At 27.0% G+C, this 144,179-nt stretch overlaps 12 protein-coding genes across 19 annotated transcripts in view; 5 read left to right on the forward strand and 7 right to left on the reverse strand.

The window, feature by feature from the left end:
* Positions 1-1,628: 1,628 nt before the first annotated feature.
* Positions 1,629-4,681, reverse strand: LOC113555072 (60S ribosomal protein L9). Of its 2 annotated transcripts, none has more exons than XM_026959389.1 (4): positions 4,547-4,681; positions 3,724-3,975; positions 3,444-3,654; positions 1,629-1,756 (listed from the first exon to the last, which is right to left on the reverse strand). In XM_026959389.1, exons 1-4 carry the CDS (start codon positions 4,640-4,642, stop codon positions 1,653-1,655), a joined length of 663 nt encoding a protein of 220 aa, XP_026815190.1. In that variant the 5' UTR covers positions 4,643-4,681; the 3' UTR covers positions 1,629-1,652. The 2 variants fall into 2 exon arrangements, with proteins under 2 accessions (XP_026815190.1, XP_026815191.1); XM_026959390.1 differs by lacking the exon at positions 4,547-4,681 and adding an exon at positions 4,493-4,517.
* Positions 4,682-4,751: 70 nt separating this feature from the next.
* Positions 4,752-9,440, forward strand: LOC113555071 (palmitoyltransferase ZDHHC23). The gene is made up of 5 exons (XM_026959388.1): positions 4,752-4,893; positions 5,560-5,765; positions 7,829-8,428; positions 8,507-8,683; positions 9,140-9,440. The coding sequence occupies exons 2-5, from the start codon at positions 5,647-5,649 to the stop codon at positions 9,357-9,359; spliced, it is 1,116 nt and encodes a 371-aa protein (XP_026815189.1). The 5' UTR covers positions 4,752-4,893; positions 5,560-5,646; the 3' UTR covers positions 9,360-9,440.
* On the forward strand, positions 4,790-5,558 carry LOC113555073 (nuclear cap-binding protein subunit 2-like). Its single transcript, XM_026959391.1, has one exon. The coding sequence runs from the start codon at positions 4,963-4,965 to the stop codon at positions 5,440-5,442; it is 480 nt and encodes a 159-aa protein (XP_026815192.1). The 5' UTR covers positions 4,790-4,962; the 3' UTR covers positions 5,443-5,558.
* Positions 9,441-9,582: 142 nt separating the features above from the next.
* On the reverse strand, positions 9,583-13,808 carry LOC113554115 (coiled-coil domain-containing protein 191). 2 transcript variants are annotated; one of them, XM_026957818.1, is made up of 5 exons: positions 13,561-13,808; positions 12,994-13,058; positions 10,578-11,916; positions 10,174-10,328; positions 9,583-9,744 (listed from the first exon to the last, which is right to left on the reverse strand). In XM_026957818.1, the coding sequence occupies exons 1-5, from the start codon at positions 13,759-13,761 to the stop codon at positions 9,597-9,599; spliced, it is 1,908 nt and encodes a 635-aa protein (XP_026813619.1). In that variant the 5' UTR covers positions 13,762-13,808; the 3' UTR covers positions 9,583-9,596. The 2 variants fall into 2 exon arrangements, with proteins under 2 accessions (XP_026813619.1, XP_026813618.1); XM_026957817.1 differs by having other exon boundaries at positions 13,537-13,808.
* Positions 13,809-27,105: 13,297 nt separating this feature from the next.
* On the forward strand, positions 27,106-34,539 carry LOC113553330 (guanine nucleotide exchange factor for Rab-3A-like). 3 transcript variants are annotated; one of them, XM_026956610.1, is made up of 8 exons: positions 27,106-27,423; positions 28,788-29,284; positions 29,343-29,523; positions 30,896-31,062; positions 31,155-31,366; positions 31,765-31,867; positions 31,979-32,045; positions 34,254-34,539. In XM_026956610.1, the coding sequence occupies exons 2-8, from the start codon at positions 28,820-28,822 to the stop codon at positions 34,331-34,333; spliced, it is 1,275 nt and encodes a 424-aa protein (XP_026812411.1). In that variant the 5' UTR covers positions 27,106-27,423; positions 28,788-28,819; the 3' UTR covers positions 34,334-34,539. The 3 variants fall into 3 exon arrangements, with proteins under 3 accessions (XP_026812411.1, XP_026812413.1, XP_026812414.1); XM_026956612.1 differs by lacking the exon at positions 27,106-27,423 and adding an exon at positions 27,797-28,091; XM_026956613.1 differs by lacking the exon at positions 27,106-27,423 and adding an exon at positions 28,407-28,499.
* LOC113553331 lies at positions 29,742-39,402 on the reverse strand. Its single transcript, XM_026956614.1, has 3 exons — positions 39,194-39,402; positions 30,273-30,546; positions 29,742-30,211 (listed from the first exon to the last, which is right to left on the reverse strand). The coding sequence occupies exons 2-3, from the start codon at positions 30,541-30,543 to the stop codon at positions 29,802-29,804; spliced, it is 681 nt and encodes a 226-aa protein (XP_026812415.1). The 5' UTR covers positions 30,544-30,546; positions 39,194-39,402; the 3' UTR covers positions 29,742-29,801.
* Positions 39,403-44,809: 5,407 nt separating this feature from the next.
* LOC113553989 lies at positions 44,810-46,252 on the reverse strand. Its single transcript, XM_026957607.1, has one exon. It carries the CDS (start codon positions 46,175-46,177, stop codon positions 45,515-45,517), a length of 663 nt encoding a protein of 220 aa, XP_026813408.1. The 5' UTR covers positions 46,178-46,252; the 3' UTR covers positions 44,810-45,514.
* An 881-nt stretch (positions 46,253-47,133) lies between these two features.
* LOC113553287 (nose resistant to fluoxetine protein 6-like) lies at positions 47,134-58,544 on the reverse strand. 2 transcript variants are annotated; one of them, XM_026956544.1, is made up of 12 exons: positions 58,053-58,544; positions 52,335-52,555; positions 51,685-51,902; positions 51,390-51,484; positions 51,105-51,298; positions 50,689-50,858; positions 49,604-49,772; positions 49,236-49,429; positions 48,785-48,926; positions 48,498-48,687; positions 47,411-47,553; positions 47,134-47,300 (listed from the first exon to the last, which is right to left on the reverse strand). In XM_026956544.1, exons 1-12 carry the CDS (start codon positions 58,330-58,332, stop codon positions 47,187-47,189), a joined length of 2,130 nt encoding a protein of 709 aa, XP_026812345.1. In that variant the 5' UTR covers positions 58,333-58,544; the 3' UTR covers positions 47,134-47,186. The 2 variants fall into 2 exon arrangements, with proteins under 2 accessions (XP_026812345.1, XP_026812346.1); XM_026956545.1 differs by lacking the exon at positions 58,053-58,544 and adding an exon at positions 56,405-56,481 and having other exon boundaries at positions 47,160-47,300.
* Positions 58,545-72,009: 13,465 nt separating this feature from the next.
* On the reverse strand, positions 72,010-87,356 carry LOC113552194 (O-acyltransferase like protein-like). Its single transcript, XM_026954938.1, has 13 exons — positions 87,011-87,356; positions 78,969-79,192; positions 78,476-78,693; positions 76,889-76,980; positions 76,037-76,221; positions 74,836-74,999; positions 74,539-74,707; positions 74,161-74,354; positions 73,843-73,984; positions 73,582-73,771; positions 73,046-73,188; positions 72,850-72,959; positions 72,010-72,186 (listed from the first exon to the last, which is right to left on the reverse strand). The coding sequence occupies exons 1-13, from the start codon at positions 87,354-87,356 to the stop codon at positions 72,096-72,098; spliced, it is 2,268 nt and encodes a 755-aa protein (XP_026810739.1). The 3' UTR covers positions 72,010-72,095.
* A 17,652-nt stretch (positions 87,357-105,008) lies between these two features.
* Positions 105,009-109,147, reverse strand: LOC113551625 (palmitoyl-protein thioesterase 1). Its single transcript, XM_026953977.1, has 6 exons — positions 108,727-109,147; positions 107,986-108,098; positions 106,469-106,596; positions 106,243-106,401; positions 105,636-105,912; positions 105,009-105,222 (listed from the first exon to the last, which is right to left on the reverse strand). Exons 1-6 carry the CDS (start codon positions 108,839-108,841, stop codon positions 105,097-105,099), a joined length of 918 nt encoding a protein of 305 aa, XP_026809778.1. The 5' UTR covers positions 108,842-109,147; the 3' UTR covers positions 105,009-105,096.
* A 246-nt stretch (positions 109,148-109,393) lies between these two features.
* Positions 109,394-113,963, forward strand: LOC113551516 (ras-related protein Rab-35). Of its 2 annotated transcripts, XM_026953787.1 has the most exons (6): positions 109,394-109,764; positions 109,872-110,046; positions 110,127-110,251; positions 111,156-111,280; positions 112,405-112,550; positions 113,744-113,963. In XM_026953787.1, exons 1-5 carry the CDS (start codon positions 109,713-109,715, stop codon positions 112,534-112,536), a joined length of 609 nt encoding a protein of 202 aa, XP_026809588.1. In that variant the 5' UTR covers positions 109,394-109,712; the 3' UTR covers positions 112,537-112,550; positions 113,744-113,963. The 2 variants fall into 2 exon arrangements, with proteins under 2 accessions (XP_026809588.1, XP_026809590.1); XM_026953789.1 differs by lacking the exon at positions 113,744-113,963 and having other exon boundaries at positions 109,710-109,764; positions 112,405-112,742.
* Positions 113,964-136,936: 22,973 nt separating this feature from the next.
* The window catches only part of LOC113555195 (tetratricopeptide repeat protein 28), a 19,653-nt gene continuing 12,410 nt past the window's right edge, over positions 136,937-144,179 (forward strand). The window contains exons 1-17 of one of the 2 annotated variants that reach the window (XM_026959573.2): positions 136,937-137,303; positions 138,532-138,602; positions 138,695-139,085; positions 139,157-139,398; positions 139,470-139,674; positions 139,889-140,097; positions 140,167-140,352; positions 140,417-140,656; positions 140,724-141,002; positions 141,062-141,290; positions 141,350-141,582; positions 141,643-141,826; positions 141,896-142,002; positions 142,070-142,963; positions 143,684-143,915; positions 143,975-144,083; positions 144,172-144,179. The exon at positions 144,172-144,179 is cut by the window's right edge and continues 136 nt beyond it. In XM_026959573.2, the coding sequence (XP_026815374.1) occupies positions 138,579-138,602; positions 138,695-139,085; positions 139,157-139,398; positions 139,470-139,674; positions 139,889-140,097; positions 140,167-140,352; positions 140,417-140,656; positions 140,724-141,002; positions 141,062-141,290; positions 141,350-141,582; positions 141,643-141,826; positions 141,896-142,002; positions 142,070-142,963; positions 143,684-143,915; positions 143,975-144,083; positions 144,172-144,179 (3,772 nt within the window). In that variant the 5' untranslated portion in view covers positions 136,937-137,303; positions 138,532-138,578. The remainder of the gene's footprint in view (positions 137,304-138,531; positions 138,603-138,694; positions 139,086-139,156; positions 139,399-139,469; positions 139,675-139,888; positions 140,098-140,166; positions 140,353-140,416; positions 140,657-140,723; positions 141,003-141,061; positions 141,291-141,349; positions 141,583-141,642; positions 141,827-141,895; positions 142,003-142,069; positions 142,964-143,683; positions 143,916-143,974; positions 144,084-144,171) is intronic. The other variant, XM_026959574.2, reaches the window with a different exon arrangement.

Here is a 144,179-nt window from a genome sequence, read left to right on the forward strand (position 1 = left end):
CGAATATTTCCGTGTTCAGTCATTACTTTCAATTTTGATTATTTTATTAAAAAAATTCACTCTTTGGATAAAGCATTCTAAAGAATAACGTACTCAGAAATTATTAATTAAAACCATATTATAAAATATCGATCAAAAATCACAATTTTTTCCATACCACAAAATATATTTTCTATAGTCATAATATCATAATATAGGCTGATAAGACCAGTTTCCATTAAAAACTTAATTTTCATCTTAAACAATGGTTTTTCTAAAATTTAAATTCAACACATCCATTGCCACTTCCCATAATCTTTTATACTTATTTTATATATTCACATACCATACTGTAAAATCGTCAAGCAGATTGTTGTGATTTATGATATTGTACAAATTAAAAATGTAAAATATCATTGTAATTTATTTTCTATTATTAACTTTAATTATAGTATAAATTATTCAAGTTTTAAGAGTTCCAACAAAAATTTAACTATCTACATGTAGGTAGTAATTTTATAATTATGTAGAACAATATCTAAACCAGTCCATTGTGGATTTATATTTTGCTAGTATACTGCATTTTCATATAACTTCTTGAATCAATATACTTTATATAATTTATTATCTGCATTATCTTATTTAAAACGATTTACCATCTCATTAAATCATTGTATTACAATACATATATTTAGTTAGGTTAAATAACTATTTTGCTTAGGCAATGATAACACCATTGTCAATCATCATTATAATATACTCGAAGCAAATTTAAAAACATTAGGTAGAATAATAACACATGCCACTCAAAGCACCTTACATTAAGTAATGTACTTAACACACATTAGGAGATTGCCTAAAAAGTCTAAATGTACACCTAAGATGACAACTAAATTTGAATGCAGTTTTAGAATTTGTATTATTTTAGATATAACATATACCAAACTGAACAGAAAAGCCATATCAATACAAAAAAAATACTTTTCTGAACCAATTTAATTTCTGTAGAAGCTTCTGTCAAGTCTGGATAGATGCTTTTAAATATATATACTCAGTTACAAGAAGTTCTATTCTAGAACGCATATTATACAAAACATAACATTCATAATAAACTACAATAAATTTGAAATATTTATTTTAGGATAGTAATGAGTACTTGAAAAGTGAAAACTAGTCGCCTTTGCACATGTCTTTTCATTACAGTAATCAATAACGTCTACAATTGGCAAACAAGATGTAGTGAACTATTGTCTATTCTCATATCATTCTGAAGCTACTTCACTGCTAGTGGTTTACATCAATATTGAAATAGTTTATGAATTCAATACATAACCAATATAAAAATATTATTGTATCTGTGCACACACTTATGTGACATATTATAATATAAATATTATGTATACACATTACATAGTGGTGGCTATCAACCACAACAAATAATGATTACCGGAAATCCATCATACCTGAATCTTGCCAGGCGAATCTGATTATTCTAGCAACTCAGTATGCATGTGTAAAAGTGAACACTTATCCTGAATAGAGTATATAGAGGGGTATACACAATATAGATAAGTAACAAATTTGTTAAAATAAAAACTTTTTGTACACCTAATACCAACATAAGGAAATGATTAAAAAAAAAAACATAATTAAACGTATGAAATAATCAATTTTTATTCCTCTTGTACAACTGTTGTCTTTTCAGATACATATAATCCATCCAAGAACTTACGGATATCCTTGTTCTTTACGGTTGTAGACTGTTGGATTAAAGCAGCTAGAACAAATAAAAAATATTTATTATAACTAAACAATAGATTAATTTATATATTATATTGAATGCACTTAAAAAAATTAAATACTATTACAAATTGAATCAAGCATTTGTATGCTATTTATACTTTTGTGTTTTTATTTAACAGTTTGAGTTGAGACATTACATCTGTATGCATTGTTTCTCCTACTAACGCAAAACACTACAGTGAATTTACATTTACTTATTATTAAATTTTAAAGAATTAAATTATGACCTTTCAAAAATTCTAAATTTTGTATGCATTTTAAAATGTTAATAACTAATTTATGAATTAAAGTATAAAAAAAAAACTTGGTAAGATTCGCTGAATAAGTCTAACTAGTGGCAAACAGGATGGAAAGGCACATCAATGCTATGGGGCCCTGGACTCTCATAAATACAATGGGTATACAAAAATTTACAACATACAGTTAGAGACAAAAAAAAAAAAATGAAAAGTACAAGAGTATGGTCCAAGATGGGCTCATATACAAGTAATTAAAATAATTGTAGACAACAAAGAATGAATAATACAGAAATAATATTTTTATAACGATTAAATATATTTATTTTAAATATTATATTATTGTGAAATAAATTTTAAACTTAAAATGATTGCTATTGGATATGTCTATAAAACATACTAGCAATATTGTTGTCGACATTTTATGTTAATTGTAATACAGTCGAGTCGCGATAACTCGAAGTTGAAGGGAGATAAAAATTTACTTTGAGATATATGTTATTTGAAATATCTAACTCAAATTTATATAAAATTTTAATCTCTAGGAGAATAAACAAAAACTTCAGTTGTCAAGTTTTTTGAGTTATTGCAACTCAACTTTATTGAGACTTAATTATAATATTTTTAAATAAATCAACTCAAACTTAGTTGAAGCAGAAAAAGCTATTGTTTTTTTCATAAATTTTAACATTGAAAACTTTTGTTAGAATAAAGAAATAGGGGGGCTGCTAACACAAGATTTTACGCAGGGATCCAAATTTATAGTTACTTCTAACATATTCATTCAAAATATACAATTTTCTACATTATATGTTTGAAAGACAGAGAATGCATGTAGGTGGTGTCCTACTATATGATATTACATAAAGCTAATACTATGTTATTAATACAAAAAAACTTAAGATTTGTATTTATATACCTATTAACAATTATTTTAAGTATCTCTCTAAATTTTTTGTAAGTTGTTGGAATCAACATCAAATAAACTATATTTCATATTATAATCAAACTTAAGGTTTAAATTTTAACCATAAAAATAATTATTCAACATTTATTTTGGTATCTGGAAATATTGTTTTATAAGGTAAATTATTAAAAAAAAAAACAAATTAATAATTTTTTTGATAAAAGATTAAATTAAAAATTTATAACATTCCAAGTTACTTACACATTTTTGTAAACTTTTGTACATTTAACATATTATACTACATATTGTACTGCCTACTCAGATTAGATTTTGTCAACAATTTTTCTAAACCAAATTTTAATTTTATTAAAATACTCAACTCAAACTTATAAACAATCTTATTAGTGACTATGAACATTTGGTAAATTTTTTTTTATCTTGGTTTTTGTATTTTTTAATTTAAATCTAACTAAGAGTTCAAATATAATTATACAAAAAAAGAAATATATATATTATACCTGATCTTGAAACTTTTTCAATGTCATTTCCTTCTACAATTAACTCATCTTTTTGCTTAGAGTTAGTTATGGTGACACCTGGCGACATCTTGACACGTCTGATATATTTTTCACCCAAGAAATTTCTGATTTCAATAAGTGAATTGTTTTCAGAAGTAACACAATTGATGGGGAAATGGGCATACACGGCTCTCATTTTGTATAAGAAACCCTAATAATAAAAGTAAAAAAAAAAGGTTAGTTCGAAAAAATTATTATTGTTTAATTGATTGGCACTTACTTTAGTGACACCCTTGATCATATTTTCAACATGAGTACAAATGGTTCTGACGGCAGCCAATTCTTTCTTGGTGCCAAACCATTTTTCCACAGTTAACAAACGTGGTCCTTTCAGGTATATATCAACTGCTAAATGTTTGAAATTTCTCTCTAACGAACCACGGGGGCCTTTGACAACTATAATCCTCTTATTGACCGTGACATCAATGCCTTCAGGGATTTTAACTGATTGGTTGGCGTTTATGGTCCTCATCTGAAAGTTTTTGAAAATATTTTAAATAGGTATTCAAAACAAAACATACGAAACAACAATAAATATCCTATCTCAGTTTTGTAGATTAAGACATTAATTAATGACCAATACATGAAATGTATCAGTGTGCAACAGGCATTAACGAGATTATGTAGTGCTCGTAAATCTTGAAAAACGATTGTATTTGAAAATTTCACAATGAAATATATATTAAAGATACATAGTGTATGAATACAGTGCCCGTGTGCATTCTACTACGTTGAAAACAACGAAACAGTCGATACATTCCGAAATTTAAAACTCACAATAGTGAACAGAAATGCTCTTAAATGATAGATTAACTGGTCAAGTCCTGTCCGAAGTCTGAAAATAAGAATCAATGGAAACGTAATTGGAAGTAGTCACAAAAGAGCGAAAATCGACTTGTCGGCGATAGTCGCCACTTTAAGTACGGAACTCGAAAAAATATATTTCTAAACACAAACAGAAAATAAAATAACGATAGCGGAGAACTTACTGCTAAGATTAATTGAGTTTAAAATGTAATACAGAAAATATAAATTTGGATTACCTTGGATGAAAATCCGGACACACCGAAGACGTAAACTAGAATCGAAGAAGAGAATAATTTGTTTAGGTGCGTATTCGAGGTTATGAAAAATGTCATGAGGACGTGGTATAAGCGGTATACATTAATGTACGGTATCCTGTCGTAAACACAACCACTGTAATCAATATGATTTGTTTTCTTTTTTTATTATCAGTATTCTTATCAATTGTTGTTTCCGTTTCGTTTCGGCGTCAGTTCACGGTTCGCGATCGCAGATCACTTAAAAATGCTTACTGCTTACTGCCTACTGCCTACTGTTTAGTGATTACAGCTTACCATTCTTTCGGAAAACTTGTTTTATATGCTCCGTAAGTAAATTATTTATTTATTATTTGACGTTTGAAAAAAATATACGCCAATTTCTGGAAACAAACGCCATGGCTGACATAAGCTCGTACAGAGACCAACATTTTAAAGGCTCTAGAAGTGAGCTCGACAAGTTGTTGCGTTTATCAACAACTATGTACATTGGAAACTTGGCATTTTATACGACGGAAGGACAGATATACGAACTGTTCTCTAAGTGTGGTGATATTAAACGCATTGTCATGGGACTGGACAAATTCAAGAAAACACCTTGTGGCTTTTGCTTTATTGAGTACTATACTAGGGAAGATGCAGAGAATTGTATGCGTTATGTCAACGGCACTCGACTGGATGACCGAATCATTCGTACAGACTGGGATGCTGGATTTCTGGAAGGCAGGCAATATGGTCGTGGAAAAACAGGCGGTCAAGTACGAGACGAATATAGGACTGATTATGATATTGGCCGAGGTGGATATGGTAAAAACGCTCAACCTAAAGCAGACATGATAATATTCGGCAGAAACAAAGACGCCCTTCCAATGGATTAATGCACAATTTTAGCCCACAAAATTATATTTTTTTCAGATATATAATTTTTTTTTTTTCATTGTGTAAATTTCCTACCACTTGATTTTGTAAATAAATAAATATTTTATATGTTGTAGAAGTGTATTCAATTCAAACTCAAATGATCATTTTATGATCATGTTTTATTACATTGGGATGTGACATTTTTAAATTGCTACGCACAAATGAATGATAACCAATCCGATAATTTGCATTGCTGTGAATATATTAATATGAACGAAGAAAAGTCTACTATAATATCAGACCTTTGTATTTGTCCACCATTTGGAAACTGCTGTTCAAAGTAAATATGCTGAACACTTATCATATTATTGAATACTGGCACTGTTTTTAGTTTGCTTGTTTTATTTATTTATTAACAATTTGTAGCAATTATTTTATAATTAGTAATGATGGATAATAATCTTGTGTAAAATTATCGCTATAAATTAAATATTTAATAAATAAAACTATTAGTGAACTAATTTACAAATTGCTACTTATCAACTATTAGTTTGAAAATGTTTTTTTTCCTGAAATAAGTGTCAGTTGTAAAAAAAAAAAATTCTTAACACATACAAATTAGTATTAATTTTGAAGTTGTAATTGTTACCAGGCGCGGATCCAAAGTATATTTATGAAGGGGGGGCAAATATGCATATTGTATTTTATTGATTGTGAGGCAGAGCCTCCTCCCTTGGATCTGCGCCTAATTGTTACCTGCAGTCAATAACATTTTTGAGTGAGTGAATAAAATAATTATATTAAAATTAAAAATTATTAATTGTTTTATAAAATGTTGGTAATAAATACAAAAATACTTTTTAGTATCTTAAATGTTTCTTATGAATGAAACAATTAAAAATCTATATTATGTTACTTGCAACTGGCAACCAATGCTGATTGGAAATAAATACTACAGTGATAGCTTTTTGTGAAAATCCCTTGATAGAAATTCATAGTATATTTAAATAAAGCTGTTATGAAGTTGAAAAAAGTCTTAAAAAATTATAATTATATTTATTATTATGTATAGCATTATATATAGCATTTATATTTATGTACATGCAAGATTCAATGTATTAATAATTAAACAATAAATATATTTTGAATATAAACTCTTTTCAAATGTAATTAATATATATATATTAATTATTTATATATTTATCACTAAGACAGATTTATATTCAAATGTATTGGAATAAGGTATTTTAAATCTGATGAGAAATGTTCTCGAATTAGATCATTAATTTTAAAATAATAATAATTGTATCTTACATATTTGAATGTTTTTACCCTTTGTTTATTAAGGGCTGTCCTTATAATGTCTGGTTAAGTGTCCGTTAACGCTTAACCGGCAGTTAGCAAATTTTATTACTGGCAGAATCAACCGTTTAGTATTAACAGACACTTAACCAGACGTTATGAAAACGGCATTAAATGTACTATATTTATTTTATAATTTTATAGTAGATATTTTTGTTTCATCTTATAATTTCAAGTTCATAACTAAATAAATCTTATAAACTTATAAATTATTAAATAACTTTTGAAAATGGGAAATAATTTATAGACTGTCAGTTTATAACAGTGGCGCAACTAGATAAAAATTTTGGGAAGGGTTGCATTATTATAGTATATAAACATAAGATAAGTACATAGGTTATTATACTAGGCCTCAGAGAAATTTCGAGAGGGCTTACAACCCCTTAACTCCCCCCCCCCTGGTTGCGCCATTGGTCTACAATATTTATAAGGATAAAATTACAACCGTTTGTTATTAGCAGAGATAAGATGAGATACCCATATGAATGTAGTTAATGTTGTGAAAATGTGAAAATAATGAAATATCTTTTTTAAATAAAATGTTTTTAATTAAAATTTAAATGTATATTTTTTAGCATATTACAGTATTTTTAGAACCATTTTTGTGCATATAAATCCATTCTTTAATAATAACTATTGGACTATAATAAGACAACTCTAAGACCTTTATAAAGATGGACAAAAAATATATGTAATACAAATAAAAATATTTTATTAACATTTGAAAAAAAGATAGTATTTACAATATTTCGGTTTGAAATATACACAGAGAAAATCATAAGGAATGATAAAATACTTATTTCATTACTCATAAGCATAAAATCACATGCACATCTCAAATGCATTAAAAAATTAAGTTTCTAAGTGTAAAGGAAAAGTTAATTTATTAAAACAATCAGATGTGATAAATTATGTAACATTTTGTACATTCAACTATTGCTAGTTAAAAATAGTAATTATAAAATTATATAACTTTTTTCTATTATTAAGATGCTTCTATTATTAACACTGACAACACTTAATTTATTTAAATTGTTTCAGTTTGTTAAAATGTCCACCATCTAGAGACATAGAAATAAATGTTATGGTGGCAAATTTTCAAGATCGATTTAGAATTCCTTGGCAGGGTGGAGCAAGACGCATTTCTTTAGATTCTGCAGTACCATTACTTCTCTTTCCGGCTACTCTTTATTTTGCTGCTTTGGGGTTTTGGCCAACTATATTAATGTTTCCATTGGTTACATTTTTTCTCTATTATACTCATCATACTGTCCGCAAGTACAGAGTGGCTACAAAATTTTTCTATGTTTGGACATTGACATCAGCATCATTAGTGTTGATTGTATTCCAGTTTCTGGTTGTGCCCATGTTAGATATAAACACTAATGAGAATATTATAATTACAGTCACTATGATAGCCACAGCAGCTTGTTTCTATTTTACCAAGAAACACGCAATCAAATCTCATCTGAAATATGATCTGGAAATGACTAATGTCAATGAAACAAATGAAAATATAGTTTTAATAAACGAAAGTGAAAATATTCAATGTAATACTTGTAAAAGGAGTGTACCATCCAGAACGTATCACTGTTTTGTGTGTAAGACCTGTGTGATCCAACAACATATACATTCTTATTGGTACGATATTGAGGTTTACCGATTTATGCGAAGCATAAATAAATACAATCATAATTATTGTTTTATTTATTCATACAGGATAGACTGTTGCATCGGAAAGCATAATAGGAAACCATATATGGCAGGTCTGGTACTCGGTTCAGTTTTGTTTACATTTTTATCAAATCTCATTCTAACTACACTATGTCATCCTTTCAATGTTTTTGCCACAATCATGTTACCCGATGATTGTAGTGATGTATATTATGATATTATGTAAGAAAATTTAACTTATTTTATTTTATATAGAATAATAATTTTGATTCATTACAATTTATACATGTTTACATTTATACCTAAACTCTTTTTGAATAAACACTTATAAACTTTAGAAATAATTATTTATTTATATTAATGCATATAATATAAAATATAGTTACCGTTTAATTTATTGTTTTACATTTGTATTTATTTAAAAATTTCTCATAATTATTTTAATTTAATATTTTAATTCAGTAACTTTTCTTTTTTTAATTATCAATTAATAAAATGTAATCCATATTTTGATTAATTTCTTTAATTAGATGATAGTTAATTATTATTTAAACTAATAATATAACATACCTATAATGAAAATAGATAAATTGGTATTTAAATGAATTTATGTTAAAGACTAAACACAATATGCATAATAACCTAATGACTTAATATTTGTATTTTGTTTTTTTCTAGGTATGGTATTTGTTTTGTATCTGGGCTGTATTGTTTTGCAGTCGGAATCATTTTATTTGTTATGTTTATCAAAGATATCTATATGGTTTCATTAGGAATAACTTACCACGAGTGGCAAGAACAATGTAAAGATTTTAAAGGTGATTGCCGTTGGTTCTTATCTAGGCATATTATTAGAAATGTATTATCAAATTGGAAAGCATTTTTCAATAATGTCTAAACTTTGAGTCTGAGTATGACATGTTTTTACGTTTTTCATACATTTATTTTATGCATTACTTTTATTATATTTATATATAAAGTTTTTATTGTATAATAATTAATGTATATTATACTACAATAAATATATAAGTAATATTGTTTACTTTAATTGTTAGGTAGGTACAAAAAAAAAATACATGTCATTAATTTATACAATATTTATATAATATTTTTATAACTGATAAATCTTATTAAATTATAATTCAAATTCTGGTGGAATGAAGTCTGGTAAAATTTCTTGAACCTTTTCATGCCACATGCGTAGTCGACAATCTTTAAGCCTTTCCTTGTATAATATTTCAGGAAACTTCCTCCAATTATCAAAACAACGCTTCATTATTATCCTATTATTTACAATCACATTCCAATTAGTGTTTATTAACAATAACTATTAAGTTTTAATCTTATATTAATTATTATCTGTTTTAATTGAATATTATTGTTAATATCTTATGTCATGGTAATTATCTAAAGGGTTTCTAGTGATTCTAAGACTATTTTTTAATGTAGGTATTAATGTATTATATAGAAGTCTATGGCATTCAATTTTTTTTTATTTAGAATAATATTGCACGACATATAGTTAGTGTTAGATTAAAAGTTATACTATTTGAAAGTTTAGGATTGAATCTTGATGCCTTATAGCATTTTTATTTTCTATTAATTGGAATCTGTCTAAAGGAATTATACAGAGCTTGGTAAACCCTACAGATCCTACCTATTTTTTTATTGTATACTTATACAAATATCTATAGATTTTATAATATAATTACTTGTTATGATAAGATTCTGCTTTCAACATTTTTGTTTGTGTTTGAAGTCTAATTTCCCTAACATAGTCACGCCATCTTTTAAACCAATATTCTTCAATCTTAAGATTGTGCCAATCCTCAGCTACTTGTTGTTTCTTTTTTCTCTCTTCTAAAATCTAGAAATAAATTATTAAGAAAACGCATCATATTGGTCCAATTGTTTATAAAGGTATTGTCATAACTTCATAACTTAATAAAATTAGATAAGTACCTTCTACCTATATCTTATTATAGTTGAATATAATCAATGTCTATATGACTACATAGGTATTCTATAGGTACACCAACATCGCATGCACGATTAAATGCAATGTAAAGTAAATAGATCTTATCGAATATTATGTGACTTGCACATATAATTATACCTTATAAAATCCGAGAAATGCCGTCTTTATTAATTTCTGCTTGTAAAACTGTTCAGCCAAAAGTATTTTCTCGTTCAAACTATTGTTGACGTAAAACCGCCATTTGCTGAAACAAGTGCCGACTAATAGTCTGTCGTAGTGATTCGAGGCCTCTTCCACCCGCCACCTGGCACAGTTTAAATTCGCTCTGAACGCTTCGAATCCTCTCCTTAATAACAGTTTCCGATATAAATCGTCCGCGATCCGAGTATTCTCTCGCCACACTTCCCTTTGCGCCTTTCGTCTGTCCTCTTCTATCATCCTCAATCTCATGTTCTCCCTGGCCTCGAGCAACCGCTCGCGTTTCTGTTCCATCCGTTCTCTCGTACACTTCTCCTCCAGTTCACGTTTTTTCCGCATCTCTTCGAGCTCCGCCTTTCGGCGCCTCTCCTTAATCGCCTCCCACTTGGCCCGGCGTTCCAGGGCCCGCACCTCCATCCGATTAAGTATGTCAGACGGACTAGCTGCAGCGGCGCTCTGCTGCACCGGCTGCACAGTTCGGGTTTTCACCCTCCTCTCAGATCCGCCGGAATGGTGCAAGTCCTGCAACAGCCTCTGGTTCTCAAGCAACGCCTTCTCGGATTCCAATTTCAACTGTTGCAGTCTCAAGCGTTCGATTTCCATCCGCTGTTTCTCGAGCAATTTTTTCTGTTCGTCGATTTTTGCCTGCTGACGGTCACGGCTGTCAGTCCGCTTCGCCGTTGGTGCAGCGCGATTCCACGCACACGTCTGCTTATTGTCAGCGGTCGTTCTATTCTTCCGCCGACGATCGTCGTTATTCAATTTTTCTTGGATTTTCGACAAAAACTTGTCAACTTTATCGTTCGTCCCTACGAGGCCGCGGGACGCTTTCGATTTTACCGCGTAATTTCGCCACTTGTTCCAATAAATCCTCTGCAGCAAACGTATCGCCAACGCTTCCGGTCCGTTTTTCTCGCTCGTCGACGTGTCACGGCGGCGGCCACTGAGAGTAGTTGTTCGATCAACCTTACAATCGTCTTCCGAGCACTCGGATATCGTCGCTTGTTCGCCGTCGCGATTATTAAAATCATTTTTATAGTAATTAATATTGTTGTTGACGATATTGACGTTCAACTGTTGTACATTGATGACAGTGAAATTATTGACGACTGTGCTGATTCTGGCATCAGACGACGTGTCACGGCAAATGTTTAAAACCCCATTGATGACCGCCGCGTTTTCGCAACGAAATTCTTCATGCTGCTGCAGTGCATGCCGATCGACGATTGACGATATTCCTCGTTCGACGTATTTTGATTTTTTTCTGCGTGCACGGCACCTGTAGTGTATAATATCATAAAAAATCCAAATTAGCCCATGTTTGTATACATTAGATACAAAAATGTATTTTGTAACGTTTAGCATTTCTTGTTAAGTGATTTAATATTATATAACCCACCAGTGGCGTACACAGGGGGGGCTAACGGGCTGAAGCCCCTCCATTGTCTGTATTATTATTTTTGTTTTTAAATCTACCAAAAATTTGATATAGCGACTATAGCGTGTATTTACCCATTTATTAGAACCACGGACTAAGATATTAATAAACATTATATAGGTATTATATTATCGTATTGTCTGTGATTACGACCACAGTCCATAGATGGGTATTTATAATCTTATATAATTATAATATAAATTTATATATAATTTTTTCATATATTTTTTGTTTATTTTATGGTTAATTTAAGTAAGAAATAAAAAAGCAACTATTTTAATTTTTATGCCACTGTAACACACGTATAATATACAGTTAGGCCTCACTATAGTTATTGTTGAAGGGGCAACATTTAGGCAATTTATAATCTCGTCTTAGCCGCCCGGATTTATGCGTTGAGTGAGGTTCAAGCGGGTACCCGCTGAAGCCGGAGACGGACGCCACTTGTACACACATGCATATATCATAAGTCAATTACAATAAAAAATTTCTTAGGAATTTTACGATAACTTACTTATTGATTTGACAAAATTAAAGTTAGTTAACGTTGTCTGTTATTGATTCTGAAAAAATATTCAAATTCAGCAGAAAAATGTCTGTAGATCGTACGAAGCACATTCCGTTTTTAATTATAGTGATTTGAAAAAATTCATATTTTTACTTCAATATAAAATAAGATTAAATATTTTTACAGAGTATTTCATACGATATATAGACAATTTTCTGTCAAATTAAAATTTTTTTTCAGAATCAAAATCAGACATCTTAAACTACCTTTAATTTTGTCAAAACTTAAGATCTTATGAGCTAAAACTGACGGCAGTAGTGAGGCCCTTAAGTAGTTATAAATTATTAAAAAAATTCATGTTTTATTTATATACCTAATCTTAAGTTATTCAATGAAAAATAAAAACTTACTTGTTTATATCTGAAATTACTCTTTTACAGTCTCTTTTAATTAACCAACGATGTTCGTCTTCTGTCTAAAATATAATCGAAATAAATTAAATAGGTAACTATTAAACTATACTACCTATTACCAATATAATACTATAATAATTAAATAAATAACGTTAAATAAAATATATTAATTATTTTAGATCGTACTCAGGGGCGTGCCTATAAATTTTTTTCGGGGGAGGGGGGATTGAACACCCCCCCACCACCACCACTAAGTACGCCAATGATCGTACTTAAAAAAAACAGAAACCACTCAATATTTAAAGAAATCTTTATTGTAATGTAAAAATAATTTGCCTTTAATTGGTGAATTATAATAACTTAAACAAAAACATAATAAAAGTAAATATTTTAAAATATAAAAGTAAAAATTCGTCGGTTAATTAGTATAAACTAATAACTATACAAAAACATTTTATACATAAATTATCCGGTATAAACAAGTTAGGTGTTATAATATAAACTTTGCTTAATTTTTATGATACAAATTTTACTATTTACCAAGTGCCTTTCAGAATTACTAACGATTCTATCCAATTGTTTTCTACTAACAATAGTGTAATCTTCAAGATTTTTTTCGGAAAACTGTGCAACATCTTGCACTGCTAAGTTACAGTATTGGAAGTTAACGGCCCGATGATCAATGTTGAATGTCATCTCAATATATATCGTTCTCGAACATAATATTATATGCATACAATATAATTGAATATTATACATGTACATATAACTATATAAGAAGTAGGAACAAACTATGTACTAGTGTACACTATACATGACTAAATAACTACCTACCTATTTTATGTTTCATAAGTTTAGTTTACACCTTTTAGGCTGATGTATCGATAACACCGACAACGACTACTATGTGTTACACATTAATAAACTAATAACAATAACAACAATTACATCGGACCCTATGATATACTGTGGTGCCGGTAAGAAAATGTTTACATGTTACTGCAGTGATCGCTATAGCAACTGTGATATAGCCATATAGGTATATATTATGTTTAGGGATATGAGTGTGAAATATTTCACGTGAAATTTTCACTTTGAAATATTTCAATGAAATATTGAAAAATATTTTTTTATTTTTTTTTTATAATTTTTTTATTTTTTGGTATGTTTATTAATATAATTATAATTCAATAATTATATTACAAATTATACTATATTATAAATTTTATATTTCTATTTTGTTTGAATTTAAATAGGTAATAAGAAAAACTATACAAAGGTTAATATTATAGACGAGGATAATTAATATAATAATGCATTTGATTATAACTTTATAAGTTATAAACTTATAATTATTAAAATTTAAAATTTATAAATATTTTATAAACCTATATGTAATTTTTTATATCTTATAATCTATTTTATGTTTTTTTTTATCTTTCATAAAAATGAAATATTTCATGAAATTTTAGAACCCTAATTATTTTAGATTATAGTTGTTGTATATACCTATTACCTAGCTACAATTTACATGTATATTATAATAAAATAATTGTATTAAATTGTAATTTGTAAGGTATAAATTGGTAATTTTGAACAGTGTAGAATTATTTGTTTAATACTATTTAGGTATATTATAGGTACCTGCAGGCATGTAATCAAAAAAGTCTATGGTTGTGATTTTGTGAAAAATAAAATATAAATATATTAATACTATTATGGCAGTTATAATATTTATATTTTGAAAACGAATTGATATTAAATAATAGTTGTATTATAATACAAAATATCTTTCATTTTTCACTATATTATTATTTATTATTTTCTTGAAATAAATAAACATAATTAAGGATGTGGGGTGTAGGGTTACATCGCTATACCACTGTCCACTACACTATACACACTAATATATAATAATAAAGAATACGTATTAGTTGATTATTTTGTTTTGTACTTTACTGTATTTAAAAATAACTACTTATAATTATTTTTATTATTTATTAGATAATATTACGACTAGAAAAGCTCAATTACAAGAAGAATAAGATTTTTATATTAATAACTGTAACATGCAGCTTAAAAAGTATTTTAACAGTAAAATAAAATAAAGATATTACCTCACAATAAAAACCATAGAATTGACCAGAAAGCGATTTGATAAAAAGGAAAAGAAAGGTCCTCATTGATAATTCTCAATAAACGAATAAAGAGGGACTATTAAATAAACAATAGTTTCTAATGAAACATGCTGAATCTCTGAAGCTGACAATGTGATTTCAGCTCACAAGGAGAAAAATAACATGTCATGTAGGTACACTGTATATTTTATAAACAACAAATTCATAAATTGCATTGTTACATATAAATTACAAGAATATACTTAGTAGCCTATCTACAACGCCGCGCGATCACTAATTTATAATAAATTAAATATTATCCAAGAAATAATCTACGAGTTAGTATATTTCTTCTGTATTCTATTATTTCTATTCATCTTTTGTACAACTATATTATAAGCAAACAAAACGTGCTATATTCGGCAAGCTACTAGTAGAAGTAGACTATCAATATTATTTCCAATATCTACTCAGTACTCACTTACTTTGTTTAAAATCAATGATCAATTATTTATTTTTCAAATTGCTATCATTATTACTATACCTTATAAATTTTATATTATTTTTGATGCGAAAATAGGCTGGGCCTAAAGACAATGGTACATTATTATTCGATGCCTTAAACAGACAAAAATTATGTACCTATGTCCTATAATGCAATTTGTATATAATATACAGGACACACTAAAGTCTAAAAGTAAATCGATACTTGATAGAAATATCTTTAATGCAATAATCGTTTCAAAACGAATTAAACGTTAGAAGCGATAATAAAAATCCATAGTTTCTTTTAATTTTAAAATAATAATTACAGACAGTTCAGATCTATTTTCTATAAAGCTTATAGAAACATGATTTCTATAGAAGGCCATCAACGAACAAATAATCACCCTTTTGATACACAATTTTATTTTAGTACAATGAACCTATCAACAGTATCATTGTATCAACTATATAACTATATATAGTGCACAGCTCTTAATTTTTACGTAACATTTACAAAAAATATAGTTTTATGAATTTATTTTTCAATTTCTATATAGATTATATAATTATACATATACATGCCGCGTACATACTGAATTCTGTTTATAATAATACAGTTTAAACATAAAGTATAATAATATTATTGTTGTATGTAAACAAAATCGAAGACGTACCTACACGCCTATATTATGATGTATTGTATACGATTTATTATATTATACATATATATATATATTATATTTTTTTTTTATTATTTACAAACAACAACGCCTATCAATAACCAAATGCTCATGAAAAAATAATATATATATATTTATAATTTTTATTTTCATTTTAGAAAATAAAATATTTTAGTCGGCAGGAAGACCGATAAATATTTTGTTCCGTACACACCGCACAGCAGCATACACAAACGTCAGACCGTGACCAATTATTATTATATTGAAGTGCGTGTCGTAATGAAGTTCCAAGCACATTTTTTATTACATTTAACGGTAAATCTGAAATCATATTTGTTGTTGTACATTTCAGGACAAAACAAAATTAAACTGCAATAGCAATAATAATACTGTAATTGTATATTACCTATGCGAATATCATCAATGGTCATACGTCGACAGTCTGATAATCTGATATGCATTAATGTATATTATATAATATAACTTCAGACATTTTTACATTTTCAATCGAAAATTAATGCAGTCATATATATACATATTTTAATATATAGGTCCTTTTTAACATATTTATGCATAAATACATGTCTTGTACATTTACTAACTGCGGTATTTACATCATTACACTCAAATAAACAAAAAGAAAAATTATAGGTATTTTTAAACATAATATATCATAGTCCGTTACATCCTCATCATATGCAGTGAATCACTCACTTGTGGTATGTATATAGATATAATACATATTAACAATAGTCACGGAATACTGAACACTGAGGATAACGCGAACATCGACCCTTTTGCTTAAATATTATGAGTGTACAATACATTTATATACAGGGTGATTCTTTTCATAAAAAACACTTTATTCAAAAGGTTATTAATATGTTTTTGAAAACATCATTTTACAAAATTTGAAATAATTACAAAACATCATTTTCGTCAATTATTTTTATATGATGTCTAAAATTATAACAAAACACAAATCATAATAAAACTCATGTATGAAATTCGATTATTATAAATTGAAACACTAAGAAAAATATTCTGCTTAGAAGTATGAAATTAAAAATGTATATTTTATTTGAATGTATCATTCAACAAAATAATAAAACCTTAATAAATGATAAGTTTAACAAATTGCAAAAAATATACTTAAGTAATGCTTTTTCAAAAATTATGATTTGTAATGACTTAAAATTATTATGTAAAAAAATATTTCCAAAACATTCATACTTTTCTAGATAACAAATGTTTATACTTTTAAAACAATCACCTTGTATAAAAATAAAAATATAAACGAGACGACCTACGAATAACGATGGGAACTGTGCAACGGAGACTAAAAACAATCGAAATAGGTACGATTTCATTTGTGGGCAGTACTATAATGAAAGAATGCCTCTTATATCTGTATATTAAATATTTCAATTATTATTACGACAAGACTTACGAAATTTTCGGAAAACGAAATTAATGTAATATGTATAATATATGAATAAAGCATACCTAAGTATATTATTTACTATTCCCCTTATTCGGTATATTACAATACATGTGTCTAAAAAATAAAATGTAAAAACAAATGTAAGCATATAATTTATCTATTATTAATATTATTTATTATTATAAATATGGGAAATTCTATTCATTCCGCATTATTATTTAATTTTTTCCTTATAAACAATAAACGAGTATAATAATGCAGTAGTAATGTAGTGCATTGTTTTATATTTATATGGACAATGCCTATTATATATTAATAAACATGATTTTAATTATTATATAACAAATACTTATTTTATGAATTTTATAATATTATATGTTTGTATGCATTTATATTTAATATTATGAAGAATATGATTAAAAAATAAATTTTGTTAAAAATTCAAATAATAATATAATATATATATATATATCATAAAATTATTATGTATTATATTTATTGCAAAATAATAGAGAAATAAATAATAATTATCGAAGTAATTAGGTATGACATACCTAATATTATACTGTGTCCAATGTATAATTTTAACAACATCGAAACGTGTTAGCTTAGCCTTAAAAGTTAAGTGTTTCTAAAAAAAATGACGTATTTAGATATTTTAAAGACTATACGGAATTTAATTTTCATAAATATACTATATGAATATAATTATTAATTAACAAACAAATATCTCATTTACAATATACATATATGATATATAACATAATATATTATGTTTTATGCATGATAATATTAATATATTGGCATATTGCTATATTACAGACACTCTGTATCTGTAAACCTACTTACGTATCCAGCGTAACGACTCAGCATATATATTTATGAAATTAAATGTATTATGCAGTGCACCTCATTTAAACATAGGAAGAAAAAAATTAAACTTTTTTCGTTTTTGTTTTTTTTTTCGTATATATTTGTTGGGAATATGTTCCGATATTTCAATTTTATATAAGTATATAGTTATACACCTACTTTCAAATAAAAAATAACGTTATCATACAACCTAACTTGCTTATATTAACATCTTAGTGTGAATTTTAATCATTTAGATTCATGCCGTAAAATATTGTGCAATTTTCGGACGAGTGGAACAATTAATAATGTACAAATGTACAATGTACTTTAACAAAGATTTAAACATGATAATATAATTGTGGGAATTTATAAATAATATAATTTATAAACTAGGTATACGTATACGCTAATATACTAAATTTTAACCTAAGCTCTTTCATAATATTATAGGTAAGTAATATAATATAATTTATACAATATACTTTTATATACCTACCAACCTATTATTACGTTTTAATATTCTATATGTATACTTGCATAAATAATTTTCATTATAAATATACGTATATATAATCTATACAGCCCAATTAAACATACACCAAGGTAATAATTGTATTATTAAAAATCGGTCAGAAATCAGGATACAGAGACTGAACAATGATCACTATAGTTTAGCCATTGATTAAATACAATAGTATTTAATCAATGGTTTAGCGAAATTCATATATTATTGAATTATTTTATAAAGTAACGATAAACATAAACCATCCATTGCTTCAGAAAATAATCGTTTTTTTTTTTTTTTTTATCTGAGTTAATAAGTATTACGTATTTACGTTTAACTATAGGTACCAGTTTAAGTTGAGTACTCGAGTCGGAGCCAGAATTGCTCACTATATAGGAATATTAGTATTAAATAAAAAAATAGTTAATTAATAATTATATATTTATACTACTTATTACTTATTAGTTATAAGTGAAAATAAGATGACCCTTTAATGTTTTTGCTTACAAATAGTACTGTAGTACTTATATTATAATGTCGTCCATACTGTTGCTCTATTGTATTTATTGGTATCAAGATACAGGTAATACATTAGCGATTAGCAAGTATAATATTATGTTGTAATTTGTTACATTTAGGTATCTGGTATACTTATTATCAAATTTAAAGTTTTTCACTTATCCGAAAATAATAATGTTGCGCTTTTATATTGGTTTATTCTTGTACTAATTTTTTTTATATTTATATAGCAATGTTTAACCAGCTGATATTCTATAATACCTAAGTAATAACCTACTATGGTTGTATTATTTGGACGTACATCATCATATCTCATTATAATTCATCTGTGAACGACAAACGAAATAATATTTTAATCAGTGGCGGCCCAAGGCACGGGCGAACCGGGCAGTCACCCGGGGCGCCGGAAGCGCATTTGTAGGTGCTCAAAAAATTGTAAAAACTTATGTTTTAGTAAAAAATTTTTTACATAATAACGGTGTGTAATAATTACATTTCTCTATAATAATAAGTTATTACATTTTTAAGGGCGCCATAATATCTTGGGCCGGCACTGATTTTAATATTGACAATATATGATGACGATGGAAATAATTAAAGTTGTCATATTATATGGAAATTTTGACGTTCTTAAATTACATTTTTTATTTGGTCGATAAGTTTAATCCTTGTTTTTTGTACACATTTTAAAAATAAGCGGCAAAAAAATAATATTTACAAATTAATGTTGGTTACATCAAAAACTAACGTATGATTCGAGTATTATATTATTTATAATTAATATTATAATATATAATATATTATAATCCATTGAACATTGTTAAGATAATCAAGACCTTCCATAGTAGGTGTTTCGCTTCGTTTTGTTTATTTTATTTTTGTTCAGTGATCCTTGGATATTATTGAATAACATATTGACGGTCATAAACTTGTAATAGGTACTCAATCGTAAAATTACCAACAAGGTGATCGGGAAGATTTCACGATTTTTAATTTATAAAGACTAAATAGTATAGGTTATTGTAATAATGTTTTTATTCACAGAACGTAAATATTGATAAATATACCTACTATGATAGTATAATTTGGCGTTGCATTTATTATTTTTTTTTTTAGTTTTTTTGATTTTTAATAATTCGTTTTATGCGAATACTATTTTGTAATATGTTATCATGTTTGTTTTAATATTATGAACATTGTTGTTTTAAATTGTAGGTAGGTATATCAAAAAAAAATATAATGGTATAAAATGTTACAAGTATCTTAAATCTTTGATAGCTTTGATAGATTACTAGTGTGACCTTTCATCTTTGCTCATATAGCATATGTACCTATATAGTATATATATATATATGGTATACAATATACATTATAAAGTATAAGCTTTCTCAATATTTCAGATAAAAATAATGAATGAATGCATGTGTGATATATTATGTGCTAATCATTATTGTATCTGCGTAAGCATTCATTATTACAAAAAATAGTATTGTTTGAAAAATGTAATATACATTATTTTATACATTTCTCATATTGTATAGGTATACATTTTATTATCTTTATCATAGTAATGTTTGTGAATAAAACCAATTACTATGTACAAACATTAGATTTTAATTTATATTTGTATGTAAAAAAAATTATAAAAATAATTTAATAAGAGTTATAACGAGTATTTACTACATACGTACCTAGCAATATATAGTTGTTAAAAGAATTATAATGTGTTGTGGTTTATGCAGATTGCAAACAAATGCAGTGCTTGTATGACGTATGTTTTAATTTTTAAAAACTTATCAATAATGGATTATAAAACTTACTAAACAAATTTTATTTTTTTTTAATTTACATTACGCTTACATCAATAATGTTTGAATTTTGAGTACCTACCGATATTATTATTCTAAAATACGTAATAAAAGTACGATGTACATATTTCGAAGATATAAATCATACATTTAGTAATATAAACAGGTAAAGTTTACAAGAAAAAAAATGTACAGCATGATGACAAATATAATATAAAATAGTATAATAATGGACAATGAATAAAACTTCGAAATGAAACAATGCTATACAATTAAAACTGTAGATAAGGACATGATGAGGATGACCGTAGAAAAAAAAGTGGTTAGGTATCTTAAAGCGTTAGTATGGGCTCGTATTAATGTATCATGATGAATTGAAAAAGATTTTTTTCAGATGCTGAAAGATCAGTTATTGGTTAATTATACGGTTATATTATGTATTATACACTACAACTACGTTTTATGATTGTATGATATGCTAAATTACTTGTATTGTGACTATAACATAAAAGTTCGTTGTTCTTTTATATATTTACTATATATTGTAATAATATTCCCTGAAGATAGGCAATAAAGGTATATATAAATTATTTGTGTTGTCACGTCTGTTATTCGACAATAATAAGGATGAATATATATATATAATATAAGTATACAATAATAATAATATATATTGTGTTATTATACTATGAATTATGATTACCTATTGATTACATATATAAATTGGGCACCTCTGACTCATCGTGCAACACTTTGTCACTATCGCAACTTTTTAGTTTTTTTCTCATTATTTTAGAAATACATATAAACTGATATAACTATATATTGAAATTATTGAATAATTATTATAATTATACTGTAGATAATATACTCGATTATCGGTGATAAAATATTATTATAAATTATCATATTTTTCGTATAGCATATTTTTTTTTCAAATTCAAACTTTTACTGTTCTTTTCGAGCATTCGAGCATTTCACAAAAATCTGAGATATACATAATATATTATTAAGACGTATATAATAATTACATATTTTTACTTTTTTGATTTTTATTTTTTTAATCAATTAAGTATGTTATTGAAATGAAAAAAGTCTGAATTTTGAAAACTTCAAGAATTTGTGTTAAATAGGAAAATTATAAAAATGTAACTCAGTTGTAATGAGTTGGTGGATAATTAAGCTACTTTAACATCAAATATTAATGAGAGGGATCCGATATCACACCCAAGCGGCCAAGTGGTATAACTACGATTTGAATCTACAAAAACGTCGGATTGAACAGTCCCAAAATTTCTATTTTTTTTTAACTTTTCTCCAAAACTATTATAGCTAAAAAGTTGGTCGATAGCTCATTACAAAAATAAAAAGGGATTATCAAGTAGATCCAAATTGTGAAATTAAAAATGTTCACAGTTAAAAAAATAGTTATTTTTTTGCTAGATTTACATTTAGTGTGGTAGATTACCGAAACTGGATAACGGATTTTGTTCTTTGAGGTCTTGTTAGATTCACATTGGCTAGGAAAAGTAGAGTGAACATTTTCAGAACTTTATTTTCGATCGTTAACTCTCTACAAAGCTATAAAGCTGAAAAATATAAAAAACGCCCAATAAAATGTGTTTTAATTTTTTTTGAAGCTCTGTAGAGAATTAACTATAAAAGATAAAGTTCTGAAAATCTTCACTGACAGTTCTCTTAGAATCTAACATGACTCCAAACAACAAAATCCGCTCTCCGGTTTCGAAGATCTATCTCACTAAATAAAATGAAAATAAAATACATAGGTACCTACATATTGCATACAATTAATAAATTTCTAACATTTGAAAATCAAGAAAGTTTACATGCCGATCACTCACTTGGCAAGCGTTTTTTTAATGGCGCTACGAGGGGGTATATTTCGTCCTTTTAGACAGTGTTTTTTCTTGTAGCCCATCGTAATTTTAATCGGTCACAGAGACACATACAGTTGATACGTATATTTATAAATTTACTTAATACCTATATCATTTGTTGCCACACATTATGTAAAAGTACATAATATACATAATGTTTTACATATTAAAAATTGTATTATATAGATATTTACTAATTATTATTCTATCAATTATACGGGACATGAGTATTCAAATATACTACATACATAGTACCTATATACTATATAGCACACGAGTCTTGTGTTTGAAGCTGGACATCAGAGACACTCTGTATGCACAAGTGCCTAGGTATATGCAATCTGTACATAAATTATATGGTACGGTTCGCTGTCCGAGTCCAAGTGAGCCTGAAAAGAGCATAATAATTCGCGTAACATTCATAATTACAGAGAGATGTCATTATATATATATATACGCGTGTGTGTGTCCAGTTATTGTATACATAAATTTATACATAGGTATATTATTATATGTGTCTTATGTATAATCGTACATATGTATAACCATGGGATAATTCGACGGCGTACCTGACACATTTCAAAACTAGCATATTATACCTTATTTCCGAGTCTATTATTATGTTGTAACCGATTAGGTATACTTGGCGAAGAACTTGACGATAAGGCATATTGTATAAAATATGCAGAGTCCATATGACTACACTATTACCTTAGCAATATACATATATTATATCTATATTTGACTGTATATTCGCACAAAAACTGCTGTGAAACTAGTTCGCTAATTACAAATGAATACGAATTGTAGAAAATATAATCGATAGTTGCAACACGAATGTCGGTACCTGTCTAATATGTAGAAATTTAAGGCTAAACTGTGAAAGGCTATATCTCTGTAGACACTATCTAGCACTATCTTAAACTATTAATTATTAAAAGATTTCTTAAAAATAAAAATAAATATTTGAAAATCGAAACCAATAATAGTTATAAAATATAATAATATCTATCAAGGGTGGTCGAATGAAGGTTAATGAAAGAGTTAAAGGGATGAGAGTACACATTTTCTCTCCCATGATTTTTTTTCAATATTTATAATAATATATATATGATATTATATATTTATATTAATGATGATATTTTTATAAAAAAAATAATGTGGATAATAATAAATTTTCTTATAATAAACTGGTAGACTTGGTAGAGCCACAGAAATAAATAGCCAATAGGAAATAGGTACTATACTTATTAAATGTGCTTTAGGTTTAAAAACAAGTAATCGTATAAATAATTTCAAAGAAAAACATGTTGGAAAAAATGTGTCAGTTGACCTGGCATTTAATAAGGAAAGATGGATAGAATTGCTTGTGGTAGCTTAGGCCCTGTTACAACTTACAGGGACCATTAATCTGATAGAAGAAGAAGAAGGATTGTATAAATAAAATAAGTATTAAAATAACAGTTTGAATATAAACCCTACATTATAAATTATAAACTATGACTCTTTAGTTATACGAACATTTATTTTCTATCTATCTTCCACATAATATAGGAACAATAATATTCCGTATATCCACGATTACGACTCTCTGATTCAGATTAGAGCAAAGGCACTTATTATACATTTTATGAAGAAGAATATTTCCTGTGCATTCGTCGGATAGAGTTTTAATATTTAAATTTTTTATAAATATAAGCATTTGTTTTAATTTAAAACAATTTCGATTATTTTTAACCATTAATAACTTATTCAAGTATAATATTTTCGTTTGAAACCGACGACGCCAAGGGAATGCTTTCGGAGTACGCCGTAATGTAATATTATTAATATTAGACATTAGTTTAGTATAAATAGCATGTAAATTGTTACCTAATATTGATATAAGTATGTATACATTAATATTACTATATTAATGTTTATAATCTGTTATAGTATAGTATTATTTAGTAGGTAGTAGTAGTACAATATCTATGTACTGTTAAATTAACTTTAATCCAATTATAATTATTACATATATTATATATAATTATACATATATTATAATAATCTTTAAATAAAACTAGTCTAAATAATGTCGTTGATATATTTTATAAAAGCTACTAGTCTACAAATAATAATGAGTCACCTAATATTTTAATAAGTATTTATTAATAACTATCAATAACTGATGTGTAACCACCAATATAACAATTAATTAGGTATTAAAAATATACTATAACATACTATATGACATTAGAACAATAAAATTATAGGTAGGTAGGTATGTATAAGTACAATATTATACTTATTAAATTATTTTATACTTAATAAACCTAACCTGCGAATGTCACTGCTGTAAAATAAGTGTAGAGTATTCATGATGATGGTAACGGAAATCAATATGCCCCAAGATAAACTCTGAAATTATTCAATTTACATCAATGTTTTAATTTATAACATTAAACATATGGTTGTGTGGGATATGGTAAATAAATAACACTAGGAAATTTGAACGTTATAGGTACTCGTATGCAATTTATCAATTATTTGAACAATAAAAAGATCAAATAATGACTAGTGACTATAAGCAGATATGTATATTTAGGAGGAGACGGCAATCATTCTTGGTGAATAATATGTACAGATTTGCATTTATAAATATAATAAATTATTAAATGTATTATACATATTATAATATAATATAGTAGGATAATATAATGTAATATAATACTATTGTACTAACAACTAATAACATATTAATAAATCTACCTAATTATTATAATTATTTAACCCTCATTGTTAAATAAATATGCATTTATATTTGATGTTAAATTGTTTACCCAACACGTATAAAATTGTTAGCGACAAAAATGAGTATTCATATTTTGAAAATGACGAGAACGGGAAAAAATTAATCCTGAGATGTGAAAACTGAATAGATATAGATAAGCACCACAATGTAAAGAAATCTTTTCTACGTGTCTGCGAGTTTGAATATATAACTATACAAGTAACAAAGTAATAAAAAATGCATAATATTACTCAACTGTCTCAACTTATATAGACAGTTCCTACATCGGCTACATAACAAGTTATAACTTATTGAAATATTAAATTGATCGAAAACATTACGGTACCTAGTCTTATAGTCTAAAATTCTTTCAGTCCTTGGTAAATTTTGCGTAAATAAAGTAAATTTTTTTTTATCAACTCAACCGTATTTATTTTAAAAATGAATATTTTTTTGCGTTGTCATACCATGGTTGTTTTGAAAAATAATGTTATGATATAATATTATGTTATTGCCACAAGGTGCACTAGGTGCAGCACCCAGATTATGCCTCATTGCCCCTATATAGTGTATTGTGTATACCCATCATCGTGGCATCATTCGTGGGCGATAAGCTAATAGCTGCAATATGTTATTACATACTTCCACAAGATCATAATACGATTATTATTTATTACCCGGCACTCGGCAGTCGTCACCCGTTATTATCCATCAAACATTTTTTTTTATAGTCCGAGTAGATTTATATTGTACGATCGCGAATTACCGTATGCGTTCCTGGACCACGTAGCGTGCGATAATTTCGGTCGCGGCGCTAGGACACGCTGCCGCCGCCGAGTCCGTTACCCCCACCCGGCGGTTCACGGACCCACCGACACGACGCTTTCACATCGCGGACGCAACGTTTCGCTGCGCGCGTCACTACCACAAGATAGTAATAATAAGTTATAACACAAACCACCTAAATAATAATAATAATAATAATAATTGTTTCCCGTGATAAATCGTTTGTCGTTATCAGGGTCAAGCCGCAGTGTCTGTAGTTCGCTTGAGCTGCGTGTCGTCCGTGTTATTGTTTCCGAGTATTATCACCGTCGTCGTATTTAATTTTTGTTATAATATATAAATTAATAATAGTTATTATTATATTGCACTATTATTTGGATCGCAATAACACTTAACAGTGTCCGCTCAGTCGCGTGCCACATAATATATCCGTCCTTTACGATCCGGCGATTGTACACTTTAAATATTGAGTATTAATAATAATATTATATTAGAATCGAGTCCGCAAAGTATCTTTTACCTTCACGTACATGCACGATGGCACCGAACCAGATCCGTAAGTCCCGAACAATTTTAATATTATTTTTATTCGTTCTCTCGCCATCGAGTGATTATTGCCCGCCATACTATGTAGTAAGTGGTATCGCGGCCCCCGCGACTATGACTATTAATTGGCGCTTGACATATGTTTCCCCGGATTCGTTTCCTTCTTGTCGCTGACTGTTTAAACGACATGTTTATATTAAACGTTATTGTAATACACAATGTGTACAATATGTACCTACCGTATTTGTCAAACGTCATTAGTCGTCTGCAGTCAATGATTCACATAAACGGTGAAAGTAGTGCGGACTGCGGACGCATGACACTTGGATACCTATCGCTTTCTACGCGGTAAACATTTTAAATATTATTATTATTATTCTACGTTGCTCGGACCAAAGTCCGGGAGACTTGACGAAAAATAAATAGTCCAAAAAAACGTCCTTTGGCTTACCCGAGATCTTAGTTTTGCTTTTCGCGATCTATTTTAACCGCGACAATTTATTATTACACGCTTTTATAGCCCAAATTATATTTTTAGAATTTCGAATTTTTATGATTGCTCACGGCCAATTCTGACCAGATGTCTTATATAATATAAACATATCTAAATACTTATAGTTTTTTTTTTGCATACAAAGAAGAAATCTTGTTTTCATTTGTTTCCTGTTTACATTATAGGTATGTACTTATGTTTATTTTGTTTTTGAATTGATAGCAAAACAGATATTTATTCTTTAAATTCATTATAAGTATGTTTATCGTTTTTTGTTAACAATGTTATCTCATTTTTGTGGCTTTGATGTTTGAATTCATTCTGGTTTTTTATTCTCTAAAATATTGAAACTTTTAAATCTATTTAGCTTTATTTAATGTAATATAATCAATAATACTATGTATTAAAAATGTATTAAATAAATAATAAAGCATTATCTAAAAAAAATATTTATTTTAATCTAAAATATTTATTTATACCTATTTTTAATTATATAATCAATTGTACCTACCTATACATATTTCTATGTGAATATAAATATGTATACATTTTTTTTGGAAGTAATAGTAAACTGTCAAATTCTTTTGCTTAAGGTAATATATTACTTTTTTGTAGCCTTTATCAGTTTTTTTTTACACATAAAATTTGGAAAATATTTTTAAGATCATCTAATTTCACTTCTACTAATTCTACTTATAGAAATTGCCTAGATGAACTTTTTGTGCATGACATATCATATTTTTCAATTTTAATATTATGAAACACTTAAACTAATATTTTCTATCTTGATAATATTAGTAGTTAAGTAAAAAATTATATATATATAACATATGTCATTTTAAATAAATAATATTGATAAGACTTGAATTTGTTGGATTTAGGTTTATACAAAATAATCAATTAACGTTTTGTAATGAACACATTATCGGAGTCTGATGTCATTGACAAATCTCTCAATGTTCCTGAAATTACCCAAATGGCTAATGATAATGAGTTGATATTATCGCCAAAAAAACATCTGGTCTGCTTTGCTACTGTCAAAGGGGATTGTTTAGTAACAAAAAACGGTGCATCCTATGCTGGTATTAAGGAGTGCCTGCTCAGTGAACGAATGGTCGATAAAGACGAACCAATTGAAACTCAAATCATAGATTCTGCAGTTCCTGACCCTGATACTGATAGTGGAATGGAATCTTCAGCATCTAGCTGGGATAGATCAGTTAATGAAGTAAAAGAACATGCATTTGCTAGGCTTGAAGAAGAATTAAAAAAAGCCAATGAAACATTAAAACTTAGGGATGAAGAAGTATCGCGTTTAAGTAGAATACGTGCTGATGTTGAATCAGAATTAGAAGAATTGACTGCTAGTCTATTTCAAGTTAGTAACTTAATAGAGTATTAATTTGATAATTATTTTGACATATTTTTTAATGTAGGAAGCTCATAATATGGTAAAAGAAGCAAATTTACGTCAGGCAGCTGCAACAAGAGCATTAAAAGAATCTTCAATGAAAGTGGATGTTTTATCTGCAGAAGTGACAGCATTAAAAACTCTTGTACTAACTTCTACACCAAGTCATCCTAATTTATCAAGAGAAGACAGTATCTCAATGCCAGGTAAAAATTTATTATGGATAATATTTTTAAAGTCACAAAATTTACTGAAATAATTAAAAAGAATAAATTATAGATAACTTGTACTACTATATAAAATAATATAGTAATAAATTAATAAATGTGATATGGTGTATAATTTACAATTATTTGCACAATTGTTAATTTACAAATTAATTTATTGTTTATATTAATAGATATTATATAGATACAGTCATGGATTAAGTGCAATAATTAATTTACTTATCATATTTTTACATAGATTACCAAGACATCATTAATTAAACTTTATTTTTGTAATTCTTTTTCTTAAAAATAAACACATTTACTGTATCATTTGGTGGTTTGGGTATGTTCTTTATCCAAGGGTGCCCATTATCGTCTGTGTATTCACTAAAATGTTTTTTTACCACACACTCCATTCCTAGATTCTGAGCTATTTTTGCACTAAAGTAATTAGTACAGTCCATGCAAATAATTGAGATATCATCATTGAGCAAAGCTGCTTCAAACGATTTTTTTGCTAAAGCTGTTGACAATCCAAGATTTCGGTATTGTTGTGCTGTTGCTAAGGTTTTAATCTCCCACATTGTGTCTACATTTAACATTTTGAATAGACATGGCTCACTCTGAATTGATGACCAAAATCTTAAAGCACTATACAAATCTATATTGCTTTTATTATATTGATCTAAAAAAAATTAAATATTTATTATAAGAATATCATATTAATTAAATCAAAATTCACTAACCAGCATTAATTTTTTGTTTCAATGCATTATCAGGTTTTGTTATACTATTTATAGCTAAAGATGCCACAGCTTTATTATTTTTATCAATGGCTATTATTGTGAAGTCTTCTTCTTTATATCCATAAAAGCAGTTATCTAATTTTTCAACATCTATCTTTTGAGCTTTGAAAACCGGTTCATCCAAATAAAAATCCTTCATTGTTGATTTTATATTTGGTTTATGTTCCTCTCTTGCACAAATTATTTCTATGTTCTCTGGATATTTATTCATTTTCTACAGAAATATGTAAAATAGACATTATAATTTAAGAAATACTGTGTATCTAATATTTATTAAGCTTTTACGTTGTAACAAGTTGGTAGTAAACAAATATTTCGTAAATACATTGGTGAAAGTTGAAGTATTTGTTTTTGAATAAACATCATATGTAATGTGTACTATTTTATTAAGTATGTATTTCCTTTTTTAGAAGTAGGTTAATACAAATTTATTTTTTCAAATATAAAATATTAATTATGTGTAACTGTTTATTTTATTATTATTATATTATATTCATTAATGATTATAATAACATTATTTTAAGCCAATTTATAAAAATTAATATATGTTTATTATTTTAAAGGAGGATTAAGTGGAGTTGGATTATTTTATCGTAAACATAAGAGATCTCCTTCACATAATAACTTAAAGTACGGCCGAGAAAATTCGCCACCTGATTCTCCATTAAAGCAAAAGTCTAACCAAGGAGTAACAGACATAGAAACTTTAGACATATCTAATAGTGCTGAGGTAAATACAAACGTTATATTTTTTTTTATCTTTAATATTGTATTATAATTTTAACTACAATATTAAACTTATTTAACTTATGATATTTCAAGATTGATCCAAACGTGCATCGTGAATTTGTTCTTTGGATGAAATCTCCTACTTTAGACAAATCAGATGCCTTCATAAGTAGAATATACAGAGAAGATATCGATCAATGTCTGGAATTTAATAATTCAACTTTGGCAATGGATGTTAGAAATGCAATAGAATCTGGGAATCTTTTTATTGAATCTATGGACAAGTCAAAATCTCATTTTCCAAAGTAAGAGAAAAAAAAATTACTTTAATTTTCTTTCTTTATTTAAATAGTTGGGAATGGTATTCTTTTGTTTGATGATACCTAAATGTATTAGTTATAGAGAATAGTCTTATAAACAATTAATTTATATTAAACTTTAATGAATATATATTAAAATTATCACAATGGTTAATGATTGAATGATGGTACACAGGTGTATTGATTTTATTAAATCTATAAAGTTGGCATTATCTATTTAGGATTGGGTCTTACAAAAGTGATTATAATAAATGGTTGTATAAGTAATTAATGATAAAAATTAATAAATTGTTACCACTATATCCACTATAAAAATACTTATAATTAAAATAATATTGTTTATTAAGAGTAATTAATATTCATATTTTTTTTTTTTATTTTAGAAAATGTGCACTAATGGAATTGCCATTATTATGTCTCTATAGAATGAATTTAGGCGGAGCAGATAGCGAATGCTATTGCATATCACAAATTTGTCGAAATAGAGTAAGTTTTGTTTTTATGCCATTTTAATTTTACATTAATTTCTTTACATTTGATATCACCAAATTGTTTTGATTTGTGTTAAATAACAAGCAACTGAAATTATGTTTTTAGATTACAGCTGTATGTGATTTCCTCAACTATCTCAGATACATTCAAAGAGGCTTAGTCAAAAGTCTAGGTTTGTAACACAGTAATATACCTTAACTTTTTACAGCATAGGATGAAAAAAAAATACTTTCACTGTTAACAATTATCATAAACAATTAGTTGTGTAATAGTTGTAAATAGTACTTTTGTTTTTTTATTTATAATATAAACAAGAAAAACTATAATTTAAGTTAGAATTTTTATCAATTTAACCCGCCATGAGTTGCTTCATGGTCTTTTAGACTATGAGTTTATTATTTTACTAATAAGTCTTTGTGAGTAATTGACTTTATTTAGTGCATTTTATTACCTTTAATGTACATGTCAACCTATTTTTTAAAACTATTTAGAACAGTCAATTATTATTTGTCGAATTTATAGCTTTTTTTAAAGTCCGTAATCGGCCAAAAATACCGTGTGTGACTATATTTAGTATCAATTTTATTATGTATTATTTTCGTCGGCATATAATTTTAAATTGAAAAACCAACAAAAACAATTACCCAGTCACTTACCTCTTATTTCTTCAAAGATTGCAATATTTTCAGAATAATATCAAAACTGTATTTTATTCAAACATATTTTTTCAATCAAATTATTTTTAATTTATTTTCACTTAAATCTTAAGTATAATAGTACCAGTAATACCAATTTTTATTGTAAAATATAATAAATAAATAAAGTATAATTTTTGTAAATCATTAATAAATGTATTTATATGTTAAATGTTAAAAAATATATGAGATATAAGGACACGGTCAAAAACACCGTGTACGACCACACATATTACAAATAATGATGCGACTCACGGCGGGTTAAGGTAACTGATTTCTCTCTAACATATTTAAATTATTGTAATTCTGTATTCTAAATATATATTGATAATTTCTAGAATTTTTGGATTTAAATTAAATTTTAAATTCTTATAATGAAGTTAGTTTTAGTACAAATCACAGTAATTAGTAATTATGTTTAATGAAATGTAATTATCTTCTGTGTATTCTAAATAAAAATAATTACTAAAATACCATAGTGTAGTTAAATAATAATTTTCATTAAGTTAATTTTGTGCATTGAAAATAAAAATGAATATAATAATATTACATTAGTATCAAGATTAGATAATCAGATTTAATGGAATCTATGTGAACATAATTTAATAAAATAGTGAAGATCTTCAAATAAAATAATTTATAGGTTTACACCTCGAACACTAGTTACAATGGAACATAATAAGATTCAAACAAGCATACATATATAACTAAAATATAAGTAATATTTAATATTAATTCTACATACGGATTAAAAATTATTTATAATATTTTCACTTAGAAGTATTGTAGACAAACCAAAAATTGTAGATTTAATAATAAATTTTCCAATTATATATAGCAATTTTAATTCACCAAATTGTTATTACATGTGTTCATTGAATTTTATTATTGACACTTGATATTTTTAGTTTATAGCAGAATACATGTAAAATACACATGTATGTGATACATTACTATGAATTGCATAAACATATAGATTAGGATTTAAATTCACACAGTTAATTTCACAGATAAAATATTTGTTAGTATAGTACAACTTGTAGTTATTCCCTCACTTAGCTCCAAAACCGAAATTAAAAAAACAAATTTTGTTAAAATATTATTACACAAAAAAATACAAAAGTAGCATATTATTTTGTTATGAATCTATGTATTACATCACGCACTCATGATAGTGAACAAGCTTTTCATATTTCTCATTTTGTAACCAAACTTCAACTACGTAAAATAGTAAAATTCCCAAGAAAATTTTTTTTGTATTAAATGTATTAACGTCTTTGATTTTATTGTAATGAAAATTATTAGTATAAATGCATTGTTCTAACTTTAATAGGTTATACAGTTATAATAATTTTTAAATTAAATCAATTTTGTTATTGTTATGTTCATCTGATTTGAATAGTTAAGTTATAAAATTAGAAATGAGGAAAGCAGCTTCAATAAAAGCTTGTTTGTTTTAGTCAGATATAACACAATATGTTATGCTTACACATCCACTTATGTAATTAAATAATTTTTAATATATATTTACATGAGACCACCTAATTTAATTTTCACGAAATGAGCACCAATAACTTGATTAAATTAAACTTCAAAGCATTGTAAAAGCATATAAGTAATTACTATGACAATGAAATATAAATTTTTAACCTTTTTCTTAATATTTCATATCTTTTTTTTTCTAGAAAACGATATGTACTGGGAAATCGTAAGACTGCGAAAACAAATGATGTTGGCTAAGTTGGGTCTAGCTTTGACATCGTAGTATTGGTAATGTAAGCAATAAAAAAAAAAATGTGCTGGTTATAAAACAAAGAAAACCAAAGTATGTAATATTATTATAGTAACATTATTGAATCACGGTCAAAGGTACTAACAATACAAATGTAACGTGTAATTTTTGTGATCATATCTTGTGATTTTTTTTAGATTTTATTGGATAGAAAATATATATATATATATTAAGTATAATTTAAATTTGTTAATATTGTGGATTGAAAGTGTAAGACCCCTTGTAGTACATCTATAAGTCTTATAATGAAATATCTAAAACAACAGTTAAATGTTAAGATATTTTAAAGCCTCTCTGGCTACCACCCACCTATCTACTTAGTTTTTATATTTTTACGTATCTCTGTGCAACTATAAATTTTAATTACTAAGTGATAAAAAATTATACTTTTACCATAATTGTATTTAGGTAGGTACACGCAATTGTCTTGCCAATTGATGTGAATGTGATTTAATATTATAATGTATAAGGCAGTTAATATATTTTGTATTACTTACTGAACAAATAGTTTATAATTGTCTACAAAAGATCTGAAATGGTGAGATATATTTTATATTTTTTTGTTTTTTTTTTATATATATATATATATATTTATGTATTAATTTGTATACTTAAATAGTATATTGATATAATTTTTGTGTTAAACATTATAATTATACAATATATTTCAAATAATAAATAATAATAAAAAAACATTTTAATGCAATAAATCGAATTATTAAAATATTAAATATACTTGTTGTAATTTATATATTTTAACATAATATGAACTGTCCAAATATTGGTATAATGTGATTTATTGTCTACTGACAAAATGACACATTTTATTATCCTAATACCACATTTTTAACAAACATACAATTGATGAGAATATAGATGACATAGCACTACTGCAAATTCCAAATAACATTATTTGGATATAATTATTTCATATAATAATAATATTTATTTAATTTAGAAAATATTTTCAGAATTAACCAAAACTTCTTAACATAATAGACACCACTGGACTTTTAAATTTTAATTTTAATCAGACAATTGAAATTGTTTTCGTTATAACAGGACAGGTACACTTAATATTAGGCTTTATTGATGAAAGTTGAAATCTCATGTTAGGTTTGATATCAAGTCTGTTGCGATGTTTTGTTTATGTCGATACATAAGCTGAGAACCCCGTTTAGAATATTTAAGTGATTTAAAAAGGTAAGTGCCAACACGGTATTTATTGTACATTTATTACTTACCTTTTTTTCCACTAGCCACCACTTATCTTTAGCTGTTTATCAAAGTAATTTTCTTCAACGGTTTTTTAAAAAAACATGTAAGTTTCGCATAATCACTGATTTTATAATAGTCTATTATACCCTAAAAACCAGACTCTTAAGTAATCTCTATGGAACTCCTGGGTTTCGTGGAACCAGTGGCGATGGCGTGCCCAGGGGGCGAACGTTAGAGGTTTTATGGGGGGCATCGATTTTTTTTTTGCTGACTCAGAAAACAACTTATTAGATATGAGAATTGTTATAAAGTTACTACTCTTGATTATTATCAATAACTTATTGTTTATAAATAATTGACTTATAAGTCAAAAAACCCCACTGTTTTGAGGACTACAACAATTCATTAAAATGTATTATTACTTATAACATATATTCCCCCACTAATTGAAATTCCCGGGTATTCTACTGCCAGGAATACAGTCTTAGAAACACTAATATAATATCATCTACCTAATACCGATTTATTGAGAAAAATTATCATCGCCGTGTTGAGGAATAATTTGTATTACCTGATATTTTAATTTTTAATTCATACATTTCAATAATTTTGAATAGATCCAGAGGTAAGGAGTAACGCATAGGCAATAATTATGAATATTAAGAAATAGCTTGTATTGTGTGTATGGTATAATTATATAATATTTATTAAACTTGTATTTTTGCCCGCCAACACTACTGCTGTACTTCAACCGATGGACCCGGGCGTTATAAGGAACATTAAAGCTCATTACCGGAATCAGTTGGTACTCAAAATAATTGAGGATGTTAAGAATTAAGTAGAATCAAAAATAACTGTTTTGGATGCCATAATAATGCTGGATAAAGCTTGGTGTAATGTAACATCAACGGGGATTGCTAATTGCTTTCGGCATGCAGGTTTTTGTGACGTTACGACCGATATCACACAGCTACAAGTAGACAATGGTTTGATTAATGACATCGATGAGGACTACGTCCAAATTGATGACGACCTCATAACGTCAGAAATTTCAACGGATGAAGATATAGTCAAAATATCATAGCCAGCCAACAAATTGAGCCAGATAATGATCGTGCTGCATTGAGGACACTAGAAAAATTTTATTACACAAAATATGATAGTACAGATGTTGAAAGAAAATTGTTGTCTTTATTAGAAACATCGATCAACACGTAATACACGAAGATTAAAGATTATTTTAAGAAATTAAATTCAAGTGTTTTATTATAATTATGTTTAAGTAATATGTATTGATAAATAAAGTATTATATCTCCAATTATAATAATTAATAATAATAAACAATAAATGTATTAGTAATGTATATAAATTCAGTATTAATCTCGATTATAAGTAAAATAAAAAAAGTCGTCAGTTTTATTTTTGTATTTCCCGCTTTTAATCGGTTACAACGAATGCTCGTTCTAACCGCATATAACGAGCTACCGATTATAACGAGAAAAACTGGCTGGCTCTTAAAACTCGATATAACTGATTTCTACTGTAATTATAATTTATTTTATCTATGACGCCTTCTATATTACTCAATATTCACCCGTTCATTTATACGCGATACATTTAAATTTAATTATTAATTACTATAAATGTATATAATCTGACAATAATAAGTAGTTATTTGTACAAAAAAAAATGATAGGTGACCTATTGCCTATGTAATTAGTATATACTTATATTCAAATATCAAATACACATTGGTATACATTTATACCAATGTGTATTTAATTATATATATTGGTATATATATTTAATAAAATTAAACCTTAACTCAGTTATTGTATTTAAATATATATATATGTATTTATAAGCTTGTTTTCTACTTTATTAGGAAGATGAAAATTCGTTCCTATAAATTTCTACATTTAACATTTACATAATTATAATAGATATTAATATGTTACTGATATTATTACATTTATGAGTTATGTATGTTGGTTTTACAATAATAATAATGATATGTGTATTTTCTTTTCATGTATGCATTATGTTTTAGATAATAATTCATAATTCATGGAGTATGCATAAAGAGAGGGTAGGTCATAGGAAATATCTCAGTATTTACATATTCTTAGTTTTTATGTAGGAAAAACTAATAAAAAGTGATGAAAACGGGAATATTTACGATATAACAATTTTTGACGAAATCGAAACTGATTGGAATTCAAAAAGAATTAACCATAGGTTTGAATTTTTGGTCATCAAATGTTTACATTATCATTTTCTAAAATACATAGGCACATAGCAGTAAACAACTTAATATAAACAACGTAATTATCAAAATAGTTGGACTAGTTATATACCTACTCATATTATTCCATAAATAAATTTACAATAATTTATGGTACATCAGTATCTGATAGTTAACTTAGAATATTTAATCGTGGTTACTGCCTACACGCGATGTCATTGGAAAAAAATATATTAATCTACTGAATAATGAAGAATTGAAGAACATAATACAAATTTCAATTTTATTGTAGTAGGTATAACCATAGGCGCAAATAGTGTTTGAAATTTGGTGGGGCAGGGGGGTTGTAGATCAGGTCTATATTGGATAATGCTTTTAAATTATCACGAAACAGTTTTTTAGTTAATTATAAATATATATTAATAAATAAGTTTTTTTTTAGGGGGGGGGGCTAAGCCACCCAGCACCCTCTATTTGGGCCTATGGGTATAACTAGATCCATAGAAATAGATGCCGACATAGGCGTGCGCACGGGGGGTTCCGGGTGTGCCTGGGCACCCCCCGACATGTAATTGGGGCACTAAAATTTAAGTCCTATAGCATATATATGGGTCCGTATTTTAACTAATGTTACTAGAATAAAAATGATATTTTTTCTGAAATATGTTGTAAAAAATTATGTTTTGAGAAAAAAAAATAATACAACTTAAAATGTTTTAAATTTCCGTGGTAAACTTATTATGATTATAACAGCTAGATGTTATTGACTACAAAAGTAAAAATAATAAATTAAATATATTGCAATTATCTTGAAAATAGATTTTAGATCAAACTATCTAAAATGAAATATTATATAACTTGGTACTAGTAATACTATTGATTAATATGTGATATAATTTAAGTAATGTTTATTCAGGCATTATAATTTATTAAAATATGTACATGTCTTGTTAAGAGAGGGCCCGAAAAAATTGTAGGCACCCCCCCGAAATACAGGTCTGCGCACGCCTATGGATGCCGATTAACCTGCAGTCTCTTATTTACAGAATCTTTTTTTCGTACACAATGACTTAATACCGAGACGGCGAGACACATAATTCATATTTAACACATCTATTATAGTAATCTATCAACCTATTCAAAATTTAAAAATAACATGCACTCGTCTCGTAACCTATAGGTATAACATAGAATATTGTGGTACTTACAGTACGTAATATATAACAGAAGCGAATTCTCTTGTTTATTATTTTATTGAAAAAAATACTTATCAAATAAACAAATAAAAATTAATACACGTACCCGGTGTAAATGTATTAATCTAGCATAAAAGTATAAAATTACTGATTATGTACTATGATCTACGTACTTTGTTTTTATCCGATTGCAATACGACTCGTTGATATTTTTTGCGGCAATAATATAATCACAAGTATACCTGTGCTTTTATATTTAAATGTATATTAGTATATTACATAAAACATACATTTATATTAAATTGAATTGAACGACAGTGATACTATCAGAATCAGAACTCAATAGCTCATCGATTCTGTTTAGTTTCAGATGTTTCAGATGTTTCAGTACACACTACACGAAAAACTGGTTTCGCCCGCTTAGTTCAAAAGTCATTCGTTAGGATCGTGGCGTATGCAGTACCAGTACATTATATGTATTATCTACGGTTCACTTGTGTACATAGTGTAATTCTTTTGGCGGGAATCGCATATGCATGCCCAGTCAGAAACAGACAATTGCATTTTTTTTTTAAATAAAAAAAAAATAAACTGTAAATTCTGTCTAAAAAAATCTTGTCAAGTAAAAAAAATACAAACAATTTATTATATCAGAAGTTCAAAAAGAGGTTTAATAAGTTACTTCATGCTTAAATTCATTATAAAAATAATTATTGCTCATCAGTATATCGATAGAAAGTGTTTAAATAATAATAGGTATAAGTACCTACTATAAATACACAGAAAATATGAATAAGGTATTCAGAATATTCATGTCGATTTGAAAACACACTTAATATAAATAGTTGTACCACTTATAGGTAACCAACCATTAACCTACCTGTTAGGAAAAATAAAAATTATATCCTCCCTAGAAATATGTAAGAATAATTTCATCACCAAGTGCGCCTGTCGATGATATCTGACACTAATTCAAATATGCAAATTAGTGGCGCGCTCCTAGCGAAACATTATAATACATATTTTGTGACACTTCGAACGTTTCGCAACTAATCATTTAACGCAGTGAATGTGTTAAAAAAAAAATTATTTTCGATATAAAAACTATACATATCTATTGTTGCTATTTTCAACTATATAATATTTTAGTATGAAAAATATTCGAGTCCATGTCACTGTTTTTTAGTATTATTGTATCAAAAAAAAGTAAAAATCACATTGATTAATTTACTCGATTTTCATAATGTAAATTTATCATAATTACATTCATTAGTAAATGATACAAAATATTACGACCGATGTCAAAATCACTGCAAACCTTATAAAAAGAACCACCAAATGGTCAACATTCAATATACTCACTAAAGTTTTGGAAAGACGAGAACTCTCAGGTTTAATAACTTAACTATATAGTTCTATGCTAATGTTGCGAATATCTCAACAAGTGCAAGAACTGAGCCCGCAGTATCCACTGTTACATTTAGACGCCGTTAATTTTGGAAGCGGACGAAAAGGTTTAATTGTCATTTATTTTGCTGTGCATAATATTACTCGAATCGCGGAATAAACTTATATTACTTAATAATATATAAGTACCTGATATTTTGTTTTAATCATATAGTAAGTAGTATAGTAAGGTATTCATCGAAAAACGGTTGACGTTTTTCATCGAACTGGATAAATTGAAGCGGCTCGTAAATACGACGTAGATTATTAGTATGTACCTATATTGCAATTCATTCAGCAAGAATTTTATTGCACGCACCACTGTAAACGCACTCGTTGGTGACGCGAAAACGTTTTGATCAAGAACCTGATGACATAAGTACGTACGGGTACGAACGGACGCGGCGCGAAATATTCCCAAGAGGCCAAGACTAGGATACGGAAAATATATCGCGGTTAAACTTAAACATTTATTCCAGTACACGCAGTGTCGCAATTAGGTTTTGTGGGGCCCCTGTACCTGTATTATTATATGTGCATAGATAAAATCTTTGTTTATACCATTGTAAATTGTTTCTAAGTACTACATACAATGGGCAATGGCGAACCCAGAATTTCAATACTATGGCTCTGCGTCACTTACTTACGAGAGGCTACTGTATAGAAGGTTTAACCAATTATGTATTTGTATTACAAAGTAACGATTTACCTTATTTAATATTTATATTATACTATAATATCAACATAATATAGGTAACTATAAGAGATAAGTTTTAAAAAAAAAATTATAATTTGGGTATTATTCATTAATTGTTGCTCTAAATTGATATTTAATTAATAAATTTACCTGGGATACTTAAATAATTTTGAGTATTTCAGATTTTGAGAAGGATTTACATATTATACATATTATTGTTTTATTAATTGTATGCATAATATAGTTGTAGAAGAACTAGTAAAAAAAACATTCAATTTTACACCAAAGAGAATCAAAAGTATAATAAGCAAAAATACTACGTATTAAGTGAAAATAATGTAGTAGCTAGCCAGTAATTCATCGTCATGGTAACTACGCTATATAGATTAATCAACGTCCTAATAACTGACGCCAACGGGTATCAATACGGATGCGTTTCCGAATATCGTCAGTCTACTCTCAACCTTCAAACTGTCAAAAACTAAGAAAACCAGCGGAAGAATAAGAAGAAACAAGACCCAGACGATCGGCGGCGAACCCAGTAAGTGAAGTGAAGAGAACAATAACCGAAAGCAGCTCGCAGTCAACAAATACCTATCACCGGACGAACACCATCGACTACACCGGATCGTAGCAATACGATCAGACCGGAAGATACTGTGGTGGGTGGGCCACATAAGACTCACCTGGTTGTTCGCCTCGACTGGCTCGGGCAGTGTCGACTGAGCGGCGCACTGCTTCGCCAGGTTCTACCCAGCTGCGACCACCGGCAGACATGGTCTATATACAGACCTGCCGCGAACACCAGACGAATGTCCTCACGGACGTCGGCCTGTCGTTTTTGTGCGCTCCGCCAAACTGGTGACCACGACGCGACCCACCGTTGTCCGTATCTGCGCCCTTCGGTCCTAGCCCTTTCGAGTGGCTCAAGGTAATCACACCGCTTGTGGCAATACGGTATGGCATCGGCGGGGAACATATGCGAAGTTCCTCACCCCGGTCCTCACCCGTCCCAGACACGTGACGACGATCCGAGCTAACCGGCTACTGCCGGCTCGGTAACCACGGTCTACGTTGAGGCTGGGGGGGGGATGTAATGTGGTGGGCCACATAAGAGTGCGCACTGGGGCGGGGCACTATCTGGTTGTTCGCCTCAGCTGGCTCGGGTAGTTGCGGTAGTGCCGACTCGGCATCGCACACCACACCAATGTCCTCACGGACGACGGCCGGTGAAATCTTTTTGTGCGCCCCGTCAAAATACTAACGACAGAATTGTCGACCAAACGTCGTGAACTAGTACGGAATTAGCCGATAGCCTATCACAGCGGACTTCAGTAACGGCGTGTTGACCGACGGCTGTCATATTATCGACGTGCACCGCTCAGAGCTAATCGATTATCGGGATCGTCATGCCTATGACGACCGACGAACGTTCTCGAAGTGCCGTCGCGTAGGGTAAAGTGTACGCTGCAGACGTCTGCGGCATCACGCCACACGACTGAATGCGCGTCGATCAACGACAACTCTTTTCCCTGTGTAGTCGATGGTGTTCGTCCGGTGATAGGTATCTGTTGACTGCGATCTGCTTTCGGTTATTGTTCTCTTCACTTCACTTACTGGGTTCGCCGCCGATCGTCTGGGTCTTGTTTCTTCTTATTCTTCCGCTGGTTTTCTTAGTTTTTGACAGTTTGAAGGTTGAGAGTAGACTGACGATATTCGGAAACGCATCCGTATTGATACCCGTTGGCGTCAGTTATTAGGACGTTGATTAATCTATATAGCGTAGTTACCATGACGATGAATTACTGGCTAGCTACTACATTATTTTCACTTAATACGTAGTATTTTTGCTTATTATACTTTTGATTCTCTTTGGTGTAAAATTGAATGTTTTTTTTACTAGTTCTTCTACAACTATATTATGTATACAATTTATTTATATTATATACGATTGTTGTTCAGAATATTTATTGTAGTTAGTTTCATTTTGTATGATGTACTTATAAAAATATAATAAAATACCTATACATACATATATGTATATAAAAATTCAAAATTGCCTATTACGTATGACGATGTTTGTTATAATAAAATATATAAATATTCAATATTATGGTGTTTTAATATATTTATTTTTGATAAATTATCGTAGCGACATTGTTTCGTTTACCATTATTCAAATATTATGTAGTCATGTAGTCATGTAGATATCTCAATATATATTATCATAATGTAACATGGAAAGTAAAATGTAACCAATTATTATTTTTTGATATATATAATAAACATTTCATAAATCGTATTGCCGTAGTGTATGTATATAAATTATCTAGCTTGAGCGATCGGTCTTTGCCAATTGGTATTTTTTTTTAATTAAAAATTAACAATTTAAGAATTTACAATTTTTAAAATTAAAAACAAGTACATTTGGTGATAAGAAAAGAAATCTGATGATGTTAGATTGGTATTTATAATAATTTATCCTTTGGTATTTATACTATATAGATATGACGTATCACAATACCAATAGTCATGATATGGCAGTACATTTCAGATTGAAAGAGTGTAGACTATTGAGTGTAGTGTATATTTAATGTATCCAAATTAATTGGATTGCAATAAACTTTGAAAATGTGCAATTTTTTCATGATAAATGTTTAGGTAGTATCTCGGTAAATATTACAAAATAAATCAATAAATCAATATACAATTATAATGTAATATATTGCGTATAAGCGTAATGCGTAAAAATAAATTTACTACCAAATTAAATAGTCGTATACAATAAATATTTTGATATTGGGTTCAACATACTAATTGTATTTTTTTTTAAATTGTTTAATTTTTTACAATTCATTTACATAGCTCATAAGTCATGTATTCTCATACTTTAAATCGATTATGAATCTTTTTATTTTTTAAAGAATTGTGTACTTACATATACAAATGTTGAGGAAGTATACCTATCACATATTTTTTGCCTTTTTGGCTGTAGGTAGCAGGTATATAATAATTAAGGATCGGATATTGATGACTTTTTTTTGGAACATCATAGACGATGCTTAGAAAATGTTTCGTATATACGATTCTATATAATTGATTTTTATTTTACATTTTTTTTTCGTTTTAGAACATTTTTCAATATTTTTTTTACCAATTGAGTGATGAGAATTAAAATGAAAACAAATCACGAGTACATTATATTGTTATATTTCCCAATTACCTTGGCGATTTTTACCAAACTTTAAGGGGAGATTTAAAATTTCAACCCCCCTTCCTCCAAATGTATACCTTATAAATTAAACATCGACTCCATTTACTTAAAACTGGTATAGAATTATTTTATCAATAAGATAGTGTACAAAAAAAAAAAAAAAAAAAATAATAACTTAAAAATGTTTTTGTTCTATAAGTAATTGGTAATAATATAACTTGTTAAAAAAATGTCAATTGTTTTTTCTTCCAAATTGTTTATGTAAACGCTTATGTGTGTATCTTTTAAAATAAAGTATTTTTAATTTACTAAAAATCAATTATACTATATTCAATAATACAAATTTAATTTGTTATACAAATTTCAATACATGTATAATACAAGATCTAAAACAATAAAATATAAACAAAAAAGTTATATTTCTTCATCACTTTTTTAATCACACATTTATAATAATGTAATATTGTTATTTGAATATTATTAATAAATTAATAACGTAATATAATATATAATAATACATAACAATATATAGTTAATGCCTGTAAATGGTCTTGTTTTTATGCGCATTAACCTATTTGGCGGGAATTAAAAATGAAATTCTAATATTCTAATATAAAAAATACCACCAAATATAAAACGTTCACATTAAAAAAACGTGTACGCGTATTATAAGTCAAGTTCCTTAAATTTAAAATACATAATACAAACTTAAACACTATATAACGCGCGTTCAGTTAAGCTGGGTCCACAGCTACGCCGTCTTTTGTGCCTTGCGGCTTTTATCGTATATGCTGATTGCTTAGTCGTGTTGAGCTAAACTTTTGAACGCGGCACGACAGACGACATACGCGTTACTGTAAACTCGACCTTTTTTTTTTTTATGCGCATTAACTATAACGACGACTGCATAATATATAAAAATTATATACGCGATAATCGGTTTATTCAGTGCCTATAGAGATTGTTAACGAAACTCGCCATAATAATAAATAAAAAAATGTCACCGTAGTGGCTTTTAAATCGAAAGCCCGTCAAACGCATGGACTATCGAGTATACCCGATCTACGCATATATGAATTACCACAGAATAGTTTAAATCTATTTATATTATAATATATATGCGCTATAATGACTGTATCATCGGTATTCTCTGGTGGCGCATACCACGTACTGGCTACAGTGAACGGCATCGTTGTCGGCCCGATAACTCGAAACCGTCTCGACGGTTTTCGTGATGATATTGTCGCAAGCGGTGACGGTGGCGACATTGTCGCGACAACGCCTAAGCGACGACCGCCTCGGACGTTTCGGGCGAGTAACGACGGAGCGCTGGATGCCTTGCATCACTGGCACCAGCAATCGCAGACTACGTTTGACGACCGGCAAAGAGTTTGTTGACGGCGATCTCGGCAGAACGTCACCGCAGCTTGTCGACGGAACTTCGTCGCCGCTTGTCGACGGAGCCTGCGGCTCAAGCGAACTCCTTCGTCGGCCACCGCGACCGGTTCCAATACCGCCGCCATTCGGGTTGGCTGATCTGCGGCCTCGCGGCCCGAGGAATCGGAACAGTCCGGACGACAGCGTTCTGAGCACCGGCGACTGCAGGAAGCACACGCCGACCAAACACGCGGCCAACGCCGGCAGGATCCGGAGCGTGATCAGTGCGATTATGGCGGCGCACAGGCCGTGCACCAACACGGTCCAGTCGGTCTGTCGCGCTCGCCGTCCGCAGCCGCTTCTCGACTTCGGTGTATCGTCGCCGCCGCCGCCGTCGCCGCCGGATATTCCGCACGCGATCATTTCGTGAGTTGCCGAGCGTGTACAGTGCCGCGGGGAACGATTGACGACGAGTGTCGGCGATGACACGAAGGCCGCGGAGCTTAGTTTTCGATTAAAGTGCGCTCACGATTCCGCCCGTGAGCATGAATTATATTACTATTGTATTTCAAGGCAAAGCGCGGCGGCCGCTTGTTAATTATTCCATACAGTCTTAACTACTATTAAAATGTCTTTGTCTACGCGTGTGTTGATGTATTCCGCAGGGTGTTCCGAATAGTTGATCATAATAAGGGCGACAAATGCGCCGCGATTGACACATGCTATTATAATAATAAGAAGGAAAATAGTATTAACACACCGCAGAAGCGTATAAATTGTTGTTAGCGAAGGATGTTATTATGGCCGTATCGCGTGTTACATGATATAATACTTTTAATATGATATTATTTTACGTATATTTAAATCAACATTTAATTTATGGTGATACCTTCCTTTCGAAAATTCTAGTTATTATGCTTCTAGGTTGCCTACTATCAATATCACTGCAATGGGACAGCGGTAGGCCAATTCCTCTTCTCATTCTCCCTATTTTATAGCTATGCCATAAAAATAGTACACGTTTCATACAATTTTTCATAACAAAAGAGATTTTGGTAAATAAGCTAGGAAAATATAATATTGGATAAGAAAAATTTTAAAATACGGCAGAAATGATAAATTCAACTTCTATACATCTACGTTATTATATATTATAGTTTTGTGTATTTTTAAAGGAACCCTAAAACTGTGGTATATTCAATTCATCTTTTTATTTATTTTTTAATTAATTACGGTCGTGCTAAACCTATAAATTGGTTATATATATATAAACAAAATAAATATAAATATAAGTTTATTTTTCAAAAACAATTAAAAATAATTAGGTATAAAATATAATAAATAGTAAAAACAGTAATAAATACACTCTTTGGGGATTTTTTAACATTTGAACAAACCACAAAAATTTATCATATGTTCATAAAAACATGATTTACTTTCGTTTAATCAATTTATTAGCCAAACTTCCTATTGGAGCTTCAATAACCATGAATAATATTACACCCATCAAATAACTTTTCAACGCATCATACAACCAGGCATCCAACTGAAAAAGTGTTATTAACATTTTGGAATTAGACGTTAATTATTTTAAATCTTATTAATTTTGACAGGTGTGTTGATTACATTTACTAATATTCGAACAATGAGTCTTACCACAGTTCGTTTTGAAAGATAATTTGGTGTTCTTAGTCGACTCTGTGATATCATCATAATAGTAAGGTTGACTAAGAAAACGGAATATGAAAGTCTCCCCATTGGCACAATAAATCTATTATTTAGGAATTTTGTTAGTAGACCTGTAAGCAGTAAATAATTTATGATACAAAAACAAAAATGTCGTGTACTTTTCATTATTTTGACTATAACGACTATCAGTATTCTGTACTAGTGTACTTTTGTTAATAGTTGATTGCATGATATTATATTATGTATTTATATATTATATACCTATTAATATATTATTGGACTTATAAAAATGACACCCAATAAATTTTATGAAAAACAATTGGACATTGGATATGTATAATGGTACAGTAGTATCTAGTAAATAGTAATAATTAATATATGTGAGAAGTAAGTACGTATAATTATAGCGAAAAATTAGAATACAAATCACGTACATTTCACTGTACTCTTTACTTTTAAAATATTGCAATTTTTTTATGCAAATAATTAGCATGTATTTACATAAATATTTTCGCAGTTTGCACGTTTTTAATGTCAACGGTAAATTTTTGTTTCTTTGCAAAATCTAAAAATGAAAAAATTGCGAAAATAGTTGTGCAAATTCGTGCCGATTGTATGCTAATTATTCGCATAAAATATTGTATTATTTTGAAAGTATGGGAAATAAGAGGGGTAGAAAAACGTATGTTTACAAATCACTAAATCAGGGTACAAAATTTAATTATTGAAATTTATGAGAGTAATATTTTCAAAGAGAAAAAATAATGTTGAATAATTTAGACGATAATACCGTCGGGTGATATTCGAGATAGTAGAAGAGAGTACCAAAAAATTAAGTGTATTTAATTATCATTTATATCTAAACAAAATTTTAAACTAAAGATCCAAAAAAAAAATAACAAATACAATGCGAAAATTCTGATAAAATAGTATACTGTATAAGTTCATATATGAATTTATTAAATTATAGTTATAAGTTGTATCACTCAAAATATAAAGACTATTAAGCATAAAAGTATCTTACTAAAATTTGTGTAACTAAAGTTTAACTTACCATAACCACTCGTGAAGTGACAAGTAAATATCCATGCGAATAATATTACCCATGTACAATGATTTAAAGTTGAATATAGAGCTTGTTCTAATAGATAGTAAGGTCTATCTCTCTTATAAAATATAGCCCCATAAAACTGAACCCATAAACAAATCACGGCAATAGTGAACGTCCCAGCGTATACAGTCATCTAGAATATCAAAAATGTATATTTATAGTTTCAACTTTCAATTCAAATATAAATTGTAAATTTGTTAAACAATATATGTAGTCATGTAGATACATACTTGTGAAAATTTAACTTTGTTTTCCTTTAATTTATCAATGATTACACCAATTGCAATACCAGTAAAAAAAGGAAAAGCTCGCATGTAACTTGCTCTGTATGACTCATTAAATGTTTCAGAATATCTTGTGTTTTCTAAGAAACTGAAAATAGTTTTATACTTAAAGAGTGTTATTATAATTAAATAATTATAATAAATTATTCTTTATTTCGTCCTTTAATTATTCAAATGTTTAATTTTAAATAACGCTACTAAAGTAAAAACTAAGTATTCCTTATATTTAACAAGCGAAATTAATATTATTATAATTTATTTATTAATTTTTTGATAAGCACAATACTAAGTATATAAGAAACTTGTAACAGTGTATTAGGTACTCAAAATGATTATACAATTATAGAATAGTCATTATTTCATGAGTAACTTTAGTATCATTATAAATTTAACTCACGGAAGAAGTATTTTAACTATTCCCTCCCTTTTTGTAAAAATTGTGATTATAAATGGCACAGATATCGACACACCAAGCATTGCAATGATTAATCCAATCCCAAATTTGACGTTCTTTGTGTAAATGTAAACAATAATAACTCCAAGTATGCAAAATTGAATATCGCAGGATATATACCAACTGACTATGAGACACTGAAATAGATAGTAATTAACAATTAGAAAAATTACACTTTTATACATTTTACATAGAGTACCCAAATTATAATAATTATTATTTATATTCTTAAAAAAAATGGTTCCTATATGTTCATCTAAGATACATTATTATATTAAAATAAAATAATAAAAATGTTTTTAAATTCTTACTTCATACTTAGAATCAATTAAATTACTTATGAACAACATATTGGTCCACCAATAATTTTTACATATTTCAGCTTCGTCCCAAGTTTTATAAGGCCACAGTGGGCCGTCTCCAAGGTGGGGTACGATGTGAGCAGTGATTGCCATCATCGCACAATAAGCCGGTAATATTCTAAAACGATTTTGGAATACATATTAATGACTAGGTGTCTAGGTGTATATAAAAGCAGTTGTGTTGCTGACGAAAATGCGTATTAGACTCGTTACGTCAGGACTATTAATATTTAACGTATTAATAACTCAAAAGCATTCTATTACATAGATGATAGATATATGTTATGGAATATGTCCGATATTGGGCTAACGTTTAATTTAACCTCGGATTTTGGATTTCAGATACCAAAAATATTAACATTATATTGCAACTACGCGTGGTTCATAATTAAAATAACATCATTTATACACTGATAATTAAAAGTATAAAGTATATTTTTTAAATGTGCAAATTAACACGAATGAAAAATAAAATCGTGATTATTTTTTCAATTATAAGAAATTGATTAAAAATACATGAAAGTAAAAAAAAAAAAAACATTAAATTACAAAAAAATACCTTAAAGTTTATAAATTCAATAAATGAGAGAAATATTTTTTTTAATAATTATTTATATTCGTATATAACTGTAAGCAGCGTAAACTGAAACGCATTTTTAGTTAAAAATCATTTATCTGCAAAACGAAAAAAAAAATACATTTCATCAATTTCTGAACTGTAACTATGATGAATATAATAAATAAAATATATATTTATATATTATAACACAAGCACTGCATTATGCTTGTTATTTTAATTTTACGGACGTTGATTTAGTCTTAACTCTTAAGCCAACTATATAGTAAGTGGTTCATTGGTTGTATAATATATTATATATAATGTTAAGTTTTTGGTAAGTATTAAGATTATTCACTTGTATTAGTGATTTAAGTCTGAAATATAATTAGTCAAAAGCCGTAGTTATCCAAGCATTGGACAATACCTGTAAAACCTATAAACTTTTTTTATTTTATATTGATATTGTGGATTTTACCTGATTATTCTGTAGACGATTGGTGTTAAAAGTTTTACCCAAACTGATTCCTTTTTTAACTTTTTAAATATCGGTACTATTGTAGTGTATATTAGAAAACCAGTTATGAAAAAAAACGGGTCAGTTAAATTCATACTAGTCAAATAAATATCGCGTCCATGAAGGTACATCTGAAATTATACATGACTATGTAATAACTATGTACTATTTCATTTTTACAAATATTTTCAAAAAGCACTTTGGAAATTTGTATTAAAATATAGACTAAAGTAAGTTTTAAACACAGGTTCTTTTTTCAAAATCTATGCTTCACTTAGAATTATTATTCAAAAATGAAATTTTCCATCGTGATTTTAAAATTGTTATTTAACTTATCCTCCTCTAATTTTAATAATATGAATAATGTCTCAACTTACATGCTCTACGAATTTAGGATTACTTATTGGATTTCCAACTAAATACATAAATCTGTGACCCATTAAAATTAGTGACATCATAATCGCTTTCCAACCATTCAGCATATTAAATTCGTTTTTTTTATCGTATTTCAATAATATTTTTCCCGATTCAATAAAAGAAAATATGTAGAAACATGATTTTGGAACTTCTTCTATAAATTAAAAAAAAAAAAACATGAAATACGTTAATGTGTGTTAAATATTTTTTATTTGAAAAAATTATCACATTTCTATGTTACTTACTTTCGCTTTCATTCTTTTTTTGTTGGCGAGATAATGCTATGTAATGATGAGTTGTTGCCACTCCACAAATTAAAAAAAGCACTCCAAAAATAATGCTAGACAATAAAAAAAATTAATTGCTTATTTTTTTATAATTTCTAAACTTTTTTTGTGAGTAATTCCTGTTTATATAGTTTATAAGCTGGACATATAAGCTCTTATTATTTATTAATTCAGTTTAATATTTTAATGTAATTTTTAGATATGCGAATTAAGCTAAAATGCCTAATATAACAACAATAAAAAAATGTATTACTTAGTTATATAATATGCTGTATTGTAAGGATACATGTCTCCACTAACAGTGCACAATAGCGGATTCACATAAACAATTGTTTTGAATTGTTCCGATAAAAACACCTTGTCTAATTTATTTTGTAATGATTTTTGAAGATCTGATGCTGAACAAGAATTTGGAATGCAAATTCCCAAGTTTAAACTATTTCTTTGAACTTGATCTGGATAATCAACCCACTAAAACAATAAAGTTATAAACAATTTATTTTTAATGTTACTTACATTGTAGTTATATTACAGCTGGTATTTTCTTTTATCGAATATTTATGTAATTTTATTTATTTAACGGAATCTAATTAATAATTAGGCGTAGATTGTACAATAACATTACAGGTATGCAAAAAGTATACGCGTATAGAATTACTATGATGTAAATTAGTGTTTGATATAACTTTAAATCAATTAAGTATAAAAAATTGTTATTTATTCTTAAAAATTGTATTATTAAAATAAAATGTCATATAATATTATATAATATTAGTATTATAATAATTAATTTACATTTTGTTTAAGGCTTATTGCTTTTAATATTAATCGTAAGTATATAATGCTTATTTTGACTGATACTCAATATTTTTTAAAAACATTTAAGTACCTATTTTAACATACCCCGAGAATTGTTTTCCATGCATGGTTGTTTCCAAAGTCATCTAAATTTTCCGTTCTATTAAAACTATAATCTTTTTTCATCAGTGGAAGTAATTTTATTTCAGACAGACAATACTGGCCTCTTATTGGATGATGCACATCAACACATTCATCATAGACTCCCATTTGATATTTATTACCCGCTAGTATGCCAACGGGATACCGGTTCCAAGATTCTGACACTGAAAATAAATTTTTTGTTATAGAAATAAAGATTATGTAAACAATAAGCAAACAATTTAATTTTTAATATTTGAAACAAACTATCCGATACATCTTTTAGGTATACTTTTAAGAATAAAACGAATAATAGAATGCAATACGAAATTGTAGAAATAATTAAAATAGAAAACAAGTTACCATGAAAAAATTTTGAATTTAATTAATTGTATTACACATTGGCTGAATACCAATTTCACAAATTTCCAGTATAGCACTATGAATTACGATAATATAATAATATGTAGTTGTAGTATTATATATTATTTTTTTTTTTGTATTTGATAGTAATTCACAATATACTTTATTAGTGTTTATTTAATTTAATGAAAATTAATTTAAATTCATATTTATTGTATATTATAGATTTAACTCATAGACCCCCCCCCTCAAAAACAATAGACTGAGTAGAGTTAATATTGTAAAATGAAGTCGGACCAATTTCTAATAAGACACATTCAAATAAAAATAACAGAAGAATACGAAAAAGTCTAATCAACGTGCTTATATGCAGCATGCAATACCTACTAAATGATATTGTATATATTATACAATATTAAATATTAATTCGATGGCGCATTGGTACTGATTTGGTAGTAAAATTAAAAACACTGCGCTCTTAATAAACATAATTAAGATTAAAATATTATAGTTCATAATATTAATACTATACATACAATTAATATTTATACCGTTTAAATAATAATTATTATACACTATGATGTTTATGTATAATACATGGTCATAACATTTTAGTTCCGCATAATGTATAATACAGTCTTCATAGATTTTGGTTGATATCGTGTGTAATGCGTATTCATAATACTTTAATTGTTAGAAACGTATCTATATGTATTTAATTATTATGGTTTTGTCTCGAGCAGTATCTAGTGTCGATTATAATACAATTCGTGGGAGTGAGAGTGACGGGGCAATGTCTCACGTGGCCAGACTTCTAATAACTATTATATTCATGTACACAACGCGAATAATCTCGTCCAATAGTATTTCAATAATATTAATAATCGTTTTTTTGGTATTGTATACATTAAATAAATTGTAACATTGTAACAAATTTTGTTACTTATAAAGTTATATTGAAATATTTTATTTTCTTAAACTAAATATATCGTATATTCCAGCTAGGGAACATATAAAATTTATTATACATTTACATTTTTTTCTTCTGAAAAATCTATTTTTTGAGTGACACAAGTTATTATTACTATTTTGGTTCAGCGTGTATAATAGACTCTGCTATTTTAATTTCAAGTTCTTTAAATTTCACATGAGTTCATAACTTAATTATTATAGAACTAGGAATACCATAATTGTTATGAATGTTATAATAAAAAAGTGTTATAGTTTTTTGTAATCAATATTACATTTTATATATTATTTAATAAATAAAAATAAATATTTTCCATAGATTTATAATATTGTAGCTCTACGACTGTTTCCTATAGATTTTATTTCGCGAGCGCGAAATGTTATGCTGTATTAAAAATGATTTCTTTTAAATATTTTTATAGTAGCCATTCATTTTATAAATTATATTTTTGTAATGAATGTTTTTTTTCTTTAGTAGATACTTAACTATCATAGAAAATCATCAGTTGAAAGTATTAAGTTAGGTTAGTCATAATGTGTCAAATATAATATAATATCCATTGATTTATACTTATTATGTACGAGTGCCCCCACCAATCAATAGAATCTTTGATCTTGAATGTCGATCGACGAATTTACATGATTCATGAACCAAGGAACTATTGACGGATACATGCACATATTTTATTATATATCCGCAGTGCATATTAATTAAATAATAATTCTTAGATGATTAGAAATTAGTAATTACCATTTATAATATTTAGTTGATTTAAAATACTCAAAAAATCAAAACCTAAGTTCTCTTCCGGGTAATTAATAATAATTATTTCTGCAAACAAAAATTATTTTACATTTTTGGAACTTATATTTATTATTTGTTTTGCTAGTATTAAATATTGTTTGAATATATTACATTATTAACATAATTATAATTGTTTACATCGATTAAAACAGTATAATACAAAATAATTATGTAATTCGTTTTTATATTATTTTACATTATTAAACTTGTTTTGTTTACTATAATTTTATTCATTAAATATACATTAATAAAAATATAGGCATATGATACCTACCACCCACTACCATAATGCATATTATTTTGTTTCATTATCTTGGAGAAATAAAATATTCTTACCAACATTTCAATGTCATATTTAAATTTTTATTTTATCATAAGACGGTTACAATTTGCTACTATTAACATTTGATATACCTATTTATTTATACATATAATATATAATGTTTGTATCATAAACTGCATAATTTTGATTTTATGCTATTGCATGACATTGTATTTCATTCACTAACGATAAAAATATTTTATCTTATTTATATTCTTAAATTTTATTTTTAACGCTTCTCATTTATACCTCGTGGAAAATTATGTGTAGTGTTTTATTTTCTTTCGGAAAATACAGTGAAAAGATAAAAATACTTTACCTAATAGTTTATAATTAAATTGCCCTGTTATTCACAATAATTATTCAATAAAAAAAATATGATTATATATATATATTTTTTTTGATTCTGAACAAAGCGATCAATATATTGATTTTATTTTTATTTATTGTAGCAAAAATGTTTCAATTTTCTACTAAGAGGTTATTTTAGATAGCAAATTATATCTTTTTAGTACTATCGAGAAATGAAAATTGTGAAATTATGAGTACTTTTAAAAACATAGGCGTGCACAGACCTGAATTTCGGGGGAGGGGGGGGTGCCTAAAATTTGTTCGGGCCCTTTTCTTAATTTGGGCCCTCTCTTAACAAGACATGTAAATATTTTAATAAATTATAATGCCTGAATAAATTATATCACATATTAATCAGTAGTATTACTAGTACCAAGTTATATAATATTTCATTAGATAGTTGCATCTAAAATCTATTTTCAAGATAATTGCAATATATTTAATTTATTATTTTTACTTTTGTAGTCAATAACATCTAGCTGTTATAATCATAATAAGTTTTACCACGCAAATTAAAACATTAGTTAAAATACGGACCCATATAAATGCTATAAGACTTAAATTTTAGGGCCCCAATTACATCTCAGGGGTGCCCAGGCACACCCGGAACCCCCCATGCGCACACATATGTTTAAAAATAATTAAAGAAATAAACAAAAAAAAATATAATAATTTCATTTCATTAATTATGAACTAGTTGATTTTCTCACGCACATTTTGTACAATAGGTAATTTTAATATTATCTTATACGCAATTAATGATCATAGTTGTCGAAGACTGATAGTATAGAAAAAAACTTTGTAATATTTAAATCTCAACAACAAACTTGGAAGATGGATAAAAGTGAACGGAAACAAGCCGAGATTTTACCCAATTTCAAAATTGTCAACAACCACGTTGTTTCTTTAGACTTGTCGAATCGAACAAAATAATTCGTATATGCAAACGCACTTTAGTTTATCGCCGTAAGAAAAAATAAACAAAGCAGCAAATTCAAACTCAAACAACTTTGAAGCTTGACATCATATGTATATAGTATATTCATAAATTAGCTAATACCAAACAAAAATATGGAAATGCATACATTTTTTATATATTTTGAACAAGGTTCGACTGAAGCCAAGTTTGAGAATAATAGGATGCAGTTAAACATAATCACCCCCTCCCCTCCAAACAAAAAAAATAATAGGAAGAATTGATAAAATATTGAACAATGTACATACTAAATGTATACATAAAAGAAAACATAAATTGTGTGACAAAGGCGGGAAGTGATCCATTTCAGTGTCGAGCAACGTGGCAGCACAGCCGGTATTTGATGTATTTCACGCAAGACTGAAATTGAGTCACATGTACCTACTATTTTTTATTGTGCGCTTTTTTTTGTTCGTTGGAAACTGTTTTTATCGATATAATGGTAATTAAAAATGAACTATTTTTGCCTTTTTTCGTTCTAGATATGCCAAACTGTTTTCATAGACCTACAAAACAGCACGGGAGTAATAACCCACCTACTATAGCTAGGATTTGATAAAAAAAATAAAATGTGGGTTTTATTTTATAAAAATAGACCTTTAAAAATTTGGGTAAGGGTATAAAAGGATTAATTTCTTATACGAGAGTACGTGAAATATCAGATAAAATTATAAGAAAAAACACAATATAATGCATGTTCCAACTGGGAATTTAAATGTAAAAGTTTTTTATATTGTTATTACTAATCAGCTCATGACAGTTAAAGTAATTAACATATTTATAAAAGTTAATAGTTATTTTTGTATCACGAACATTTATATCAGTGGTTCCCAACTTTTTTCTATTTTATGCCTCCCTGTAAATTTTCAAAAATATAAAAAAATTGATATATACTATGGTAGTTTATTACTTTTGAGGAAACAAACTACTTACTATATTAATAAAGCAATAAGTCATAAGTCTGGATAAAGTAAAAAGAACATTTTTTTGCTAGTTTTTTATACATTAAAATTTTATTTTTAACTGTTTGGCGTAAATCTATATATTAAATATTGTAATTATTATGTTATATTTACACTGTTTTTCTGTACCACGTTGTTATATTTAAATTTTAATTGGAATTATATTCCGTAAATAAAGATTAAAGCCGTATAACTAGGGGAGGGTCCAGAGGTCCGGACCTCCCCACGATTTTTTTAAAGATAGAAACATGTTATAATGACGAATAAAGATAATTGACTATATACATTTTTAGTATTTATAGTTAAAAAAAATGTTGGACTCCCTCCCCCCCCCCCCAAAAAAAGCGTTGCGCTTTTAGTTCCTATGTGCTTATACAGTCCTGCGGTGTCCAGTATTTAAATGCGTATAAAACCTTCTGTTTAGGAGAGGAAGTGTTGAATTTCGGTGTTAATTCTTTAAAAACAAAGGAATCAAATCTAAACTTTTATTTGATAATAACTTTAACAAATCTTAAAAACAATTCATTTTACTCCAAGTTTTCAAATTATAGAAAATTAAATTGTTAAAAACTATAAAAAAAAAACTTATTTTACACCAATTTGAATATTTCTCTATCCCTCGTATTTAATTATAAAACATGATAATTGTAACAAAAAAAAAAAAAAAATAGGAGCCACAGATTTTATTTTTGTAGGCCCCAAAAATGTTCGTAGGCCTTAGGCACAGTGCCTATGCGCTAATACGGCTCTGTGTCTGCTATGTAATAAGTAAGATGTATTATGCTATGATATAGGTACTATAATAAGCAGTAACGTATTACGCATCATGTGAAGTACATCAACATTTAATCGTTATGATCGACCAATATAACGGATAATATAATATAATATATACCATATAACTTATAATAATATAATATTATACAATACTCACTTCTAACAGCCCAACTGGTGTAATTCCGTAAGTTATTGTCGTAGATCTCGGATTGTTTGCGACATTCAGTACTCCCTACATGTCGCACAGTGAAATTTGCTAATGCCTGGTAAAACAGATCAGAGATCCATGATCCAGGAATACCAGCATTCGGAGTTCTAGCTACAATTTTTAATGCCACAGAGGACTCGTTATTGGATGCCACTTGGCCGTTGGAGTACTCGGTTGACAGCAAAGCAAAAAGTACTAACACAACTGCCGTGAACGGGTAAAACGACATTTCAAAGCCGTTTACTTGTATATCTATAAGAGATTTAAAGATCGACAGAAGAAAAGTATTTGGTTCCGATGAATTTGTACACGTGCGGTATAATGTCTATTATTATTCACGTGCGAGTGTCGTGGCGTTAATTCGCGTTAAAAATGTACGCATTCATATTGTTTTAGTTCGTTTGATAATAAAAGATTTGAGTTTTAAGGTATATCGGAGAAAACTTTGATGTGCGTCGTCGGCATCTAGCGTTCAAGTGCGAGATAGTTATAGTATCCCCCAGTATATGATAATGTCAGGTGGCGGTACAACCTTGCCAATAACGAAAATAATAATATTTATCGTAGCAAGGAAATACATATTATATATTTATTTGTATTATTACGGTAATGTAAAAATTAGAATATTAATTTTTATTGCTTATAATCGTAGTTGTAAAAATATTAACTATAATTTTAATATGCTTCAGGTTTGTTTATACTATACATCATAACTAATAATTATTAGAACTCATTATGTTTTAAACTATTTTTGTTAAATTAATTATAATAATATATTATATATTGACTTATCATAATTTACAAAACAATATAAAAAATACAGAATATTTTGCATACCTAATACTTGTAAAATATTCAAAAAATTTAATTTATATGATTTTTATTATTAATTTTATAATTAGTCACTTTCAGTCTCTATAATTTTTCTATTAATATAGGGGCATGTTTTTAAACTGGTTAGTGATTTGGATTTCTGGGTCATTTAAAGACTTCCTAAATTTGGTATAACTATTCAAAAATGTTTGATACTACCATAATTTTACTTACAAATTTTACAAATAGAAATGAAAATTCTTTTAAACTAACAACTATTTGCTTACTTTTAGCATAATTTTAGATTTTAAACGGAGTAATGAATGTATTGATTTTACAAGATGTGTGTTTATTTATTTTATTTTTGTGTGTCATCGCGTTTTGGAGTAGTAATAGTGCTTTGATTTTTGATTTCAGCCCCGTTTTGAAAAGAAACATGAATCTAGTTAGTAATCTGGAGGATCAAAAGTAAAAATCTTTCAGTAGTTTTCAAAAGCGTCAGGAAAAATCATAAAAAGTAACGGAAAAACGGGAATTTCTACGCACAACCAATTTTCGACAAAATCGATTTTTTTATTTAGCTGTGATTTAAAAACGAATCATTCATTGTAAATACTTGAAACTTTCACCAAATGTTTATATTAGAATTATCTATTTACGATTACATTTTTAAAATATTTAAATTTTTTAAGCTATTTAGGCAATTGAAATTTTTGATTATTCTAAGTTTTTTTTAAATGCCGATAAAAAAAAAATGGGTATTCCAAAAAATTTTTAAAATTCTATACAAGGTTTGTTATAAGTTGTTCTTATCGTAGTAAAAAAAAATCAAAAATCAGTCACAATTTTTGATGATCAGCATTTAAAGTTCAAATGTATGCAAGGAATTTTGAAATTGAAGATTCATAACATTTTTGTGATTTATACCTAAGGTTAAAAATCCCAGTACAAGGTTCTCCATAATTTTTTCTTCAAACTACTGTAAATATATGTGTCAATTCAGAAAAAATATTATGAGCGTATGAAATTAAATTTTTTACAAAATCGCGTAAAATAACGATATATTAAAATTTAAATATAGCTAATAATTTAATATTTCCTACTAATTATTGTAGACTGACAAATTATCTTCATTCAGAATCGTTTTTCGTATACAATGGTATCTGTCGTTGCATTCAAATTTAACACATCCATTATAACAGTGACCTGCTACTCTCCATCTTGATACCCACTTGCTCAACCTTTTTTACTTTTAACTCTCATCTTCACCAATAAAAAATTATTATTTTTAATTTAATTATAAAAATAAAACTTTTTTTACATCAAATAATACTTTTCTTCATAAATATTTTATAATTATCAAGATTAAAGCGTATATTAACATTATATGCTTTAAATTTACCATTTCATGTCCCTGAGTTCAATAATTATTATTACTATAATTATTTATGCTAAAATTAATCAAAACAAATTTTTTTAATTATTAAATAAGTATAGTTATTGGGCATAATTGCATGCTGTTATTGATATTTGATTTTGTTAAATTTAAATTTTGTTTCTATAGCTTTTGATTATGATTTATTAATTATTCATTTCTATTAAACTAACATCATAATGCCATTTAAATTATTTTATTTATAATTTTACTGTCGTGAACGAATTTCCTTCTTTATTTCTATAAACAATTTGTAAATATATGAGTATATGATAATAAATAATAATATTAAACCAAGTATACAATACACACTCATTTTAATTTTCTATACTTAACGAAAAATTCAAACTTTTTTTGTCTTTATACAAACACGACTTTCCTAACGGTTTGCTATAATATAATATTTTTTCATTGGCTTACAGCAGGTTGACGTTTGTCAATCGAGAGAAAAAAATGGATTTTTTTCAGCTAAACGGAAAAACAATAAACCGTAAATATCTTTAAGCAAGAATTTATCTATGAAGCTATTTTTTAGAGTTTGCTATGGTATTATAATCATATTGTATATTGGTTACTATGATCAATCTAAGTACCGTACAAAAAACTAAGTTAGAAAAAATAGCATTGAACCAGCATTTTAATAACATTTAAACATTATTTACGTCAAGAAAACCGTTTTAAAGAGAGTTGATAGATATTTATTGTAATCGATATTTTTTAATTACTACCGTGAATTTTACGAGTCCAAAAAAAAATTTTATATATTATTCTATAAATATACTACTCTCTTAAGTAAAAAAACCAGTAAGATAGAATGTAGTTATTTTGAGAAAAATTTTTATCGTAAATCGCAATATCAAAATAAAATAATTGATTAACAATATTCTTAAACAACTTTTCCTGCAGAATCATAGATAAACTCTGAAATATTTCTTAACACCTCAAAACGCATATACGTACTTAAGTGTAAGATATTAATATTATTTTTACAGATGGAAAAGCAATATATACTTACATATTGAAGTAAGTTACATGTACAAAATTGGAAGATTGAAGATAATATTAATAATAATATATCATGGCCGATGAGCCAAATCACAATCACAGAATTAATAAGACCCCGAATGTTAACAGTATATTTATAAATTATTATAATTTATAACAATATGACATTGTGTGATGTGGCTATAAAATTATTATTAACACTAAACGAAAGTATTGTATTTGAACCGATACTAAGAAAAATTACCATATAATATGGTCAGTTACTGTTTTTTCTGCTTAATATCATTTATATATTTGCAAATAGTAAATACGTATATGTTTAACCACGTGTATTATGAAATAGATTGTATTTGTGGTATTTTTGCTAAGGAATAAAAAAATGTACCTTAAAATAACAAATATTTTGATTTATTAAACTCATTTTTCAAATGTTGTTACTTTTGGTTTAGGAAGGCAGTATGAATATTAAATATATAATTACTCAGTGACCATGACTGTGAGCCGGCCGAAATTATGCGTACACTGTAACCTATACTAGCATTAGTTTCCTAATTGTATCAAATATTCATTCCTTCCCGCTGTACCGCGTTCATATTAAAATATAGCTATCATCTGCTTCATAACTATTGATGTCGTCATTTCAAATACATTAAATAATATACACTTAGCCTGTATGTACTATTAATGGGTATATCGAATATACATTTTCAATACATTATTGTATGTTGATAAATGTCTGATTTATAATCAGTTCATGATAAAATAATTACAGCTTAAATAGTAATTACCTTCCTTTCCGGTGTCCTGCGCCGGACACGCCTCTCTCCGAACTTAGTTCATATTTGTTGTTTTGCATAATACCAAACATACACGTATTTACAACGGTTTCAATGTCACATACGTCTTATAATATTATGATATTTAAACTAAATAAGCCTAATTAGTAATAAATAATAATCGTCGACATTACATTAAGTATAATATTTTAAATTCACGGTTTTTTCTTCAAACATTGACGACATTTGACTTTCATAAATAACTTGATAGTTAACGCTTATATTAGTTATTAATACAACACATTAGCAGGTCTTCCCGGATTTGTGGCTTTCGCCTACCTCCGCACAACCATCTGTTATTGATGTGCGGTAGTCGCAGTGGATTCACGGCCGTGGCCCGTCATGGCACGACGGACAAACTACCGCGCCTCGACTGACGCCCGACGAATGCCGTTTCCCGCGGACCCTGTAAGCATCTCACAAAAAGTTGCGAGACTCACCGTGTTTACGGTATCACAGGTTGTTTAACGAAACCACAAGGTACAAATCCCCACGAACCAACCTCTCGAACAGAGGTTCGCTAACAGAGCCGGGAAGCATGCCTTGACGTGACATGATCACCTATCGTTCGTTACCATTATCAGCCAACCCCCCGCTACCGGCAAGAAGGCTCGACGTGACGACGCCCCGACAGCCACCAGAAACACGGTCCACACACTCATCGCAACGATGAGATCGAAGACATGTCACGATACGACAACTCTGGGACGCTCGGCGGGTAACCCGCGATGCTGAATTTACAAGCCACCTAAAGTACGCATATTTGAACAAATTGACAAGTGACGAGTGGAGAAACCGACAGTTAATTAACAATGTAATCACTATTCACTAATTAGTATATCATATTGAGTGTGAAAACTAAATAAGTTGGCTCGTTTATTGCTTTACATTGGAACCTCGGCAAGTCAAAAACATAAATAAGTCAAAATAAATGCCATTTCCTTGAGGAAAACTCGGATAACTCGAAAGAAAAACTATAGAAAACTCGAACATTTCTAGTTCCTATATAGACAGTTAACGACGGATAATTTTTATAATCCGCTTGTGCGTTCCAATAATTTAACCTAATCGCGTTTATTATGTATTTATGGTTATTATTGTATTTTTAATTCGATTTATTTTCACTTCATTCGGTATTGTCAGTTGCGTTCAATCGGTTACAGTGGTTACACGTATAGTTATACGGTGGTATCGAATGTAAAAATTATTAATTATTTAATCATATTTTGTATTATAATTTTTTAGTAATAGTTTTAAAATAATAACAACAACAATACATAGTTATATGTATGTACTTTAACTATAATAATTAAAAACAATAATATTCGTACATACATCTAAAAAACTCTTTAAGTCAACATTTTTTTCTAAAATCTTGATAATTCGAAAACCTTAGTAAGTTAAAAACCTTGATAAGCCTAAAAATTGTATTTTCCTTGAATTTAGACTTATCAAGGTTTCACCGTATTTTTTTTTTACTGAACTTATCGACTTTTGGATGAATAATAGAAATTATACCTTCATATTATAAGACATTATCATGTATCATCAATTCGTCATATTTCACAATATCAAAGCCAGAATAAAAAAGTTAGTAGCCAGATTGGTCCATAACAGGTCCCTTAATTTTACAAAACAAAAAAACAATATTAATAATTTTTTTAAGTTATAATTATACATTACAATAAATAATAATAACAAATAATATACAAATAATAGTTTTAACAATTTTACTAGCGTCACTTGAAAGTGTTCAAAGGCGACAAAAAATTATTTATGTACCTATAATAGTCATATATTTTTTTTATTTTGGTATAAAAACAAGGACCTCAACGAAAACCCATCTCGTCGAAGCATAAATAGAATTTTGTTTCGTTAAAATTATAATTTTATTTGTTTATTCAAATTAAGTCAAATAAAATCGCGAAATCGTAAAAAATAAATGAAATAATTTAAGCATATTCTGTGATTTAACTATGTATAAGACATAATGTTAGTAAAAAAAATTAATAAATCATTTTATAATTTATAATTCTATACTATTATACTCAGACGTATTTAAATACCGTAATTTTTCATTTTTTTTTTTTTTTGAAATACTGATAAAAAACATTCGGCCTTCCAAAAAATCTTTAAAATTTAATACAAGGTTTATTACAAGTTGTTCTTATTGTAGTAAAAAAAAAAAAAAAAATCAAAAATTGTTAGTCACAATTTTTGTTTATAACTTTATAAGCATTTTTTTTTTTTTTTATTTGCGTTACACAATCTATTATACAATTTGAGTACAATAAGCGTAAATGATAATATAGAAAAACAGACATTGAAAATTTGATTTGGAGAAGCCGCCCATTGACGACATTCCTTAGGGCGTTATATTATACAAGTATGAGGTTAATTAAAGAGAAAATCGCTGCACCATTTTCTTTTCAGTCTTTTGGAAGGGTTTCCAGGAATAGGTAAAGTCAAATCTTTTGCGAGGTTGTTCGGATGATTTTTTAAAGAGTTGTGGTATCGAGTGTAGTAATTTGTAGCAGTTTGTGCGATTGTTTTCATTTTTAGGTTTGAATGTAATGTTTGATTTGTTACGTAGGCGGAAGATTTTATTTTGGGATATTTGGATTTTATTCAAGTTTGATTTTTTGGTGGATCCCCAAATCTGAATACCATATGTCCATATTAGTTTTAGAAGGAGCTTTATAAGCATTTAAGAACTTTAAATGCTTATACAAAATATGTCAAAATCGTGAAAATGTGTAAGGAATTTTGAAGTTGAAAATTCATAACATTTTTGTGATTTATACCTAAAGTTGAAAAATCCAATACAAAGTAGTCCATAACTTTTTCTTCAAATAACTGTAATAGCTTTCTTTCCGCTTTAATAATACATCGATTTTCTTTAAAAGCGCCAGAAATAATGTAAATTTTTGGATTTTAGTATTAAAAATATTACAAAGCGGTTCCAAACAGGTCACTGGATTGGATGGTATTAAAGTTTGTGACTCATATTATTAACTCAAAACATTTTTTACGTATTATTATCAAAATTCGATTTTTATAAATCGTATGATTAGGATTTTTATAAATTTCAATTACCATTGTCATAATATATTAGGAGCCTTGTATTAATATTTCAGTATTTTTACCTAACAAATATAATTTTATTGACAATTAAAAAAAAAAGCTCTGATGGAATTTTTCGTCAAAATGGGATTCTTAAAAATAGGATTCGGTCAAATAGTATTTGTTATCAATCCGTATACAACTGGTTTTTTTGTCGATAAAGTGGGATTCGGCGAAATGAGACGATACCAAAACAAGAACTCAGCAAGAATAAAGGAATTTATTATTCTATATGCAACACTCCCTATACAAGACGTCTAGTTCGCGTTGAGAGTGTTAAATTCAAATTAAATTATAAACAGGTATAAACATACTTAAAATAATATAAACAAAATTATCACCAAGTATTTTTATTAGCAAATTAGCTCATAAATAAGGAAAAGGAATTACTTTAAATTTTATCAAAATTATACAAAAACAAATGATTGAATGATTAATTTTTTCAAATTTACAAAAATTAATGTTTGACTTCTTATTTAAATTAGAGCCGATAAGAGATATGCATTGTAATCCAAAAATTGTTTTACTACCTGATAAAATATTTACGTTGCAGTTATATCTAGTGACTGACAGTATTCAAAAGATATTTATGTTAATATAATATTAAAATAAATCTTAGTATAGATTACCGGAAAAAAGCTGATTACTGATTAGACACGTTTATGGCATAATTTTGAATTTTTATGAGAAGGTGTGTCAAACGATTTTCAAAATTAAATTCAGAAATTAACTGAATTTAAACATTAATCAAATTCTAAATTTTTATATATTAATTTTATTGTTGGCTTTACTTAAAAAAATGTATTTTGTATTTATGTATATAATTTATCAAATAAGAATTATAACATAGTTTATTTTTTGGAAATTAATTTATTAAGTACTATACTTTCGTTGTAGTTATACAGTTGTATACATCTTTCCACATGGAGATTTTATTACATTATTATTAATTATAGGCGCACCAAAGATTTAAAAATTCACAATGAAAAATATTCATAATGATATATGAATACATGATAGTACTGTTGGCTATCATCTTATCGAATTACCTATTTACGTGATAATCCATATTTTAAGGATCTACGATAATACGTAAATTTGTGGATACTCATCGTTTCCGCAAACATAGCATTGATTACATCAGTATCGATTCCGTCAGTACAGGAAGTTTTAAAATTACCTTTCGATTTCGCGACATACCAATTTTCATTACCATATTAAAAATTAACATTTGACAAAATGATTTTTTAGATATTCTAATGGAATAATAAAATTGACTTTTTTATACATATGGAAAATAACTATAGATAAAAAAATTAAATATATAAGTTAAAATTTGGAGAAATAATTTCCCATGTCTATGTAGTTTCATACGAAATAAACATAATATTATAACCAAAATTTACAAATATAAACAATAATAATATATTATTTTAGTAAAATACTATATTACTTTTTTAAACTTAAGAGGCCGTTCTGGTAATGAAATTCAACCGTAATAATAATTTTTCTTACTGGTAATATTTACTTATATTAAATATGGGTTGAAACTTATAGATAACTTTATTTATTTTATACTTTTGACTTGGCCCCAAAAGTACCAACTAGATACGATTGTTTACCGTAAATCATCCCAAAGTTAAAAATCGTAAAATTTTAGGGGACTATTTTTTAATTTTAATTTAATATTGTAAAAACAAGAAAAAAATTGTAATATAATATATGATTAAAAACTAAAAAAAGATTTTTATTTATAAAAATGTTCAAATGTATTTTATTTTTTAATAATAATATTCTACGGCACAAAGTGGCAACGTTGCGCCTATTTTCGTGCTCAATCGTGTGGTTTTTAGGTTTTTTTTTGGGTACCTATTGTTTGATTGTTACCGTGCTCAATCGTGTTGTGAAAATGGTCAATCGTGTCCCATTCCGCCAAAATCTAAAACTATAACGATAAAAATTATAAAAATATAATTTTTTTTCAAATATCTTTGTTTTGTTATTATTTCCAATTATCTATGTATCCTTTGTTCGAAAAATGGATGTTTAACTTTAAAATATCCACCTGGTAAAGTTATATTCTTATCTCTGTCAACAAAAATAAATCGAGACATTAATTTGATTATAATAGTCCACAATCTATAAAAATCTGTGTATAATATTATTATATTATATCAATATTCAATAATATATTATTCAAAACATCCATTATTCCCTTGACGGCGCCTTGTATAGGCAATTCTTAGACTTGTATGAATACTGCATAATATTTTTTTTAATATTTTATAAAAATAACTTACATACTACTAGTTTCCAGCAATTATTAATAAAAAATATTAATTCAAATTTAGTGATTATGGATTTTTTTATACGATAATAATCGGTAGATCACAAGCATAATTTTTCATGGATCGTACTCAGACTGCTAGTTTAATAGCTTGATAGACTATTGACGTGAAGCAGAAACTGCTTTGATATTTTAATATCAAAAATGAATAAATAAATCGTATTATAATATTATAAGAAACATGATTTTAATTTGTTCAACAGTATATAACCATAACTTAAACAAATGATTACAGTTTATTCGTAACAATCAGACATAATATTCTCTGTTCTTTATGTACTTAAAGCGTAGTATTTGTGTATTACTCTGATACATATGTTTTATACTGTTATGGACTATGGTGTATAATGATATTATAATAATAATCCTTTGAAATTTTGCGTATCAGTGTATATTAGTGTGCAAAGCAGTCTCATTTCGTCGCTTGCTTCGTGTATTGTTACCGGCTTATCGGTAAATTAAAGTATATTAATATTTTATTTCAATATACGTTAAATTTTACTTGGTAAAACTAATTACCTTTTCTAATACTATTAACATATAAATCTTCTTATATTCCCCTGTTGGCCGTTTGGTATGTTAATGCATTACTGTTACATCGTATCAGAGATAAATAACGTTTTAGTTGTTACCTACCATATACAATTTGTGCCGAAGGCATAGAACTTCTAACTTTTTTTTAGAGACGAAAATATGAGTTGAAAAAATATCGTTAATGATACAATCAATTATACTTACTGCTATATTTTATTATACAATCATTAACGTTTACATGGGAAATACTTTAAAACAATAAACAAACTAAAAGACTAAATAATAAATAGGGTAAATGCAAATATGGCAGAAAAACAAAGGATAACTAATATTAAATTTATATATATATTGAACTTATAACTGACTTTTTATTTTTTATTGTTATTTGACGTTTGAATATCCAATTTTATTAAAACGAAACTTCAAGTACTTTAAAAAAAATTGTAGAATTATGCTCAGTTTTTTTTATAATTTATTTTAGTAACAAAAATTATTATTTAATAATAATAATTATAATTATTATTCAATTTTTAAACTTTTGATAAGGCGAAAACTTTTAATCAGCAATTATTGAAAAAATAATATTTTAATAAAAACATTTTGCTGTAGCCTAAGAAATCTAAGATAATAATATTATATATAAACAACATTTTGTATAGGTAGGTATTTTAAGTTTAAATTTTGATGAAATTATACTTATATTTAAACGAAAAATAATGATTTTAGTTATTTTGTTAGGTTATTTACTTTACCAATTATTTTGAATCTCATATTTTTTTAAACAGCAATAATATTAATTTGGTAGGTGTATAAAATAATTCTAAGTTCAAAATCTGCAGAACAACATTTTTATAATATATTATACATTATGAATCATTCATATGAATTAAATCTTGAATCACTCAAGATGAATTTTGCACTGTTTTGTATGATAAAGCTGTTCTGTCGATTTTATAATTTTTATCTACATTAATTTTTTATTGTTTTTTAATTGTGAGTTTAGAGGCTTTACAATTAATTTTAATCTAATAGTGTTCCTATGTTTATACACAATTTGTAATAATATATTTGTTACTTGAATGTTATTTTTGTATTGCCAATTCTAAATAATGTGAATATAAAATAATTCTAGTTATACCTTATATCAACGATGACAACAGTGATTTATGCTAATGACTTCAACCTGCGGATCATGATTTACCATACTTCCAATATTTATATAATATATATATATATATTGAAATAAAATCAGTTAAAAATATTTTCACTTTCCAACATTTATAATTTAACACTTTTAAAATAATATTTTTTTTTCAATCAACGGGGCAATAAAATATGTTTTTAATCTGGTTAATTTTGATTGGCTCGAACAATTTAAATTTTCAAAAATAAGTTGTAAATAAAAGGTTAGGTACCACGGTTTACTTAACCAATTATTGAAACACTTATCAGGTAGTTCATATGTGACGAACCGATACACAGCATTATAATAGTATTAAAACCAAATAGGCGTGGGGCGTCTCTCATGACTACTTCAGCCAGCCGGTTTTAGCGTTAGTCATATAGAGTGTGGTATAGCATAAAGCGGCCTACGCAGATACGATTATTGTCCGCTTCGCCCGAGGGCACACAATAATAAAATTTATAATATACGACTGTACCTAGACACTCGTTATTATGTGATACACGTTTGCGGCGCTGTAGTTCAAAAAAAATAAAATAGACCTTGATCTATAGATATTATGATTTAAAATTATTGGTTGTGTTTAATAATTATTTATTTTCTTTGGTATTTACGTTTTTTTTTTCACAATGTGTCATAATCTGAGGTTAGTTTGAATATATGAACAAACATAACGAAAACATCAGTACAAATAACAAAATTAATAAGCTACTTGTTAACATAAGGCCAACAGGGAACTTTGTTAATTTAGAAATCGAAATCTTGTTAATTCATAGATTAAAATACAACAATATCATATTGTCATTTAACTAAAACAACTGCATAGTTGTTTGTTAAGTTGTTAAATAGTCAGTTTTTAAACCTTTATTAGACTAATACAAATAAGTTTTGTCAGTTTTTGTATTGTTTTTCAAAATATTAAACCCGATTATTAGTTTTAATATGTAAAAGTGTTCATTATACGAGTAGGTATTCCTTTGGATTTGTTTAATATACCTAATATTGATACTTTTTTCGGTATCAATTATGTAATATACACTTGTATTATATACCTACTACTTACTAGTGATTATGTTTTATAAGCAACTTTTGAATGAAATATTTAGTATATTTTAAAAACATAACACAATTGATAAAGGAAGTACAAAAACGCAAAAGGCTGTAAAATATCAAAAGAACGCATATATGCCCTATGGTGTGCAAGTATGGCAAATAAAAACAAATATATTGATTGTTGGGAGAAGTAAAAATCCCCGTTGTTTTAAATCTGTAAAATGTTTACTATTTGATAATTACGCCAACACAAATGCTTGTATGATATCAGTCATTTTTAATGATTAGTTAATCAAGTAGTATAAACAATAAAATCGGTTAAAGTATTTAAAACTACCCAGCACACGTGTTAACTGGTTAATGTAACTTTAAAACACATTAAAATCGTATTTTTACCAACAAATACAACATCGTTAATACAACCATGACGTGACCAAAGAATAATAAAAACCTTAAAATCATATTATCGTAAAGAAATGTAAACACGAATAAAAGAGAATATTAAAAATACAAATGATAAACACTAATGTTGTCTGTCAATGAATTAACAAATAAGACCCAACCTCTTAGATGAATTATATCTTATAATAATGGCTTGGGACCAAGTGACAGACTCAATAAAAAATTATTTTATACGTGGAAGTTTTGCAGAAAATGTAAAGGAGGAGGAAGAAGAATTTGGAGAAATAGCCTTAAATTTTTAAATCTACGAGTAGTGTCATAATTGGCTTATATCAGTTTTGTCGTGAACCAAAGTGATTACATTAAGCGGCGACCACTGTATTAATTATCAAAAGTACCTTATTATTACAACACTGCTGACTATTGTACGCTATTCATTATAATGGTTAGGTAACAATTAAAACCTTACAAATTTAATATTTTTTGTGCGGCGTAACAACGGAAATGCCTATAGTAAACGTAAAAATACTAAACGCGTGGACCTTGCTAACCGCAGCTGCAGCTTTTGTTGTTACCTACACACCACAATATAATACGCAACAGACACGTCAGAGTATCAGACATATCAACATATACTATACCGTGCATGACGACCATCCTCTCACGGCGCACGCAATATGCTATGAGCAGCTACAATAGGTACGATATGTATGTGTAAATAATATATACATAAATGGTTAGCAGTATTACTTGATTGTTTTGTTTTACTATTTAATTAACTCCCGACGTTAGCGAGTATAAGTGACTTTAACTTTGTATCTATGTGTTCCTATCTACATGTATATAGTTATATATTGTATATAGATTTAAATAAAATAATAATAAAAAGATGTAATGAGAGAAAAATCGATTGATTCATATATAATATTATTTATATTAAAATGCATATCTAACAAGTATAATCATATACGAAATGTCAAAACACCAATAACTTTAAGATAATTCGTTTATTTTAAAACAAAAAAACAAATATATACGTAAATAATACATTTCTAAATATCATACATAGGAATAAAAAAATATAATGCAAGAAGTCTTAAAAAAAATGTATTATACACGTTTAAAGAACTAAACTAATTTTTACAAGAAAAACAAATATAAATCAATATAATTCTCTTATTGTAATAAAATCTAACGAACATTTAACTATATAGTGTATATTAAGCTTATTTTTTTATAAGACTTAATCAGTTATTACTTATTATAAATGAGTTATAACTTTTTTTGGACTTTCTACAGTTGTAGTTTTTTCAATTGGTTTTTCCCTCCTTGTAGACGAGTTTTTCTTTTTACTAAAAACAATTAAATAAAGTTTGTTAGAACGTTAAGTTATTAAATTCAAGATTATCATACATATAAATTGAGTGATAATTGTATAAATTAAATAACAAAAGTGAAATGAAATAAGAAGACCAAGTCAATCAAATATAATTTAACTTAAATGTAATAAAAGTATATAGATAAGTAATAAAAAAAACCGGTTTCCTGAAGGTGGATTAAGTTCTCTTTTTGGTACTATTGTTCAATCATATAATAATTTATAATTATATAATACTAATGCACTTTAAATAATTGCAATAAAATTGCCTAGTACGTCAAAAATAAAACCCTTATAATAACTTTCATAAAAAGAATTATCTGACGTAAATAAGTAGATCCAGACTCCTCCCTTAATAGGTATTAAGAAATATATTTATTTAATCTATCAACTAAATAGATATTATAATGTTATAACAAATAATAATTATGTTGTGATAGCTCTTATTATAACTATAACACAACTATGAAGAAAATTTCACATTGTTCAGTACATCTAATGAAATATATATTACCAGGGGAGTTACCTGAAAAATAACATTGGTTGACCAGCTTAAAGGATAAATGTTTTATTTAATTATTTTTATCAAACCTAAATAGTAATTGTACACATATTAAAACAATTAATAATAACTTACTTTCCCCAAAATATTCTTTTAATCAAATTTCCAAATGGTGCTTCGACGAACAAATATAATGCTAGGCCCATCAAATAAGTTTTAAATGTATCGTATATCCAAGCATCCATCTGAAAACAGACGAATGAAAAATTGAAAATTTCACTTCTTATTTTATATGTATTTTTATTGTGTTCCAACATATCTTCTATCTTACCAATGATTTTACTGATAGAACAGTAGGTAATCTTTGTGAACTCTGAGACATCAACATAACGATTAGGTTCACTAAGAAAACCGAGTATGAGAGCCTTCCCAAAGGTACCATAAATCTGTTATCAAATATTTTTGATATAAGACCTGTAAATAGTAAAAAAATGAAATCATGTTATGAAATTTAAATATTCTACGTTTACGGTAGCTTATAATATTAAAATCTGATTTCTAAATAATTCCACAGTGTTGTTACAATAATGTAATGATTAATACCCTAAAATCACAAATCGTTAATACTATTATTGTCGATACGTGGATACGAAATTTAGTTCTGGCGCATAAATTTGTCTTTAATTCTTAATCGTCGCCTATTTTTATCTTTAAACAATTTGGTTTCATTAAATATTCAATCAAAACACCGAACACTTTGCTATTACATTTAATTGTTTTTATCATAATAATATTTAGTATTTTAATGGATCTATAACGATAAATAAATTAATCAACAATATTCCATGTGACTAAAATTAATATTACCGTATCCGCTTGTGTAATAGCAGCCAGAGATCCACATACATAATACCGTCCATGTACAATGACTGAAAGTAGCATATAAGGCTTGTTCTAATGGATAATAAGGTCTTTGGCTCTTATAAAATATAGCCCCGTAAAACTGAACCCACAAACAGGCTGTGGTTACGATGACCGTACCGATGTAAACAGTAATCTAAAATATAAAAATATTCTTATCAATTTAGTTTAAATTCATAAATGAATAATGTGTTAGTAGATCTTTACCAGAGAAAGTTTTATTTTTTTCTCTTTCAATTTACTGATAATAAAACTCATTGCCATTCCGGTAATGTATGGCGTCGATCGCATGTAACTTGCTCTATAAGGTCCATTAAATATTATAGACTGTCTAGGATTTTCTAAAAACCTGAAATCAGTTATGTATTTTTTAAATTAAAACGGTGTTTGAGTATCAAAATTAAGTGGCCTTAAATTATACATAATGTATTATTATACCTAACACATAGGCTCTACTTATAAGATAACTTAACAATTGTTCCGATTTTATATAGATAGTTATTATCATCAGTGATTTTTACTTACGGAATATGTACTTTAAGTATTCCTTCACTTTTCGTCAAAATCGTGACTATAAATGGCACACATATTGAAACAATAAGAATAGTAGTAAGGAATCCAATTCCGTATTTATTGTTCTTTGTGTAAATATAAACTATAATAACTCCAATTATGAAAAACTGAACGTCACACGATATGTACCAACTCACTATGAGGCACTGTTTAATATTAATCATAGTATTAATTATTAGGTACATTTAAATACTTAATCGAATTTCTATCGATGATATTTTGATATAATATAACTTAAATACAATAATTTTTTTTAAACTAAACAAAATTTATTTTCTATAAATATGTCTATATATATATATACATATCATATTAATTAATAAATCTTACTCCGTAATTTGCATCTATAAAATTACTGATAAAAAGCAAATTAGTCCACCAATATTTTTTACAAATCTCGGCCTCGTTCCATGTTTTTTTAGGCCACAATGGTCCATCACCTAGATGAGGTATAATATTAGCTGTGATCGCCATAGTCGCACAATAAGCCGGTAACATTCTAAAATTATTAATTAAAATAGTGTTTATCATTAATAACAGATCTTTTCTTTACGCTCTTAATTAATGATTGAGTATTTTGACATTAAATTATTTTTGATTTAAAAGTATATGACAAAAGTATTTTACCTTAATATTCGGTAGACTACTGGTGACACGAGCTTTATCCATACTGATCCAGACTTTTGGAATATCGGAGAGACTGTCAAGTACATGATAAAACCAGTAATGAAGAAAAACGGATCTACTAGATTCATACTAGTCAATAAAATATCTGGTCCATATTGATATATCTATGATTATTATGAGTAAAATTTAATTTACAGTATAAAGTTTTTCTAATATTTATTTGTACAGAGTTTAAGAAATAGTAATATACTATAATATAGCTAAAAAAATAAGCAAATAAAATAATTACTCTAGCTAGTAAAATTAACTCAATATAATAGAAATAATGGGAATCTGTTTAAAATAATTGCTTCACATTTTCGCAATTTTAATTATAATATTAACTTTATAATATTTTTGTAATCTATTGTATTATATTTATAATTTTTATTTAAAAATGTAAATGATATTATTAAAAAAATGTATCAGTCTAAAAAAAACTAGTCTATATTTTTAAGCAACACGTATCCATGAATATATATTTTTTAGAAAGCTAAAATAAATTCATCTATAGAGTACAATACAAATATACTTTAATATTTTATTATAATATACGCATCTTTTTTTGTCCTCAATAATATTACATATATTACAGTTTTCTTTCAAAAACAAAAATTAATTATTCAGATATATGATTGAAAAAAATTATTTGTAAAATAATAATAATATATATCTTTTAAATAACATGTATGCGTTAAATACGTATAGGAAAGGAACATATATTATAATAATTAAGGTTGCTAGAAGATGTCGAACAGCGGTCATTTAAAATAATGAATACGTAAGAAATATTTAATTATATTACGTATATTATTATACGTTTAAAAAAATATACACTATGTAGACTGTAGATGAGTATACACATTTACGTTTCCTATAAATCCAACGTGGCTTATTTATTATTGTTTATCAAAAAATATTCGACAAAGTAGTAATTTATTGATTCTAAAAAGTGTCATTGGGATTTATAGTTAATTAATATAGATAAGACTCATACTCGATATTTTATCGATAGAAGAAATCGACCGTAGATTTGTAATGCATGATGTGAAAATCATATTTCGGAATGAAGAAAAAGTAAAATACATTTTATAACTAAACAACTATACAAATAAAGATTACATAATTTATATAATTTTTGAAAAATATTTTCTTAACTCACATTTTCGAGAAATTTAGAATTATTTATAGGATTTCCTGCTAAATACATGAACCTGTGACCGAATAAAATGAATATCATGGTTAACACTTTTAAACCATTCAGTATATTTAATTCGTTGGTCTTATCATATTTTAACAATTCTTTGCCAGACTTGATAAATGAAAATGTAATATAGAATGTGTCATCTGTAAAACAAGAACATATATTATACATTATATTAAAGAATGTGATAATATTTTGCGCAATTTAAAAAAATTATCGGTTATCAATTTGATCACTATCGTAATTTCGATCAAAGCTAAGTTTTATATAGTTTATATTAAAAGGCTCTTAACTTATATTTTAGTTATTTCAGATATTCATTCCGTAGAAATATCGTAATAATGAATTTAAAATGGATTGAATATATACGTGAATAACCTTATACATTAGATTTTTTTCAGTAATTTAGAATTAAACAATTATTAAACTCAGTTTTTTGTAAAGAAATTAAGTATCTATTAACAACTGGTCGTTGTGAATACTGCAGTAAGTATGACATTTTTTAGAGCAGATCCATTGAATTATATTTTTAATTTCCATGGTAAACTATAACAATAGCTATACTGATAAATGTATGAGTTCGTTCAAACACGATTGATGGCTTCTCGATTTACCTAAATTCGTGACTTTTCTTACAACAAAAATCCGTAAAAAAGTGTAATCTAGCATAGGAACATAAATAAAATACTAAATCGTTGTAATACCTATAAAATAACTATAATTACTATGGACAATCTGCATAGCTAATAATATAACACACGTGTAAGTATTCAAACATTTGATATAATAACAATTTTTAATGTTACTCACCAGGTAATGTTTTTTTATGTTTTCGCGATAGTTGTATGAAATGAAATACGGTCGCACTACAACAGATCAAACCTAGTACTACAAAAAATGTGCTAAAAACAAAAAAACAAACAATAACATTATTTTTAAATCATTGTGATAGTATACATTTTTTTCGATACGTATATTATTATACCGAATTTAATCACAATGTTTTCGTTAAAACGCAATACAATTATGAAACCTTCAGACTTCAGACCTTATCAAATTATTTATTAATAATTATATTATATTATTATAATATTTGATTCCCAGATTGGCAGAAAACAAAATTAATATCATTCAAACTAGGGAGTTACTCTACTCTTATATAGTAGTTGTCGAGTATGCCTCGTCATTGAATGAGTTACTGCTGTAATAAATGTATAATAATAAATAATAAAAAATAATAATAAAAATAATGTATAATTTAATGATAATTAATTTTATACCATGAAAAACGATTCTGAGTAAACAGAGCCATAACTCAGACGTTCTGTCAAGTTATATGTCTAAAAAATAATTGAAAATGTTGACTAGTTTAAAACCCTCAACAAAGTGATGTAAGATTACATTCTACTTTTTTTTAAATTCTTATAAGCCTAACTTATGATGAACATAGTATTATAATTTAACCTTTATCTCACAAACAAAAATTGTATTATAAATAAGTGTCATAATTTAAATAAAAACTAAAAAGTCAAGAAAATGTCGAAAAAATAAATAACTATAAATAAATTAAATAACTCAAAAAGAGCCGAAATATTTTTTAAATTTTATAATGACTAGAAAATGTTTATATAAATACTTAGTAGAATTTAGAATTTAAAAAATTTAGCATTTTTTTGATTTACAACAAAAACAAAAAAGTACATTCATAATCTAATACATTTTTATTTTTGATTATAAACAATATAAACCATAAATACGGGCTTTAAAGAAATCTTATCATACATTCTAAAGGATAAAATTTCAATATACTAAACCGGTTTAAATGCGTGTAATAATATTATTATATAGTGTCATTGTCAATGTTTCTTTATGAATGTCATGGTCACTATTTGCAGTTACAATTTTTTATTTATTAGCGTTTTTACTCTTTGTTAACTATCGTTGACTTAGTTTTAAAACGACTAATGTCTAATATTTATATTTTCATTAAATAGTTTAATCAATTATCGCAAAACGGTAATAAAACGTATTATTTATTAATTCCAATGGACGATGGTCAAATATTTAAATGCTTACCGGATACGATTTAATAAATATTTATTTTTCACAGAACGTCATCACATGATAATATTATCTATTTTAATATATTTTGTTGTAGTCGTATTGAAAATTATGTTTCTTTAAAGTTATCCAGATTGTAATTGTGTTCTTTGTATTATTCCGAAGAAATAATTAATTATTTGTAATTATAATTCACAGGATAGGCTTAAATTGTATATTTATCTTATACTAAATATTTATTTATTATACGGAAATCGAAATGCTCCGTATTGGACATTGGTATTTCTATTGTTGAAACGAAAACATTGCTATTGTGGAAGTTTTGATCTGAATTACCTCGTTACATAATACGCCGTATTGTAAGGATACATGTCTCCACTGACAGTACACATTATTGGTTCCACTTGAACGATAGCTTTGAACTTTTCTGGTAAAAACACTTTGTCCAATTCGGTTTGTAATGACGTCTGTAGATCTGACGCCGAACAAGAATCCGGTATGCATATCCCTAAATTCAAACTGTTTCGTTTGACTTGATCCGGAGTATCGACCCACTGAAAAAAATTACCAAGTCCTGTCTAAACGTTTCTTCGTCAAAATAATATAATGTCCCCAATTGTTCACCCTCGTATTCAAGCTATTTTTTTAATTTTGGTTTTAGATTGCACTACAATTTAATATGATGAATACCAACTAACATTTTATATGAAACAACATTTTATTAATTATTCCTACAGTATATAAACCATCATAATTGTTCGTAATATTTATCTTTAAATATATCATATAATATGTACTTCTAAAATTGCAATCAAGCATTAAAACGTACCCCAAGTATGGTTTTCCATGCGTGATTGTTAAACCTATTATTAATGTTTTCTGTTCCGCTGTCGAAATTGTAATTTTTCCCCTTTGCCGGAATTAAATGTATTTCAGTCAAACAATACTGTCCTCTAACTGGATAATGCACGTTGACGCATTCGTCGTAGATTCCCAAATGATATCTGTTGCCTGATAGTACACCAACTGGATACCTACTCCAAGACTCTCCCACTGAAAAGTATTACATTTTAATCGTAAAATAAATATAATTAATAGTTCATACACTTACAAATTATAATACATCTATATTAATATTATAGACACGATTCTCAAATCACGCCATGCTATTATAGATAAATTGTCTTAAATTTATATTTGTGAACTACATAAATACATTGAGTTATGATTACTGATTTGTGATTATTCTAGATTCGAATAACTGTGATCAAGATGGTTACAATAAAAGCTTTAATATAATGTGACTAAAATATTTCACAGGACTGTATTAATTCGTATACGTATCCTCGCCCGCGGCAAACATAAACATAGAAATTAAAAAAAAAAATTAGAAAATATTTAACAAATATCACCCCTCAATTTTTGATTTCACGCTTTAACTAAAAGTATGCAAATAAAAAGCTAGCTTGCAAATAGCTTATTACGTTTATTACATATCAATCATATGTCAAAACAATCTTTAAAAATATCTAAATATTTTTGAGTGGTTAGTTCTATATGGTTGGCTATTATATGGCGGACAATATTCGAATAAAACAACTTGATTAATCTATATATTTATTAAATATTCTATCTTAAATTTTATGAAATTATGAAGCATGGCTAAATACTGAAAGAAAAGAGAAATAAAAAAATTACAACAATTTATAATGATATGTAAAAAATATTGTTTTTTCAAAAATGTTTTGTCGTTATAACTTAAATCATATTAAAAAAAATATGTTTTTAAAAATGTTTATATACTGTGACGAGTCAAGATAATAGTATTAACAATTAATCAGCGAAATATATGCGAAAAATCAAGATAACAGACTAAACATTTTTAACTAATGTTAAAATATGCCCCTAAAAAATAAAAATACACATTCCCTATCAACTAGCATAGAAAATCTAATAGATGATTTTTTTCTTATAATATTGTATGTATATTAATATTATAAATCGAGACTAGCCGATTTTAATCCATTACGCGTATGATTACATTAACCTCGAGGCCAATAAGTGACGACATCTGTATTATATTATATAATAATTATTATGTATATGTTGTATTATTAATATAAATTTAGAACTATAAATGACCTACATGTACTGTTACAAATGGGAACTTAAGTTTATTACATTTACGTTTTAGGAAACTTTAGCGTAGTCACATATATTATACTATATTAAAATTTGTAAGTCCAAAAGAAAATTCCTACAATTCTAATTCTTAATTATAATAAAAATAACAAAAACCGAGAAAAAGTTCAATAGTATCACCTTAATAAATGCAAATAAATCTGAAAAAATCTCATTGCCAAAAATTCTTTTAATTATAGCCAAAAAAATTAGGTATTAAAAACTTAAAAGCTGTATAAGGTTCGAATTTACATTGTCATTAAGTAGGTTTTTATATTGAATGTCTTAAATTTGAATTCATTAATCAATAAATTATTTTGTATACAAAAAACGATTCTGGGAAGAGACAGTGTATTAATATCTATTTCTTTAGATATTTTAAATTTTTAATATATGTTTAATATTTCAGTAATTTATTTTTCTGTTATTATTATCATTGATTAAATGTCACATAGCTAAAAAAGTACCGGTTTTGTACAATTTTTCACGAAACATAAGAAACTGTTAAAATATAACTAATTATTACAACCAGCCATTAAATAAATAGTCTCGTACTCGTAGTTGATGGTATTTCAAATATTTTTGTACGGTATCGACGGTATACGGGATAATACGGTATTTTCAGTAACTATATGGTAATAATTTATTGTATTATTTTAAAGTTATTTTTTTTAAGTTTTTAATTCAATATACCCCTAATAATAAATTACTTAAGTACGGTATATCTACTGGCTACCGGTATTCTTAAATACCGAAAATATTTGATGCAGGAATTGTATTTACCAATATACCAAGAACATCGCAATAGGTATTTACGGATAACTGTTATGCAATTATATCTATAACACTGTATTACAAGGTTGTATGAACAATTGATTAATTTAATGATACAATAAACTTATGAATGAACCAATCATAAGCCACTAAATTATATTAAAAGAACAATTAGCTCACTATTAGTTCATTAAATAATATGTATTTATTGTCAACGCAACTCTAGATATGTATGTTAAATAACAACAGTAAATTTTATATTTTTATGAATTTACTTTAATCAGGGGCGTCATTTGGGGGGGGGGGTGCAGGGTATACATTTGCACCAACATTTTTTAAAAACGTCTTTTTTGGACTGCCAACAATAAATATAAGCGCCGATATACCTAAGTGTTGTATATTAATATATTATATATATTTTATATTTTTTCGGTATTTAAAAAAAAAAATATTATAGGTACTAATGTGTTTTATTTCCAAAAATGATCAGTGTGGTAATGTGGTCATATCATAGACATAATATAAAATAATAATAATATAAATAATATAATATATATAATTATATCTATGGGTTATATATATATTTGATATATTTTTTTTATTCTCTACCATATTACCAACTGATATAATATATTTGTGGGTAGATTTCTTATCACACTCCGGTATCTCCCTACTTGTTATAATAAGAAAACAACATAATTTAAAATTCCCATCAAAAGGGAAAAAATTGTCTAAAAATAGAACCATAAAATATTGTTTGTTTACATTTTTAACCTTGTCACAATGTTACTTACTTCCTACCACCAATTTAAGTAGGTACATTGAGTACAGGTAGATACAACACTAGTCGTGTTCGAAAAAGAAGTGAAATTCTTAATAAAATATATATAATAATAATAAATATTTGCTTAATATTTAATATTATACAACACTACAATTGCCAAATGTCAGTATTTTAGTCTGTTTAGTTTATTATTGCTTTATGATAATAAATGTTTTTATTTGTGTGACTAAATAGTTTGTTGTTAAATTGAATTTAAGTTGTTATATTAAAATTAGAAGTGGAAAAATTTAAAAATATGAATTAAGTAACAAGGGAACCCATAAAACAAATTTCAGGTTTAGCTATATTATTTATTTTGAGTGTGCAGGGAGAAAAACTGTATAGGTTAAGCTCGGTTAAGTACTATTAAGGTACTTTATACCCATAAATTTACTTACTGAATACCACTGGTATCCATAATATAATATAAATTCATTAAAAGTACCTACACATAGTTCTTCAAAAATAGTAATAATATTGTGATGTTTTCATACTAATATAGGTGACATATTAAATAAATTATTAAACATTTTTCAGCTGTTTTTGTCACCACTTAACCACCCCCCCTCCTTATCCACCAAAAAAAAAAATTTCTATATTGCCTGGTAATGATTTGAATGGCCTGCAAAAATTTTGGCACCAACAATAAAAAAGTTGAAATGACGCCCCTGACTTTAATACTGTTAAGTTATTTTATACATTTAAATAAAAAATCCATATTCTTTTATCTGATATTGCACCGGTTAGAATGCCAATTCTCAAGAAAAAACGTTAGGAGTAACAATCATGTTGCAGACGAACTTAACTGGTTCTTGCACCAGGAGAAAAAAAACTAATGTACGTATACAAATGTACAAAGTATGTCTGAAGATATTACGTTATGGACTTATGGCGCACACATATCACTAACATCAATACATGTAATTATTTGTTTTTCATTAGGTATATTCATTGAACATATCTGGTTATTGCATAGGTTAGTAGAAAACAATTTTATTTAAAAAAATCGGTCCTAATTAGCTATTTTAAACTTAAATTTATAAGAAGTTTTAAAATGTAAAAATGTATATTCAATAATCTGAAATTGATATTATAAGTATAATACTTAGGTAACAACTTACGAAGAAACTTGTATCATATTTTCATGATTTTTGACCGAAGAAAAATGTTGTCGCCCTTCTCAATTTAAAATCATGGCTAAAGAGTCTTACCTACAATCGGAAAATATCTATATTTTTATATGTACTCCAATATTGCATTAGTTAGTGTGAATTTGTATGAAAGGACACAGAAACAATTAAAAACACCTTGAAAAGTACTTATTCTTCGAACCATATTTAATACATAATATTATTATATTTATATTATCTTCCAAATGATGTCCATGGAATAATTAGCTTAATTATAATTTGCGCAATTATTGTTTTCATTTTAAGATAGGTACCATGTACTTACTATTTAAATAATGACTCACGATAGTTATTCACATATTATAGGTACTGCTTTTGTTTTTATAATTCATCCACCATCGGTGGAAGCTAAAGAGGTAGATATACAAACAAAATATATTATAATATTATAATATTTCATATTCAAGACAAAAATAAATAATTCATCTTTGTTTAATTTCACAACCATAAACATTTTATTTAATTATACCGAGTTATAAATATTTTAAAATTTATAACATTTCACACTTATATAAATTCAGTTCAACTATATTTAACATCTTATTTATATTTGTTTTTCCGCAAATTGTGTAAGGTTTTTTTTATTAAATTATGTTTTTAACATATTATACCTTCATGTGGCGTGCATAAAAAAAAAAACATATTAAGTTTAATTATGTGCCTACACGGTTTTTAGAATATGTCCAGATTATTCAACACATAATAGATACGACATAGGAACTTATTATTACCTAGTTAATTTCCATAAGTAGCATGTTATTCAAATCATAATAATAGTGAGAATATTACTAATTATGAAACATAAAAGTTATTACTGCAAAGTGCAAGCCAGTGCGTTTTGAAATCATTATTTTTCTTTATCTGGATCATATTATTAAGGTGGAAAGACTATACGTTATCGGACCGTGATCATACTATCTTATACGAGTATAACTTATTATAAATTAGTACGTTTTTAACAATATTATATATTAACAAATGTTGTGTAAAAATTTCCTTATAATTTTCATAATACAACAATATTTTTTAAATGTAGGTAATAATAATTTATTTGTTTAGTATAAATATTTATTATAACAAGAGTAGTATTCTATTTTTATATACTATAATGTTTTATACAATTTCAAAAATCTTGACTTTTAATTTATTTTAACGCGTTTAAATTAAAATTAACTACCAGTATAAGAGAACAAGGCTAGTTTAAGACGATATGATTGGTCAAGTACACTTTTAAAAATAGTTGTACTGCTTAAAGATAATTCGACTTTAAAAAAAGAACACCTAATGTTACTCTGACCATTGTTTACAAATGCAGTGTTGTACGTAGTAGATATTATTGTGCATCGATTTTTGCGACGTGTACATTTACCATGCCCACTTACTTTATGGACCGGTTTGAATCTGAATTGATTAACCGCCAACCGGTATAATAATGTACTCATGGTTAAGTAGTGGAATTATCGGAATTTCCTGCACAAAAAAGTAGCTTTTCATAAGCAGTATTACTCATGCAACATGTATAGAACATTTTTCTTGGTTTTGAATTCCAAACAAAACAATTAGTTCTGGATATGGTATGTATTTATGTCTTTTTATACACATCTTTTTTTTTGCACTTTATTATCTAATGATGGTAAAAACCTCAACACCTAAACACGATTTATACACTATCCCTACAATTCTAAAACTGGACCGAAATTTCAATAGGAAATAATAGTTTCTTACGATTTTTGTTTCTGTAGTAAAATTGTGAAGCATCAAAATTAATCAAAACATTGAAGAATGAAAAAGCTGGAAAATAGTCAATTATAAATTTCAATAAATTTTGGATCAACAGTATTATTTTACTTTTATTTATGTATTTTCATCGTTATTTGTATAATTGTACCTGTGTTAAGTAAATTTTAATAAAATTTAAAACTTATATTTAAAAAATATTTTAAATGAGCTAAGTTTGTCACCCCTCTTCCCAATGAAGAAGTTCGAAAAAACCAAGAAATTTATTGTTGGAAACTCTAACGTATACTACGATATCGACGATTTGTGTACATACATGAATCACATAACATCAATATGGGTAAACATATTATGTAATATCGTACTTAGAACATAAATATAATAACTAAGAAGTAATAACTATAATAATATATCATTATCTTAATATAATCTTTTCCATGCCCCTGTGCAATGATTAATGTAAACCACAAATGTAATATAATTACAGTATAGTTTCGTACATCACAGTCTAACCGTAGTGAGTATATTATAGAAATTACTAAAACTATAATTATTATTTATAACCCATCGTTTCAATTTTCGTTTTAACAAAATAAACCGTTATGTTATAAAATTCTAGACTTTTGAGATATAGAAACACCATTTATACATTATACATAGCAGCAGTATAATGTATGATATAAAAATACAGATAATTTAAATAAAAAAAAGTTATTTTTGAGATCTGGAATTTTTCTGGGTTATAAGAATTTTTCTATTTTAAAGTATATTAATGAATGTGCATATTAAATATTTTTATTTATTTATATTTATGAGCCTAGATAGCTCGCAAAAGCTAAAAAAAAGTATGTTAAACAATTTATTTTTATTTTTTAGACACCCATGTAGTTTTATGAACAAACTATTAAAAATTAAATAATTTAAAACTGCATTGGCTAGTTTAAAATATTATATACCTATATCGGTAGCGCAACCAGTGGTAGGAGTGTAACCCCACTCCAGAAACATGAGATTTTTTTTTATGAATTCTACATTTTTATGATATATGTAATTGCTTAATTTGTATAGAAATTCAGGTTAGAATAATTTTTTTAATTCTTACCTCCCTCCGAAATTGAATACTCATGCATCATTAAATCCCACAACAAAGGTTTCAAGTATTAAGTCTTATTTAATGTGGTAAAAAATGTTTTAGTTAATTTATAATAAACTTTAATATATATATACATGAGAACATTCAGTAGAAATCAAATTTTAATTGTAAACAGAACATCTTTCCTATTTTCAAAAATAATACATTTTTACACTTAAATTAATAAGCTATGATGTGATTTTTGTTTAAAATTTTGAGTGAAGGGTTGAATGTTTCAATTTTACAATCATGTATATTTTTGTTTGTCATTAGCTTTAAGGCAAAAAAATTATTTGATTTTAAACATTGAGGGTAGTTTAAATAACTAATTAGATATAGGTAATACTCTTGGGTAGTAGTTGGTAATCTTTTTGGACTTTTAGGCTACATTCATGAATTAAAAATAGTTCATGAGCAGAATAAAAATAATAATTTTGTATTTTTAAATTATTTAGTATAAAAAAATATACTTTAAAATAATAAAATACATTAAAAAAAAATTCCGTCCTTCTAAAATTTAAAGTGGGCCATTTACAATAGCAGCGTGCGTCGTCGATTGCCGACCACTGCTCTAGGGTTCAACAAAATCCTGATACCTACTTTTAAAAAATACCGGAAAAAAAATGAAAAAAAAAATGGAAATATTCACGGAAAACAAGTTTTTGGCAAAAACAATTTTTTTGTTTTTGAGTTACAAAAACCTTGAAAATTTAATATTCAAGGTTGTGCACTGTTCGTATATCAATTAAAAATATTGAACACACATTTTTACTATAAATAGATAAAGTTAGAACTTTGATCAAATTCATCAACATTACGAAAATTTGAAATTATTTAGTGGTTGAGAATTTAATTTTTTTTAATATTCAAAGGTACCTAAGATTTGAAAATTTAATACTGCAAGGCGCCTTATAGTTATTATTTCTAAAATATAAAAAATTGAGGGTAAATTCACAAATATTTTTTTAGGAGTGTCTGAGGTTTAGATTTTACTGTCATCATAATACTATAATTATTAAGGTTTATTAACTCACTTCTGACTGCCCAATCTGAATAATTCTGTAAATGTTTAACGTACATGTCCACTTGTTGCTGGCAAGCAGTGCTGCCCACTCGCCGCATTGTAAAATTGGCTAATCCACGGTAAAACAAATCGGAGATCCACGAATCGGGGATACTGTCTTTGTCCTGCAGCGATGAATCATTTTTGTCACCAGCAAACACCAAGCTGGAACCGTTTTGGGCAGAAGATTGTGTCGACTTTGGTAGTAGTGAAAGACTATCGTCGTCCTGACGAATTTGACTATTGGACTCAGCCAACACTATTGCCAATAACATGGCTACAGATATCGACCATCGCAACAGCGATTGCATAAACATCCTGATTTTTTTTTATCCCGTGATTTTTACGTAAAATTGCTTAAAGAAATATCATATATACTATGTATGAACTATACGTGCAGTGAAAAAAAAAATTAAAAACATACGCCAACCATGTGCGTGGAACGCGTAAATAATATAATTGTTTTGTATCTCACACTGTTGTAAAATTTTTAATTATATCCTAATCTGATGACAAAAATATTATTAATTTCTTACGGTCGTCCAATCCTTCGCGCATAAAAATATCGTAATCGTCATCCGCCCTAGTGGACTTGAACGACCGTCGACGTATGGCAGGAGACTGAGAGTCGCAGTAGGATACGTTTATATTATATATGATATAATATATTGCTGTAATATATTCTTGCCTGATGACGTAGTTACTTATCTATGCGTACTCGACCAACTATATATACTATATGTCTGTATAGCATGTACAATTAAATGTTATCGTATAATAATAATAGTAATAGTATGCTATAGTTACTGGTATTATCATGCTGTATCACCAGTATCCGTGATGGCAATCGAGCGACATAATACGAAATCAATAATAAATAAGACATAAATATGTATCACATAACAGTGCCTCACTGTGTTAGTCTCCATAAAATATTTTTTATATATATCTAAAGTTTTGATTATAACTAAATTTCACACGTAAAATTACTCCAATTTATTTTTAAACAAATTTATTGTAATTCAAAAAAATATTGATCGTAATATCTTAAATATTACAATATAACTTAAATTATAATTTTCTATACTCAATGAAATTTTTAGAGTATTTAGACTACCTAATTTTAAGGTGTTTCTACTTTCTAGGCATTTGAAACATTTATATTATTTAATAACAAATTTTAGGCTTGGCCAAAATGCTTGAACATTGTATGTAAGATATTAAAATAAAAGTTGTTCTCGTAACAATAAAAAAATACAAAACATACATAAGAGACATAACATACATATTTTATAAATATTTGAAACTCAAATTATAACCAAAATCATTAGAGCCTCATTGAAAATCAATTTTTATTTTTATTGCCAAATGCCAAGTTTTGAAATTTTTTTGCAACTTTACAAGGTTCCTTTTCTTTTTAAGAAGTTTTTACTGAAGTTTAATTATTCAAGAATTAATACAAACTCAATTTTTATTATAAAAATTTAGCATTAACATTTAGTTGAAATTTAAACAAAAATTAAAGAATTTAGTTTATTTTGAATAATTTAAAAATATTTGTGAGGAGTTGGAATTGTAACTAAATAAATAAATCAAGCAAATGTAACACTTTTTGCTAAAATATTTAAGCTTAAGCCAACAAAATCTACCTCAAGTACCTATTAAAAAAAAAAATTATTATTCTTTAGACTCGCATAACTACCCTCGCATCGCCCGTCACTTGGCTAATAGGCTATCTCCGTTCTGAATCATTTTTCATATGTGATTATCTATATTGAATTCAAATTTAAAAAATTTATTACAGAATTAGGTTTTACACAATCCAATCTTCATTATTATGAGGTATACTTAACACCTACTATACAGCAGAGTAATTAGCTACGCTCTGGTTTTATTTTCTAAAAGCTTTATCATTATTTTCAATTTTATACTTTTTGGTATACATATTTATTTATTTTTTTACCGGCCTCTCCTAAAATAAAACAGCATACGCCCCTGCATATATACTACTTGTACTTAAAAAATTATCTTTTTATCAATTATATAAATAGATACGATTTTCAACGCGTATATGTGCGTGTATAAAATGATCAGTTTTTTATCAGCTAAGCAAGGTTATTGTTAGCTAAGCTGTTGTTGTATTTGTAAGTATAACATGTTTTTATGCAAAAATCAAAATAATTTTTGGTCAAAAACCTTTCAACTACTTGTATATGAAATCCGGCTTTATTTGTAGTTTTTCCTGGTGTGTATAGGTACCTACCTACTACCTATAATATATTATATTGAATTTATAATCTATATATTTAATTTATATTATATATATATTTATCGTTTGTATGTTGCAGACTTTCCGCTTCTATAGTATTATTGTTATACTATTACGGACTTACTTATACTCGCATATCGAGGTACAGCTAAAGTATATGTTATTAATTTAAATAATTGGCACACATAAATAATTAATAAAGCCACCTCCATATTGCGCGGGTAGATGTATGCGTACTTCAAAGTTTAAGGTCAGGCACATTGTAACGAGTTTTACTCACATTAGACTTCCTTTTTTTATGTTTTTCTAGTAGTTTTATCCTTAACATAACCGTACCTACTACAATAATTAAATTTAAAAAAAGTTTAGTTTATTATTTGTATATTATTATTACTAAATGTCCAATAGGTGCTTTACATAAATAAATGTAATAAATATAATACTATTATGTGTATACGTTAAATTTGTATTAGATAAAATGTTTTGTTTAACTTGGCGTAATTTAGCCAGTTACTAACACTATATGTTATTTTATTTACAATGAAAAGTCAATAAACACGTAATATTTTACTATAAAATATTAAAATGTATTATGACTTAATGATAGTAAAAAAAAATCTATCTAAAATGCCTACCAATTATAATAAATACTTCTAAAATATTATATCGATAGATTTTAGGTTACGTATATGCATATGTATTTAGTATAATATGTATATGTATGTAGTTTTAAGTAATAATAAGAAATTTATCTCAAACAATTCCTGAGCAGAATTTCAAAACCCTAGATTTAGGATCGCTGATGCTTGCCATCAGCAATTTTCTCAAAGATCAACAACAGAGTGACGAAAAATGATGGCACTCACTACGCGGATCTATTACTACAGCCTCGCAGCCGACCGTGAAATTACAACTACCTATGGGCCCGCCATATCACACGCTAACGTATTAAATACTTATATAATTTATAATTTATTGCACATCATAGGTATACAGACAGAAGTAATACTGTATATATAATTATATTAGCATAGAATGCAAATACATATTAATTAATTAATTAAATAGTTATTAATAACCGTGAAACAATATATTATACATTCTAATAGGTATATTTTTATTTTATTCAATTATGATAACTACAGAAAACTGCATATATTATTAAATCTAATAATGAGTTAACACTGCTTAAACAACTAAAAAAAAAAATAATCCAGTTGATGGAATCAAAAATTTATGTGTTCCACCGCCAAAACATAATAATATCCGCAGGTGCAAAAGTTAAACACAAAACAATCACACATTAATGGTGAATACTTGAAACGAATTAAATCACGAACACATAAAATATCTGGTTGATCGAGTTTCGATTTTAATATCTGCGTATTTACGGTAGTTATAGAACGTCCATGATTGAAGTGAGCCGATTTTCTTGATATGCATTATGTCCGGGTCCGTCAATGGGTAGGTACAATTTGTTTTTAATAAAACCGGTTAAGACAACCCTACCTTTGTGTTGACCAATGTATATTATGACGTATAATATCCTAGGTTTGATCAAACAATATTGTAAAATAACAAAACATGGTGTGCGACATTCTATTAAAATGTTTGAATCGGAGTCGACGAAGGAGAAGGAGTATTTACAATATATTATATTTTTATGTATAAATATGTTTTCTTTCTTAAACTCGCTGTATATCGTAGTAGATACCCGTGGTGTTTATGACATAAAGTAGTCATAAATTAATAATGTACGCTTACTATTATAACAGGACTGTAAATTTAATCATTTTGAATACCGAAGAATTTTATTCAAGATATGCCCATTTGAAATCTAAAATCGTATTTTGCATTATTTTATACGTTAGTACATAACAGGGGTGGTCAACATGACTATATGTACGCGAGACACATATATTAATGCAATTATATCAAGAGCCAAATTATCTGATCTGTACTATTATACCACAAAAATAATAAAGATAGCTAACATCCGATAAACATATCCAATTACAAAATACGAAATTATAAAATAATAATAATAATATAAACATTTTTTTTTTTATAATGATATGCAAAAAAATTAAAATATTGGTTTTTGTAAATAAGACCGCGAGCCGCATACGTCGATGAAGAGAGCCGCAATTTGGCCACCCCTGGTATATAACATAATATTATAATGATGTAACTGTTTTTAATGATTTTATTGCATAATTTTAGGGACAAATATGGATGTTTCTAAAATATATATGAATACAGATTAGAATATAACTGTATAGCAGTAGATACCTATAAAAAGTTTATTTTATACTTACTTCTTTGTAAAGCTGATCTATTGTTTTTCTTCATCATATTCAATATACATTATTATCAATTTGAATATTTCACACTAACTATTTATTGGTATTTATATTTATTTTGTAGTTTATTTTTCTGAAAATTTTAACATTTAAACATTTTATTTATTAAAACATTAAATTAAATTAAAATACTTGCGTAGTCTTTGTCTCTTTGAGACTCTTAAAAAAACATTATTATGATATCTCCATTATTCCGGGAAATATCGCAATGGTTAAATCCTTGCGTGTTGCGGGATACACTGTATATAAAAAAAATATATTTTTTATTTTAGTTTTGATGAAGAAAAAAAATGATATCATCTTAAATCGAAAATTTAACTAGGTCTGGGCATTTAATGATTTATCATATTGATGAATTTCATTTAAAATTCAAAATAATTGATATACAAATTTGATTGAATTATACAATATTGTAACCCATCGATGATCACTTCTAATTTGTATACTTTTAAATTAATAAAAACGCTTATTATGTAATTTGTGTTGAGTATGATCACATTTCAAAACTAATATATTATTATTATTATTTTATTTTTGTTATGTTTATCTTGTCAAAAAATATATTTGTTCTTCATATATTTTCTATATATTTTTTTAATTTTATCATAAATCATTGAAAATTAAGCTGTTGAGCGTTATAATATTATTAGTATTTGCTGCATAATATTGTTCATAACAGCATAATATATTCACATTAAACGATTTATGACAATAATGGATAGTCGATTGAAATGTCCGTTAATGTACAATAATTATTTTCAAATTATTTGTTATTTAAACAATGTATGGATGTTTAAGTTAAGAAACCGATTAATAAACAATGATATATATAAAATAATATTGATGTGAAAAATTATCTCACCAGGTGACCAACAGGTTATTACGAAATCTTCCGTAGCATAATATAACTGTAAATATGCTTGTATAGCATATTTTTGAAAAAAATTATGGATTTGGGTTTTTATACAAGTACATATGCAAAAACAGCATAATGTATTTAATCTTATATTTTTATGAAAATTATTTATTAATTAGTTTAATACACTAATCATATGATATAACAATTCGTATATTTTACGTATATATTATATACTTTATAATAATAATATATAGGAATGATTCTAACTATTCAGTTGCAATTTTGTAAGTTTATTTTTAATTGTTTTACATGTTTCGGAATATTTAGTGCAGTGCATATATTAAATAATAATCAGTCACATTTTTTTATTATTATTTTGTATAGCCCTATTTGTAAGCAATGCAATTTTACTACATACCTATCCAATATTTATTCTAATAAATGAAACTGGTTAGAATACTTTATATATTATTATGTTAAATGGTAAAAACTAGAGACAAGATGCAAGAGCGTCTTCGGGAGAAGGCGAAGAGGGCAGTGACCTCTCCACATTCTTTGTATAGCTCTTTAAAAATGTTAGTTTTTCATATTATATTAATTCTTTATAACTAAATTATTTTAGCTTATATTAATATGAATAAAATTGTACATGAATTATTAGGTAATGCATATGCATTTTAATAATAAGTTAAATGGCGACATTTAAATAAATTTGTATTATATTACGGGATTAAAATTGTCTTGTTATATAATCTCTTAAGAGGAAGCTACATCCATATATGTTATCTCTGTCTTTTAAAATTTGTGTTAAGTAGAAACGATTTTTTTCAGGTATTAGCTTTAATTCATAGATTGTGAATTTACCGTTATCAAACTTTAAAGGCAATCTGTGATATCACACCAGTTTTGTATAATATTTTAATTTTTAAGCGAGTTCTGAGTATGTTGAATATAAGAATACTGAAGTTTTATAATACGCCTATGCCAATGCATTCAATAAAATTAAAACTAACAATACAAAATCAGATCTACTAAACGAATATTTGCAATGTTAAACGTTTGTAATATAAAGACAATACATGATAGTATTAAGAAGATGTCTTACTCGGATTCGTGATATAAATATATAATTAACACATAACACAACAAATTTAAAATTCAACATATTCCATTTTTCTCTATTATTTTAATATTTTAAAATTTTAAATTCTTTAATAATCATAATTTACTTAAAAATAAAAATAACGAAAATCCTACGAGTTCTCTACATGAGATCCTTACCTTAACATTTGATTAAGGGTCTAATTATTCTATTGTTAAAAATTAATAACAGAGTTCGGTTGATTATATTGAACATAAAATTCACTATATTGTGAATTAATAAAACGGAGAGGACAACACATAAGGGTACCTTCGACGTCCTCTTGAAACGTACTTATAAAAATAAATATGTATCTTTTAACGGATAATTTAAAATTATACGCAAATACTGTATTTCAAAGCTATATTACAATTGGTATTTGTATACATAAACAATAATATGAAAATGCATATAAATTATACGAACTAAGATATTACAAAGAAATTGAGCTCTGATTATTTAAATAAATAAACAAGAAAATAATCGTGACGTGTTATACATAAATATATTATAATACCTTTATTCGATAACATTTTTAGAACTCACTCATTTTTAGTAAGTTACTTAATAAAATTTTGAGTGACCAACGGTTACAGACAATTAACCGGTATTCCATGGTCAACAACTTATAGTTATGCATTAAATTGTGTGTACTTATAAGACGGGTATAGAACTCTTAACAATTATTATGATAATAATTATGGCACTTCCTATTATTCATATTGTTTGTATTAATATTATTATTCGTTTTTTCAGTACTAATTGGTATAGTGATATTAGTTGTGTAGATTCACCAATTATACTCATCTTCGTTTATTCTTTAAAAATGCATTTCCTCAAATTGTTATTTTTAAAACAATGAATATATTGATTTTATAATATAATGATGTGTTTTTTTTCTGCCTATCTTTACCTCTTAAGGCAGTACAAAATTTTGATTTTAAATTTTAGAGGTGCTTTCTAGTAGCAGGTTTAATTTAGTTGGTATTCAGGGGAGTCAAAAATAATCAAAATAATTTAAAAAACAAACAAAAAAAGTTAAGGAAAACTGGAATTCTTACTCAAAACCTGCATGGTAATACCAAATCATTTTTTTTTTCTTAATTCAATACAAATAATAGTTAATACTTAAAATGTCAACAAATATTTAAATTTTTATTTTTCAATTAAATAAAAAATTGTTGAGCAGTTTATAGAGATTTTAGAATTATTATTCTCTATAAATGCCTATAAAAATTTTTTCACTGAGTAAAAATGTTTGAAAATGTAATATATTTATGAGTTTCCTCATAAATTAATTTATCAATTAAAAATTAATTAACATTTATAGACATTTTTTTTTTATAAGGGTTTTTACGAATTATTTTTTAGTTAAAATGCATAAAAAAGATTCCTCATTAATTTTCCTACCTACAATAAAATTGAAAAATTGATCGAAAAATCACATTGGTTTTTTTATGAAGTTCAAATTTATACGACATTGGATATTTTCCAGTATAATAACTATTCGCCACGACCACTTTTTTTTATTATAAATCAATGACAAATAACAGTACATATTTAAAATTTTCCACAAATTTTTATTTTTGCTTTTCTGACATGGCGACATAGGTATAGTATAATTTTTTTAAATATTGATACTATTTTTAAGCTCCTATATGCATTTGAAATTAGTTTTGATAAAAAGTATTCGCTGGTTTCAAATTTTTGAATATTTAGTATAAGATCCACATACGTTATTCTTATATCTTGATAAAAAAAATATTAAAAATAAGCGTATGAAACTCAAATTGTTTAAAAAAATTTCAAAATCACAAACTAAAAGTATTGTAAACAATTGTATTGTATTTATATATTAATTTTCCTCATAAGTCGTTTATACTGGAACTAAAAATTTTAAAATATATAAATACGGTATTTTTCGTCAACATTTAAAAGGTGAAAACAGATTATTTTTATTGTGTGGAAATATTGTGCTTAGAGAAGAAGAATTTTGTCGGTCTAAAACTTGTTGTCGGATAATTACTTTTGTATTTAAGTTGTATTTTACGCGTGACACCATAGAATTATACCGTCCAACGGGCTATATTTAAAATACACGTGTAGTATTATAATATATGTTACTAAAAGTCGTATTTATATCTTTAAATCTTGTATCATGATGGGTTGGTTAAATCTAAAGATAAAGATAACATTAAAATCAACGCATTAGCTAATTCAACACTCACATCCCGTAAATAATATAGGTACTGGTTACTGATGACTAGAGTTAGGACTTCTATGCATTCGCATGTTTCAATTGATTGGTTGTAATATATGTCCACAATTTGGCTGGCTTATTCTCGACTAAATAGAACATTTTTTTTTGCATATTTTGAACACAATGCATATAATTCCAAAAATATAAATTGTTGAAAATCTTATTAATTTTAAATGGTATTTATTTAATGAATGTCTATAGTTATTGGATTATTTATCGAATTGTTGTAAATATATACTACTTATCTAAACTAAAATGGACTTAGTACTAAAGAAGAATAAGAGATTCAAAACACTTCTAATAATTTGTAGCATTATAAACGGTGAATATGAAACGTAAGAAAAAGATGTTAATAGTTCTTTAAATCTAGCAATCCGAGACAAATTGCATCATTTAAATATGCTCCAACAAAATTGGGTAAAGGAGTTTTAGCCAATATAAATCTATTATTTTGGTCTGATATAGCTGGTCGTTCACATTTGAAAATTTAAAAAACATATAATAATAGAATGTAATAACAATAATTAACAAATAATAATATAAACTAGTATTTAAAAACAAATTCTTTTTGCATATGTTGGTAAATAAAATGCATATTTTATAATTTTTTACTGCATAGAAATCCTAGCCCTACTGATGACTATCATTGTTATTTGGTATCACCCCGTACTTGGTGTTTTACAGTTTTCAATCTATTATTAGTCGTGAATAATTAAGAGACTGCATCCTAATTGATTTCCATACCAGAAAATTGAAATTCGAATTAGTTCCCGACATTCCAAGCAACACATATCTGAACTGCGATGTAACACGATTGCGCACTTTTTACCTTTTTATATTTGAGAAAATACAACATGATTGCGCACCTTTTACCTTTTTTCTTTGAGCAAACACAAACATTTAAATATAAACATTTTTTCCCAAACAGCAAAATAATGGTCTGCAGATTTTTATTTAGGCCAATCTTGGTTTAGAAAAATTCAAAGTGACAATAATTTATTAAATAACTATAATTAAAAATCTGAACTAGGTGTTTGGTTAAAACAATTTTTTGCACTTGGATTTTTACTCTCGGAAGATGTAGAAGATGCTTTTGCGTATTTAATTGAAAATAGCCCTACTGATAATTTTGAATTCACTGATTGTATACTAAATAATTATATATCACCTGAGACCTGATGCTGCTTTTCCTCCGATTTTATAGGCCACTGAACCTTCAACAGAGGCAAGAACAACCAATGGCCCAGAATCTTTGTATAGCCACTATAATGCTTAGTTTTATACAACTCATCTATCTTTTCATCAAGTTATACATATTACATATTTTATTGGATATTCAAAGTGAATCTTACTTAAAAATATATAGTATAAAACAACAAAATATTAACAAGCCTCGTAAAGAGCAAGAAGAAAATATTACAAGTATAATAAATATTTAGAAAAAATATAAAAATAATGACATATCTTTAAATGACTATTTGCTTACACTAGGACCACGTTTTTGTGGTAAAAATTTATAAGAACTTGATTTTTTTGACTATTTTTTTAAATTATTAATTATTATTATTGTCGTAATAATTTAACGAATACGTATTACGTTATTATTAATGTTGGTAAAATTTAGGAATTGATATTTATTTAAATGTTCGTATTTTTTCAAATATAAAAAATGTAAAAAGTGCGTAATTGTGTTATGTTTGTGTAAAAGATATGAGTATTAATATTTATTTTATATTTATAATTAAAAAAAAAACATTAATATTATTATTAATTATTATTTTTATTACTTAATATCTACCGTGATTAAAAAATCACAATTTTTAACCCGTATAATATTATGTGGACTGTCCTAAGTCTGTCTAAAATGGGAAGGAAAACTGAAAATTCTTTAACCCGAGAACTTGAGAACCAACTCGGATGTACCCTTCTTAACAACCCAGGAACCAACTCGGCTATAATCTGCATTGTTACCTATACTATTTACTCTAATACTATATATAAAACAAAAGGAAACCCGAATATTTTATAATAAATAAATTAATAATAATAATAACTCATAAACTATTAGATACCATGGTTGTCTACAGTAGAAAACCGTGCTAGGTACTTATCAATAATGGTTTAGTTGGATGGTGACGAATCAAAGTATTTTTCCCTTTTCTGTGCCATAAATCATCATTTAAAATACATTTATTAACGATTTTATAGGTATGGGTTTATCCCAATTGTTTGATATATCGTCATTATACATAAGTACATATAATTTTATACCTATTATTAAAATATTATTTTTTAATATAATAAGTATCTACCTATAGAAGACAGTATACCAATCAAAATGTACCTGCACAAAAATAACCACCAGATTGTTCACATCATGAATCATATATCTTTTTCACGTAACTTTATACAAGGCCTAACATCGTATTACACAATGATTCAGGCCCACCAAAATTTTCCATTAAAAGTATTACTCTTCTGGTCCTATTTTTCGTCACTTGGAAGTTGAAATTATACAGTTTTTAATTGACATTTCAAACTGGATAACCTCTAAAGTAAGATACATGAGTATGACCGTATACAATAATACCTATCTATTAGTCTAATTAGTAATTATTATATTTTTAAAAATTACATTATACAATACATATTACATACACGTGCAGTGCTTTTTTTGTATTCGAACCACGATAACAGATGGTAATTGCTTTTGCATAACTTCCACCTCATCCTATAGCATTTATTTTATATTAATAAAATTACAGTTCTTTGGTTACAAAAAAAAAAAAAACATACGCAATATAGGTACATACCAATAAGTAACTGGCAATTGAATAATTTGATCAGTCGAAGGACCAAAATTAAAAAATATCATCACTTCAATATTTATTAACGTATGATTAAAGATAATAGTATGTTCAATGTTATGATACAATGCCATGAAATAAGGTGATTATTATTTACATAAGAGGCTCATTAGTCATTCATTATTATTTATTATATAATTTATAATTTAGACAAAGCTATACCTAACTGTCCTAACTTAACCTAAGACAATAACGTTATACCGATGGTTTTTAACAAGTAAAATTAATTTATTCACGAAAAACAAAAAAAAAATACATTTTTATCAAAAAGTAAAAAACAGTAGTCCATAAATTACAAGTAAAATATATTGAAAGAAATATCTCGACTCGTGAAAAGACCTATACACCCATTATATTTTTTTGACCCCAGTAGAGAGTGGAATTGTGATATTTTTTTAATAAACCATAGTTTTTTGGTACACTGTATGCTTTTTTATATACAAAGTAACGGTTTCAAGTCCGTAGATGAACTGGACGAGTTGTACATTTATACCCTACATTGCCACACACGTTCAAACAAACAGCACGCGTGATTAAAATTCAAAATATAATATTTTATCATGTTTAATGTTTATTATCATAAATATTACGGAAAACCAGTTTCGAATTGTTATTTTTACAACGAAACATCAATTTACGTTAATTAGTCAATATTAGAGCTTAACTTCTCTTTTTTATAGATTCTAAACGGAGAGAGATTAATGGTACAATAATACTACAATGTGTGCTTATTTTTTTGTGCACGCGATAAGTAGTCGATAAAATGCTTTGATGAGGCTTAAATGCTTAATAATTGTCGCTTATGAATTACTCATTTATAAACTAAGTTGTTCAAAGACAATAACGTTAGGTATTAATTCGGGACCCTATTTACCAATCCCGGTTTCACATCACTCATCACTGCAATATAACAAACGTTTAAATATTTTCAGCATTTATGAATATTATAATATATATTCTGTATAAGTATAACGATTTTCTTAGTACCTACCTTAATGAATAGGTATAATTTATTTTGAAAACGATAATAATTATTGTTATTATGTAATTAAAATATTTTGAAAACACATAGTCTTATTGTATTATATAATTATTGACAAACTAGTTATTATTACAAAATAGTATAATAGGTAAATTAAATTTTATCCCAAACAAATAAATTTAATAATTTAAGTGTGAATGTTCTCTCCTAAAAATAAAATACGCCCTTGTAATACACTACTTAGAAATACTTTATAATAATAAATAAACATATTTTGTTTAATCATAATATTTATAAATAAACACGTAATTCTTGTCGTATAGGTGCATGCAGACTTGAATAATTTTAAAAAACGTTACAATTATATCATACCTATTATTATGTGTTATATAACTACTACTAACTGTCTGCAGTTTCAAGGTTACAGTATTATTTCGCACCATCATACCCACCGACATAGCCAAAGTAATATAAAAGCGTCGAATTTTAGAGCACTTATATTTTTTTTTTTATTTAATGAAACTCATTAGTTGTTAGAGTACTGTATATTTATAGGCTTTGGAAATTATAGAGGTGGCTAAGTAAAAGTATAGAGCTATTGAAAGGACATAACCGTTTTCCGCCAAAGGTTAATACATTCCGATTTTCACCAAAAAAAATTAATATATTTCTTAAATACTCCTGAACCTAAATCTATCAAAATGTAATAATTAAGATATTGTTATACTCGCTTCACCTTGCCTCTTAAAAACTGTATTACATAAAAAGTAAAGATTTTGTTAATTATATATTTTGACTGCTTTATGAAAAGAAAATTTTTTAGTACTAACCTAAATGACCCCCGCCAAGAAAGTATTCGCCCACCCCTCGGTTTAGTTGATGCTCGCCATTTACATCTCTCGTGTTTTCAATGTTCTAATCATTTATTATAAAATGTATATAATATTAAATTACAGATAAAAAAAGTGTACAGATTATAAACGTTAGATACTTGTTACTTGTATGAAATTCACTTACATATTAAATATTTTAAGAACAATGCTTGGTAAAATTAATTATACAAGATAGGTATAACAGCGCTATACAACTGACAGCGGGTACCGTATATAATATGGTTATGGACTATGTGGAGTACCTAATACCTACCTCAGTTATTCATTCGCCATCATCACTAAAATATACATATAATATACTGAAAACACCGTAATAGTGTAGTACTAAAACAAAAAACATGAATTTCCGACACATTTTTAATAACGTATCGGCAATAATTTGTTTGCAAAACGCAAATATTATTCAAAAAACTAGGACTTGTGACAGATGGTTTTAGATGTACCTACCAAAGAGTTGGTGGCGATGTCAATTAATTATATCATTTATATCCATACAATTTTCCAATATGCTCAGATAATAATTGTATCTTTAAATTTTACAATTTTAGATTTTTCACAATATATCAATAATACATTTTCAAGAAAAAAAAATATTAATAACTTAGAAGTGTTCGTATTAAACTATTAATTTCAAATAATCAAGTCATCACACCAAGAATATTAATATTACCTAGTCCTACATTAACAAAAAAAAATTAATGTGACAAGTTCTAAGCTTCTTTGTACAACATTGCACTATTATAATGTAATACGTTTAATTATTATATAGATATATATATTATACATATATTTCTATCTCATCACAGGGTTTTATCTTAACATTTCTATTTGTAATATAACAAATTAAATTTTATATGAAATTCTTATAAATTATAATGTATGCCTGTTGTTCTTTCTTTCAGCCGTCCACGCAGACCACGATTAACTCGTTGTCATGTTAACCAAAATAATGATAAATTGATTATTAAACATTCATTTCGTTACTATACTTAATACTTATTTATTATTGATTTAACGATATTTTTATACAAAGTTATTTTTTTCACATATAATTCAATAATATTCATAAAGAACCACTATGGGTATACCGTATACATGTATAGGATAAATAGTATTGATAAATAAAGTGGAATTAATATTTCAATCGTTATTATTATACTTAAATAATATTTTGTATTTTTATTTTCGGCCATGTTATGCATAGCTATAAACTATAAAGTAAATAGCGACTGAAAACGTCAAAAATACCCTTGTTCACGTTTTATTAAATAATAAGCGTAAATAATAAATATGTTAAAAATTGTGCGGCCGAGACAGGCGCGCCCTCGAGGGATAATGTAGAATTTGGTGGCCCTGAAAAGGGCGATTTTATGTCTTCCCCGTGAGAGAGCAACGGGTCGGAATTAACCGCCCGGCAGGGAAAATAGTTGTCGTTGATCGACGCGCATTCAGTCGTGTGGCGTGATGCCGCAGACGTCTGCAGCGTACACTTTACCCTACGCGACGGCACTTCGAGAACGTTTGTCGGTCGTCATAGGCATGACGATCCCGATAATCGATTAGCTCTGAGCGGTGCACGTCGATAATATGACAGCCGTCGGTCAACACGCCGTTACTGAAGTCCGCTGTGATAGGCTATCGGCTAATTCCGTACTAGTTCACGACGTTTGGTCGACAATTCTGTCGTTAGTATTTTGACGGGGCGCACAAAAAGATTTCACCGGCCGTCGTCCGTGAGGACATTGGTGTGGTGTGCGACGCCGAGTCGGCACTACCGCAACTACCCGAGCCAGCTGAGGCGAACAACCAGATAGTGCCCCGCGCCAGTGCGCACTCTTATGTGGCCCACCACGTGTCTGGGACGGGTGAGGACCGGGGTGAGGAACTTCGCATATGTTCCCCGCCGATGCCATACCGTATTGCCACAAGCGGTGTGATTACCTTGAGCCACTCGAAAGGGCTAGGACCGAAGGGCGTAGATACGGACAACGGTGGGTCGCGTCGTGGTCACCAGTTTGGCGGAGCGCACAAAGATTTGACAGGCCGACGTCCGTGAGGACATTCGTCTGGTGTTCGCGGCAGGTCTGTATATAGACCATGTCTGCCGGTGGTCGCAGCTGGGTAGAACCTGGCGAAGCAGTGCGCCGCTCAGTCGACACTGCCCGAGCCAGTCGAGACGAACAACCAGGTGAGTCTTATGTGGCCCACCACAGGATCTTCCGGTCTGATCGTGTTGCTACGATCCGGTGTAGTCGATGGTGTTCGTCCGCTGATAGGTATCTGTTGACTTCGAGCTGCTTTCGGTTATTGTTCTCTTCTCTTACTGGGTTTGCCGCCGATCGTCTGGGTCTTGTTTCTTCTTATTCTTCCGCTGGTTTTCTTAGTTTTTAACAGTTTGAAGGTTGAAAGTAGACTGACGATATTCGGAAACGCATCCGTATTGATACCCGTTGGCGTCAGTTATTAGGACGTTGATTAATCTATATAGCGTAGTTACCATGACGATGAATTACTGGCTAGCTACTACATTATTTTCACTTAATACGTAGTATTTTTGCTTATTATACTTTTGATTCTCTTTGGTGTAAAATTGAATGTTTTTTTTACTAGTTCTTCTACAACTATATTATGTATACAATTATAATAAAACAATAATATGTATAATATATAAATCCTTCTCGAAATTATTTAAATATCCCAAGTAAATTTATTAATTAAATATCAATTTAGAGCACAATTAATAAATAATATATTATATTATTATTATTTTTTAAACTTATCTTCTCTTATAGTTACCTATATTATGTTGGTATTAAAGTATAATATAAATCGCGAGCTACTTTGTAATACAAATACATAGTTGGTTAAACCTTCTATACAGTGGCCTTTCGTAAGTGACGCAGAGCCACAGTATTAAAATCCTGGGTTTGCCATTGCCCATTGTATGTAGTATTTAGAAACAATTTACAATGGTGTAAACAAAGATTTTATTTATGCACATATTATACAGGTATAGGGGCCCCATAACATTTTTTGCACCAGGGCTCTACAAAACCTAGTTGCGGCACTATAAACACTAAACGGTGGACTTTTGTAAACGCGAATTTAGAATGAACACTGTATTAGGTAAAACTTTATTAGAAAAGTATGCGTGTATGGAAATTTTCTCAGGGTGATCTAAAAAATAGAAGTTGCTAGTATAAGCAGAAATTAGTTGAAATTACAAGAGGGCTATCTGGCTGAGCATCAAGACCATACCTAAGGAAGGGTGCAGGGTCCACTCCTCCTCCCCCGAAATGTTTTAAAGTAGAAACATTTTAGTGGTGAATATAGTTTATGATTATACAAATTCAGTATCTATATTTTAAAAAAATGTTGGACTCCCACCCGGTTAGGTATTTCTTTTAAAATCAATCAGACAAAATTGGGGAGCTATCAGGATTTGACCGTGATTAAATAATAAAATAATACTATAAAAGTTCTTAAAAAATATATTTTTAGATTTTGATCGGAATGATGAATGTATTGATTTTAGTTTTTTTTTGTTATATTGTATGTGATATTAAACGGAAATAAAATTGAATCTAGTTTATACTTTAGAATTCAAAATTCAAAATTCCTGGTATTTTTCATAATAACCAAAAAAACAGAGTATCTATTTTTAGTCTAATTTAATTTTCTTATTTTTATATAGGTAGTTGGAAAACGACTATAACAGTTAAATAATTTTCACATATTAAATTATTAATAGTATAATAAATTACTTACTTTAAAAATATAAAAAAACATAACATGAAATATACTTGGTGATATAGGCGATAGACTGTTTCCACTCAAAATTAATTTTCACATACATTGATTTCAAATGAATATTACACCTACCTATTCATCACAATGTTCTAATTGATACCTACCGTACAACAAAAGCGGTACTCACTTGCCCGCCTTTATTTTTTTTTGCGAAAATCAGAATAATAGACCTTTTAGTAAAAAATACACATGGCAATTACAAGTAAAAGTCACTTACAGCACAAAAACCAGACAGTTTCTCTTTTGAACAGGCATTTAAAAAGAACATCTGTGATCTGTAAATTTATAAGTTTTATTTTTATAAATAATAATAAAATTAATATTTTATCATTTTTTTTTTTTATTAAATATTTAGATAAAATGTTACAAATCTGCAACCTCTCTCTCAGCTTTAGAAAATATATGTATAAATACAAAAATATAAAATTAAAATACAAAAATTGTTTTTTTTACATACAATCAACATTACATTTACAATTAAAATTATATTACATTAAAGACATTTTCAATCAATAACAAAATATTATCAAATCTATACAAAGTTCTATTTTTTTTTCATATATATATAATTGAATAATATTATTTACAAAAATTCTGTAATACTAGTATGCTATTACTTAAGATATTTATCTATAATTTCATTCAAAAACCATTCTTCAGAAAACTGAAGGTGATTACCAGGAACTGACAAAAAATGTAATCTTCCGGTTTCTTCTAATACTTTTAAACCCAGTCGATCCTAATATACACACAAATGAACAAACTGTAAGTTTATGACATTTTAAAATTTGATATACAATTTATGGGCCGACAGATACACAATATAGACCAGGCCTAAAGTTACCATTTTCATAAATTTCATAAAACATTTAAATTAGTTATCGTTAAAAAATTAAAATAGAATTCTCCTTCAAATTATCATTTAATTTTTAGTATTTTTTCATGAAATTGTAAAAATAATTTTAAAAATTTTATTTCTATACTTTGCATAGTTAAAATTAATAATTGTTCATAATACTTAAACATTTAATGAAAATAAAAATGAACGTTAATACCATTGATGTGGTACATTCTAAACAAGCTGACAACATTTTCTGAGTTTACATAATATTATGATTAAAATAATTTTTGTTCTTCGAAATCATTACTTACTGTAAGATAAATTACAGAATTTTCAAATGGCATAATTTCTTTATCTTGACCTGGTGAATAAAATGCAAACCATTCACTTTCTTTTGGAATAACCATTGTATCATTTGTAAACATCACCATGACAAAGTTTTTTAATTTAAGTAAATTTTCTCGATAATTAGTATTAATAATGCGTTCGTTGTTAATGTCAGCTAAAAAATTGCTACCCTTTATGTAATCTGATTCTTTAATTGGATCATGCCAATATTCAGCTTGAACTAATAAATCTTGAACCCATCTAAAAAGAAAATATAATAATTTGATAATAAGCATTTAAATATTTAACAATAAAAAAGCAGAAATTAACAAAAGCAATAATAATAGTTATTTATAGTAATATTTTGTTTTACAAAATATTGGTTAAGTAATTTCATGAATATAATTGGGGAAATGTTGAAGCTAATCTGTTTTTAAAGTACATAAAAAGAGTTGCTGATAACTGATAAAGTAATTTAGTATGTAATAAAAATATTTAATAATAATTAGAAATCATTTTTTTTTTTTAAATAATAAACATTAAAGTTAATCAAAATCATTAAAATAGTTTCATAGTATTAATTATATTTACTTTGCATAAGCTTCTTTGTTCAAAACTAATCTTATATATTCACACCATTTATGACTAGAATAAAGACATCTTGGCATACCAAAAACTCCTTGATGTTGGCCGCCAATAGATATAAGATTTAACATTGGAGGATTAGGACATCTTTGTGCAACTGCTCTCCTAAAAAAACAATAATACATAAATTACAATACTCATTACTTTTGTAAATTTAATATTTAAATTTTACAAAAATTGGGCTCCTTGTGAAAATCCAATCGCATTATAACCACTGGTCAACTTTTGATCTGTAGATATTTGTTTACAAGCATCTTTAACTTGAAGGTTAATATTCATGAAAAAACTGTTCTTTACATCCTATATTATTATAAAATGTATATAAGTACTACTGAAATATTTAAAATCATACTGTTTTCATAGTACTGTGGTACCAAATTCAATTTTAATTGATATGGTAAAACTTAAGGTTATATACCCATTAAAATATTTAAAAAAAAAAACTTATGAGAGAGCCCTGGATACTATTTTTACCTTTATATTTGATAATAAGTCAATTTACATTAATACTAAAAATAACAAAGTTAAATAGATTCTTCTTAATGGACATTTTAATGTGGGTATTATACATTAGCCATTAGACAGAAACAACACATATCTTGATAAAAATTGATAATACATTTTTAAAAATAAAATGTTTAGAAGTCAGTGAAAACTACCTCTTTGACCTATGAATAATGCAAAATAGTTTTAAGTAATTATAATTAATTAAAGTAACAACAAAAATAAAAGCCTTACTTAATTTTGGCAAAAAAGATATTTGGTAAAATCATTTTTTTTTTTAGAATAAATAACGCCCATACTACCCATTCTTATTCCTATTAGATTGGGCTATTTTGATGTTTAAATTATTATTTATCACATAAAAAAATAATAATAATATTTCATCTTAATTTAAAAAATCACGTAGTGAAATATAATGAAGACAAATTTAGTAGCCTTAGTCTCTAGAATACTCTTACATAATTCCAGTAGCACTTTTGGTACTTTCCTGTTATATGAGACTACGGCTATTTTTGTGACTACCACCCAAAACTACCTCCTTTATCGCGACTACCACAATTAGCTGTACGATATCCACGCGCTGCGTTCTAGCGTAACAATTCATAATTATTATATATAGGGTGATTCAAAATTTATGATACAAAAGTTTTTTGATGTAGAAACATCTAAAATGATTTTACGACACTAATATTATTACATTTTTTTTATATATATAATTCGTAAATGTGGCCATCTTTCTTTTTTATTTTATTTGTGGATTTACCATTTTTTACCACTATTATTTTTGTATTTATTATAATTATTATTTTATTGTTTTTAGTGACTGTATACCACATGTGTAGTGTGTGTTGTGTAAAATACATTACAAATGATTACTGGGTATTTAAATCCTTTTTTATATATATAATTTGAATATAGCCATCCCAACAATACCTACTGATTAAAAAAATATCAAAGAATTAAATATGCAGTTGTATTATACAAATATAAATATTAAATAAAACTAAGGTAGTCTGTGATAATAGGAAAGTGTGCAAATTTTGGTAGTCTTAGATAACAGTCTTGGGAGGTAGTCGCAAAAATAGCCGTAGTCTTGTATAACAGGAAATTACCACATTTTTTTTGATTTTCCTAACATATATAACTAAAAAAGTAAACAATATTAATAATACATTTACATGAGACCTGTTCAAAAGATTTTCCAATTTGTAACGACTTCACATAAGAATCTGTTCCCAAGTTCTTCTGTAAAACCTTAATAATTCTTCCAAGACTTAATGGGTTACAGCAACTATCACCTAAAATAAAAACATAATTAAGTAATTTTAAATAAAATTTTTTAAAAAATATTAGAACTTCTAACACATCATAATGCAATACCCAAGGGCGGATTGACCTGTCAAAATACTAAGACATTTTAGTAACCTGGCCCAACTTGAAATATTTAATAAAAATGTATTTATATTTTAAAAATTATTTTTCAATTTATAATTATTAAATGTACTTATTTATAATTAAATAACAATTTAGTTATAAATAATATATACAAAAATAAACTATTACATACTATATACTCAAAACTGATTTAGAGCTACAATCTTCTATTTGTAATTAATTCAATAATCGTTAACAGTAAAAAAAAAAAATGATATATTATACTAGTCCACCCGAACAATTACTTATTTAAATAACATAACAGTTATTAATTAAAATTCATATCAATTGACTAGAATCTATAAAATTATACTCTTAAATATAATTAAGTATCTATAAATGAGTATATATTAGTTCTCATACATTTCAAAAACAGACAAATAGGTATAAAATAAATGATACCATGTAAAAGAGTTATAAGTTATTAGGTATAATGTATATTAATATGACAAATTATAAAACAATTGTACTTTATTTATTTATTGAGCTTACCCATTCCGTGCCATAACACGACTGGGGGTGAACCAGTATTGATTCGATTAGTACAAATCAAAATTGTTAAAAAAATGGAAATTAAAGTGTGTGAAAAAATTTCAATTCGATACATAGTAATAGTATCTAAAGAGGTATCTAATATACTGGTTTAAAGTAAACTAAAATCGATCAAAACATTCCGGTAAAATATAAAAAAAAATAATGTCTCATTTGTCAAAAGCCTAATTTGACCAACAATAATTTATTTATAAAATATACGACACAAAGAAAACCACGGTGTTCAATCACAAAATATTGACTATTAATTAGGTAATAAATAATAATACGACAAATTTTTGAAATATTTCAAACGTAAACGCCAACGTTATCAATATTATTAAATAATTAATAATTATTGTCTTGCAAGGCCGTGCCCATGACGGCTACTACGTATATAATAATATTATTCTGGCAGGTACCCATATTAAATACATCATATAGATGATAGTATAATATTATCAACTACTTTCGCGACGTCGTAATAATAATATTATGGTGGGAATGTTATCATAATTTATCACTGAGAGAATGTCCCGGGATGATAATCGACGGGTTACCAGTGAAATGCGACCGTGGTGGAACATTGGAACTTCTTCATTATCAGCGAACCGTTTTTGTTTTCCGTTTTTTTTTTTTCGTGGATGATTCATGTTTTGATTGTAATGAGAAATTTTAATTCGTATTCATATTTTGCCTGTGCTATTACATTTTTTTCATTTTTCATATATGATTTCGTGTAATCGTCTCATTGTACAGTGTTCGTGTCTACTGTTAAACGATATCGTTCGAGAAAATTCCACCGCACTGGTCGATTAGTAGCTCTTGTTCCGGTCCAAATTGCACTGTCAATGTACAATACTAGATGATTTGATTTTTCCATAGATGTCACATTAAGACACTACTCGTGAACCGTAATTGTTTTACCCTGGACGTCTGTAAACACAATGGCTAAGGAATATGATCATCTGTTTAAGTTGTTAATCATCGGTGACAGTGGTGAGCGCTTGCAATGTTTCCAAATGTGCTGTTTCCTAAGCGATTGCATTCCGTTATATCTATACATGTAACAAATAATTTTAATACTTTATTTTTGTTGTCTTAAGGTGTTGGCAAAAGTTCATTGCTTGTTCGTTTTGCCGATAACACATTCTCTGGTAGTTATATAACAACCATAGGCGTCGACTTCAAAATCAGAACAGTCATAGTTGACGGAGAAAAAGTGAAATTACAGATATGGGACACAGCAGGCCAAGAAAGATTTAGAACAATTACGTCAACGTAAGGAATTGCATTTTTTATATTTTTATTTATTTATATATATAGCTAATGTTACATTTTTACAAATATTCTACTTGCAGGTATTACAGAGGTACACATGGTGTTATAGTTGTATATGATGTTAGCAATGGGGATTCATTTGCAAATGTCAAACGGTGGTTACATGAGATTGACCAGAATTGTGAAGTTGTCAATAGGATATTAGGTAAATATCATACCTTGTTTACATTAATTATTAATTTGATTAGTGTTATTAATGTTTATTTTTATCGCTATATACAGAAATATTTCTTTTTCTTCCTATAAAATAGTGATATTTATTATTCTATGTTCAAATAATAGTTATTACTGATACAAAAGAATTAAAATACAAAATTCCATATGTAATGAAGAATTTTTGAGTAAAAATTAATATTATCAAATGATTTAAAGTAATGTACTAAATATTTATATCTTACCAATTCCATTATTTAAACTACAACAAAAAAATAATCATAATATTATATCCGGTGCTCAAAGTGGATACTCGTACAAACTAAAATGCTTATAAAATCAAAATGCTATTTGCGGATGTTTCTATTACATTGAACATTTTTTTTAAAATATTTTTAACTTTTACAATCCAATCATAGACATATTATGTAGATAATCTATAAACAGAGTTCTCGGGATATATTATAGATAGTGATACAATTATAGGTACTTGAATTTTTGGACATTTTATTTTTTATATTAACTATTAATTTGAATCCCCTTGGTTATGATACTGTTTAATCTTACAAAATAGCAATTTTCTTTGTTTTTTCAATATTTATTTAATATTTTTTTGATTCCACTCTTAAATTCTAATTTAACTAACCAAACCTGGTGCAAAAGTTAATATTTCAATCCTGAACACTGTTCTAGTACATTCTGGCCCATTTCAAGCACTGACTATATCTTATTATTATTATTATTATTATTATTACAAACATCAAATATGATCAATATTATATTTATTGTACGAAAAATATAGATCATTTTTTTTCATTTTAAAACAATTAAAATATTAAATTAATTTAAATTGCCTTTTTATTTATTCCCACGATTAATTTTTCTTTTTCTTTCAGTTGGAAACAAAAATGATGCCCCTGATCGAAAGGTAGTGTTAACAGAAGATGCTCAAAGATTTGCTGATCAAATGGGCATCCAATTATATGAAACTAGTGCCAAAGACAACATAAATGTTGAACAGGTAAAATAAATAGTTAAATTATTTAATATATTTCGTTAATTAAGAAATAATTAAATATACTGAATCTGATATATTGTAAACATCTATATTTTAACATGAGATAATATTTATTATTTATCTATAGACATAAATATATTTTATATTTTTGTTTAGATTACCATTATTTAAATAGTAAAATCTTAGTTTTTAATTTTTAATTATTATTAAAATGTGTAGCATAATTATTATTTCTTAAAATATTAAACTAATTTATTTATTTACTGTTATGATAAGACATGACAATTTTTAATAAAAATTTGAAATATTTCTGTTTATTAGTATTTAAGTGTTAATAATTATTAAACACTATGTCACCATCATACAAAAAGTAGTTTATTGAACATATTATTTATAATTCTATTTTAAATTTTAAATGTATTTAATTAATTTTTTTTCACTGTCACGTTTTACATAACATTGAGTAAGTTGGTATGCTATCATACAAAAGTAACAAAGTTATAAAAAAAATTTTATTTTTATATGTACCTATATTATACATATAGAAAATTTCAGTTAGTTACTTTTTCCATGGTAGCTAAGACTAGATACTTAAACTTAAAGGCAAATGATTAATCTGGTTTCTTATTAACTTTCTCTTGTCTCCCCTTAAAAGTCAAGTATCACTTTTCATTTATTCCTGTATTATCTACTTTCCATTTTCTGTTCTCCTTTCTAAAATTTAATTTTAAACTTCAATGAAGTTGTTATCAATATTTATTAATATAATAATTAATTCTTAAAAATTAAATTGTTATTAAAAGTATTATTTAAATTTTTAAATTTCTGATATTAATGTATTGAAAATTAAATGTTAGGTATATACAATAATGTAAATTATATATATTCAACAAATAATGATATATTAAAATAGTCATGTTAGTAATCATCTATCAGAATATGTTCCAAATAAGTTTATACATTATGTGAACAATACATCCCAACTAATATTTTTAAAATTGAAGTTTACATTTTATTTTAATTAATTAATATGGATAGTTTATTAATGGAATACTATACTATTCTAAAATTGAGATTTAATAATTTATCCACAAATGAATCAATTAACTTTTCTAAATATATTATAGATGTTCATGTCGATTACTAAACAAGTATTGCGGAACAAAAAGGAAACCAAGGAACGACAGGCGCATCAGAACAATGATGTAGTGACTTTAAGAAAAGGTCACTCAAAAGGAGCGAAAAGAAAATGTTGTTAATTCCAATTGTTGCTGTAAGTGTTTTCAATTTTAATCTATAATTATTATTTTTTTCTTTTCAATTTTTGTTACCACATACACATTATTTTATTATGTGAATACACAAAGCTCAAAGTTTTTTTTTCACATTTATAAACATTAATAACAAAATAAAACCATATTTTAGTTTCTAATTTTGGCTCTACCTTTTTAATAAATTTTGGTATGTTAAAATACTGAATACTACTTGATCATAATCATATTGTTTATGTTCATTATATGTATTTCATTAAAATTATTTTTATTATTATTATTATTATTATTATTTATAATGTCAGCATAAGTAAAGTATGAATAAAATATATTTATGTCTTGCCTTTAGAATATTTATGGCTTTTAAGAACTATATCATTATGAAGTATAAATGTGATATACTAAATTAATTTAAATATATTTTATATTCTGATCAAAATATTCAAAAATATTCTAAATAATTAGCATATTATGTAAATTATTAACTGAATCAAACACCATAATACAAATATTGAATATAGTTATCAAGAATTGTAATATTTTATTATTTATTACAATATTATTTTAAATAATATACTTAGGAAAAAAATGTACTGTATACAATAGAATTTTGCTTATACCTGTGAAAAGTGATAATTTCTTAATTAAACAAATTAATTTGAATTGTGCATTATGATTATTTATAAAAACTAATCATAATATTTAAATTAGTAAAAAACATAAGCTTTTATATATACATTAAAATGATACTGTTTTTATATTTTAAATTAAAATTAAAAAAATATCAATATTTACTATTATAAATTAAAATAAAATTTATATATTTATAATTCCAATATTATTTTTAATCGAAACATTCAAATTATTGTATTTATATTATTTATCAATTATCAGCGTCCTGTAAGAACTTACTAATTTAGAGTAGTAAGTTGATGCATATTCCAACATTTTTTAATTCAGTAAATCTGTTAATGGAACTATACCCTATATTATAATATAATCAAAAAATGTTATAATTTAATTATACTAATATAACTACAGAAATCTCAGATTATTAAAAGGTATTAATATTGAGTCTCGTGCTTATAATTTTTAGGTGTTTTTTCTAATTAAAAAAAGAAAAAAATAATAATTAAATAGTCTGAACAGAACCTTACATGCAATAATGAGATAATTATTTTTTCCATTTATCTAGAAGCATCTTGGTATATTATAGTTCAAAGCATTATTATATAAGTTACAACTAATGTTTACAAATTACAATAAATTATGTGTTAAAATATCTGAGAAATTAGTTATTGTCATAGAAAAAAATAAATGTTTACCTTGGAGCTCATTTAAGTTTTATTCGGTACATGTAAAAATATAACATAGGCATAATATGTTCAATATTTATTTTAGCATTTATAAGTTATACCATGTATTTTATATTCATTTATATTGTAAGAAAAACAGCAATGTAGGAATAATGTCTAAAATATATTATCATATAACTTAATACTATTTATTCATTTTAAAGTTAAATTTATGTCGACCAATTATTTATCTTTTGAAAAATGATGGACCTTTTTTTATTGTATTATATACCTACTGTCTTCCATTATTTTTTATATGTAAATATCCAGTTAAAATATTTAATTTATAATTATACCTATAATTTAATAGATAGCCTATGATGTTTCTTTTCATTGAACAAACATGCCTTGCTTATTTAACCATCTTATTTAGATGGTAAACACATTTAAATAATGTGTTAACTTAGTAGTATTTATAAGTTATATATACCTAATGCAACCAATAAATGGTAAATTATAACAATATATATTTATGCATTTATATAATCACTAATCCATATACTTAATTGAAAAAAAATGGTGTTACAAGTAAAAATAATTATAAATATATAGTATAGCTAACTCAGTTATTAAACTATACAATATACAAATATTTAAATAATAAAATAATTATACCACAGCTGATGGTTGTCATATTTATATCATTAATATTCATAAGTTTAAGTTGTTAATCACTTATTATTTATTATGTTAAGTGTTCATCTCATTCGGTTGAAAATATCATATTCTCGTAATTAAATCAAAGTTCAGGATTTTTCATAAAGGTTAGTGATTTCTATTTGTATAAATACGTATAACAGTTCATTATTTATTCTAAGTATTTTTTCTAATATACTTAGAACACTAATTATAATAATTGGATGGCCTTACTTAGTATAATATGTCAGTTATTCTGTTAATTGTTTTAAATATGAAGTAGAAATATTTAAAAATTCTTTTTTTTCTATATTTATAATTATCTAATCATTTTATATTACTGTGAAATATCAATTAAACTGACTTGTAAATTTTGAATATTAACTTGCATTTAATAAATAAATTGTTATTGTGATGAGTTGAATGCTTTATAACATATTAGTTCATTTCCATTATTTGTGAAAAATAAATTTTTGTTTAAAAAAAAACTGAGGAATTAGATTTAATAAGTAAATTACTTTAATACATAATAAAGTATAGACTTTTTATTATTAGTATACATTAAGTTGATGTGTATCTCATAAATTAAAAAGCAATACAATTTTTTGTTAATTGATTTTGTATTTCATAATAAGTGCTAAAAGAAATTAAATTCCACTGTAGACCTTCATTTTAAAAACAAATCACCAGTATACAATGTTAATTAATTAATATAATAGTATTGATGTTAAAATAATAAAACAACTTCGCTCAATGAGAATAATGAAACTTATTTTGATATAAATTACTTTAGGTATTTTTATTTTATTTAATGAAAATGCTTTTTAAAAGGGACACCACACCTGCATTTTTTGTTTCCGTCACAGTATTACATGGCAAATGTATGTTGTGTAATTCAGGTTTAGATTTGTTGTAATAGTTATTATAATAATTAATTAATAATGTTAAAGTATTCGTTTAAAACTAAAGTAATAAGAAAATTATTAAATTTAAAAATTGAGAACATTATCTGTATTTGAACATTGATTTTTACAATATTTTAATTTATATATTATAATTGTTTACAAACTAATAAATCATTTCACTCTAATATTTAATATAACAAAGATAAACTTGAACTGTTATACGTGAATTTTCTATAAAAAATATGTTACTCACTTGTAAAACAGAGACAAAATACGGGTGTGGCTTCTTCTTAATATTAGATTAGTTACTATATTAATTCTCAATTTATTTCAATATTTTAATAATTATATAATAAAAATAACTATATATCTATTAAAACAATTAATAAACAACTGTTGAGTTTAAAAAAAAATGGATTTTGGTATATGTTTTTACTTGAATAACTACTATGGTAAATTATGTATGGTATTATTTAAGTAAACTATCGTATTACATAAATATTGTATACAATGTAATGTATTTGAAAAATATATACATAATTATTTATTTATTATATTATCAAACCATGAACTGTAAATTGTTTTCTTTATAATGTGTTTGTTTTTGTTATGGAGATCTCATGTATAAATTAAATTGATTGTAATGAATTTAAATCAATTTTTATAATAAAGTAAATCATATTCCTATATCCAAGTTTATTGAACAGATTATTTTCCTTGGTAAAAAAATGTATACATAATTTTTTAATAAAAGAAAATCCGGCTTATATTAATATACAAGAATAAATGCCTACGGGTTTTGAGTTAAAAATTGTTACAGTATAATAATAAATACTAAATTTTAATTGTTTTACCCCAGATCTGCCCTTGTCTGCAGCATATAATCAACATTACTTAATCGTTATTATCAATAAAAGGAAGAAAAATAGATTCTAATCCATTGATCAGTCGTTCACTAATGCAATGCACACAATTATAAATACCTATTAAAATATAGGGATTTTTTTTTTATACTTTACGGTCTTGGGAATGTATATTAATAAATCATTAAAAATGGAAGTGGTGTACATTTATAGATAATAAATAATAATATAGTAACTACTATAGTCCAAGGAATAGCCACACACGTTTATTCTACTGTCGTCAGTCACCAAGACGTCAAGGACCTCAAGGTCTTATTTGATCTGCACAATAACAAGACAAGTAATGTATATAATATATTTATTTATTCCCATCTCCAAGTATCATCATTATCGTCACCGTTGACGTTTGTTAGTCTTATTAGTTTATCTCACACTCGCTTTTTACAATTTCTGACAGCATATATTATATTTACATAAATAACGCATGCACGCGGCACGACGTATACACCGCGTGTACTCAGTATTATATTATTATTATGTAGGTACTTTAAAGCCGCATACAATAATAATGTTATGTTATAATAGGTAACGCGTAAATAATGAATCCGGGCACGTGTGTGTATTATAGTGGTGGATCGTAAACGTAATAATTGATAATTGAACGTGATTAACGTTATTTGTATCTCGGGGCTAGAAAGTATAAATACACAACAAGAGAATCTGCGGAACATCGGTTTTTAAAAGCGAATCGGCGGTGCTCTTAACAATAATAATAAATAGCGGCCGGACGCCGAGTGCATAATATATTAATTATCAATATTACGAATACCTATAACACGCTGCAGGATCGATCGACCTACTTGTCATTGCCGGATGTAGGTCAGACAATAAAATATTAAAATGTGTATCTAATACGACCGTGTAAGATTTTATTAAAGTTTTGTTAATATTGTTCTAAATCGTTTAAATAGGTTCAAACGTGTGTTACGTACTTATGATTTATGACGGTATCAACTATTCAATATTGGCGTATACATTGTAATGTAACCGTGACATTTTCATAATATGATATAATATTGTGTCTTGGGCACCTAAAAAAAATATTTAGGCCTCGATACGTTTTTATCGTTCGTCGATTAGTTTCATATCGGAAATAAAAACATTGTAGATATGGTATTCAATAAAAAATTAAAAATCAAACCATGTTTATAAACTAATGTGGCAATGTTTAAAATTAAAATAATACAGTTATTTAAAACGTCGATATTATTCGAATTTAAATGTCTCCCCCTTCCTAAAATTTGACTTAATATTCGTCTATAAATCTAAGTTTCGAATCGATTGGGTACCTATGTGACGGAATGATGAATGTTCAATTTAGACATTTCTATACCATGAATTTCAAGTTTTTATAAATCGTGCGTAACATCGTCGGTGGTTATGTACACATTATATTAATATGACATCTAGAAGTTGGATGTGATGTATATTCCGTATAATTGCTGCAATGAATATAAACAATTCTATAATAGACTCAATATATTATATTTATTTTCGGTAGGTACTTCACTACTTATAGTTTACCAATAGGCAATATTATAATTTATAAATGTTGATAAATAGTTGTGTTACTACCTGTTTCTTTAATAGTTGTTTAGGACGTGTTGTACCTGAATATAGCTGTAGTATCAGTATGTATTATTATAATGGCTGGTACAATAAGCGGTATAATACAGCGGTACGATAAGTACCAACTACTATTCTAAGAAGAACCTGCTGTCATGAACGATGTTCCATCTCGAATTTAAAAAATACAAAAAATAATTAATGAACGAATAATTAGACATTTATTATATTTATCGTTTATACTCGTATTAGGATTATTATGCATCATAAATTAATAAGATATTAACAATAAATACTATCTTATAAAAATATACATATTATTATATCTTATAACTTTGTTCGTACGATTCTTATTTTTTTTTCAGGTAAGTAATTGTTAAAATTATTTGTCGTGTGTATTACAAATATCAATGACACATTTAAAAAAAATTCTGACACATGGTAAACAACATAAAATATGTAGCCTTAATACCTTCCCCGCAAAAAAAAAATAAAACTATTTGCGCACTTGTTCGACAAATTGCATTGGTCACATCTTATTATAATCTACAAGTTAATACTGTTGAGAGCTTATGACGTTTACCGGTTCGCAGTACATTTTGGTGCGTAAAGCTCAGTAGTCAGTGATTGAAAATATATTTTATTTCAGCGACCATTGTCGGATATGAAATTTGGAACGGATAATCTGCAGCGCAATTTACGATCTAACTGTAACTGTTGTATAGTTGTATAACTGCACGCTGGTTATATACCTATAACAGCCATGTAATCCCAATGATAATATCGCAACGTGAACCGTGGAGTGTGCGTAATAGCGTAATTCAATTTTGAAAAAAAAAATGAATATTACCTATTATTATTTATTATGATTATTATTACTATTTCGAACCAGTCTCGCGATATCAGGTTGTACGCAGCGCTCTGCATATTTTTGTGATATCTACCGAGCGTTTAATTTTAATTAAAAGTTAAAACTCATCATAAAGGCGGTCCCGTCCGTCAGAGCTTAAATACATGTATGCATATCTTTCTAAAAAAAAAAATAATAACGATGGAAAAGTATGTATGGTACCTATACCTTTCTCTTAAGATGTTAGTTTCATTTATAAAATTTATATTATAATAATGTGAGTATATATTATTATAAATGTAGAAGTTATGCGTAATTTAATTTTACTCGATGGTATTTAAAATATTCTACAAAGTCATAGCAGTCGTATTAGAAGACCTGTGTAAGGACTATGTTTATGCGGAGAAAGGATTCGATAGACTATTTGATATGATGTCAAGGGTTATAATATAAAAAATCTTATATATAGGTATAAAGTGGTTTTACAAAAATGTCGAAAACCGTTTAAAAAAAAATTACAGTACCTATATTATATATATATATATATACATACACGCGTGGATTACTTTTCTGCAATAATTTGTTGTTAATGGCTGCTTCGTGATGTACATAAAATGCGCGTTACAACAAAACGAACTTGGGAATGTTAAAACTTGTTATAATAATGCTCATAGGTTATTCGCGTTTCATAAACTCATGTTTTGTACTATTCATCATTACGAGTATATTATTAGTTATGTATTTTCATGTTTCTATAGTTTTAAACATTTTTACTGTGCAAGCAAAAACCTGAATAATTAAAAATGCATTTATATACAATGATAATATGATATTATTAATCTTGATCTAAAATTTATAGATCTATCAGGTTATGACGATTCAACTGTTCACCGAAACCGGACAAGTTTTTTTTAACATTGTGTATATAATAATTTATTCTTCTTTTTTCTTTTTTTTGAACCTTTAGTTAATAACTATTACAGTTCAACAATTACAGATAGTGAAAGGTATAATAATAAAGCTTAATATAATAATATTATATTGGTCTGCCCCAAATACTCAACCGCACGTTGTCTTCTCAATAATCCAAGATTCCTCAAAGAAGCCCTCAGTCAACAAAACCCCGTCAACATTTTTAAATTTTTCAAAAAAATAGATTTAGATGAAAAACTGTAAATATTACAATTTTTCATTGTACCCCTACAATAATAACGTAATGTCTCCTTTTATATTGTAAAACTATAACTTTTTGTAATTATAGGCTAATAATCTTTGTAATTGAAGCCTTTATGTCAATAAAAAATAAATAAAAATAATATAATATAATAGATAATAATTATATTATATTATATTATGTTCTTATATTAAAATACTTAACTATAAATAAAGTGTACATTTTCTTATAACAATTTCGATTGTTGATGTTTTGTAAATAAATTAGAACCTACTATTATTATTTGTATATATATATTATTATTATTTTATCAGAACCTTTAAAAATTATGTGAAAATTGTAAATGTACATAAATAATTTGATATAATAATGAATAAGTTATAATGTGTATATTATACCATTTTAACATATTATATTTCCTAAGTTGTTCATGCCCATATATTTGTTGTTAGATCGAAATTATCGAGTTATTGATATTGTTTTATTAACATAAGTGGTAAGTACTAAGTGGCTAGTGCTTTATACATGTTATAAGAAATTAAGATAACTTCGTATCTGGACCATGACATCCCAAAATGTTGGATTTAACTTAGATTCTAACACTAATAATAAATAACTAATTAACTAAGTATATTAAGAATTTTATTATAATAAAGGTATAAGGTACTCAATGTTTGCGACATCATATTTGTACAGCCGTGAAAGTTTATTTTCCGTATGTTAATGCAATAATGCGTTCAAATTGGAACAAAGAAATCGCTACACATTATTATTATGAAGATATGGATATGGTGCTGCTCATGTTTTAAAAACTAAATACATATTGGTACACACTACACGGCTGATATTAAAAAATGATTATAATGATAAATATAAACAATTATGATTGGTGTGAGAAAAATCCAATTCTCAACAAAATATTCATGAAATACTTCATAATTTGTATTTAAATTATTGTCATCACTTCGAAATATTTTATTATAATATTTATAACTAATACATATGACCAACTTGTCGGTTATCGTTTGCACATCATCAACATATCAAAAACAGAAGAATATGTAAAATATTTTAAAAAGTATGTGAGTTGAATAAGTTGATGTTTACATCACGTATTAAATTAATTCTTAATATAAAATTTTGATCGAACTTAAAAATTCAACAATATTTTAATTCAAGTTACATAATAAGTATATATTATATTATATTAAAAATAAATTAGTTTATTCAATTAAATTTAAAATAACAACCATAATTATAATACATAAACATATTACGATAAAAATCTATGGTTTAGTCGTAGTTATAATTCATCAGTACACTCAAATTGCTTAATCGTATCGTAATATACGTTTATATTTTTTAATATAAATACCTAGACAATACTTAAAAATTGAATACTGTATATAAGCGTCGTACTTATTTTTTTTTTAACTATTATTAAAAATAAGATTGAAAATCTGTATACATAAATGCATAAATAAATAAACAATACAATTACAATGATAATATTTAATTTGATACGACAATATAAGTAAAAAAAAGACCTCATTTTGTTAATATAATACATTTTACATTTAATAATTTAATATGATTAAAGTTATTGTGATTTGAGTTCATCTTCTTAGATAAAATGGAAGCATGAATTTGAAGTCAACGCAAACCCTGTAATTATCCGGGTAGTCTCTACTATAAAGCACGTAATTGACAAGTGAATCAGTGAGTTTTTGACTGCTATCTGAGAGCTGAGACTGAAATGTGGGAACTCCATAGCGAACACTTTTCGGCGGATGCGTATACAGTAAAATTATATATGACCAAAACCTTGACAATGAAGACATTTAATTGAGCAGTGATTCGCTCAAGGAATCTTAAATATTTATTTTTGTATATATAGTAGGTATGCAGTAGGTAAATCTGGTATATTTTAAAGACATTTATATTATATTGATGGCAGACATTAGATCAAAGAAAAATAATGGGAGTAGTTTTTACTTTTTAGTATCATCATGCTGTTGAAAAATTGTTACATATTTACATTATACGTAACATAATATGCTCAAAGGCATAAAGTTTTTTAATAATCTCCATAATTAAATTATAGAAACTTTTGATTAGTGATTACTACCCTAAATGCTTAATCTTGTTTTAGTTAGTTTATATGGAGAGCAGCTTTGTAAGATTGAAGAAATTATTAACAATAGAACGGTATTATTCTGCAGATCTCTGAACTACACATATAGTAGATATAGTTTTATATCATTTATGGAATTTTTCCATAAGAATGATTTTCAGTTGAAAGCTTGTAAACAATTTACGCTTTTAGTAGTTATAATCTCTTCCTGTTCTATTGCTGATGTGAAAATTATATACATCATTTTAACGTCTGGTAAACGGGTGATGTACGATTTTAGTTATTAGTACACCTGAATACTGTAGTGTTTGAGTGTTTGACGCTATCGGTAAAAGGTGCTAAGATTTTTCAATATTACAGCACTGAAAATTTCAGTCCTTATAGTTAAAACATATATTTATTATTTTATTAATCTAGCAGTATATTTTATAAAGAACTGACGACTGCAGTGTATAAAAGAAAACAAAAAAAATATTAACATATGTTTAACCACTTTAACCGCCTACCTGTTTTTATATATATTTTTTATAATAAGTCTGTATATGTATAGATAGGTATATAACTATATATATTTTGACTGAGGTTAAATTTTCATAACGCTTTAACTTTGATTTTAAAAGAATGTGGAGTACTAATAATAGCGTTCAACGTCTTAATAATACTTGTCCGCTAGAGATTTGATATTCTTAATTCGGGTAATTGATAGTTTCATAATAAAAAATATTTTTCATTTAAATATTTATTCCGGTATTTACGCACATTTGAATGTTGACTTGTGTATAGCTCCGTTTTAATTCATATTAATACTTGAAAATAATACCTCTGTACTGTACATATATAGGTAGGTACCATTAAGACCTTAGGGAATTAAAGTAAAACCTGGTTCGCCAATAAACCCGGGATCTCTTTAAATTCTTGAAAATTGTAAACACTGATTGCTGCAATGTGTTCGGTATGAATATTAAACAAAAACCCGTTCTGATCATCCGAAATAATAATAATTTAGTTACTCGTGTTTATATTTAATTCTTCGGCGATGCTACACTTACGTCCTAGAGAATATTTTACAATGGGAAATATTGATCATCTTCTTGGTATTTATTTTTAATAGAAAAACATATAAAACCGGTAAAACATATTATCAATAGTCATACAAGATAAAAACACTACAACTGCAGGTAAGTACTTACATTATTTTTCAAATTGCTTAAGTTATACAGTGGTGCGGTATAAGCAATACACGATAATAACGATGTGTATATTGTACAGGGGTAATTCAGACAATAAATCCTCTTCTAATAATCCTTTTAATTGAGATATTGTCATCAATGCCATTAATTTATCCTTGTATAATGAGTCTGGAGTAATTAAAATATATAAAAAATCTGTTTTAGGATATAATTGACGATGTTTCCTTCATATGACCTTGCTAGAAATTTGGATCTATAGTTTTATAAGCTTTAATACTACTAAATACCTACTGTACTAATTAACATAAACTTGTATTTAATGTTATAATCAGCTATCAACACTAAAATTAATTGTGATACTTAGAAAGTTTTAGGGTCTTTTTAAGGAGATATTATGAGGTATACAGATTTTTACTAAATATTTCCCATCTAAAGTTCAAAAGTAACCCCAACTGATACTTCAATAATATTATCATATTGTATTATTATGTCTATTGTTTCATAGTACCCGTATAATATACAGGTATGTTAAATGTCCTAGTTAATCTTAATATCATAGACTGAAGTGTAGAAAACCGAAGACATGCTCTTCGACGACATTGTGTAATTTAATGTTTACGCCCATTCGTTCAAATGCCGTTAACTATATGAGATTTCCAAAGACGAGAGAGAGAGAGAGAGAAAAAACACCAAACAGGTTATTAAATAAAAATAATAACCTCTATAGCACATGCTTTCTGAATTGCACTGCGCACGTCATATACATCTAGAGATAGATATTTTTAATAGCTATTATACCTATATAGCTTTGAATGTAATGAAATGAGGTATCGTCGGGAATTAATCGATTTAAACAGTTTTTACGATCCATCACCTGATTTATACCGCCGAAATACAACCGATTAAAACAAAGACGTGCAGTAATTTTAAAGATATCGAATACATGTATATTATTATTTGTAGATATATTAGGTATAATATTTAAATCGTATCCATCTATCCAATTTAATATCTGGTATATACCTATAATATGTACAATATGTCGTCGATAAAGCGTACAAATTACATTTTTTTCTCTGTTTCGAGTGTTCCGCCACGAAACACGCGAATTACAATAAAATATAGTATATTATAAATACCTACACCGGCTACACCTATAATAAAGTTAATCATGAATATTTATAATATACGTCACAGTGGTATCTATTTAACACTAATTTATATATTTATTGAAAAAAAATGGAATAATAGACACGTGAAATGCTAAATAGTTTTTTTTTAATGTTTTTATTTTAATTTATTGCATCAATAATCAGGATAGCCCGGCTATATAGACAACGGATAAATCGCGACTCATTAGCCATGGTCATTAACCATAAACGTCGTCGAATGGAATAACACTCATCAAAATATCAAATGAGAAAAAAGTAATAACCCTGAAGGTTGCACACCACCCGTTATGATAGGTATAATCAGAACTATTTCCGATTTAGTCCTTTTGCTACCTTAGTATTAAGTCAATAACCGCGCGTTGTAAATACGATCAGCGCCAAACCTAAATTAGCGTTTCACTCATAAGATATAAGTATTTAAGAAATTCATATTTTTAATAGGAAAGAAAAACATATTGATAATAATGAGGTATATTCATATCTACACGACTACACACAACATATTGTTTAATTATAATATTATGTATTTAGATATACAGAACATACACATATAAATATATAATATACTTCAATGTATGCAAATTTTCATCGAAATTTACATATATTTTTAACTATTTGTATATTATAATGTATTTGAATGAAATCGTTGAAATATTTGAAATTGTTACAATTATACAAATAATTTACAAGTGTAATTAGGCACTAATTATTAATTAAATATTCGTATATAATAACACATTTTAAAACAATAAAATAACTGAATATTATTCGAATGATAGTCTGATATCACATATTTATACAAAATAGATATAGGTACGTATACCTAATTTATGTTTAATGTTTAAATGATTCGTTACGCAGCCTACAGAAGACGATGAGTCTCCTATACCACTATCGGTAATAAATGATTATTGGCAGAATACAAATCAAGCTTTGGCGCATCACGTATGTAATCATACCACAAAATATATCAGGTTATACCACACTATTGGACTAAAACGATATTTGAGCAAAACACGTTGGTTTGAACCTTGAACTGTTTGGTACATATTTACAAGTGCCTATAAAATATATTCTACAATAATTGATGGTTGCATATGATATATGAATAACTAACGTCCCATTATGGTAATAATTCCTTCCAAATCCCGGTTATTTTTTTGGTGGGGTCATACCAATTGCGTCCCGTAAATTTTAAATACTTAAAAATATTGTTTTTATTTTTATATTATTATTGTATTATTGAATGTATTTTTCAATTCAAAATTTCAAAAAAATAAAAAATATTTTGGTATCAATAAAAATTTAAAAGATAATTGTTTTATGAATTCGAATCTGCTAATTTGTCATGATTGATATTGAAAATCTGTCATTGCTTATCTTAAAAATTGTTCATTATTAATGTGGATAGAGTTGTACGGTTGTTTAAGTGAATTCTATTCGTTGTTTTGTATAAATATTAGTTTGTAACCACTCCAGAGAATCAATGAATTAAAAAATGTTTGGATATATAGGCATTATAAAACATCGCGATGAGCTTACAGAGAAAAATTTCACAATTATTACTAATTTATTAGTAGTTTGCATTCGCATAGTAGTAACTAAGTATTCTGTTCATAATGAAGACGGAAAATTAGATTCAGGTAGTATGTATATATTTCTAATATATAATCACTGAAATACTGAATGTATCCATTTTTTCATTTAACGGTTTAATAGATCGTCTGTGAAACAATTGATCACTTTGTCAAGATGGAGAAATGGTAGGTAGGGAATAAATAAAAAAAAAGTTAGCTTAGTATAACTTAGCATACGTTTCATTTCACTTGCCATAATCTAAATTAATAACTTGGTTTAAAAATATTGAACGAGTAGTGAACTGTACTGCGACAATAATATGTTTGTCTACACAACGTAACACACAAGAAAATTATCAAAGTTCTTCTTTTTTAAAGGCTTGGATCACACTATACGTTTAGTCAGTTGCTAACTATCAGGAATCGATCAGTAATTTAACTGAAACACCCAAAATAAAATAGGTTGAAATAAAAAACGTGTTATTGAGGCCAAACTAGACCGATTTGCAGAATCGATTAAAAACCGTTGGGAAGCAACCGCACCATGTTGCGGTCGAACCGTCTTAACTCTTGATGCGTTTCTGAATGTAAAGCACAACACTGAACACATACGACTCAGTTTGTCCGATCGCACATTTGAACGAATTATCCATGGCTTAAATTGAAAATTTCGTGAGTAATTATTAATCGTTTTTAAATTTAAATAGGTAATTAAAAACTTTTTCACAGTATATTTGTAATATATATTTATAAATTATTATATTTTATTTATATTATAAACGTATATTATGTATTAGTATAATTATTTGATACACTTTTTAAAAACAAGTTATTCGAATTATCACGACTTTTCTGTTATTTTTAAATTATCAATAAATTATATTTGATACTAATAAATTAATTTTAGAGGTTCGAAACTTTCCATACCTCTGGGACATGAGTAATTAGAATTTAAAAAAGCCATGTTAATGTAAAGTGGTATAGAGTGTTTGAACTTCAATTGTTTGATTCTCGACGACAACAAAAAAGAAAAAAATAGGTAAATACTAAACTATATGAGTACACTACGATTTATAATAGTTATAAAATAAATCAAATTAAATTGAATGTAATAAAAATAAAAATATTTAATTAAAATTCATTGTACTGAAATGGTACCATCCCTTCGGTAACAAAATAATTAGCATAGTTATCTCTTGTTTATATGCCTCCAAAAGTCCAAAAGTGGCATTTCTTCCATGACTCCGAAATTATTTAATTGAACATTAAATATTGAAATTGTCTTCAGTCTCTTGGTAATTAAACCCATTTCTTTTTCTTACGAAATTATGGAGAATGCAGCAAGTCTTCACGATATCGTCACAAAATTCTGGTCCAACTAAAATGGCAATAAGCAATACTCGCCATTTATTTGCAAGAACGCCGATTCAACAGTTCTAAACAGATCTCTAGACAGTCGGTAATTAAATATACGCTTATAATGTCATTGAGATCACACCGATCATGGTCCACGACCTGAAAAAGGTTGCATTACGTTTGTATGAAGGCCAAAAGCTTCATCAGCCACAAATACAAAGGGTTATATATTATTTTCCGAAGATGGCATTCTAAAATAAATAGGTACTAAATCGATAATACTAAATTAATTGACGGTAACCAATTGTTTTGCCTTTAAATATTTTAAATATCATAGGTAATTAAAATGCAATTTAAACGTGCTAACTGCTGGAGAAAAACTCTGGAAGCAATTATATAATATATACGTATATAGTATTATACCTTTTTATACAGAACGCAAAATTAATAAGCAGCGCTACAATCGTCTGTATCATATGTATAATTGTGCAAACTGTAAGTAAACAAGTATTGAATACGTGATACCTATCATCGTTTTATTATTAATGGCCAAACCAGCCTGTCTGGATAGTTATTATAATTATTTTTTTCTACAAAAATATATACACTTGCAATCATATAAAAGACGTATTACTTGGTTATTGTACGACAAACCAAAAAGAGCTATTATATATACTTTTTATACAGTATACAATATACATATGCACTGAGTAATTCTTTTATCGAACAACACTCATTATTTTAATATCTATTAACATTTTGAAAATATATTTTTTACATAATTCCAGATGGATTATGAAACACTGTTGACAGATATTGTTTTGAAAATTATACTTTTTAGTTTTTAATAATATTTTGAGTGTTTACTTTTTTAAATGACCTCATTTTTAATTTCATATTTTAAACTCTAAAGCAAAATATATTTCGGAGGATTTCGAATTTCGATTAATAAAAATCGAGTTATGAACAATAAGTTTATGAGTTATAAGTTATAATTGTTAAAACTATTTAAAGCTTAAGTAAGCGGAGTATTAGATCAACATTTTGCAGTGTCCCCCGTACCACTCTACTCACAAATACTTTAAATACTTATAACAATGTTATAACTCATAAACTTATTTTTGATTTTTATATGTCGAAATACTACAAAATGTATTCTGCTTCAGAATATGAAATTAAAAACGTGTTGTCATTCAAAGAAGTAAAAACTTAAAAAATATATAACAAAAAATAACGTTGTTCTATTTTGACTGAAAATTAGTTTACTAATTATAGTTTTCAAAAAAATTTTTATTTTATTTCGACTGAAAATTATGTAAAAAAAAATATTTTCAATAACGTTAATAATTGAAATAATTTTTGTTCGATAAAAGAATCACTCTGTATATAGGTCATATTATTATATGGTTGATGATTTTTTTTTCTAATCCACTTAATACATGGCGGTCATCCGACATAATAGATAATTATTTGGAAAAATAGACGAGGTTACACGAGAAACGATAAATTCCTTCAAAATATAGATTTTCTCATTGCGATAGGTTTGTTGTTTTTTAAATATTGACTTCAGGCGTCTTATAACCATATATTCATATAACAAAACAAAATAAAAAATGATAAACGATATTAAAATATTAGAACAACATTTTCGCATGAATTATTGTAGTTTTTTATAGGATAATATATAGCCAATACCTATTAATGATAATCATATAATATACTTATATATTATACAGGATATTATATACCAGATATTATACTTAAAACGAATTACATAACTTGTATAATCGTATAACAAAATTAGTAAGGTATCTTAGATGATATCGTATGAGTATTAACTAGCTATATAATAAAAGTAATAAAAGTACCATCAAACTTATTCCTAGGTAACGCATTTGAAGCACATCAAAAAGGAAGATAACCTACAGATTTTAAATACATTTATATTATTATCATAACCTATAGCGTAATACTCAGGAACGACAGGAACAAAATTATAAAAAAGTTTTCAATACAAATATTACAGGTAGAACAATGAAGTTTTTTATTTTTACCTGTGTATTATATATATAACTATAATTTTTAATTCTTCTTTTATTCAAATTAATTAATACGACCGCATGAATATAATAATTTTAAATATTGCTATCATTTTCTAACATTCTTCACATTTCTGTAATTTTGTATGATGAAAACTTATACAGAAAATTATAAAATATAAACGATAAATAATCATTTTATACACATGGGGAATATGCGTAGGTATTAAGGTACCCTGCAGTCTATATAAGTATTCATTTTAACACTTAATCATAAAACGTGTTGACAATATATTATTTATAGAATAACAAATACAAATTATTTATTTAACGTCTGAATTAATAAATTACAATTTGATTTATACATGTGATTATTTTATGTGTAATTTACATTCATACCTTTATATATACACCTTATAATATATAAAAATGGTTAATGGGATAATAACACGCACGGAAGCAAATTCATCTAATTGACAAGTTTTTTACGTATTATTTATTATAATCGAAAATTGAACAACTATGCACGATTTTAATAATTTATTATTATTTCGTTACAAATTTTTATCACACCCGGATGTATTTACTCAATCAAATGTAGTTTCATAGATAATCGATATAAATCACTTAAATTGTTATGGTACAATTACTATATACATATATAGTATTATATACATATTACATACTATTCATACGAACATACTTAATTTTACCAACTATGTAAATGCCTTTAGCCTTACATGCAATAATAAGGTTTTAGTTTTGTCTAAGAATTTGTCGCAATTGTACGTGCGTTTATAATAAATAATAACATTATAAATTTATCAATTATACGTTTTTTACCATAATAATTGTTCATGATAACTTAAAAAAAACATTAAATATTCATAACAATTAATTATAAGTTATTCTATAGTAATAATATACTTGTAAATCAAAATCATACACCTATAATAAAATCATTAATCGTTTCATAGAAACAATTATTAATGAGTTACAATGTACTTTTTCTCATCAGATAAGTAATACAGAGGTGATTCAAATTCTTTCAATCCCACCCCTAAAATTTATATATATATATATATATATATATATATATATCAATTTTAGTTTGTAATTTCTAAAAAATATTAATTATAAACAACACCCCCACGTGATGAATTTGACATCAAATGCTTTTTTAAAAAAAAGTCATACCTATCTTTGAAAATTTAAAATGTAACTGCTGGCTTACTTCTCTTTTCGTGTAATTCATTAATTCATTATTCATATCACGTTTATTTGACCACATATTCTTGTTATACATAAAGTTTTACAGATTATATATATTAAAAAATAAAAATATATTTTTAAATAACTTTATAATAACAACTTATGAGAAACTTATAAATACTTATTACACTTTCAAGATTTGAATTTTCAATTCGATGATTTGGTTGTCAACTGTTGTCGCATAAAAGTTCTCGTTTTGTTTTTAGTATAGAATATCGAATCATTTTTTCTATTATAAATCGTGTATATATATACATATATACAAAAAAATAATGTATCATCAAAAAAATCAATACTTTCATCGCTTCGCTCAGAATTTTTTATGAAAAATACATTTTTAACCTGACCTAGTTAACATTAATTTTTATAAATTTTGAAAGTAAAATGTTTTAAAAATAAAGCTGGCCAAATGATTTTAGTTATTTTTTTAAAATTCAAAAAATATTCATCTTTACTTGAAACTTTTCACGATTACCTATAATATCGCTCATTTTTATACACAAATAAATGTAAAAAATATTTAAACTAATATATTAGTATTTATAAATGTATACCACTAACCTTTGGGAATTTCAATTTTATTTGTAGTACATATCATACCAATTCATTATATAATACTGCCTTAAGTTGTAACTTCACTATATTTTATTTGTATAGGTGAAATTTAATTTTAATTTTATTTTAACGACTCCCGCGTACTATGTTGAATACATTTAAGTTTTTCAATGTACTTATTAATTTGTTCCGATTATATAATTATAAATTTGTAAATAATATACAATTTTTATGACTATAGTATTAATATATAAAGTATTAAAATGCATCATAAATAAAAAATTCTTACTGAATATAAATAGCGGTAGGTATACCGTATAAACAATATATTATGTACAATTAGTTATGTAGTTGTATGTATAAACATATTTATATAGGACATAAGAATATTGTTTTAGTTGTAAACCTGCAATATATTAAACAATATACATTGTACTGTAATTTATTAGTTTAGTATAAATATCATAAGCTATGGCTTATTTATGTAAAAAATAATATGTACATGGTACAAACAATGAAGAAATGTATCGATGCAATATACCAATAAACTAAACTAAACTAATTAAACTACAATAGTATAGTTATAAAAATAATATTAACACACAGCTATATTTAGTTTTCAAACGGCAAACTTATTTTATATGTTTATATCTTATTGGCTTATTACATAACAGTATCGGCAATGGCGTAACAAGATGGGAAAGGGCCCCGCCGCCCCGGGCAGTAACTAAATCAGGTCCCTTAATTTTATTTGTAGGAAAAACCGCATTATACAATATTCATATTAAATTTCAAATATTTATTTTCAATTATCATTTAAAAAAAAATCCAATCTTATTTTATTTCAATTATTTTACGGATGTATTTTTAAAATTTATAGAGCTCTGAGGACCCCTGAGCTCTAGGGACCCCGAGGCACTACCCTGCTTTGCCTGATGATAGCTACGCCACTGAGTATCAGAATAATTATTATTGTCGCACTATTTTATTACAGAAGCAACAATTTACGATTCTTGTATTGTAAACACTTGTTTACTAACTGATACAACTCGTGTCTTGTAGATTGGCGTAACTGTGGTTTAATAAAACAAGGCAGATCTGAAATCAGAATTTTAAAATCATTATATTAAGAATAATTTGTATTATAATACATATATATAGCCTATCATAATATACCTATTTAAGTACTGTAAGTTGAAGAATACTATAAAAGGATCATCTCATATCCTCATGTAACATTATATACAAAATATACTTAAAATTAAATTCATATACACGTCAATGTTCGTGCAACGTAAAACTTACCGTGAGAATATGTCATGATGTACCTAAAACGTTTAGGTATTTCTTTACATGCAAATAAGGTAATCGTATTTTTTCATATACCACGTCAATGAAACTTGTATTTTAGTTATATTATTTACAAATGTATATAGGTATGTTATGAGTGCATATTGCATATAATAGGTATACCTATTCAATCATCCGTTTTCTTCTTATAACTACATAATAAGTATGTACTTAATACTTATTATTAGGTATTAGTTACATGACAGACGTATTATAACCAACCGTGTTTTCATGGTAGGTAAGTTCTTTTTTTATCCATATATTCAATTTATTCAATATTATTTATACATATATAATGCATAATAATGTTTCATTATGTATTTTATTCATTGTTGATGAATATTTAAGTAGAAGTACGTGCAGTATAGTTAAGACTTAATTTAAAATAATATGATATATACACATAGGTATACGTTATACCTATATAACTTTAATAATAACATCTGTCATCTAGCTATAAATTGCATATGTATATACAGAGTGAGTTTTCTTATGTAACCCTATTTAGTATTTATATAGGTAATACTGTAATAAGTATATGTGTATTTTGCAGACAAATATGCAATAAGTCATAAGAACATATAAATTCAATTTTTTTTCTATAATTATGTTAGATTTTAATACTTATTTCTTTATTTAGTATAAAAAAAGGTGTTTGAAAAAAATAAAATTATAGTAGATATTGTATTTATTATACATAATGCATTATGACGAGACAGTGACAAAGACATGGACAAAAATAATATCTACTGTGCCCATATTCATTAAATAACAAAATAACAAATTGTAATCAAACATACAAGATATAACATTTAATAATTAATACCGCCATTAATATTTATTTTTGCTATACGGACTGAAAAATTTTTCCCAGATTTATTTGTTATTTAATATGTTATAAAAATTTAATATTTTTAAAATATATAAATAAACCATTTAAAAATTATTTTTCTCATATTTTATTTTTTAGAAAGTTTGGTTTATTATACTTTTATATCTTTATTATAATATAGGTATTAGATTATATTAATTTTGAATAAATCATTATCAATTCTAATTCTACCTTAAATATTTTTTTTTTGTGAATTTATTATTATATTTGTATGAATATAGACTAATTTTCCATTCATTAAGTTCAGATATCCATATTTGTTTATTTATTTTTTTATTCAAACTAGATATTTTTTGTGTATGGTATTAATCACATTTTCTATAAAAAATGATATTTATTTGACTGTTTTATAGTATTTTTATATGTGCTATTATGTAGTAAATGACTACAGTGCATGAGGAATATCTTTCAACTGCTCTCTATATATATATATTTAAAAAAACATAAAATCAAAAACTTTTAATATAGAGATGTATTTATGAGTGATTTTTAAAAAAATATAAATCAAACGCCTAACAAAATAGTAATACATACACATTAGTATGCAAATAAAAAGTAATACATTCTGTATTCTATCTCAGTTCTTAGGATAACTAACATAGTAACATTAATGTCAATTATATGTATGTATTGATATATTTTATATTTTCGAGCTATTTGAGCATACTGCTATTTCGAACCTATTAGACTACGGTTATTCATATTAATCATATTATTATATCTAGCTGTTTATAATTTTTATATATATATAATGTAAATAATATAAATTAAAATGATAAACGAAAAAAATGTTTTTCGTTTAAATTATATTACTGCAGGTATTATAAATAGTGAATATACCTATTACCTATTTATTCGGTTTGTATTCGTATTATAAATAATATAATATTATTATACATAGGTATACATATGTATAAGTAGGTAGGTACCAACTACCATTATTATTTATGCGCTTGTATTAAATAAATAACAATAATTTTACAACACTTATTGAATTTAATTTTAGTTTAGATTTAAAAACTATGATATAAGGTAATAAATAACTTTAGAATTTAAATAAATAATTTTCGTACTTCAAGTGTGAAGAACTAAATAGATGTAACATTGTAATATTTGTTACTACATAAATAATATAGCCTATGCCCTATAGGTACTTACCTCTATTGAGTCTGCTACAACTTAAAATAAACAAAGTATATGTATAAATTATTATAATACTAGATATAAAAAAGTGTTTCTATAAATCCCGTTAAAAAAAATTTAACGAATGACAAATTAGTTTTTAAAATTTAACGAAATGGTAACGACTAACGATAATTACATTAATTTTGGTCATGTTATCAAAGATAATCTATAGATTATTATGAAAATAAGAAATCGTAATATACAATTATATATATATATTATAAATAGATACTATAATACATCATCATCATATATGTAGCCATGTAAGTATATTATACATACATATATATAAAGGTGTTATATAGCTGTTGTAACGATCTTTAAAGAATATCTTTAGGTAATTAAAGCCACACGAATATTACATATTTTGTATAAGGGGAATTAATTAACAAAAAAAAATACATAGTTCGTTTTTTAATTATATTTTAAACGTCTTGTAAGCATACACGGTCAAATAGGTTTATATTTTATACACGAGGCGTCTAGATAAAAAACATAATTTTTATAAGGTGTTTGGAACAGTCTAATAAATGGTGTTCTAAAGCCGTCTTCGGGCTGGCGTTGTTTCTTATAATATGTATACCATATTATACGCGTACACCTCTATAGCCTATAATAAAGTGTATATAGGTACCTATTATAAACAGTATATACGTACTACACATTTACACCATTTCCAGATACCCGAGAAAAGCTGTCGAGTGTCGATATATCTGATAGTGATATATAAGTACATATATAAATACAAATAGTTTAATTTAAATCACCGTGGTATAAATTATTATAAGTAGGTACAGAATTTGTCGAACCGCAGACCACTGCAGCCTTGGTGGAACCTAATACTACTCATATTATGATGACGAATATTTACCACAATGCGTAATGTGACGACGACACACTGTGATCCATTGATGTTTGATGGTATAGGTACTTGTATGCATATTTCGTGTATATTATTATATGGGCGATTGGATCTTTGTATATTAAAAATAACAATATTATAAGTACCGATTATTATTACTTATAATTTGTTGGCACGCGACGGAACATTAAATTAATAAAATAACCGACAGGTGGTACGCTGGATGCACGGTAATCTTAGACGCAATATGAGTGGGGAGTGTCGTTTGAGTGAAGCTTATTAAGTCCCTTCAACACTCTATAATGGGCACCTGAAAGAACTCTGTGTGAATTTTTTTTACAGCATAAAAAAATGTTTTTCTTCAAAAATTACTGCAATTTCAAATCATCCCGTACGGCTAATAGGAATTTTTTCAAAAGCTGTATATATTACTATATATTTATAATTCATAGTACTTCCAACCTCATAAGGACATTAAGCTTTATATTTAATAATTATGTTAAAATAATACACGGAATTTTTTTTTTTTTTGTTAATTTAAAATTTTAACTTATTTTTAGTCCTATCTAAGATTTAACATACATATATCATCATAACATATTCATCTAAAAAATTAAAATTTATTTTTACTTTTTATTTTCTATGAATTTTGGGAGTATAATGCAAGAATATAATATTATGTCGGACATGGGTGTTGTGTGGGTGTCTGTGATGTATCGTCAAGTGAGAGAGAGAGAGAGAGACCTGTCCACCGCGGGAATCTATTATTTAGTTACAAATTTTGCTAGCCTCTATTGTTGCCGAAATTGCGTGGAATATGAAAAGCGAAAAAACGAAGAAAAAAAAACCGATAACGCGCAAGGATCGTACCGTCTTGCGCGCTCGTCTCTCAGCGTGGCGGCGTTTCCGCGACGACGGGCGACCCTCAATGATATCTGTCTCGACGATCTTAATAAGATATTTAAATTAATGATCAAGCGCGCGTTTTGTTCACCGCGCACAATACGTATACGCGTGCACTTGTGTGTGTGTAAAATTCGTCGGCTTTACGCCGCCACCCGGGCGAATCAAGGTTAAAGGGAGGATCCGTTGCGGGGTCAGTCGACCGCATTCCAATATGGCCGACATCGGAATGCGACGCGTTTTCGTGCCCGGCACACACAACGACACAACATATTTTTTTTCGCCCGTACCCCCCTCACGGAGAGAGATCACGACGACGGCCGCTCGTCGTCCCCACTACTGCGTCACCGGTTGAGACCGGATCGCGTTACCACCACCACCGTCGCCTACAACAACAACAACACAGCCGCCGCGCCGCGACCGCGGTAACGGCCGTTCTGCAAGACCGTCGCCGGGCCGGCGAAGAGGAGACGACCGTGGTCGTCGGGAGAGGATCGACTGTAATAGAAATAACAATTCTACCGCAGTCCGCGGTCTACGTTTCTCCGAGGCGCCTGATTGCCCGAACGCGTGTGTTTGTGTCGATGTGACGGTGCGTGTGCGTGTGTATATGTGTGTGCGTTGAGCGCTCTGACGGCGACGATGATCACGCGCAGCCCTCGTAATGTCGATGGGATTTTACGATAACGCTAAATAATAATAATATTATGAATGCGACGTGCCGTTAAAGTCTCCGCCGCAATATATTACTAATTTATCGTACCGTGATGTCGATGATCGCAATTCACGAGTTTACGACATGCATAATTGATTGAGATAAATATGTGTAAGGATAAATTGTTACATCTAGGAATACTGCGTAAGTTGACGATTTGATGGTATTTTTCACACCAGTCTATTATTGTACAACCCCACAGGCCACAGTCCCCATGTTATGATATTTATTGCCTGATGATCCCGTGTTTTCCGATTTATCCGTTTACGACCATCGTAAATAGCGTTCCGAAAGCGATGGGTTTATAACTGTCCGGGTTTTATGGCTTCTACTCTATAGCGAGTGTACGAGCACTATGAGAAAATCTTTTTTTGATTTTTACCGCCTTTACGGTGAAACGCTTGATGATCTGCAGTATATAGTATTCTCTATAATTAAGATAAGGTGATAATAACCATAAGTGATCGTTTCATTTTCTTGTATGAATGACACGATATGTATCATGTTAAATCGCACACATACCATTTTATAGAAATCTTTGACGGGTATTTATTAGAAACTATTTTTTACATGCAATAATGTTGGTACTTGCTTAAATTTAAATATTCTTAGGTTATTGATATACTTTCACTGGATATATAATTTGGGTAAATACTTTTAATCAATTTCAAATTTTCAATTACCAAGTATACAACTAAAGTTGTCATAAATACCGCAAAATTGATTTCTATTTTGTAAATTTTGTTGAACAACAATATTTAACTGTAACTTGTTAAATTAAATTGTATACATGTGTTTCAAATTCTTAAATTTACATAGGTATTTATGTTTTAAATATAAAATAATGAATAGGTAAGTTATAGATATTGGTGGTATTAGAACTTGGTATAGATTTCAATTTGATGTAGATTATTAAACAGTTTGTTTGTAACAAAAACATATATTTATGTACCTATGGCTCTTTTTTATGACATCATAAGAAGTAAACTGTTATTGTTTAGATCCTTTGAGTAGTCATAATACCTTATCTCTGGTCTCAGCAATGAGGCACTAATTTAATTAGTGAAGTGATTTAAATTTAATATCTAATCAGATCAATACATTTTGCTAGTTTGCTACTTTCATGTCATAGACTCATAGGTAATCAAGTATAAAGACTTTTAAATAGGTTTTATTGTTTATTTTTATTAATACATTTAAATAAATAATTTAATATTTATAATTAAAATACAATTTATTAATTAATTACAAAAAATAAAATACCATCTTTATTTTTTTTTTACCTTTTCGATTGCTTACTATTGTTTCATTTTCAGAAAATAGAATTGTGCTTATAAGTAATATATTTTTTATTTTTAATCTATGTCTTTAGAGTAAAAATATCTACAGATATGTGAATATAGAAATGTTGTCAAAATCATGCCACAAAGAGACCTATCTGAGGTAATTATTTTAAATAAAATAAGTTACTAAATTAATTTACTATACAATAAATTAAAGATATTGAAATATGTTTTATTTTTATTTTTGTTCAGGTGGAGCCAGAAAATGGGTGTGGCGAAGAAGGTTTTATGGAAAAAGTGCGTGAATCAAACGCTGCATGTGAATCTGGAGACTATGTGCGAGCTATACAATTGTATAGTGAAGCTCTACGTCACTATCCTGACAACCACATTCTATATTCCAATCGGTCTGCAGCTCTGCTCAAATTGGGCAGGTTTACAGAAGCGCTGCATGATGCCACTTGTGCCCGTCAGGCCAATCCCAGTTGGCCAAAGGCACATTATCGAGAAGGTGTTGCTTTACAATGTTTGGGGAGGCATGGAGATGCTCTTGCAGTATTTAGTACAGGGCTATCCATTGAACCAAAATCGACTCAGCTATTAGCTGGTCTAATCGAGGCTTCTATAAAGTCTCCTCTTAGAGGTAATAGTAAAGAAAATATGTCTTATTTTTGTGTAATGTGTATTTTACTTTTCTCTTTCTACATTTAATAGGTGTGTTAGAGCCTACGTTCGAACAGTTACAAAGTATTAATCATAATGGAATAACATTGGACAAATCTCCATTTCTCGTCATGTCTGTGATAGGTCAAGAATTATTAGCAGCTGGACAGTATTCAGTGGCTGTAGTTGTCTTAGAATCAGCCCTTAGAATAGGAACGTGTAGTGCTAAGTTAAGAGGTTCTGTGTTTTCTGCATTATCTTCAGCTTATTGGGCACTGAATTCTTTGGATAAAGTTTGTATATATTAAAATTAATTTGAATCTTGATAAATTCATCTATTATGATCTTAACTACTTTAACATAGGCAATTGGATACATGCAACAAGACTTATTAGTAGCTAAATCTTTAAAAGATATAGCTGGAGAAAGTCGAGCACATGGTAATTTAGGATCAGCTTATTTTAGTAAAGGAAGCTATAAAGAAGCACTTACAGCCCATAGATACCAATTAGTTTTTGCAATGAAAGCCAGAGAAATGAAAGCTGCTGCATCTGCTCTCACTAGTCTGGGTAAGTTGCTAATTATTTTTAATTTTTTATCTATATAACAAAAATTAAGTTTCACATTTAAATTTAGCTTACATAATAATAATTTTTGTTAAAAAATCTTATCATTCTAATTAAAAAAAAAGTTATTTATAATTTTATTATGTGTTATTAAGCCAAACCAATGTTTTGGTTTTTAATAAAGATTAACTATAGCTTTATACAATTTTTTAATTAGGTCATGTGTATACTGCAATTGGTGATTATCCAAATGCTTTAGCATCACACAAACAATGTGTACAGTTAGTAAAACAAATTGGAGAAGTTCTTCAAGAAGCTAGAGAGATTGGAAATGTCGGTGCTGTTTATTTAGCTATGGGTGAATTTGAAAGTGCATTAGACTGTCATATGCAGCATTTAAAGTTATCAAAAAAATTAGGAAATAAAGTAAAATATAATTTTATTGTTTGGTTTTAATTCCATGTGTAATCTAAATATGTTATTTTATTCGTTAAGGTCGAAGAAGCACGAGCGTTTAGCAACTTAGGTTCATCATATCATTATAGGCGTAATTTTACACAAGCTATTAATTATCATGAAAATGTCTTAAGACTTGCCCAAGAACTTGGGGATAAAGTGATTGAAGCCAGAGCATATGCTGGACTTGGCCATGCAGCAAGATGTGCAGGAAATTATTCTCAAGTAAGTTTTTTTATATGAGAAAACTTATTTCCAATCAATTAATCAAATATTATGCAATTTTTAGGCTAAACATTGGCATGAAAAACAATTAGACATGGCATTAAATACACATGATAAAATAGGAGAAGGAAGAGCATGTTCAAATTTGGGTATTGTGTATCAGTTACTTGGAGCTCACGAGTCTGCATTAAAACTTCACCATGCTCATTTAAATATTGCCAAATCTTTACACGACCGAGCTGCTATGGGAAGAGCATTTGGAAATATAGGAAATGCTTACAGTGCCATGGGTTTTTATGAACAGGTAAAATCTGAAATAATTATATTATAATATTTTAATTAAGATTAAATAATGAAATATATCTAACTAGGCAATTAAATATCATAAACAAGAATTAACAATATCAAAGGAAGTCAAGGACCGAAATTCAGAAGCATCTACTCACGGAAACCTAGCTGTAGCCTATCAGTCTTTAGGAGCATTTGAAATGGCTCTTTTACATTATAGAGCTCATCTAAATATTGCGAGAGAATTGAAAGATACAGCTGGAGAAGCTTGTGCTTTATTAAACCTAGCCAATTGCTTAAGTACACGAAGTGACTTTTTGCAAGCCATTCCATACTATGAAAACTATCTAATGTTATCTCAGGTAAACTGTTTTTAGTAATTAATAATAATAAACACTTTATATATTTATTGATTTTAAAGGAATTACATGACATTGAAGGAGAAGCAAAAGCGTGCCACTTTCTGGGTTATGCTCATTACTGTTTGGGTAATTATCGAGAAGCTGTAAGATACTATGATCAAGATTTATCTCTAGCCAAAGATCTTCAAGATAAAATGAATATGGGCCGAGCTTACTGTAATTTAGGTCTTGCTCATTTAGCATTAGGCAATCTAGAAACATCATTAGAATGTCAAAAGTACTTTTTAGGTAATTTTTTTAAAAATCCTAAAGTAATTTGTTATCATAATTATAATCTTTTTTTTTAGCCATATCACATATGACGAAAAGTCTTCAAGCAAAACTCCGTGCTTTAGGCAATATTGGAGATATACTTATTAAAATGAATGACACAGAAGAGGCCCTCAAAATGTATCATCGACAATTCACGCTAGCCAGACAAATTAGAGATACAAACATGGAAGCAGCAGCATGCAGTTCTTTAGGCTTAGCTAACAGATATATAAAATGTTATGATAAGGCTCTATCTTACCATTGCCAAGTACGATATATACAACATATTGTGTTGAATACTATTTATTATCACGGTTTATATTTTTAGGAATTAGCTCTAAGACAAGAAGTAAACGACTTGAAAGGAGAATGTTGTGCTCATGGACATATTGGAGCAGTATACATGTCTCTTAGAAATTATACCAATGCAATAAAATGTTACCAATTACAACTCGAAAGAGCAAAAGAACTGAGAGATAATGCAATTGAAGCTGAAGCTTTTGGAAATTTAGGTACTATTCAGAAATTATAAAACGTATTATTATTTATTTCATTAATATATGATTATTTATGTATTATAGGTATAGCAAGAATGAATATGGGAATTTATGAAGGAGCAATTGGATATTTTGAACAACAATTAGCTACTCTAGAACAGTTGTCATCTCATACATCTTTAATAGATAAAGTACACCTAATTAATTAATTAAAAGCAATAAGTTTTGTTTATTTTTAATTATTATTTGAATTAACAGGGACGAGCGTTCGGAAATCTTGGTGATTGTTATGATGCTTTAGGGGATTTCGATGAAGCTGTTAAATGTCATGAACAATTTTTAACCATTGCTGTACAACTTCAAAACCTTCGGGACCTTGAAAAAGCATATTTCTGTCTAGGTCAATCATACCGACGAATTGGACACCTTGATCAGAGTCTTGTTTGTTTTGAAAAAATACTAGTCATTGCTCATGAACTTAACAACTCAGATATGAAAGCTTCTGCATATGGTGAATTGGGTTCCAATCATGTTATGATGGGCAATTACCAACAAGCAGTGTCTTGTTTGCAAAATCAAATATCAATAGCTAGAGAATTAGGTGATAGAAATGTTGAAGCAAACGCAGCATCTGCTCTTGGATATGCACATCAGTTAATGGCTCAGAATAGCGTGGCTCTACACTACCATAAATTAGATTTAGAAATTGGCAAAGAACTTAATCAACCGTTGTTGCAATGCAGAGCATATGGAAACATTGGAAATGTAGAAGAAATTTTAGGAAATTTAAATGAGGCTATTAAATATCAAGAAGAACATTTGTCAATTGCTAGTCAAATTGATGATAAGACTGCAAAAGCTGCTGCATATGGAAGTTTAGGATCATTGCACCATACATTAGGACATACCAGCCAAGCAGTCATTTACCTCACCCAAGCTTTACAAAGTATTGATATGACAGGAAAACCAGATGAAGAAGGGTGTATTAGATATAAGCTTGGAATGGCATTATTAGCTGATGGACAATCTGATGCAGCTAGAGGTCATTTAGAACAAGCTTCTGAATTATTAGACAATGCTCTTAATACCATTACTTTAGAAAATTCTCATTCTATTACTCAATTAAGATTGGAATGTTACCAAGCTTTACAAGTAAGTTTATTAAAACTAAATATTAGGTTTAACAAAATTATTCATTATTATACTATACCTAACCTATATATACTTTAATCTTTAAACTAACTGCAAGATGTGATCAATAACTTTTAGTAAATTTTTTTTTCAACTGATTATCCTTTCTCTTTCATTCAGTTAAACTTAAATTTCATAATAGTGTCTACTCTTAATTTTTCTATAGCAAATTAATAATTGTTTTGCCCTATTCTTGTAGGTTTATTTTTGTTAAATGATATTTTTTAAAATACCTCCTTTGATAATCTTAAAATTTATTGAACATTTTTCTAGTTAACTAAAAATATTTTCTTCGATTCATTAGAAGAGTAAGTTATTATTTAAATTAAAATATACTAATTGAAGAAATGTTTGTTATAATTTAATATTTAGTACTAATGAAACGTCATTATTAAAAATCACTATTATTTACTCATAATTTATTTTAAATGTGTATGTTTCATTATGAAAATAAAATTTAAATTAGGTAAACAAATTTTAGAATAAATAGTTAGTAATTAAGTCTAGCCTGTTATTTCATCAATCAAATCAATTTTTTTTTTTGTATAAATGATTTGTTATAGAAAAGATTTAAAAACTATTTCAATAAATGTAAACATGAAAATTTTTTTTTTTAACCTATTATGTGTAAAACGTTGGAACATACTGGGTAAATAATAATACATTTTATTTATTTTTTAGACTGTGTTAGTGCAATTAAATAGATGTGAGGAAGCTCTTTTAGTCACAGAAAAATATCGTATTAGAGCAAAAACTTCTAGTCATAATACGAGAATCAAATCTTCTCCAGATTACCATAAAATAAATTCTGTAGATAGTATACTTGATATTGTAAATAAACAAAAAGCTTCAGTTCTTTACTTCAGTATAGCATCTGGTTATTTGTTTTCTTGGCTTATTATTCCAAATAAAGGTAAGCCTGTTCGACTTTAACTCTAGCAAAATGTTTATACAAATGTATTTATCATTCAGGTGTTGTTAAATTCCATGAAACTTTAATTCAAACTGAAAATGGCATGGATAATCTATTGACACAGTATCTCAAAGATGTGAAAAATACACTCAATGTTCAGCAACCAATGTAAATCTACAAATAAGTTTATATTTTATATATTATGTTAATCTCGCATAAACATACATCATAATAATTGGTGGATTTTGTATTTCAGAATTGATT

Source organism: Rhopalosiphum maidis, chromosome 2 (genome assembly GCF_003676215.2).
Source record: "Rhopalosiphum maidis isolate BTI-1 chromosome 2, ASM367621v3, whole genome shotgun sequence".
NCBI classification, from domain to species: Eukaryota; Metazoa; Arthropoda; class Insecta; order Hemiptera; family Aphididae; genus Rhopalosiphum; species Rhopalosiphum maidis.

What these genes read in the sequence shown, in the direction of transcription:
- LOC113555071 (XM_026959388.1), top strand. Translation starts at nt 5,647, where the DNA reads ATGAATGATAACCAATCCGATAATTTGCATTGCTGTGAATATATTAAT. An exon ending in CAACATATACATTCTTATTG is followed by an intron (nt 8,429 to 8,506) that starts GTACGATATTGA and finishes TTATTCATACAG; the next exon opens with GATAGACTGTTGCATCGGAA. An exon ending in GATGTATATTATGATATTAT is followed by an intron (nt 8,684 to 9,139) that starts GTAAGAAAATTT and finishes GTTTTTTTCTAG; the next exon opens with GTATGGTATTTGTTTTGTAT.
- LOC113553989 (XM_026957607.1), bottom strand. Translation starts at nt 46,177, where the DNA reads ATGATCGCGTGCGGAATATCCGGCGGCGACGGCGGCGGCGGCGACGAT.
- LOC113551625 (XM_026953977.1), bottom strand. Translation starts at nt 108,841, where the DNA reads ATGTATCGAATTGAAATTTTTTCACACACTTTAATTTCCATTTTTTTA. An exon ending in TCACAAGGAGCCCAATTTTT is followed by an intron (nt 106,402 to 106,468) that starts GTAAAATTTAAA and finishes TTGTTTTTTTAG; the next exon opens with GAGAGCAGTTGCACAAAGAT. An exon ending in ATTCTGTAATTTATCTTACA is followed by an intron (nt 105,223 to 105,635) that starts GTAAGTAATGAT and finishes TGTGTATATTAG; the next exon opens with GATCGACTGGGTTTAAAAGT.
- LOC113555073 (XM_026959391.1), top strand. Translation starts at nt 4,963, where the DNA reads ATGGCTGACATAAGCTCGTACAGAGACCAACATTTTAAAGGCTCTAGA.
- LOC113552194 (XM_026954938.1), bottom strand. Translation starts at nt 87,356, where the DNA reads ATGTTTATGCAATCGCTGTTGCGATGGTCGATATCTGTAGCCATGTTA. An exon ending in CTATTACACAAGCGGATACG is followed by an intron (nt 73,189 to 73,581) that starts GTAATATTAATT and finishes TACTATTTACAG; the next exon opens with GTCTTATATCAAAAATATTT. An exon ending in TTCTATCAGTAAAATCATTG is followed by an intron (nt 72,960 to 73,045) that starts GTAAGATAGAAG and finishes GTCTGTTTTCAG; the next exon opens with ATGGATGCTTGGATATACGA.
- LOC113553287 (XM_026956544.1), bottom strand. Translation starts at nt 58,332, where the DNA reads ATGTCGTTTTACCCGTTCACGGCAGTTGTGTTAGTACTTTTTGCTTTG. An exon ending in ACAGCATATTATATAACTAA is followed by an intron (nt 51,485 to 51,684) that starts GTAATACATTTT and finishes TTTATTGTCTAG; the next exon opens with CATTATTTTTGGAGTGCTTT. An exon ending in TAATTGATTCTAAGTATGAA is followed by an intron (nt 49,430 to 49,603) that starts GTAAGAATTTAA and finishes TATCTATTTCAG; the next exon opens with TGTCTCATAGTCAGTTGGTA.
- LOC113553330 (XM_026956610.1), top strand. Translation starts at nt 28,820, where the DNA reads ATGAACACATTATCGGAGTCTGATGTCATTGACAAATCTCTCAATGTT. An exon ending in ACATATCTAATAGTGCTGAG is followed by an intron (nt 31,063 to 31,154) that starts GTAAATACAAAC and finishes TGATATTTCAAG; the next exon opens with ATTGATCCAAACGTGCATCG. An exon ending in AGGCTTAGTCAAAAGTCTAG is followed by an intron (nt 32,046 to 34,253) that starts GTTTGTAACACA and finishes TTTTTTTTCTAG; the next exon opens with AAAACGATATGTACTGGGAA.
- LOC113551516 (XM_026953787.1), top strand. Translation starts at nt 109,713, where the DNA reads ATGGCTAAGGAATATGATCATCTGTTTAAGTTGTTAATCATCGGTGAC. An exon ending in AGTTGTCAATAGGATATTAG is followed by an intron (nt 110,252 to 111,155) that starts GTAAATATCATA and finishes TTTTTCTTTCAG; the next exon opens with TTGGAAACAAAAATGATGCC. An exon ending in ACAACATAAATGTTGAACAG is followed by an intron (nt 111,281 to 112,404) that starts GTAAAATAAATA and finishes AATATATTATAG; the next exon opens with ATGTTCATGTCGATTACTAA.
- LOC113555072 (XM_026959389.1), bottom strand. Translation starts at nt 4,642, where the DNA reads ATGACATTTTTCATAACCTCGAATACGCACCTAAACAAATTATTCTCT. An exon ending in TGTCCGGATTTTCATCCAAG is followed by an intron (nt 3,976 to 4,546) that starts GTAATCCAAATT and finishes AAAAACTTTCAG; the next exon opens with ATGAGGACCATAAACGCCAA. An exon ending in TGATCAAGGGTGTCACTAAA is followed by an intron (nt 3,655 to 3,723) that starts GTAAGTGCCAAT and finishes TTTTATTATTAG; the next exon opens with GGTTTCTTATACAAAATGAG.
- LOC113554115 (XM_026957817.1), bottom strand. Translation starts at nt 13,761, where the DNA reads ATGTACATGTATAATATTCAATTATATTGTATGCATATAATATTATGT. An exon ending in GTAATTCTGAAAGGCACTTG is followed by an intron (nt 13,059 to 13,536) that starts GTAAATAGTAAA and finishes ATTATATTTTAG; the next exon opens with ACAGAAGACGAACATCGTTG. An exon ending in GCAGAATCTTATCATAACAA is followed by an intron (nt 9,745 to 10,173) that starts GTAATTATATTA and finishes TGTAAATAATAG; the next exon opens with GATAATAATGAAGCGTTGTT.
- LOC113553331 (XM_026956614.1), bottom strand. Translation starts at nt 30,543, where the DNA reads ATGAATAAATATCCAGAGAACATAGAAATAATTTGTGCAAGAGAGGAA. An exon ending in GAAACAAAAAATTAATGCTG is followed by an intron (nt 30,212 to 30,272) that starts GTTAGTGAATTT and finishes AATTTTTTTTAG; the next exon opens with ATCAATATAATAAAAGCAAT.